The sequence below is a fragment of the Hippopotamus amphibius genome, chromosome 13 (genome assembly GCF_030028045.1).
Source record: "Hippopotamus amphibius kiboko isolate mHipAmp2 chromosome 13, mHipAmp2.hap2, whole genome shotgun sequence".
Classification (NCBI taxonomy): domain Eukaryota; kingdom Metazoa; phylum Chordata; class Mammalia; order Artiodactyla; family Hippopotamidae; genus Hippopotamus; species Hippopotamus amphibius.
This window is the reverse complement of record NC_080198.1, coordinates 102,761,396-102,897,573: the sequence shown is the minus strand read 5'-3', so window position 1 is coordinate 102,897,573 and position 136,178 is coordinate 102,761,396. Positions and strand designations below refer to the sequence as shown.

Sequence of the window (136,178 nt, the reverse complement as noted above, 5' to 3'; positions counted from 1 at the left end):
GCCTCAGGCCTCCGTCGAAGCATCTCCTGATGCACCTGCTGAGGGGAAAAGGGGTCACCCCAAGCCCCCACCGTCACCCTCCCTCCCCCAGAGAACAGAATCCCACGCCCCACGCCCGCGCCTGGGGCCCCACCCCGTCACACCCTGCACTGTGGGCGCCGCCGCGTCCAGGGCCCCTGCCCCCTCTGCCCTCCACCTGCTCTCTGCTCCGCTGGCGGCGGGGGGGGTCTGGCTCCTGGGGAGGGGGTCGGTGAGCAGACGGTGCGACTGCCCCAGGGGCAGGGGACTGTGATGCCAGCAGGTGCTACGTGACCCTCCGAGAGCCACAGGCTGGGACGAGACGGAGAGCTGGACAGACCCCAGATGGCCGGACAGGTGGACGGGGCGGCCCGAGGCCGGCCACAGGCAGGACGGGGAGGGCGGGCAGGCGGCGAGGTCCTGGAGGGTGAGGTACCTAGCGGGGCCGCGCCCCCCACCCTCCCAGGTTCCCGGGAGGCGGCAGAAGCCCCTGGTGAGGGTCCCAGGCCCGGGGCCCGGCCGTGCCGCCTGCCCTGCTCCGAATCCCAGCCCCCGCCCCCCACGCTCACCTGGCCCGGTGGGCGCACAGTGGCCTCCGTGGAGGCCGGGACGTTTATCACCCGTGTCCTTCGCCGGCCCTGCGCCTCGCCTGAGGGAGAGCCGTCTGGATCTGCCCAAGCTGAACAATACGATATTTCTGTTGAGCTGTGACGTTGATTAATAATTTGGAAATGAAATCAATACGGGCTCTGCTTCTCATTCCTGGAGTATTCCGTGCACAGGGACGCCACCGAGGCCGCGGAGGGCCACCGGCGGGCCGGGACGTGGCGCCGCAGATCTGCTGGCCTGTCTCACACGGACCTTGAACTCTCTGCGGAAGCGGGAGCCCCGGGAGCACCACAGGGCTGCAGACGCCTGGCGCCTGACCGGATGAAGGGCGGTGTCCCGCCTTTGCCGCAGGGTCCTCGCAGGGAGGTCCGGCCCCTGCCTGGGGCACGCCCATCCCAGGACGCAAGCCACGTCTCCCCGACTCCCTCACTCTCACAGGGAGGCCCCGATCTGCACCCACCCATCCTCCCTGGAAGCCAGGACTTTGGTGGAGGCTCAGCCAAGCCCACTGTGGCTTCCCTGAGCTTGTGGTCACCCGTGACCCCCAGATCATGGCCGCTGCGCTCCCTGCCAGCCCACCCACACCCTTCCTCGCTGCAGCACACAGGGGCCGCCCTTCCCCAGGACCCTCCCGGGGCCGGCCTGCCCCCAGGGCACAGAGCCCGGGGCAGCTGTGCCCATGCTGCCCCCCGAAGCCCCGGGGTGGGGTTCGTCCTGCGGACCCAGCGCCCGGACCCAGAGCTGCTTGAGGGGAGGCCTGCTGGCTCCCCCCGGGGCAAAGCGAGCGGGGCTGAGTGTGCAGTGAACTAGCGAGTGGAGGAGCAGGTGACGGGCAGGCTGAGGGACTGGGCTCGGCACAGGCATGGGGCTGCCCAGGGCCCGCAGGGACAGCGGCCTGAGGACTCCAGGAGCCCCGCTTGGGGTGCCACGGCGGCGAGGGACACCCCAGCTTTAGGCTGGGGAGGGGTCTGGAGGACCACAAGGAGCACGGGATTGGGGGGCAGGATGCCCTGGGCGGGGGGGGCAGGTCAGGGGATGGGGTCCAGGCTTCAGGACCTGCCCCGCAGAGCCCAGGGCATTGGGCCCTCAGAGTTCACGGTCACCAGTCAGTGAGGAGGACACCCCACTCTCCCACGTCCCCCAGCCAACCCGGAGACCCAGCCAGACGCGCCCTCCCAGGTGCCCACGCGGCAGCCGCCCGGGTGCTGGGCCGGCGTCCCGCCCCATCCTGCCCATCCCACCCCGCACACCGGCCGGCACCGCTGCCCCCCGCCCGCTCCTCGGGCGCCACCCCGCCCGCGGCAGCAGCGGCCCGCAGGCCCCTCAGCGCCCAGAGGTCAGAGCCCCTCCCTGCCCCAGGGTGCCAGCAGGGCTGCCAGGCCCCGGTCGCGGTGACCACCCCGTCACCCCCCCGATGTCTCTGAGAAAGACCCGGCCTTGGGCGCTCATGCCAGTGGCACGGCTTTGAACCCTGCCCGTGACCCCAGGCAAGTCCTGGAGGCCCAGCATCTTGCATGGGAAATGGGGGCACAGGACAGGGCGGCCAGGCGCTCCGCATGGCCAGGCGTGCAGAAGGGGGCACCCCGTTCACGCGCTCAGACTGGGCCAGGGTGTGGGGGCTGCCGGGTCCAGCCCCTGGGCCCCCAAGAGCCGCCTGCTGGCAGACACCGGGCCGGGCCACCCTAGTCTGAAGCCTGGCTACCAGCGGTCCGTCTACCCCGCCGTCTGCCCCAGAGACCAACCCTCGGACCCAGACACCAGCCACGGAGGGCGGCGCTGGCCTGGCCCCAGATGCCTTTGACCAGCTCCCGGGGGGGCGCCCCTAGGCCCGGCCAGCACAGGTGCCCTGGGCCCGTGAGCGGGCAGCCGGCTTCCCTGGCTGGGAGCATCCTCGCCGGGCAGCGAGACAGCCGGGCACAAAGGCAGAGCAGGCCTCCAGGGGCCTCGCGCCCTCAGCGGACAGCAGGCCCGCGTGGAGGGTGGGGGGCGGCCCTGCCGGCGGGCGGCGGTGGGCGCCGCACAGAGGCGGACGGCTCGGCCGCCCCGGCCGTCGGGGCAGCTCCCCGAGAGCCAGAGTTCCCTGACCCACGCTGGGCGGGGGAGGCGTTTTATAGGAACATTGACCGGCCGCATTGATCCCCGAGAATGTATCGCACAAATCATTTTGCACTAAACTGCGGAATCGATGGAGAAATCTCCCGGAAAATTTATATTAAAAGTCTCTGTTTGCCTAAATGAGTTCCCTGTGCCCCATATTGAATATTTGGCTGATGAATTGAATGGGTTTAAATTTGAACATTGCAGACCCATTAAAGAATGAATTCTTAAATCAAATGCTGCCATTTATGATTGAAATGAGATTTCCTCTGCGACGGACCAGCCGCTGTATAAATCAGCTGTGCGTTTTATACTGAACCATAAACAAGATATAATTCTTCTAAACACACAACAGGTGCCTTAAATCTTTTGCGGCGTCTTGTGTGTATCTGAAGTGGGGGTGGCCGTATGGACACCAGGTGGCGCGGGGCCTCGAGTGGCACTGCCGTGAGGGTGAAGGTCCCGGTGCCGAGGGCTCCCGCCCAAGGACCCTCCAGAGATGCCCACGGCAGCCAGGTGAGGCCCAGCCCGGGAGCCCGCCAGCGCCCACAGCCAGGCCCCCGCCGCTCACACACAGCGCACGTGGCACACGTGCTCGCGCTCCTGAGCGCGCTTGAGTGACCCCCACGCGCACGTCTGTGCAGGTGCACCGAGCAGGGGCGTCCACGGGCCTGCCTGTGCACACGTACGAACCAGCGGCCACACACCAGCGCACACACGTGGCACGCATCCACGCACAGGAGGTTCACACACGCACACGTCACCCCACGCCACCAACACCCCCCCCTTACACACACAGACACACGTGAGCCCGCGGCACCCACGGGCACAGCAGCACAAGTCGGATGAGATGGGAACGCGCACACACGCACACGCATGCTCACCTGCAGGCTCTCCCCGGACCTGAGGGTCTCCAGCCACGCCGGGCTCTCTCCTTGAGTCACGGCCTCTTCTCAGCCCTGTGGGCTCCGCCCCGCCCGGCCTGGTTCTGGGAGCGGAGAGAAGCCTCCCCATCGCGGTTCTGAGCTCCCCGCTGCCGCCCGTGCCTGGCATCTACGCACAGGTGCCCTCCGGTCTCCTGCACACCTAGTGTCCCCCAGGAAGAGGCAGGCCAGGCACCAGGAGCGTCTGAGTCATTAAAGATGCCAGCCGGGCATCCAGGAAGGCTTCCTGGGGGAGGCGACACCGGTGCTGAGCCCAGGGAATGACCAAGGTCTCCTCCCCTGGTTTGGCCCCAAGCCAGTGGTCATGTCTCGCATGGACCAAGCCTTCCAGAAACTTTCTTGGGCCTATGCCCAGCCTCCATCCATGCCCAAGGACAAGCCTCAAGCTCCCGGGCCTCAGCTGACTACTTGGGTGGAGGGGGCTTTGCTGGCCTCCAACAGCAGCAGACCCCCAAGGAAGGGCCACAAAAGCCCCTCCGCCCAGTGATGTGAGTGTCCGGCAACGTCAGATGGGGAGACTAAGGCTGGGGGAGGGGTGGGACCAGAGCCCCGGACATGTATCCAGAGGCTGAAACCTCCCCCGGGAGGGACAGCACTTGGGGTCCCTCCTGTCAGCCCTTCCGGCCACACGTGCTGCCCCCAGCCACCCACTGGATCCCTCCCGAGCCTGCTCCCTGCCACCCGCTGAGTCCTGCCTGCCTGGACAGGGTGGTCCTCACTCCCGGACACCACGCCCCTTCCGCCTCCCTTCTAAGGGCGCCCCTCCCTCCCCGGCAGTCCTGCAGAGCTCAAGCGCAGCCACCCAGTGCGCCCACGCAGGCTGAGTCCCTGCAGAAGCCGGCCCTCCCACCCCAGGCCCTCGCGCCCCCACCACTCCCCACGACCTCCTGCCCACCTGACCCCCACACGCAGCCCACAGCAAGCAGAGCAAGTGCTCAAAACAGCATCCAGAAAATGCATCCAAATGGATGTTTTCTGAAAAGTACAAGCTCCCCCACTAAAGGCCCCGGACCCCCAGGCCTCTCTCACTGCCCAACACAGGCTGTTTCAGAGACAGAAGAGGGGACTTCCCTGGTGGCACAGTGGTTGAGAATCCGCTTGCCAATGCAGGGAACACGGGTTCGAGACCTGGTCCGGGAAGATCCCACATGCCGTGGAACAACTAAGCCTGTGAGCCACAACTACTGAGCCCACGTGCCACAACTACTGAGCCCACGTGCCACAACTACTGAAGCCTGTGAGCCCAGAGCCTGTGCTCTGTAACAAGAGAGGCCACCACAGAGGGGAGCCTGCGTCGCGTATCACAACAAAGAGCAGACCCCGCTCGCTGCAACTAGAGAAGGTCGCAAGCAGCAACGGAGACCCAATGCAGCCAATAATAAAGAAAGAAACAAGTAAACATTTTTTTTAAAAACTTTTTAAAAAGAAAAAAGAAACAGAAGAGGGCAGTCCCCACCTTGTGAACCAAGGTGATGGCACCGATGCCAAAATAAGCACACGCAGATGACACAGAAAAGAAATCAAACGTGGACGCGATGTATGCAAGTGTGTGTGTGTGTACATGTGTGTACAGATGTGTGTACACATACAGGTTGTGCAGATGTGGGTACACGTGTGTACGGGTGCGTGTAATATACAGGTGCGTGTGTGCAGGCACGTGTGTGTTCGGAAGTGTGTGCATATACGGGTGTGTGTGCATGTGCAGACGTGTGTGTATATACACAGGCCTGCAGGGATTCTAACTGAAGCCAGCAGTGTGTTCTAAGTGACGCCCGTACTTCTTACGTCAGCAAGACTCAGCTCCATCGAGAGCCCGAGGAGAAAAATGACATGAGCGTCTCAAAATATCAGGAAATGTGTTTGGTAAACTTCAACATGTATTTATGTTTTGGTAAACCTCTTTAAAACTAGGAAAGGGGATTGGATTATTATACGGAGAAAAATAGAACTGCATTCCCAGCTCAGGTCGGATACAAAGACCTAGGGATTGAGGCCACATCAGCAAGTTTTGGAAATTGATGTGAAAAAGTTGGAGAACCCAGCAGAATACATCAGCAGACAAGTCACAGAGGGGAGGGCCAAGAGGCTAACAGTTCCCGAGGAGGTCGACCCGCCAGGAATCAGATCAACGCAGAACCGGACACCCTTGGCGCCCTGCGGAATGGTGGGCCCAGAGGTCAGCTCGGGACCAATGCTGGCAGAGACCGGCGGCCTCACTCCCAGGCCCACACGGCCAGTGTCCTGGGGCCCCACCACGGACCTGCCCTCGGGGCCTCCAGGCAGCTGCCCCAGGGGTAAGGGAGGAGGGGAGGGGAGGAGGGGAAGGGAGGACGGGAGGGAGGAGGGGAGGGGATGACGGGAGGGGATGACGGGAGGGGAGGAGGGGAAGGGAGGAGGGGAAGGGAGGAGGGGAAGGGAGGAGGGGAGGGGATGACGGGAGGGGAGGAGGGGAAGGGAGGAGGGGAAGGGAGGAGGGGAGGGGAGGAGGGGAGGGGATGACGGGAGGGGAGGAGGGGAAGGGATGACGGGAGGGGAGGAGGGGAAGGGAGGAGGGGAAGGGAGGAGGGGAGGAGGGGAGGAGGGGAGGGAGGAGGGGAGGGGATGATGGGAGGGGATGACGGGAGGGGAGGAGGGGAAGGGAGGAGGGGAGGGGAGGAGGGGAGGGAGGAGGGGAGGGGATGACGGAATGGGAGGAGGGGAGGGAGGAGGGGAGGGGAGGAGGGCAGCGGATGGCGCCCCAGGACACAGGGGGTGGGCGGGTGGGGGGCGCGCAGTCACGAGGCGGGTTGGGTTGTCACCGCGAGGGCGTCAGAAAGGCGGGACGTGCGCCAGAGGCCACCCCTGCTCTACATGCCTCGAGCTCCCAGGGGAAACGCGTGGCTGCTTCCTGCCGGCCTCCGCCGCCACGTTCTCGTCAACAGGTGGACACACAGCCTTGCTGCGCGTGGGCTCCGGGCAGAGGTGGCTCAGTGCGCAGACAGGCGCGGGCCCTCACACCGCCCCGGCCGGCCCTCTGCCGGGCACGTCCCGGCCTCCCGCCCTCAGGACACTGGATGTGATGAGCCCTCGGCCGGGGGCCACGGAGGCAGCAGAATCCCCCTCCGACAGCACAAGAGCGGAAACGCGCCCCGGAGGGGCAGGAAGGGGGCTCGCTCCCGGCGCGTGGAAGCCAGGAGGCCGGGCCGTTTCCGCGCACGTCCATCCGCAGACGGCCTCGAAGGCGCCGCGCGTGTTGACGGTGGGACAGGCGGGTCTTCGCGCGCAGGCGGACTCGCAAAGCCGGGCTCCGTGACTACTGAAGACGGCCACGCGTCCAGAACCCGCGTTGCCCTGCTCCTCAGAGCTGGCCACGCAGCAGGGACACAGGCCAGCGAGCGCCCAGGCCCGGGGTGGGGTGGGAGGCCGGGGCTGGTGTTTGCAGGACGTCCAGTCCTCGTGTTGACCGAGACCAGCGGGCACGCTGCTGGTTCTGCCGTCCACCCTCCCCGGGGCGCTGGACCGGGGGCGCCACCCCTGCCCCCCCGGGAGACGGGGGGACCCTCAGAGCATGGGCCACGGGCGACAGCAAGGCAAGACGGAGAGCTGGATATCAGGCGGCAGTGAGACAAGGCAGACAAAATAAAATAAAACAATGAAATAAAGAAAAATAAAATACGGGCGGCAGGCCTTGCGCCGCCCGGGAAGGCAAAGCGCCTTGCGCTGCAGGGGAGCCTCACTGGGCTCCGCTGCTGAGGCTGGAGCTGCCGTCTGGCGGGGCCGCGGGGGCAGGGGGCTGAGCAGTGAGACCCGGCCAGCGGGCCGGGAGCCGGGCGGACGGGAGGGGTCCGCAGGCAGTCCCTGACTGTCCGTTTTTGTTTAAGGTCCAAGTAAAACACCCGAGCTCGTGAGTTTTGATGTGTAGCAGTCTCAGGGTCACTGTTTCCTAAACTGCGCTTAATGACTCGGCGTTTGTTTCCTCTTTGAGCCAGTGGATACTTAAGGAAGAAAGAGATGAGCTTTTTCGCCAGTGCGAGGATGTGGAGTTGCTTCAGCTTCTGGTAGCGACTCCGTGTTGTTCTACTGTAAAGGGGTCCTTCTGTTTGAGGAACTTATTGAGACTGTCCTCGTGGGCCACTAGATACCTCCTTTCAGTAAATGTTCCCTAGTTGCTTAAAATAGGGGTCTTCTGAGTGTCGAGTAGGAAGTTCGGTGTGTATTTACATGTATATGTTCACTTATCTCCGGATAATTGTACTCAAATCCTACGTACACGTGTGCATTTTTACACCCTGACCTGGTCAAAGACGTTCATCACAGCTGTGTCCCGATTGTGTTTTCTTTGCTGTTATGAGGGTTTTTTTAATACTTTGATGCTATGTTGTTTGTCTCATAAAAGTTTATCCCTCCCGTATCTTCGTCGTGGAGTTTACCTCTTGTCAGTGTGAGTTTACTTTTTCTCCACTCTCAGGCTTTCCACCTTTACACACACTTGGTCCGTGGACGCTCCTGAAGGCCGCAGCCTCACGCGCCCAGGACACCGAGCCCCCTCCCCGGAGCGCGGCCCGGACGCGGTGCCCAGAGTGCGAAGGAGAGGGCGGCCGCCTGCGCCTGCCGAGGCCCGCGTGCACGGGAGCAGCCGGGGGAGCCAGGCGCCTGGGAGACCCCGCCCCGCTCGATCCTGGAGGTGCCGCGGCCCTGAGCCAGAACCAGAACCCCCGGCCACGCTGCCCCGCTTCCTGACCCCCAGAAGCCAAGAGGTAAGGACTGCTTCTTTCTCAAGCTGCTCAGTTTGGGGAGATTTATTACCCAGCACAGGATAAGGAATCCAGCGTGATGGCGTCACTCGTACATGACCTCCCGTGATGGCCCAGCGTTTACCAAACACAGTGTTTTCCTCGCCTTCATTTGTAACCTCGTAGCTCGTCGCAGGTGTAAACGTTAGGATTCTAGCAGGAAGCAGATGGCACCCCCGGCACCGACGTGACACCGGGGAGGAGGACGCGGGCCAGCGTGGGCACAGCTCCCAGCGGTCCAGGCGGGCTGCCCAGCACGGCTGCATCCTGCCACACCTGCGCAGCAGACGGTCCCAGCCTCGGACACACCGTTACATCTCCACAGGGCGTGTGCCTCGTTTACACGTATTGTCATAACATCTGTTTGCTCTCACATCTACAGTATTCTTTCAGGTGCTGTTTTTATACTTTCTGGTCTCTGTGCTTCTATCATTGGCTTAGGAGTATTTTTCTTTTTTCAATGTATTTATCTTTTGCTACATTGGGGCTTCGTTGCTGCGTGCAGGCTTTCTCTAGTTGTGGTGACTATTGTTCGCTGTGATGCGCGGGCTTCTCATTGCCGTGACTTCTCTCGTTGCGGAGCACGGGCTCGAGGCACTCGGGCTTCAGTAGTTGTGGCGCACGGGCTTAGTTGTTCCACGGCACGTGGGATCTTCCCGGACCAGGGATCAAACCCATGCCCCCTGCACTGGCAGGCGGATTCTTAACCACTGCGCCACCAGGAAAGTTCCCAGCTTAGGAGTATTTTTCTTTGTTTTTTTCCTCATTTGTGATTTTTAAAGTAAACAGGCATCGTGGGTTTTTTAAAATAAATTTACTTATTTATTTATTTATTTATTGGCTGCACTGGGTCTTCGTTGCTGTGCACGGGCTTTCTCTAGTTGCAGCGAGCGGGACTACTCTTCCTTGTGGTGCACAGGATTCTCATTGCGGTGGCTTCTCTTCTTGCGGAGCACAGGCTTTAGGCGTGTGGGCTTCAGTAGCTGCGGCACACGGGCTCAATAGTTGTGGCTCTCAGGCTCTAAAGTGCAGGCTCAATAGTTGTGGTGCATGGGCTTAGCTCCTCTGCGGCATGTGGGATCTTCCTGGACCAGGGATCGAATTTGTGTCCCCTGCATTGGGGAAGTCCCCATCCTGTGTATTTTGTTTATTTGGTTTTGTTTTACTTTTTAAAAATTTTTATTGGTGTGTCGTTGATTTACTGCGTTTTTAAATTTATATGTTGGTTATATTTGCGTTAAAACATGAACTTACCGGAGGCCAGGGATGGAGGCCGAGAGCAGGGCCCCCACGCTCCACCACCAGCCTGACCGCTGGGACAAGAACGAGCGCCCCAAGCCTGCGCCCAGCTGACCGTCTACCTGACAGAGGCCTCCACCTCCCCGTGGACAGGCCACACCCCCCATGAGGGAGTGTGTAGGACCCCAGGAGTCCCGCCGGCACGGACATCACTGAGTTCGGGGAAGGGCTGTCTCGTGCGTGTTTGAAGCAGAAATGCAATGGAGAGGACGCTACAGAGTCACGAGGACACCGGCCACATCGCCCAGGAGGGGCAGAGGCCTGTCGGCACAGGCACGGTGGGAGCGGCAGGCAGACCCACGCCGAGAGCCAGGACCACTCAGCCGGCAGCCAAGGCCCAGCAGGACGGCTGTCACGACCCGGCCGTTATCCCGCCAGGAAGTGCCGGCCCGCCGGCAGCAGCAGGCGCCAGCCAGAGAAACACGGAGAGAGGGCGCTGTCCTCCAGCCCCGCGCGGCCCTGCACTGCTGCTAAGACAAGAGCCGTGGGACCTGGAAAAAACCCTCCATTTCTCAATTACTCTTATTTTGATTCATCTCTCAGGCGAACATCTCTCGGTAATTTTTAAAGGAAGGACACGTCATGGGGGGGTGTTCTGAGCCCTATCGTGTGGGAAAATGCACTTCTGTGTCTTTCTGTTTTGGAACAGCTCTGCCTAGAATTTCCACGTCATAATCTTGTCTCAAAACCTGACAGCTTCCTCGTCAGTGAACTTCCTCACGCACACCCCTAGCCTGGAAGGAGCTTCCCAGGCGGCCCCCAAAACTCACACCTTCAGCGTGCCCTGGACGTGGGCACCCGCACGACGCCACTTCCGAGATTTGGCCGTAAGAGACTGGTCTCCGTCCTGTGCCCACCCCCTCCTGAGCTGGCCCACTCACACCGGAGGAGCAGCTGCCATGCCCAGGGGGCAGGAGAGGGGGTCCCAGGCGAGACCACAGCCCCAGCCAACAGCTTGACTACAGCCTTGTGAGCCCTTGAGCCAGAGGCCCCCAGTTAAGCCACACACAGACTACTGACCCTCAGAAGCTATGAGATCATAAAAAGCTTGAAGCAAGCAGGTTTCAGGGGGAATTTGTTACACAGCCATAGGTAACTAATACACTAAGGAAACCTGAAAACAGCTCCTAGAACTAACGAGTGACGTTAGTAAGGTCACAAGATACAAGGTCAATATACAAAATGCAGTTGTATTCCTGTAAGCTACCAGTAAACAATTAGAAAATGAAATGTTTACGTCTACTTAAATTAGCAACAAAAATAAAATACCTGAGACTAAATTTAACAAAGCATATTCAAGACCTCCACATAGATAACGGAGAGAAATTAAAGGCCAATAAATGAGACACAGACTGTGTCTGTGGGTTGGAAAGCTCAGTCCCGTCAGGATGGAAATTCTCCCAAAACTGGTACACAGACTTAGCACAGTCCCAACCAAAGTGCCAGCAGCCTTTTACGTGAAACATGCTTGAAACCGGGCCTAAAATTTTTTAAAGGGAAGGAAAAACTGGAGGACTTACACAAAGTATATCAAGACTTACTGTAAAGCTGTAGCAAGATGGACCAACAGACAACAGGACAGAACAGAATCCAGCGGTGGACGTGTAGACACGGGGGCCATTCATTTCTGACAGGATATCAGCACTCATTAACGGGAGAAGGAAAGTCTTTGGAAAGAGACAGACTCCCCTCCCTCCTCATGACACACCCCAAACTAACGCAAGACAGACTGTACACCGGTCCAACCCGAAAGCCAAGGCTACCGGTCTAGGAAAAGCTCAAGAGAGTTGCTCCTCGACTCTGGGGGTTGTTTACAGACTCACCTGTGTGATTCATCCCTGGTGATTTCGAGGGGGTCCCCTTCCAGAGCTTCCGGGCTGTTATTTGGACACAGGGTACCCCTGCAACACGTGCACGCCTTGCTCCCTTCTGTCCCTTTTCCTGCTCCACGCGTAACACAGTCATCTTAACCGTTGCCTTTCCACTCACTGGGAACCGCACGGGCCACCGCAGTTTGGCTCCAACCATCTCTCAGAGTTCCGGGGACGCAGGACGGGGCCCCTCGTTGGCCTGACTCTGCTGCCGCATCCCCGTCGTTCTTCCTGCCGAGGTCCCGGGCCTGCTCTGGTCTGTTGCGGGGACTCCCTTTGGCCCGTCTTCTAGGACGGGCGGCCGGCACAACCTTCCCTCGTTTCCCCACCGTCCTGAGGCTGACAGCGCCTTGCTCTCACACCTGAGGGTGGGAGGTGACCCCCGCACTGATGGAAGTGCACCCTGGAAAGGGAGGCAGCACCTCAGGGACGACCCTGCCGGCTTGTGACCCTGGCATCTCCCTCACCCACGAAGACGTGACGATGAGACGCTCGCCCCCACATTCAAACACATGGAAGACTGTGTAGTCCCGGGGGGCTGTGGGGGGAGGTGACATGACGTGGGCGGAGAGCACAGGGCCCTTAGCCGGGCTGAGCCCAGATGGGCGGGCTGAGCGGGGAGGCCGCAGCGGACCTGGTGAGGGGGGCCCTTCCTCCCCAGCTGACCCTGGGGCCGCTCCACCTCACTTGACCTCTGCCGCCCGCCGTCCTGTGTCCCCCCATCTCCCCCACCTTGTCTCTCGTCTCCATGTTTCCTTACATTGTGCTAAAAACCAAATCGACGCCTCATAGAGGCCACGTTGTTTTCCTGTAATAGACCAAGGCCAAGTGTGCTTCCACTGCTATTGGATGAAATGGCCCCTCCTGCTGCAGAACGCCCCACAGGACCCGCCCTAAGCTCCTCTGCTCAGCCCCGGACCAGCGAGGGCATCCCCCTTTGTTCCTGCCTCGATCAGGAACTGTGCCAGCTGCATACACCACCACCACCACCAAGACACCACCAGCAACGAAAGTGGCTTTGGTAAGTTAGGCGTTCTCATCTCTCTGCTGAGACAAGAGTTGGAAGTAGCCAAACCAGGGTGGTCTGGGTCTCCACGGTCATCAGAGACCCAGGCACCTCTGTCCTCTGCTCCACCTCCTTGCACATGGCTTTCTGCCTCAAGGTCACCTCATGGTTCACACGGCTGCCAGAGCCCCAGCCATCACACCTCTGTTCAGGAAGCAGAAAAAAAGAAATGCAAAGGACAGGGGGTGCTTTTCCCAGGTAACTCAGCTACTTTAAAGGAGCCCTCCCAAAGCTCTGTCCAGCACGTTTACTCACATCTCCTCGTCCACATCTTCACTGGGCCACGCAGGGCTGCAAGGAACATCGGGAAATGGGGTCCAAGGAGGATGTCCAGCTTGGCCAGGAAGAGTGAGGGCCCAGCAACTTGGGATGAGGTGCCCTGTGGGACGTCTGCCCCACCCCCCCGGCAGAGATTGAGGACAGGGGCTGGGATGAGTCCCACAGAGTCCTGGCCAAGGACGCAGACCAGCACCAGCTCCTCCCTGCTGGACCTGGGCAGTTGGACCCCATGCCCTCTCCCTGGTTGTCCCAAGGTCCCGCCTCTGCAGCTCCGAGACCCCAGCAGTGTCTTCAGGGACCAGCAGGACCACAGATTGAGGTGAACATCTGGTCTCACAGTCTCTGTCACGGTGCCCAGGGGCCAGGTCCAACCGATCCCCTGCAGTCCACTCAGAACACAGCTCCACCTCGGGTCGCACTGTCCAGCCCTTGTGACAGTCAAAGCTTGAGCCTGGACCCCCGGGCCGGAGGCAGATCTGTCTGGAGTGGCCCTTCTCTGCCACCGCCCATGCCCTGCTCCCCAGCCTGCTAGGCCCACAGTGGGCCCCACAGATCCTGTCCGCACATGCCCTGCCTCGGACTGGCCCAGCCTGGACGCCAGCCCTTGGGGTCTCCATGGAGGGCACCATGTTTCCAAGCACCTCAAGGGCCCCCGGGAACCCCTGCCCAGCCCAGGGGTCGGCAGGCAGCACCCTCGCCCTGGAGGACCCAGGAGAGGGGCCGGTCGGGAGCTCCTACCCCCTCCCCGGCAGGAGCTGGGACAGGAGGCCTGGAGAGGATGTCGTGCTCTGCCTGTGCCCCTCACCCCAAGCCAGAGAGGCACTGATGGGGAAACCGAGGCACAGAGGGCAGAGGTGAGCTGCCCTGGCCACGCAGCTTGACACACTCCTGCGGTGGCCGGCAGCCCGTCCCCGCCTTGAGAAGCGTGGCGGAAGCAAGTCCGGCTCTCGGAACGGGCGGTGACCAGGCCCGGGCGCCCCGGCCCCAGGACGGGGACGCGCGGCCGCAGGACCCCTGCCTCCATCCGCGGCTCCCGGGAAGCGGCCGAGCTCTCCGGGCCGAGCTCTCCAGCGCTTCCCCGGGCGGGGCCCCTCCCTGCCTCCCCCAGAGCGGCGGCCACGGTGCCAGCGAGGGCGGGCGTCCAGCTCCCTCCGGGGCCAGCGGCTGGGAGGCCGGCCGCCGCCCGCTCCCGGAGACGCTCCCTTCCATCCGCCCGTTTTCGGGAGTCCACGTGGCCGCCCACCTTCCCTGGCGCCCGAGGCCCGGCCAGCCCCTCCCGCGGCGGGCGGCGGCTGCGCCGGTGACCTTGTGATAACCCGAGTGCCATCCGTCAGCGGCCGGCCGCCAGGCTCCGGAACACTGCAGCAGCTCATCTGAATTCAAATTACCCTGGGAGAGGCGCGCGGTGCCAGCCATAACTCAGCGGGCGGGAGGAGCGCGGCCGCCGCAGATTGGACATTACCATACATTCCTGGGGCGCCGGACAGGGCTGCTAATGAAAATATCAATCAAAAACGCGGCTGACTTAATGGTCAATTTAAATTAATTAATCGGGGAGGAGAAAAAAGTCGAGGGGGCCGCGTCGACGGGCTCCGTCTCCAGGGGTCGGTGAGACGCTCGGTGCCCGGCTGGGCGCGGCCCCCGGCGGGGGAGACGGGGCGTCCCGTCCCGGGGGCCCCAGGACACCGAGGGCCCGGCAGGGGGTGGTGCACCCTCCCTGCCCTGGCAGCTCCCGGCCGGCTGCGGGCCGCCCGTCCGCCTGTCCGGATTCCCCGTCCGCAGGGACCGTGGGTCGCCTCCTGCGAGGTCCCCCTCTGGTCGCCGAGGAGTGGAGAAGCCCCTTTGCCCAGCGGGACAGGGAGCGGCTGGCAGGGTGAGGGCAGGGGAGCCGCCCTCCACTCGGGTCTCCTCCACACGCCCATCCACCCCGCCAGGCCGGCTCCTCGTCCAGGCTGCTGCAGGCGGGGGCGCCCAAGGCCCCTCGGAAGGGTCAGTAAATTGTCTTCAGCACACGAAGAGAGAGGGCGGGTCCCCAGAGCTCGGCCCACTACGGCCGGGGCTGGAGCACAAAGCTGTCCCGTGTGCCTCTGGGAAACGCTTCCAAGGCCCCAGGTGACAGGGGAGCGGGGCTCGAGGGACACACGAGGACCCACCGCGGAGCGAGAGAACGGAGTCCAACAGGCAGACGCCAAGGCCCAGGGATGCCAGCAAAACTGCCAGAGGGGGACCCAGGGGAAGCAGGATTCCAGGCAGGACCCTCAGGGAGATGCCCACCGCAGACCCCCGCAGACAGAGGACATTTTACGTCCTCAGAAGCAATAACAGAGCCCTCAGAAAAGGAGAGAGGTGACAGAGCCAGGCTGGCCTCGCACCCCGGCCCCTGCTGCAGGGCACTGGCCACGTGTGGACCTCTCCAAGGGAAGACCGGCCCCGGGGCTGGGTCCCAGACGCCAGGAGGAACACTCCCAACCGTGGGCTCTCGTCCAGCACCCTTCCTGCAGGAATCCCTCAAGGGCATCGCCCATGGCCGAGAGGCACCCGCCGTCCAGGGTCTCAGAACGTGCGGTCAGGGCCAGGGGAGCGTGGGGCGATGCGGGGATCTGAGAGGTGGGGGGCTGCGTTTTGCTCGTGGTCTCTGTCCCCTAGGGCAGTTTCCCACCGCGCACAGCCCTCTGGGAGGCTGGCCCAGTGTTCTTCCCTGCCTTCGACTGGGTGTGGCCGTCCACTGGCCCGACCAATGGGCCAGACCCAGAAGGAGACCCTCGTCCTCAGGCCTGGGTGTTGCGCTGCTCCTCAAGCAGCAGCATGACAACAGAAAACTGACCAACACACAGAGCAGAGCAGCCCGAGGCCACCCCAGGGGAGGCTCAGGAAGACCCTGCACGGATCCAGGTGGGGGATCAGGTGGGGGCTGCCTGGGGGGGCCAACAAGGGCTCGGGGCAGCTGAGATGGGGTCCCCAAGACCCACAGCACTGACGTGAGCAGAGAGACTCACCCGCCACCTCACCCTCGTCCCACAGAGGCCAGCCCCCCCCCAAGCCCTGGTGTGGAGTGGGCCCCTCAGAGGGCAGAGGGACGAGAGGTGACAGGTAACTGGTAACTGGGTCCCTGGGGCAGCTCCCTGCACCCCCATCCCCGCCCGGCCCCCCTCCCCCTCAGCCGACTCCACCTCTGAGACTTGCAGCCTGAATCAGGACAGGCAGCCCGGTGAGGGGCCAAGTCCCAAACCTTCACCGCTGGTCAGCCTAACGGAGCCGGTGGCTGCGGGAATGGACCCTCGGCCCTCAGACGGCAGGAGGCGGGTGGGGGGGACTCAGGCTGGGGCTTGGGGACCAGTGGGGGCTGTGGCTGGGCTCCAGGGTCCCGTGGGGTTTGGAGCGGGCACTAGGGTGCCGCCAGGGTTCTGGGGAGGCCCGGGCAGCCTCCCCCACCCAGCCCACCTTCGAGAGGAAGGCCCACTGCCCCTCCCGCGCCTGGTGCAGGAGGGGGCCGCGTGTGCCCCCGCTGGCCGGGGAGGGCAGGGGCCACGTCTGCGCACGGACCGTCAGGCCCCGCGCTCCCAAGGGCCCCCCCACTGTCACCCCTCGCCCCACCACGCCTCCTGCTCAGCACCCGGCCAGGAAGCCCACCCTCGCCTGCACCGTGCCCCCAGCCACCCAGGTCCCCACGGGCCAAGCACTGGGAAGGCAGGGCCCACCTGGCCCGGCAGGGGGAGGGCACAGAAGCTGCACCTCTGACCCCAGGGCACTGCCGAGGCGACAGCAGCCGCGCTTGACCAGCTGCGGCCATCAGCGACGGCTGGCTCAGGGGAAGTGTCTGCAGATGCACGTTTCCCGGCACAGGTGCGCGCGGCCGTCCCTTCTCCCGCAACGGCAGGATCAGGTGCCCCGGGGGCCCCAGCCCGAGGGGCCCGCCCAGCCCCCCCCGGCCCCACCCACCCTGGGCTCCTACACTCCCGACAAGCCCCCTGGATGGCTGGCCTCCGTGGGGTGGGCGTGTCTCGTCCCGTCCACACCCCCGGCCCCAGGCTGCCCAGTCCTCTCCGGGAAGCATTAGGCGCTGCCAGAAGCCCTGAGGGCACTGAAGTGGGGGGACGGACGGGGGACACCATCGCCCCCACACCTGGGGCCCTGCAGCCTGCGCCACCCGCACCGCCCCGCAGGCCTGCCCTCCCGCCGGCACACCGAGGGCCCAGCCGCTGCAGGGGCAATCTTTGCTGCCACCCAGTGGCCGCTAGGGGCCGTGCAGGTGGAGCCGCCGGCCCCCGCAGGAGCCCCCCCCACCCAGCCCCAGGGTGAGTGGACCCGGGGCCTCCAGGAGCCGGCCCCAGAAGCAGAGCCCCATTTTGGGCCTGGGCCATGCACCCCAGAGGCCCAGCTAGAGGGCAGCTGGGGGCCAAGGGGGTGCGGCTGAGTGCTGGGCAGAGTCACTGCCTGGGTCTGGGGCCACCTGGCTCCGCCAGCTGTGGGGAGGTGAGCACCCACCATCCGATTCCGGCACGCGCACCCCGGCTGCCCCGTGAGGCCGGAAGCCCGAGACCCACACGCTGCGAGGGTCCAGCGTCCGGACCCTCCGGCTCCAAGCTGAGAAACAGGCCTCGACGGCCTGTGCGGCCGCCCCGCGGTGCCCGCGCACAGCTGCTCCCCTCGGGCCTCGGCCCACGTCCCCACCCTCCGGAGGACGGGGGGGGCACTGCCTGTGACCCAGCTGCTCTGGCCCCACCTGCATCCGGGCCTGCGGGGCTGGGGCGCCCCCGGCTGCCCAGGGAGCACCTGGGGGGCCGCTGGCTGCAGAGCCCGGGACAGCCCTGCCCCCGCCTGCCCGGTCCGAGGTCTCCAAGCCGGCTCCGGAGGGCTGCCGTGGGTGGGTGGGACGGGGCGGGGAGCCCAAGGAGGCAGACACGGCCTGGCAAGGTGAGGCCCAGCCTCTCCCTCCCTGACGCGTGAAGGGACGAAGCCCCCAGGCCACACGCCCCACCCCCAAGAGGCCCCCCTGTGCCCTGGCCTGACGCCTATCGGGACCCCTTGCAGCCTCCCCTCGGCCCCTGCAGCGTGGCCTCGGCCCGGCGTGGAGAGGCCCGGCGCTCAGCGGACCCCTGGCAGATGGAAGCCCCAAGCCCAGGGCAGCCCTGCCTACGCCGGCTCTCGTGGGGGGCACCCTGAGCACGGGTCTGAGGCCCAAGCAGCCCCCTGGGCAGCCCCAGCCAGTCCCAGGGCTGTCTTAGCTGCCCACACCACGCAGACCCACCTGGGCCCCCAAGGCAGCTGAGAACAGTCCCCCCACCCCCGCCACACAGACCAAAGCCACCACAGAGGGGTGACCGCCACAGCCACGCGACACCCTGCCCCGGTCAGTCCGCCTCACCCTCGCGCCCCGGTTCATCCAGAGGGAGGAGATGCTGTGCTGGGAGGCCTGAGCGAGGACCCCCCACCCCGTGTCCCCAGCACCCCTGCAGGAGGAGCCCTTGCTATCTGTTAACAGACCGGCGGCCCTGCCCACCCGCCTGCCGAGGCCGGTGGAGGTCTGAGCCTGGACAGGGAGAAAGAAGAACCCACACCTCACACTGGCCACCCCTGCCAGCCACCCTAAGCCGAGCTGCAACCATGAGGTGGGCGCACGGCAGCCCGCCCGCACTCCCAGGAAGCCAGGAGCATGGGTGCCCATCCCTGCTGGACAGATGCTACGCGGGGGCCCAAAGACCTGGGGCTCCCCGGGGTCACATCGCAGACCAAGGCCAGGCCCGGGCCTCCCAAGCCTAGTCCAGCACCCCGTGTCCTCCTGTCACTGGCCGGCACCCCCCCAGGCGTCGGTGGTGGGGCTGGGTGACGGGGAGCACCGGGCGCTGACGGCAGGGCCCACAGATTCCGTAAAGCTCCAGAGGCGGTGCTCGCCTCCTGTGGGCCAGGCGGCCCCTGCCACCCCGACCCACCTGCGCCACCCGATACACACGGCCACGGAAACAGCTGGGCACGGAGTCTGACCCGCAGGCTGCAGGTTGCTGAGCCTGGATCACGTGGGGACACCCGGCCCAGAACCCGTGCCCCCCTCCCGGGGTCTCTTTCTCTCCCACATGAAGGACCCTGATGTAAGATTCCACTTCCGCGAAATGTCCAGTATAGGCAAATGCACAGAAACGGAGCAGGTTGGTGGGGTGATGGCCAAGGGTAGGGGGTTACTTTGGGGACACGGGACATGTCTCAGAACTGGATGGAGGTGGTGGCCACACAGCCCTGTTGACGTGGTAACTGCCACTTTAACATGCTTAATTTTATGTTAGGTGAATGTCACCTCAAAAACAAGTTTTAAAAAGACAGCTTGGATGTAGAGTCATATATGAAATTAATACCCAAATCAATAAATCTCATACGCTAACAGTAAAAAGATGTCTCCAATAAATTGTACGAGACTTCTAAAATCACAGGGGAGAGGGGAGGCTTCGGTCCCGCGGCCGCTGCGTCTGCCTGGCCGGGCCCCTCCGGCCCCCTCCCCCGCGCCCGCCCGGGCCCCCCACAGCCGCATCCCAGCGAGCTGTTGGCTGCGCAGGTGCGGGCGACGTGACCCTCCCACACGGCCTCCCCGTCACCCCACCTCCCAGGGGGGCGCGTGCCCCGGCCTCGCCCGGATCTCGCCGCGGGAGCGAGCCCAGGGGCCACAGCACGCTCCCTGCGCGGCAGCCCGTGCACTGCTGTGGGGTCTCGTGTGCCATCTGTCACTGTGGCCTCCTGCTCCCGGAGCGAGTCCCCGGCCCAAGGCGCGCTCCCTGGGGAGGGGTCCCAGCACAGGGCCCTCGCGGGACCCAGAGAGAGGCCGCCCGAGCAGAGGGCAGCCTCTGGGGCACCCACGGCCCCCTCCTGGGTTCACGCCGACTGGGCCGCGCCCACACGTGCGCGCTCAGGCTCCCCAGACGGTGGGTGTGCTGCGGCCGGCCCGCGAGGGAAGCCGGCGGGACCCAGGGCGACCCCGAGGAAACACGTGCCGGGCCAAAGGGAAGGAAGAGCCGTCCGGGCGGGACGTACGTGGGGACACCCACAGCCACTGACAGCACGAGGCAGGACTGCCAACAACCGCGGGTAAAACGAGACTGCCACACGCAAGAGGAGGACAGAAAGCCAAGAGGGCAGGGCTGGAACTAAAATGACCAAGGTCCGGGCGTCTGGGGCGGGGGGTGCCGGGGGCAAAGACCTGGGTGAGCGTCAGACTTTGCAAGGTAAGGGCGCTTGTTACCACGGCGGGGCACCCACGTCCAGAGCAGAAACAGAACTCACAGCCTCACGGCCATGAGAGGGAAACGGGAGGCACAGAATCCGGCGACAGAGGACTCACAGTAAGTGAAAACCCCAGATTCTCCAGGTAAAGCTAGAGGTGGGATTAAGAAAACCACTCTGGTCTGTTTACCAAAGACCTGACCTACGAGGTTACCGAAAGACTGAACACAAAAGGATGTAAAAATACACCCCCGGCAACGTCCGCATCTGGTCAGAACGCACAGGACGCGGAAGCCACTGGCTCCTGATGAGAAGACGTGTCACGGTTAAAGCCAGGGACACGAGAGGAGCAGCACCTGCAGGGCAGCCCGAAGAACTGAATTCCACAGAGATGTGTCTTCCCCCCTCGGGCACCTGGGGTGGGCGCCTGGCTGGCACGGCGGGTCTGCCTGCAGGGGCGGGGGGTCAATTATCCAGTATCTGAGCCGCAGGCCCAGAGGGCAGAAGAGAGAAGACTCAGAAAAAAATCTAATGAGCCACTGCGTTCAGGAGCCGGCTGAAACAGCAGCAACCCTGCAAGATAAATGCGAAGAGAACCATTCCTAGATGCAGCCAACTGCTAAAAACCAAAACTAAAGAGCACATCTCAAAAGCTTCCAGGAAAAAAAAAAAAAAAAAAAAGATACATTACTTACAGCAAGACAATAATGAAATCACTTCTGACCTCTCACCAAAAATGATGCAAGCCAGAAGACACTGAAATTGGGTCCTTAAAGAAGGAAGGAGACAAACTAGAATTCCATGTATGGAAAAATGATCCTTCAAAAACGAAAGCAAAATGAAGACAATTTCAGACGCGTGAAAGCTGAGCTGTCATACCCAATTACAGCAAGTGCTAAAGGGGGCTTTTCAGGCTGAAGACAAATGGTACCCAGTGAAAGGAACGAGGGCATCAAAAATGGTAAACGTGGCGACTGAAAAAAAGTTATTAGAGCTACTTTAATGGTGCACTAAATATAATTTAATCAGAATTATCAATAGAGACCAGGAGGGTCAATATGCAACCATAAAAGATTCCATTCAACAGAAATAGATAACTCTAAATGTGAATGCACCTACAAAACTACAAGGAGAAATAGACAATTCCACCATCACAGAATCTAACACAGCTATCAATACTTGATACATCAGGTAGACAAAAAAACTCAACAAGGATAAAGATTTGTACACTAACCCTAGATCTTACAGACATATATAGAATGCGACCTCTTCAGAATATATATTCTTTGCGAGCACAGGTGGAATATTGATAAAAATTGGCCATCTGTCAGGCCATGAACTTTCCACAGATTTCCTACGACAATGCAGGTACGCTGAATACTAGCAACAACATAGAAGACAAACTCCACAGGCACCACCGCACCCCCGGGAAGACGGCTACGGTCCGCAACAACAGGAAGCAAGTGGCGGCCAGGATGTGGAGAAGCTGGCGCCCCTGTGCACGGCTGGCAGGAACGTGAAACGGTGCAGCTGCCGGAAAACAGCATGGAGGTTCCTCAAAACATTACACACTCAAGAGGGAAAGGGGTATGGGGATACAGCTGATTCACTGTGCTGTACAGCAGAAGCTAACGCAACGGTATACAGCAATTATACTCCAATAAAGATGTGAAAAAAAATTAGACAGAGAATTGCCACAGGACCCTGCGATTCCATTTCTGGTCACACACCCAAAGGAACTGAAGGCAGGCTCTCAGGGGGTGTCTGTACCCAACGTTCACAGCAGCAGGCTCACAACAGGCAAAAGGTGGGACCCACCCCGGCGTCCATCCACACAGCGGAACACGACTCAGCCTTCACAAGGAAGGAGATTCCGACACCTGCGACAACACGGATGAACCCTGAGGACACTGTGTTTAGTGACATACGTCAGTCACAAAAAAAGCAAACGTTGTGTGATTCCTCTTATATGAGGTCCCTAGAGCAGTCAAATTCACAGAGACAGAACGTAGAAGGGTGGGTGCCAGAACGGGGGCGCGGAGGGGGGTTCCTGGTTCACGGGCGCAGACAGAGGTCAGTGTGGGAAGATGGAAACGTGCCGGAGACGGGTGGTGGTGATGGCTGCACGGCAATGTGAGTGTAATGAAGGCTACCGAACCGCGCGCCTAAAAACGCAAGGAGAGTCACATGTGGAAAACAGACTTACGGTTACCGGGGTAAGTGGGGGGATAAATTGGGAGATGGGGATGCACATATACACACCACGATATATAAAACAGACAACTAATAAGCACCTACTGTATAGCACAGGGAACCCTACTCAATCCTCTGTTGTGGCCTCTGTGGGAAAAGGACCTGCAGAAGAGTGGAGATAGGATATGCACGACTGACTCCCTTGGCTGTACACCTGAAGCTAGCACGACACTGTAAACCTGCTGTACTCCAATAAATAATTTTTAAGTGGTTAACATGGTAAATATTATGCTGTATGTATTTTACCACAATAAAAACAAAATGGAGACGGAGTCTTTAAAGAGGTGAATCGTGTAAAATGAGGTCACGAGGGTGAGCCCTGATCCAACCTGACTGGCGCCCTCACAGGAAGAGGAGATCAGGACACAGAGACACACAGAGGGGCGGCCACGTGAGGACACGGGCAGCAGACGGCCGTCTGCACGCCCGAGAGAGAGGCCTCAGGAGGAACCAGCCCAACCACACCCTGATCTGGGACGTGCAGCCCCCAGGACTGGGGGGAGCAAATGCCTGTTGTCTGGGGTCCCCAACGCCCCACCCCAGTCCGTGGTACTTGTTGCAGCAGCCCTAGAAAACCAGGTACAGGTTAAAGGAGAGACATCGTACAATCATCTCAATAAACGAATAAACTAAAAATTCAACGTTCATTCATGATTTTCTCATAATTAGCAAACTGGGAAGAAAACTGGACTTTCTCTGTTTGAATCTCCCGGGTCCTCCCCGCGCTCCGCTCCCCATCTCTGGGGTTGGAGGGGGGACCTGGGGCCACAGGATGAGCCCCGCCCTCTGCCACCTGCACGAGGGTCCCCAAAGAGCCCCCTCCCCAGGCCGCCGCCTCCAAGGTGTCTCTGCGACCTGTTAACGAGCAGAGCCACGGGGGTGGGGCGCGAGGTCACGGGGGTTCCCGTGAGCACCTGGGCACCAGCGCCCGGACCTCTGCCGGAGACCCAGGATCAGGCAGGCAAAACTGGAAGGAGGACGAGGCCTGAGTCCCCTCCTGGACGCCCTTGACCAGACAGCCCTCACCCAGCCCGAAACCACAGAACACCCCCCACATGTGGGCAGGCACACACACGCCCATGGGCACAGCCCCGCGTGCACACATGCACCTGAGAAGCACACGCGTTACACACGCACACAGCCACACGTGGGCAGGCACACACACACCCATGGGCACAGCCCCACGTGCACACACGCACCTGAGAAGCACACGCGTTACACACGCACACAGCCACACGCGGGCAGGCACACGAGCCCACGCACGCGTACACACGCACATGGCCCACAGGCCCACAGACAGAGGTGCACACAGGCCCACAGCACGCATGCCTCACTACATCCCAAATGGCAAAACATTTACAGGCCTCGTCATTTAAACCAACGCACTGAACCTAAAAATTGCTAAAAGGACCTAAAACAGAAGTCAGATGATTTGGAAATTCAAAGCTACTCTCCTAAATAACTCCTAGGTCAGAGAGCAAATAAAAGTCGCCGTGACAGACGACTTCCCAGCCCCGCGGAGAGAGACTGCGCGCCCGCGGGGCCAGCTTCGGGAGGAGTGGTGGAGAATTCACAGCCTTAAGTGTTTTTATTACTGAGCAAGAGAGACTGAAAATAAATGAACTAAACATTCGACACAAGGAGGAAAAACAGAACAATAAAGTACATCCACGGGAGGCAGGAGGGGGGAGTACCGATAGAGGCGAATTAATGAATTGGAAACAAGAAAAATGGGGGAACTCATCAATAAATCCAAGAGCTGGTTCCTCAAAATAAGTAAATAAAATAAACAAACGTCCGACCGGGCCACTCAGCAGCGTGAGCGGACACACGCCGAGCGGCCCCAGGGAGGGGACCAGAGAGCCGGGAGTAAAAGCGACAGGTTAGTGCCCGGGATGTTCTCGATGAAGCCGACAGCATTCTAAGACGACGTAAATCACCCAGATCAACTTAAATCGGTTCAAAAGGCTCTTTCCACAGCTGCAGAAAGATAGAGAAAGGTGCACGGTTGGGGGTCACGTCCCCTCCCGCTCGACACCAGGGCAGAGGCCCACGATCGGGAGGTCCAGGCTCCGGGAACCTGGGGAGGGGGGCCCGGCTGACGTGGGGCAGGGGCGTGGCGCTCAGCGCCGATGGGCTGGTGGCCTCTGTGAGGGGCCCTGGGCCCTCTCCCCGCTGTCCGGAGGCCTGGGGTAGAGCCTGCGCGAGCCGGACCCTGCTTGGCCTCCTGACGGCCGCCGCACTGCACCCCAACCCCACTGTCCACACCAGGGTCTCCCTGGCCTCGTGGGATTATCGGGCACGTCTCCTCTGGTTGGAATTGCCTCCATCGCGTGTGTTTTGTAGGATTTTCCCAAAGTCACCTGGGGTGGGCGTGGTCTTTGCAGGAAGATGCTGTGCTCAGCAGTGGCAGGGCCACCCCTGGGTTCCGACGTCCAGCGCCTGTTTCTGCACTATCTTCCTCTGGGCCGCCCGCCGCGCCCTCTCCCCATCGCCAGGGTCTCTGCTGCCCTGCGGTTTTGTCCTCTTCTCGCCCCCGACGGGCCCTCTCTGCTCCTCCCCGCTCGGCCCGCACCTGAGTGCACCAGAGGCAAGACCTCGGGTCTGCTCGCTCTGGCTCTGCCTGCTTCCTTCATGTCTCTCTTATTTTATCATCTCTTCCCTTCTTCTTTCTTTTACTGTATCCTTTTATTCCAGAATTCAGGGGTCAGCAAACGACCCCTGCAGTGCGGCTGGCCGAGAGCCCAGATGGATTTTTACACTCAGATGTGGCCCTCCACATCCGAAATGCTTACTACCTGGGCCTTGCAGGAAGGTTTTCTGCCCTGTGTCTAATGTCTTAAATTGTATGCTTAGCTCATGAATCTTCACTTTTCTTTTTTCTCTAATATAATCCTCTAGGGTTATACATCTTCTTCCCATTCAAACATATTTGGCAAGTTTCAATTTGTAGCATTTTCATTATCACTCAGTTTCTTTTTATTTTTTTATTTTTATTTTTTTTTTTACAATAAACTGCATATATTTAGAGTGTACAATTTGGTATCCCAATCTCCCAATTCATCCCCCCCAACCCTCCCCGCTTTCCCCACTTGGTGTCCATGTGTTCGTTCTCTACATCTGTGTCTCTATTTCCGCCTTGCACACCGGGTGATCTGCACCATTTTCCTACAGTCCACGTACATGTGTCAATACACGATCCATTATTGCTCAGTTTTCAATACTAACTTGTGATTTCTTCTTGGACCCATGAGTTAGTTACATAAAGTGTATTTTTAAAATTTCTAAACACATGAGGTTTCACTGCTGTCTGTTACTGCTGTGCTGAGAAAGCACGACCTGTGTGACACAGACTCTTGCAAATATATTCCCCTCTCCTTTCTGGCCCATCAACGGGTCACACACCCACGCTCGCTCCAGGGGTCTCCCGCCTGCCCCCAGCTCAGAGGGGACGTGCTGTGGCCCACACCAGGCCCACGAGGCGGGCGAGAACGTGCGAGCAGCCCCCCGACCCCGACCGGCGCCTCAAGCAGCTGCAGTGAAAGGGCCCCAGGACCTGCAGCCCCGTCCGCTCGCAGCCGCCGGTCCCACGGCTGTGCACGCCCCAGGCAGCCACGCGGACCCCACGCCCGCAGCAGGGCCACAGCTGGCGGAAGGACAGCACGACAGGCCTCCAGCGGGCAGCTGATGGGGGCACGCGCACAGGGAGGAGGGGAGAAGGCGCCGGGGCGCTCCCGTCCAGGGGGAGGGGGCCACCCAACCCCCGTGACATCCTGGGGGAACCTGGAGCAGGAAAGGGGTGCGGAGCGGCCTGGAGGGCCCCCAGCTGTGAGGAAGAGCGTGGGGTGCGCAGAGGCCAGGGAGGCCAGGGAGGCCGTGGCCGGACCCAGAGACCACCGAGGGGGCTGGGGCCACCGGGGGCAGCTGACCGGCAGGTGCGGGAGGCAAGTCCACACGCAGAGACCCCGCCACGCGAGCCGAGGGCACCCTCGCCCCACCTGTCCAGGGCTGGGCCCGAGCTGGGTGTGTGGGCACCCAGCCGCCACCCTGGGCCTCCCCAGCCGCTGTCTTCCAGCTCAGGAAGCACCCCTCACGGTACGGGCGGGAACGGCCCCAGCCCCGGGCGGGCGGACGCTTCCCGGGGGCTACGCGGCCGAGGCCGCCTCCCCGAACGTGCTCACTGTCCGGCAGGAGGGTCCCTCTCGGTGCCGGGGAGCCCGGGGTCCCCGCGGGGTCAGGCGTCCTCCCGTCCCCTGGAGGACGTGCCGCTGCGCTGCGTCCGTGATCCTGCCACAGGCAGACCCCAGCCGGCCCGGCGCTGAGCCCAGGGCCTCGGCCCCACTGCCCGCCCGGGCCCCACCCCCGTGCTCCACGCCCCCACCGCAGGCCCGGCCAGGCCCCCCCACAGAGCCCCTCTGGGGGGAGGCGGGGGACGGGGGCTGCTGAATGGGGCATCCAGGTCGGGAAAGAAAGGCACTGGGCCTGCCCTTGGGGTCAACAGTGAGGGTGGGGGCAGGTCACGGGGACCTCAGCTCGGAGAGGTCAGGAGGCCCGAGACAGCCGAGCAGCGGTTCTCACCTGGGCTCCCGAGACGCCCCTCCGTGGCCGCCCAGACCTGCAGGCGACTCCGAGTGGCCCGGGGTGACGCGGGCGTGTGCGGCCTGGAGAGTCTCCCCCGGCCCGCCTGCCACCTGCCCAGGGGCCCCCGGGGCTTGGGGCCGGCTGGGCTCCCTCTGCCCACTTCCCTGCCGCCTCCCAGCCCGGGTCTGCCCTCCAGGCCCCGCCAGGGAGCCATCCTGGGGGCTCTCCAGCCAGCCCGACACCCCCATGTCCTCTGCGGCCACCCTCCCATCTCCCCCCGTGGCCCTGTCGCACCCCGGCCTCCTCGCGCCTCATTTTTGATCTTTCCTCTTTCAGTGAAACGTCGGCAGCGTCCAAAACCCCAGGGTCCAGGCGACACCCCAGACGGGCCCAGACAGCGGCGGGCGGCGGCCTCCGACGGCACACACAGACCGTTCAGAGCAAGGCAGGACGCCCATTCTGCATCCGTCTGCAGCACAGATGTCCACCCGCCACTTCCGCAGGAAAACACCAGGAGCCCAACTGTGTCTCTGAGGACAGCGGGGGCCTCAGGCTGCAGCTGAGGTTTGAGGAGAAGAAACCTCTTCGACATCAGGGGAAAAGAAACCCTTAAGGCCACTTCAGTTCTGCAAGTAAGTGTGTCCGAACAGGTGCCGCTGAGTTTCCCAAGCGACACGAGGTGGGCCGGTTCCCAGCAGGCGGCCTGACAGCCCCAGGAGGGGCCGCCCAGTGCTGAACGACCCCGCCCCACCTCGCTGGGGACGGCCGGCACCTTCCATCTGGGTCCAAACCAGCTCAGGAGGCGCGTCCACCAACGACAGGGCCCTGCAACCCTGTTCTCAGGAAACAAAATCAAAGTATTTCTCCAAAGATGATAAACGTTTCCTTTCGCTGTCGCAAAGCCCCTCCTCTCACCCAAAGTTCCTGAGATCGACATCTTTGGTAGAAATCCTCTGATTTTCTTCAGTGAGAATGAACAAGAGGAGACGCGCGGCCGACCAGGCCCACCTGCCCCACGGAGGAAGGCAAGCATCGCAGGCCGCACCGCAAAGCAAAGAGATGCCTTTTATTGACGTGACAGAGCAGGGCTGCCGGGGCCGCGTCCCCACCGCCCGTGCCACGTCCTGGGTGACGCGGCCCTGCTCCGAAGAGCCCAGCTCGCGTGACCGCGTCCGCGGAGGGGCCGGCCTCGCGCCCGGGTGCACGCTGCGCCGGGGCCTGTGCACAGACGCTGCTCGCCGAACGCCCTCCTGAAAGTTCACCTCAAAACAGAGACGCTCTCTCGGAACTGTAAACGCCATAAAGACGCAGAATACTTCTTTAGGAAAGGCTGAATCAACGTCACACCTCGTGTTCACAGCGGCGCGTGCGCGGGAGAGAGCCGGGGCGCCCGCCTCATCCCCTCCCCTGCCCGCCCGTCAGTTGTTCTCGATCTGCTCCAGGTCCAGCTCGCCGCGGCCCCGCCGGAAGACGCCCTCCTCCCCTGCGCGGTCCCAGTCCCTGGGGTCCCCGCCACGCCCGCCCTCGCCCTCGCCGGCCGCCCACCCCCGCCCGGGCCCCGGGCTGGGCGCGGCAATGCCCGCGGGGCCGCGGGGGTCCCACGAGGAGGACACGGCCACCGTCGCGCGGGCGTCATCCTCCTCCTCGTCTTCATACTCGAGGGAGCAAAGGCTTTTGGAATTTTTTATCGTCTGCAACAGAAAAGACATGGGCTTGAAGCATTTCCAGGAGGTCACGGGGAGGCGGCATCCCACCAAGAGGGGTCCCCGAGTTCCGTAAGGCGTCCTTGGTCCCCTGGATGCCGCCACACACCCTCCCACCCCGCGAGCCACCGCCTGGCCACGCCCCGGCTTCGCCCGGGGGGCCGCAAGGCCTGCCCGGTCCACGGCCCCACGGAAACCGGCACACGGGGGGGGGGGGGGGGCCCGACACCTGACACAGCCCCGGGCACCCAGGGACTCGAGGCTGGAGCTCTGCCGACAATCCCACCAAACGCTCCAGGAAGGACCGGCTGGAGACCCCGGGGCCTTGTCCAACATCGGCCCCGCGAAGCAGACCACCCAACGCCCGCCTCCACGGCCTCGGGGGACCCTCGTCAGGGCCCCACGCCCTCTCCCCCGCGCCCGCCTTTCTCTCTGCTCAGCCCTCCCCGCTCCAGTGGTTCTGCTTTCAACACAAACACGCTGCAACGGTTCTCGTCTTAAAGCAGCGAAGAGCACACTCCACACAGAGGCCGCCCCTGGGCCGCCAGCCCCTCCGCCCCGGCGGGCATCTCCCCACACCCTGAGCCTGCACGGCTGGCCCAGGGCGTCTGGCTGCCCCCGCGGCCGGCTCCTCCCCGCCCCGGCCCTGCCCCCCCCCATGATCACAGCCCCGGTCTGCACCCCCAGACCACAGCCCAGCGCCAGGCTGTGGACACAGTCCCACCAGCCCAGTGGCCCCTCCGTCTGTCCCACGGGGGCCGGGGCCCAGCGGCCACCCCAGCCCCACCTCGGGGTCCTGCCCCCAGGCCGTGCAGCAGGTGTGCACTCAGCAGCACCCCCCCCACCCCCGCCCTGCGCTCCTGGTCCTGCAGCCTGGTGCAGTGCCACACGCCTCCCAGGGCGTGTCCAGGTGTCACCCCTGGGCTGCCCATGCTGCCCTCACACACGGCACCGCGTGCTCTGGGCTTCTAAGGGTGTTGGCAGAATCCAACGTGGCGACGTGTACCGGCAGCGGCCACAGGGCACGAGGGCCCCTAGGCCTCCCGAGGTCGGGCTCCTAGACACATATTTCCTCGGAACAGCGGCCCCCGGAACCGCACACACAGACCCCTCTGGAACCAGCACTGTCGGCTCCCCCAGACAAACAGCCTTATTCCGATTGCTGCTCTGCTGTAATGAGTGAGCCCTGAAAAGTGAAACTGAATAATCAAGCCTTTAAAGATTTGACAACAGGGACTTCCCTGGGGGCGCAGTGGTCCTGAATCCGCCTGCCAATGCAGGGGACACAGGTTCAGTCCCTGATCCAGGAAGATTCCATGTGCTGAAGAGCTACTAAGCCCGTGTGGCACAACTACTGAGCCTGCGTGCTGCAACTACTGAAGCCCGTGTGCCTAGAGCCCGTGCTCCGCAACAAGAGAAGCCACTGCAATGAGAAGCCCGCGCCTCACAACGAAGAGTAGCCCCCACTCGCCACAACTAGAGAAAGCCCATGCACAGCAATGAAGACCCAATGCAGCCAAAAATAAATTAAAAAAAAAAAAAAAGATTTAACAACTAGCTACAAGTTCTGGTCCCAAAATGAGGATCTGTGAGATAATTTCTTCTTCATTTAAACCAAGGTGGACTCCACAGTCAAGGTCACTTCCACACGCAGACCCCACAGCATGGCGGGCCCGGCCCTGCACACGCGGCAACAGAAGCCGACACGTCCTTCCTCACATCTCCACCTACGAAATCCTCTCATTCACAGCACGGAAGTCGAACCCCTACCCAGACGGTAGGAACCTGGCAGGTGGCGGGAGGACCACAGCCCCGAGGTCTCTGCGGCCGGGACACAAGCCCTCCTATGAGCACGACGGCCGCGCAAGCGTGCAAGCGACAGCTCTGCGCACGCCCGGCGCAGGCCACGCACAGCTCGAACCCATCAGCTCTTCACACCAACCCCATGGCCCGAAATGCGGCGTCGCGAAGCTCCAGAGGGCTGCCCTGGCCTGGGCGGGGGCCTGACCTGACACGCATGCCCCTCACCGCTGCACAGCTCTGCTCTGGTCTGACTGTGACCTGCACCTAAGCAGATGAACAGAAAATATATTTTCAAAAATCAAAAGTCAAGACTTTGAGTTCTGAGTCAAGGGCCCTCGACTTTAGATAGTCTTTCCCTTGTGTGCAAAACACAACCTGTGAGGGCGCGCCCGCCCCAGACGGCCCGACTTACGCAGGCAAGAGCCTGCGCTCAGCTCTCAGCGGCCGGAGCCAAGGGCCCCCTGAAACGGAGCCGCGAGCTTCTGAAAGCAGAACGGACACCGTCCCTCGAGCAAACGCCTGGCCTGGCCTGACCGCACATGCCCCTGGCCAAGGCACTGGGCCTCCTCCAGACGAAAACTCGACGTCTCTCCCTCCTGGAAGCACAGCCCAGCATCCGCCCTCGAACCACAGCTGACTCTGCCCACGGGCCACGGCCACGACCAAAGGAGGGGCCTCTGACCGCCCGGAGCCCCTGAGCCTGGAGCCCCCGAGCCCGGCACCTGGGCGCCGGTCTAGCGGGGCTCCAGCGGAGGAAAGGAACCCAGACACACACTGCGGCCAACCTGGCCAAGCTAAGGCCCTCCTTACCTGGCCCTCCTCACCCGGCCCAGTCGACACCGTAGGGCTGGGGGGCCCGGGGGACCAGAGGCGGGGGTCCACCACCACCCGCAGGACACACGCGGCAACGGCCACCTGAGGGTCGGCACCCGCTCGGGCTCCCAGCCTCCCCAGGTGGCCCTGGAAGAGGCCTCTCTGTGGAACTGGGGAGGCAGACTCGCGGGGCCCAGCGCCCCACGGAACGCTCACGGCCAAAGGGCCACACGCACGCGCACGCAGCCATAGTCAGCGTTTGGTCCCCGTCGCAAACGCAGGCAGGCCTCCCAACCTCAGCACACACCTGGGGACGGCACCTCCTACGTGAGGCAGCAGAGAGGAGAAACCAAACGCGAAAGCAGTCTGGAGCAAGCAGGCGACGTGGGACGAGGAACGCGTCCCCTGAACCAGACCACCAGCGCCCGGGGACAAGGCCCGCCATCCGCGGACAAAGGGACGAGGGCACCCGTCAGGAGCCCACGCTCCAAGGATGGGGCCCCAGGAGGCAGACCAGAGACAAAGGGGCGGGGCTGCCCGCACCCCCGCCATCACCCCCCGAGAGACGCTGGAGCCCCCGGGCCCGACCCACCCCCTCGGACCCAGCACAACCCAAAACACAGACGCACGAGGTCTGTCCTCAGGATGTGGAGGAAGAAGACCCAGAGCGGACGGCGCAGGGCCCAGAGCCCCGGGCAGCGTCTGGGGCCCCACCGGGGTCAGCCCCTGCCTCGGACAACGGGAGCGCACGCATGCCCCGGGACACACGAGGCCCCTCTGTGCAGACCTTGGTGACAGGGCCGTGGGGGCCCACCTCTCCCGCGTTGCGCCCAGGGGGGCCTCCCACGCTGGGCCCTGCACGTCTGGCACCTCATCGGACCCTGGCGCTGACCCTGGAAGCGGTGGGGCTGGAAAGCGTGGCCCCGAGGCCGCTGGGCACAGCCCCTCCCGCAGCGGGACACTGTCCCCTCCGCAGCAAAGACGGGTGTGCCCGCCATGCGCGGGTTTTACATTCAGCACCTTTCTCGTCTGTCTAAAGCAATAAGCTCACACGACAGTCGATCGGGAGACGTAAACAGGTTAAAGCAGACTAGACAGAGCACGTCTACCACGAGACGTCTGTGTACTCAACGCGGGGGACACCAACGCACAAACAGAAAGAACAAAATGACGCGCAGACACGAGCCGCTCGGAAAACAAACCTTAAACCCGTGGACGGGGAAGAAGCCTCACAGCAACGGAGGCTGCAGGTTCACGACTCCCCGGGCGCCCCCTGCCTCGGCCCGGACCAGGAGGCCCACCGCCCTGCGGGGCCCCCGAAGCAGCCCCGCGCTCCCCTCCCGCCCCAGCAGCGGCCCCGCAGGGAGGCCCAGGCAGAGGGTCAGGCCGCCTCTCGGCCTGCGGGACCCCCTCGCGGCGCCTCCCACACCCCGCGCTGGCCGCCCCCGTGCACGACGGGCGGACGGGCAGGACGAGGGCCTGCCCAGACCCACCTGCTCACCTTCTGCCCCCCCAGTGCAGGAGGCCGTGGAAGGCCGGGAACGCCCCGCCCTCGGGGTCTCGGCCCCCCGCCCTCCCACTGCCCAGCGGCACCCACACAGGACTGGGGTGTCGGCCCGGCCGCCCCTGTGGCCACCGGGCAGGCACGTCGGTGCCCTGGCCTCGCGGGACCCTCCCCAGAGAAGGCCCACAGCCGCATCCCCGTCACAAACTCCCAGGCACTGTGTGTGTGACACACATAAGGACGAGAACCAAGAGGCTGCTTATTTGAGAAATCAGCGGGAAGCCCGTGGATCGACGCGCTTCCAGGCCCGGTGGCTGCGGCCCTCGGGCGGGCGTGGAGCCCCAGCACCCAGCACCAGCCGGCGGCCTGTGTGTCCTCATCTCCCGGGGCTGCTCCCGCCTGCTCCACCCGCTCCCGGGAGGTGAGGCAGCCTCAGGGCCAGGAAACCGAAGGGTCTCCAGGTTCACATGGACAGAACTCACCCGGTTCCCAGGCTGAGCGACGGGCGTTTCCCTGAAGGGATGTCCTGGACGGACAGGATGCCGGGTGAGGGCGGGTCCTCTGCGCCCCAGCCGCCCGCAGGGCCCAGTGACCACCACAGCCAGCCCGAGAGACCAGGGACTCAAGCCACCCCTGGGCGCTCCGCCCAGCGCCCTCCACACGGTGCTCCCCCCGCTCACAGCCCCACGCGAACACCCACGACAGCCTTCGCTTGGTCCCCACACAGCGAGCCTCCGGGTGCCCGCCGCCCCCAGGGAAGCTGCCGCCGGCCCCGTCCAAAGTACAGGCAGGCCTGAATCTCACCACAGACCCCGTGACCCCTTGACCGCTGTCCCCGACCCGCCCCACCGCCACGTCTGAAATAATCGTGTTTTCTAGGCCCGTCGTCATATGGTGACGTAGTCGGGAACTCACTTGGTCTTGGCGTGGATGCCTGGCTCAGAGCTCCTGAACCCCGCGGGGGTTTCCGGGGTGACGGGGGTGGGGGAGCCCCTCCCAACCACCCGAGTTCAACAGCTTCCGGATGGGGGCTGGTTGCCAGGGGAACCCACCCTGCCGGGGGTCCCAGGGCCAGACTGGGCCCACCCTCACCTCCAGGGACCCAATGAACCACCAGTGGCCGGTGACTTAATCACGCCGACATAACGAAACCTCCATGAAAGCCCCAGCCGGTGGGCTTCCTAGGTGAGCACGTCAGGGTGCTGGGAGGGGTGCACCTGGAGGGGGTGTGGAGGTTCTGCAGCCCCACCCCATGCCTTGCCCTGTGCGTCTCTTCCATCTGGCAGTTCCCGTGTTGTAGCCTTTATGATAAACAGCTGCCCGTACATAAGGTTCTGTGAGCCGTTATAGCAAATGACGGACCCTGAGGAGGGGTCGTGGGAACCCCCCATTTACAGCGGTTTGGTCGGACGTGCAGGAGGCCCGGGACTTGGGGCTGGTGCCTGAGTGGGGCCGTCTTGTGGGGCTGAGCCTTGACTGCAGGGTCTGCACTGACCCCAGGTGGTTTGTGTTAGTCGTGAATTGAGTCGTTGGACCTCGGCTGGCGTCCGCAGAGAACGGGAGGTGTGTGGTGGGGAAACCCAGGCGTTTGGCATCACAGGGGGTGTGAGTCCACACAGGTCACAGTCGTGCCCATGGGTGAGGGCGGAGGGGCTGCCAGCCCAGCCGAGGGGCCGACATGGGCACTAACCTTGGCACCCGGCCTGGACCTGCCCTCACTCCCCAAAATGAGGCTCGGAACTGGCAAGAGGGGACAGTTCTTCACAAGATGCTTTTCAGCAGTCAGCTGCTGTGATTTGTTTACAATGTTTCTAGCCACCCACAACTGATTATTCACATTAGATAAAAAACAGCAGGCCAGAGATTAAAGGCCTGAAAAATAAGAGGAGCAACTTTGTACCCAAAACTGAAACCTTAACTATAACAGACAATTTCCCAGAGATACTTAAAGGAAACTGAAGAAACAGAAAACTCTACTAGATCAGGACTAGAAAAAGTGGTTTGTTTAAATCTACACTCACCCCAGACCCAGATGGCTTTCCAGCAAGTTCCACCAAAACTCTGCCACGTGAGGGAGCTGGGAGGTGTCTCCTCCGGCCCCGGTCCAGCCGTCAGGCACCCAGAGCCCCGGCGGACAGCATGGCTGCAGCCTCAGGGAGTCCCTGAGCAAAAGCGCCCAGCTGAGCCTCTCCTGGCTGCCGGACCACAGCACAAATGTGTGCTGCCTGCACTGCTAGATGTGGCTTGTTTGTCACGTGGCAACAGCTGACTGATGCACTACCCCGTGCTTTCATTTCAGAGATCTCGCTGCTGGGGGTGTCAGGGTTGCAGCAGAGGCAGAGAGCTATGAGGCTGCAGAGAGGCCATCATGGGCCTGAGGCAGGACGGCTGGAAAAGGAAGGGGACACAGGACAGGACCGCCAGTCCCAGGAACTACGCGGGGGGGGGCGCAGGGGAGCTCCATAACAGGAGGAACCATCTTAGAAGACAAGCAGCCTCTGACCTCCTGGGTTTGCCCTCGGGGGAGGCGGGGTCTCAGCCCGGCTCCACCCACACCCCAGCTGAGTCTCCTCTCCACTCCCCCCACCAGCCATCCTGCACGGCAGCCTCTGCAAGTCACAAGGCAATCACGACCACGCTTGGCCCAGAACTCAGCAACCCCAGGGATGCCAGGCCAGGTCCACACACATCTGAGGTCAGTGGTCCCAACACCTTCCTCCTCCTCACGCCATCCCCGCACCCTTCCTGCTCCAAGGGGTTGGGACCTCCACCCCGGCGGCGAGGGCTCCCCCTGCTCTGGAGTCCTTGGTGGGGACATCCCTACAGTCCTGTCCCCTCAGGGCGTGCAGACACGGTAGCACTGGGAGGTGGGGATGCGTGTCGGGCTCACGGTCAGCCTTCCTCTGCAGCATGTGGTTCCAGAGACGGCCCACCTTCCCCTGCAAAACTCAGAACATTCCTTTCCTAAACCCCAGCTCCCGTGGACACTTCACAGCCAGCAAGTGTGGGCTGGAAGCCCCCTCTCTGCCTCTGGGAAGAACCTTCCAGAAAACCCACCAGTCAGGAAAGGCAAAGCTGACAGTGATATAGAGTGGGTACAGACGGTAGGGTGCAGCCTGGACCCCACCTGGGTTCTGTCCATCACGGAGACCTCAGCCCCACCCTCCAGGCTCCTGTGTCCCAGCCAGGACGCCAGGCACAGCCGCCCCTGTGACAGGGGACCTGGTGGCCATCCACCACCCTCTCCGTTTCCTCGCACCACAGCCCCATCCTTGTTCCTCAGCCCCGCTCCCAGAAGGTCCCACCATCTCCCTGGAATGATGCAGAGGTCAGACCTCGGGAAACCAGCTCTTCCCTTTAACTCTGCTCTGAACCACCTGTGATCAGAAAACAGGGTGAGAGGGGCAGGCGGTGACCCCGGACATCAGAAACTTCAAGCTGGTCCACAGCCCAAACTCTGAACGACACCTTCTCCAAAGAGGCGTCATGGGTGGAGGACTCGGTGGAGGGCCGCGAGGAGAGGCCTGGGGTCAGAGGGCGCCCGCTCAGCCTCGACACCCCCGACCAGCGGCTCCTCGCTCCGCAGACTGTCTCCACCCGAAAGGGCAGCCCAGGCCCGCGTGGCCGGGGGGTGTGGCCTGGGCACATCGTCCCGGGGCGGGCTCCATCCTGGCCGCGGCCGCGACCACCCCCCCACAGGTGCCCTGCCCCGCGGGCCGAGAGGGAGCCTCACCCGGGTCATTTTCAGGAAGTCCAGGGCCGGGCGTGGCCAGCGGGCGTCCTCCTCGCGCCTGCGCTTCCGCTGGCCCTGGCCGCCCGCGCGCACGCACGGCTGGGAGTGGCAGCGGAGCAGGCCCCGGCGGCGGCCCAGCTCGGGCGTGGACACGGGTGTGGACACGGGCGTGGACGCAGGCGTGCTGCCGGCCGAGGGCGGCGCCAGGCGCTCCTGCGACAGGGACAGGCGGCGGCGCTGGGAGGGCGCGCGGGGCCCCCCGGGTGGCCCGGCGGGGCCACAGGCCAGGAGGCCGCTGCTGGCCGAGGCGGAGGTCGGCCGGGGTGCGGGGGGCGTGGCGGGGCCGGCAGCGGGGAGGGCGCGGCCCGGCGGCCAGGCGCTCCCGCCGCTGTGGCACCGCCTCTTGGAGACCCGAGTCCAGACTCCGGAGCCGCCGGGCCGCCACGGGGACCGGCAGCGCGCCAGCTCGTCGGGCTCGGACAGGGAGCGGCAGTGTCGCTTGGTGGGCGGCGCCGAGGCCGGCCCCGCGCCGTCCCCGAGGTCCCGGGCACGCACCGCGCTCGGGCCGCAGGGGCCAGGCGGGAAGGGGGGGGCAGGGCCCGCGGCCGCCTGGCTTCCGACAGGCTGTCCTCCACCGGTGACCTCCTGGGGGTGCCGGTCTCCTGGGGAAACACCAAGGAGAGAGGGGTGAGAGGTGCTCGTCCGCCACGCTCTCCGCCCTGCCTGGCCTCAGGGTGGGCCCAGCCCCGCTCGTGGGCGCCACGGGGGCCCTTCCCAGGGGAAGCGGCGGGTCCCCTCCTCCTGCCCTGCACAGGCGCAGCGCACGCCACAGTGGGGATGCCTGGGGGCACAGGGACCCTGCCACCGCAGCCTCCGCCTCCTCGCCGTCAGACGGGGGCGTGAGGGTCACTTGAGAGGCCAAGCCTCCGGGTCAGCAGCTGGACACGGGTGGGCTCAGCAGGAAGCACAGCTGGGGAGCCCAGAGCCCTGACGACCCGGCCCGGGGCCCAGCTGCTCTGTGGTCACCCCCAGCTGGGGGGCTTTGGCACAGAGGCTCCGGGACCCGGGGGAGGAGGCCAGGCCCCCCCACCGGGGAAGGCAGGAGCAAAGGCCCCGGGTGACCCGGGGGCTCGAGGACACTCAGTCAGAGAGGACAGCAGGGCTGCATCCGTGGCCTGCAGGAAGCCCGAGGGGCTCCGAGCCTGGACTGGCCCCATTTGGGACAGAGACACAGCGCCCGGGGCCACGTGCAGGCCCACACCTGCTGCTCCCGACGGGTCACCCGAGACCTTGGTGACAGTCTGCACTTGAGCAGCCTGGAGGCGCTGAACACAGCGGCACCGCAGGGGTGAGCAGGGCTGCCAGGGGAGGATCTGGGCGCCACGCAGACGGTCCAGCCTGAAGTTACACCACCAGCACTTCACTGCGACCACGGACATTGGCCACAGTTCATCACAGGGGCCGCAGTACCCACAGCCATACTCACACACTCACACACACACGCACAGACTCACACGTGGGCGGCAAGGCCTCCTGCTCCCGTTCAGACCGCAGGGCACACGTGAGGGGGGCGTGCACGGCCGTGGCGGGGCCGGCAGACCCAGGCCCTGCAGGCGCGCGCCACCCTGATGCCCACCGCTGGCTGGGCGTGCACCACCCAGCGCTGCAGCCACGCCTGCGTGCACCGCCTGAACCCCCGTCCTTTCCCTGGTGGCCACGGGACCCCACCGGGCGGGCCTTTCAGCTCTGCATTGCCAGGCAGCTTCCAGAGAGGGCGCAGCAGCCCCAGGCTGGACCCACACCGCTGCCCGGCGGAGGGAGAGGCCAGCAGAGGAGAGGGCACTGCCGGGACATCAGCCTCCCCGTCTGGCCCTGCGCACAGGGTCCGAGCCCACAGAAGCCCAGGAAGACCCGCGGGGGCTTTTAAACACTTACCGTCGGTCTCAAAAGGGGACAAACAGCCACTTGTGTTCAGCTTCTGGGCAGAAAGGGAAGAGAAAGAGGCGTCAGCACCGTGGGTTCACCCGCGCAGATTCAAAACCAGTTCCAAGTGAGAAACAGGCCTGTGTTTTTATCTCTGCAATAAACTCTGTGTTCCCCTAGCACTGTCTTTCTTGGTGATTAAAAGGAAAAGCATGAACCCCAGAATACATTTTTTTTTTTAATTTATTTGGCTGAGTCAGGTCTTAGTTGCTGCACGTGGGCTTCTCTCTAGTGGCGCGAGGGCTGCAGAGCGCTCGGACTCAGTAGTTGCGGCGCACAGGCTCTTTAGTTGTGGCGCGTGGGATCTTAGTTCCCACACCCTCTGTATAGCAAGGCAGATTCTTAACCCCTGGACCACCAGGGAAGTCCCAGAATACATTTTTTTTCTTAATCAAGATTCTTAAAAGCCTAACAATTATTCAGTTGGGTAAAAGACATAAAAAGTCATGAGTGTGTCCACTCGGCCCCTTCGCGCCACGCCCATCCTGGCAACCACAGCCTGGCTGCTCCTCAGGACACTCCCGCCCCGACCACGTCCACACGGGCCGGGCCTCTGCCCCACGAGGCGGGCAGCTGCGGGTGCGGCAGCGGAGGGGACCCAGCCTGCGCCCACACAACTCTCTTCTCAGGCACAACCTGCCCCAGGAGGTTGAGCGGCCGCTTGGAGCCGTGTCAACTCAACGCCTGTGTCTGTCTGTCTGTGTGTGTGTCTGCTTTCTTGTGCTCTCCCCACGCCCCACCAGACCCTGTGTGCAGACACGGCCGCTCACCTTCCTCTGCCTTTCACATCTGGAGTCTCCTGCATCACAACACATACCTCTCGGTCACAGGGCTCTCGCTTCTCAGGGGACCGTTTCATAGGATGACAAACTCGTGACAATATGAAAAGGAAACCCTTTCCTGCTTCTCATAAAGGGAATAAGCTAGGGGCTTCCCTGGGGTCCAGCGGGTGAGACTCTGCACCCCCCGTGCAGGGGGCCCGGGTTCGACCCCCAGTCTGGGAGCTAGATCCTGCATGCATGCCGCAACTAAGAAGCCCGCATGCCACAACTAAGGAGTCCACATGCTGCAACTAAAAGTTCTGTATGCCATAACGAATATCCCGCGTGCTGCAACTAAGACCTGGTGCAGCCAAAATAAATGAATACATAAATAAATTTTTTTTAAAAGGGAGGAATAAGTTAAAAGTTGGGTTCATCACCCAGAAAAAGGAGGCCCATCAACAGGCTGTGCAAAGACAGACAGCCCAGCCAGTGAGTGCAGGTCGCCCAGCTGTCTGAGCAGCGGGGGACCCGGTTGCACAGGAGGGTATGACACCCGGTGACCATCAGGTCCTCCAGCCTGAGACCCCAGTCGGGTGGAGCGGATAAGAAAGCAGACTGTGAACTACCTGAGACCTCACAGCTAACACGGAGCCCAGGTCTCCTACCGTAGTGGAAACCTGCACCTTTGTTGCTGCAAACCCACCCGGCTCCGGGGGCACCAGCCCCCCTTGGCCACTCCCCCAACACGAGCAACAGCGACCACGTTCTCTTCAAGCACGGGGCAGCCCACCTCCCCCAGACCGCGTCCCCAGCATGCAGCAGTGTCCTGCCGGCACCAGCATGGACACCCAGCCCGGGCAGCTTGGCCAGCGAAAACAGTGGCCCAGGTTCCGACCCAGAGCAAGGGCGGCGTGGGCAGCCCCAGAGCCCTGGTTCTGGATGTAGCTGTGCTGGGCGCAGAGGAGGGCTGAGCCCAGGCCTCTGGGGGAGGACGGCCACTGGGCTGTGTGCCTGCAACCCCCAGGACCAGCCTACATGACACGCGTCATGCAGGAGCCCTGACAGACGAGGTGGCCTCTGAACACTCACTGGGGACGCACAATGGGGGCTGAGGCCAAGGGCTCATGCCAAGGCAGGCCCAGCCCCACCACACTCGCAGAGCCTCTGTCTCGGTCCCCCTCCTCTGCGGCAGAACCAGGTGACAACGCGTGCAGGGCGCGGCCAGGAGTGGGGCTGAAAGCTGGGCAAACCAGGCCTTCAGTCCAGCTCCGACCAGCCTGCCACCAGGGAGGCCGGCTCCTCTCCGTGGGCCCCGTCTCCCCACCTAGGACAGGTGTGACCATGGGACACCCGTGGCAGGGTGCTGCTAGGGTTACATGGGCACACAGGAAAGCCACATGACCGCCGATGGAGAAGGTACGGTGGTTTCTAGAAATGGTGCTGGGCTGACCACACTCCACAGGAAGAGGGAAAATGCCACCCTGAACTGCCGCGGCCACACACCAAACTCAGTTCGGACAGCTCAGGCTTCCAGCTGAAGGTAACACAGTGGCACTGCCAGAAGAAACAGGAGAGTGTCTCCCCGACGCAGGTCAGCAAAGGCTTCTCAAATGGGATACAAAAGGAACACTAACTCACACTGGTACATCTGTCTACACTGAAATTTGGAATTTCTGTTCATCCAAAGACACCATTAAGAAAGTGACAAGGCAAACCACAGGAGAGGAGAAAATATTTGCAGAACACACATCTGAGAAAAGACTTATAGCCAGGATATACAAAGAGTTCCTACAAACCAATAAGAAAAATGCATACAACGCGAAAGAAAAATGAGCAAAAGGACACGAAAAAGGACGTACAAACAGCCACTAAGTACAGGAAATGGCGCTGATCCCCTTGGTCACCGGGGACAGGAGGTCAGAGCCGCGAGGAGCAACCACCACACCCGACCAGGGAGAAGGCACAGCTGGGGCTGTGAACCCAGGGACGTTCACCTTGAGTGGGAAGCCAGACCCCAGGAGCACATGCTGCATGTCGGCACTTTGGTGACATTCTCGGACGGCAAAGCCACGCGGGGCCACAGGGGGCTTCCCGAGGTGATGGAGACGTCTGGGGTGGCGGTGACAACGTTACCATGTACACAACTGGAAAACTCACCCCCTCAACACCAAACGCCATCTGTGCATCTCACTAGATACAACTTACACCTCAATTAAAAAGTATTTTTTAAACTCAAGGCTTTCAAAGCTGAGCTCTCCACCAACCCAAGTCTGTACCTGCACAGCTGGACACACCAGAGAGCACACACAGCATCCTGAGACCACGTCCACGTGGGCCAGCACACGCTGACCCCCCCTCACTCCTCCCCCCCGGCCCCGGCCCAGGCCCCCAGCACAGCCACGCGGCAGAGGGACCTGCTCCCCTGACCTGAGTCCTGGCCTCTGCTCCAGGCCAGCCCTCACTGAGAACGGACGCTGAGCACCTGTTTCCCCAGCAGCTCCTGTCCCCACCGGGCTCCTGTCCCCACCAGGGTCCTGTCCCCACCGGGCTCCGCAGCCCTCAGGCCCTCTCCCTCTCACGCTGGGCTCAGCCTCCGCCTGGCTCCCGGTCCACCACCTCCGCGCCACCAAAATCTAGTCCTGTGTCACCCCGCGTGTCCCCTCCCCACTCTACTCCTCCCCAGCGCACCCTCTGCCTCCCCTCCACCCCAACATCCAGAACAGCTGCCCTGCTCTCTGGTGCGGCCCCCAGACTAAAATCAAACAGTGACAGAGATGATGGGGACTTCTTACTCAAAAAGATACAATAATTTGTCTTTCACTCTGTAAATGACACCTTTTTTTTTTTTTTTTTGGCTGCACCGCTTGCAGGATCTCAGTTCCCTGACCAGGGACTGAACCTGGCTCCCACAGGGAAAGCACCAAATCTTAACCCCTCGGCCACCGGGGAATTCCAGCCCCTCCTTTTTTTTTTTTTTAAAGTGAATGTCAGAGCAGGTGCCGTAAGCCACGTCTGTGCACCCACCGCACAGGAACCCCGTGGACACACCCGCCCGTCTCACCAGGAGCTCGGTGAAACGCCCACGGGTACCGAAGGGAACTGTTTCCCAAACACGTGTTCCCTGTCCAGAAAGAGCGGTATGGAATTCACACGACGTGACGTGATCTGTGTCTCAGTGGGAAGACTCCTAAGGGGGCCTCTCCTGGTCCCGCTCTCTCAACAGCGACGGCACGCCCCGTTCCCTGCGTGACACCACAGGCGGCACACAGGCCAAGGGCCGGGCGCAGGCAGCAGGACGGCTTTGAGCACCCGCCTGCGGAGGCGCTCGGGCACGGCCCCCAGCACCGGGGGCGCAGACGCTCAGCCACCTCCCGCTGGACCTACAGTCTAACCAGGCGGGGTGTGACCTGAAGGTCACGGTAACACGGGCCTAGAAAGCAGCTCCACCTCGTGCAAAGCTAAGCCACAGAGAGAGAATTCAAGCCAGGCTCTCGGGAGGGGTGGTCCCCGGAGGTACGGGCAGCGCCTGGTGGGCGCGCCTGCTGACCTGCGTGGACGTGTGCCCGCCCAGCACGCAGGACCGTGTGTGTCCATGCACATACTAGGCTTTTACTCAAAGGTTGTTTTCCATGATGCTGAGAACCTACCATCACGACACTGAGGGGCTCTGGGGGCTGCAAGGGCGCCAGGGCCTCCCTGGGACACCGCCCCCTCCCCCCTGCCTCCCCCAGGTCCCCTCCCCCAGCCGGGGCCCAGCCCAGGCAGCGTCCCCCGACCCGGGGCGGGCAGCTCACCGGGCCGGCGTCGTAGCTCTTGCGGGCGAGGTCATCCAGGCTCTGGTTCTGCAGCTTCTCAGTGATGAGGGTGACCATGGTCTGGGGCCCGTGCCCTCTGTCCGCGCTGACAGGCCCTGGGCTTCTGGAACGCCGGCTTCAGGAGGCCCGGCCGCGGCTGGCTCTGAGCTAACCCTCAAGGGTGCGTTTCCATTTTAAAGACGAGCGATCCATTTCCAAGGGTCCTTCAGGGCTTCGTGCCTGTTGTTGGCAAAGAGAAACCATCACACGGGTCACACGCAAGGCCATTCAGCTCTGACTCTGTCCCCCGCCAGCACCGCGTGTGAGTGCTCTGACCTCGCTGCCTGACAGAGACCCTCCCGCGAGAAGACGACCACACGGGTCTCTCCTGGAAAATGTCATAAAAGCAGGGGTCTGGGTGAAGGATGGCGGGTGGACACGCGCGAGAACCAGCAAGGGGGGCCGCCCCCAGCCCTGCTCCAAGGCAGGCGCCGGGCGGGGTGGGCACAGCGCCACACTTCGGACTTGAGAAGCCGCTGCGAAATCGAGTCCTCAGACAGCAGCGGGGAGACCCCGGGACAACCTGGCCGCGAACGCCTGGACCCACCTCGCCACCGACCGCGACCGCGGACCGCTGACGCCCCGCCCCCGCCCCAGCAGCCGGGGAGAGCCCCGCCCCCAACGGAAGCTGGGGTTCCCTCCTGGGAGGGGTGCGGGGCGCAGGGGCGGCGGCAGACCCAGCCAACGGCGCCTGGTGGGGGACGCTCAGAGGACACTGGCCTCGCAGAGCTGGAGCCCATGCCCGGGACCCACTCCCGGCAGAGGCTGACGGTCACCCGCCTGCCACGCACACACGCACCCGCCCCAGTGTCCCGCTGCAGCCTCTGAGCAGCCGCCAAGGGCCCCCGGCCCAGGAAGCCACAGGCACAGGCGGACAGGCAGGAAGACCCCAGCAACTGGGGAAAACGCACGATGCCAGAGGATGAAACCTTCAGAGGAGAAGGCGCCGTATCTACAGAGTTAGATCATTGAAAGGGAACGTTTAGAGAAAAAGAGGAGGATTGGAAATTAAACCTGACAGCAGTGATGGAACCTCCAGAATCTTCAGAGTCCGGGTTCCTAACTGCCGCCAGCCTCGGGCCCGGCTGGCCATCCAAGGCGGAGGCCACACCGGCAGGCGCCCAGGACCCGTGTGCCATCCATCCGCCGCCCTCTGGGCAGCATCAGGGCCCCAGAGCCCAGGGAGGACGAGCCGCATCCCCCCTCCCCGCGGGAAGCACCCCAAGTGGCCCCACCAGGAACACAAGGAGTACTCACCTTCACAAAACCTGTTCGCAAAACACGCCGACAGATGCAGGAAGAAACTGCATGAAGATTTCCACAGGTGCCGGAGACACCAGCACAGCAGGACCCGCCCTCCGTTCCTAAAAACACGTGCCTGCACACTCTCAGCGGGTCTCAACAGGCTTCCTCAACGTGACTCTGAAACCGCAGGCCCAAGGCCAGCATCCTCGCGAATGGGCAAAGGGCGGCGCCGCAGCAAACCTGGGGGGCAGGGTGGGGGCACCACTGCCAGCCCGCCCTGAGCACACGTCTGCAGACACAGGGCAGGGCGGGGCCCTCCTCCAGCGGGAACATGCGGACCCAGAGGTCGCAGACTCTCCCCGACCACAGGCACCGACCCCGCCCAGGGCTGGCTCCAGGCCAGGAGAGGCGCCCACTGTGCACAGGGTCCCCGTGTGCGCCCCTCGATCCACAGGGCGTTCAGCACCTGGCATGCTCGGCACCGACAGCACCCGGGGCTCCCCGCACCGCACCCTGAGCAGAGACACCCATCCCTTCCAACACAGCCAGGGACCCTGAGGCTGGACAGGAGGGGCAGGGCCAGCGCTTCCCCAGGGGGCAGCTCTGCACCAGGAGTGGTCCTACTTCAGTGCGTTTCGAACCCAGGAGCCAGATCTGAGCCGGCCACATGGCACGCGCACCACCGGCCCCCAGTCCAAAGGCAGGACCAGCCAAGCCACAGGATCGCTCTCCCTGCCGCTCCCCACAAATCCACCCGGGGCCCACTCAGATCCCCACCCCCGCAGGAGAAGAGCTTCCTGAGGGCCCCTTCGGCCCGACATGACAGGTCAGCCTACTTTGCTGCGACCCACCGGCCCCTGATGGCCACGGCACTGCCCTCTGGCAGACGGCAAGGGGGCGGCCTCCTCCTCTGCCCTCTGCCCACTGAGCCAGCTGCTCCGGGGTCTCTCAGACCCTCCTGTCAAACCCTCCTGGTGGCACACGGCACACCCAATCGCAGAAAGGTAACAGCAGCCACAGCAAATCTGAAAAAATAATAAAACAACTCGTACTGTAAAAACAGGCCCCACCGTCCTTGGAGAGATGGCTGACGTCCGGGCTGGGGCAGGGCAAGGACCAGAGGAGGCTGGGGTATCTCCAGGTGCTGGAAATCGGGACAGGCACAGAGAGTGGTGACAGGCCCCCAAGGCGGCCACAAAGAGAACGCGGCAAGTGGACCGTACTCCACGGAAAAGATAAGATCCACAAATCCACGCTGATACCAATGACTGAAAAGCAAGGAAACGGAGGACGCAGCTCTTCTTTTTGGTAGAATGCCAACTAAGACGCGTAGATGGAAGGATGGAACTGTGTTCAAATCACTGCCTGCCAAACAACCCATATGTTTCAGGCAAGAATCATCAATGGAGGTAAAACCGGCGGGTGGGCGCGTGAGGAGAAGCAGGGTGCCACCTGGCCCCAAAGGGCCCCCCGCGAGACGCTGCATCGCGGGCCGCACAGCAGAGAGGCCAAGGCGGGCTCGGCCAGCCCAGGGCACAGCAGCAGCCCGCGACACGGGGCTCCTGCCCAGCTACGCAGGAGCTCGATGTAGTGAGGAAAAACCACACCCAAATGAGGTGGACTGCCGGGCAGCGCTCCGCAGCGTCAGGGCCGTGAAAGACGGATGCGAGGGGGCCTCGCCCCGCCAACGACCCCGCCAGGACACAAGGTCCTGGGTCAGAGAAAGGGCCCCAGGGGACAACGCCCGACATCTGGGTGGGCACAGCAGTCAGAGCCAGCCCCTCGGTCCCGGTCCGACCCTCACGCAGCACCACGTCAGCCGTGGACGCCACGAGGCACGCGGCCCGCACGGGGCACGGCCAGCCCCACAGGGAACAGTCCCCCGCCCCCACCGCACACGCGCATGGAACGGCCACGAAACCGTGTCCGCATAAACTTGGCTCCGGCTCCGGGGGCTGCTGGGCTGGGGCGCACAGGGCTCAGAGGGCAAAGCGAGAGATGCCCGGTGGACACAACCCAGCTGCCCGCCCGGGGGCTGCGGGAGGGGCTGAGCGGGGCAGAAGAGACGGACTGTCCTGGGTAACGTTTTCACTTTCCTCTTGGGGAAGGAACGTGTGCCATTAGTATTACTAACATGCAGATTCAAACTCCAGCTCCCCGGGGCCGCCCCCACGAAGTACCACAAGGCAGGGGTGGCGGGGGGTGGTTAGGACAACAGAAATCTACTTCCTCCTGGTTCTGAGGTCCCAAGCCAGAAGTCGAGGCGTCGGCAGGCTTGCTCCTCCTGGGGGATCCGCTCCCTGCATCCCTCCCAGCCTTGGCGTCCCCTGGACGTGTCAGCACACGCCCACCTCCGCCTCCATACTCACGCGGCCTCTCCCTGTGCCCGTATCTCTTTATCTCTTCCTACCAGGACACCAGTGACTCGGCTGACATCCACCCTAATCCAGTATGACTGCATCTTAATTTACATCTTAGTTACATCTGCAAAGACCCTGCTTCCACGGACTTCCCCGGTGGCCCAGTGGTTAAGAATCCACCTGCCAATGCAGGGGACACGGGTTCAGTCCAGGAAAATCCCACATGCCGTGGAGCAACTAAGCCCATGCACCACAACTACTGAGCCTGTGCTCTAGAACCTGTGAGCCACAACTACTGAACCTGTGTGCTGCAACTACTGAAGCTTGCACGCCTAGAGCCCATGCTCTGCAACAAGAGAAGCCACTGCACTGAGAAGCCCTCGTACAGCAATGAAGAGTAGCCCCCGCTCGCATCAACTAGAGAAAGCCCGCGTGCAGCAATGAAGACCCAACCAATGCAGGCAACACAGAAATAAATAAATAAATCTTAAAAAAAAAAAAAAGACCCTACTTCCAAATAAGGTTGCGTTCACAGGTTCTGGGGGTTAGGACTTGAGCAAACCTTTTCAGGGGACACACTGTGTGAACCTCAAGGCCGAGCCAGGTCCCCTTGTGAGAAATCGAACGATCAGGATACAACGTCCTGGTCACAATGCGTGATGCCCGGCACGTCCCTGCTCAACGGCCAGCATGCCAAGCCCGGGCTGGAGCAGCTCAGGACAGTGTCCTGGCCCTGAGGGACGCTAGCCCTCGTTGGGAACAATGCCAGCTGATGGCAGGTGCAAAGCAGGACGCAAGCAGGACCCCATCCGTGGCAGGGCAGCCTGTACCCGGGAGGGCAATGAAGCCAACGCTGAAATCTGAGCAGGAGGTGCCAGGACAAAGCCAGGACCCTGGGTGCCCAGGTGAACACAGACACCAGACGTGAGAAACCTCGCAGTGGGCTGGGAAACGGGGGCTCCATCCCACAAGCCGCTGCAAGGATGACGGGAGTCGTGTGGCCGGGGCTCCTCGGCGCCCCTGGCAGTACAGGTGATCTCTGACTCCATCCACAGCTCCTGCTCAGGAAGCTCTGAGAACCTGCGCACCAGAGCATCCCGACCGGGCACACCCTCCTCCCACGTCAGGCAGACCGCCGCAGAGGAAGCAGGATCACAAACGTATCTCCACTTTTCCTACAGTAAGAAATTCATACTCACCATCCTCCCCTCAAAGGCACTGGTCCTTCTTCTCAAGCAAACCAGTGACCCAGCTGCCCACCTCCCGGAGCTCGTCTCCTCGCCCAGCCCCGCGAGCCTAGGCGGCCGCAGCAGCTAATCTGTCCCTTTCCATCCACTCGGCACCCCTCCGCCAGCCTCAACAGGAGTTAGCCACAGGGCTCCAACCCCCAGAAACACCCTGCACAGGGCAGAGGTCGAAATCCTCACGCGGCCCTTCCGGCCCATCCTGTCCCCACACAGGCGCCCTCCAGGCCCAGAGGTGTCATGCACACAGTAGGGGCTCCACAGACTGCCCCGTGCACAGGCCGCGACCTGGGACCTGAGGACCTCTCAGCCGGCCACGCTGGCCCCTCTCATTCTCTGGACTGCACCCTCTACAAGGACACAAAAGTGGGCTCTGTGTTTCAGTTTATTAACGTAGAGTCAGAAGGCATTTGTAAAGCCATATACAAGGGACTTCCCTGGTGGCAGAGTGGTTAAGAATCCACCTACCAATGCAGGGGACACGGATTCAAGCCCTGGTTTGGGAAGATCCCACATGCCGCGGAGCAACGAAGCCTGTGCGCCGCAACTACTGAGCTTGTGCTCTAGAGCCCGTGAGCCACAACTACTGAAGCCCATGCACCTAGAACACATGCTCCACAAGAGAAGCCACCGCACTAAGCCTGCGCACTGCAACAAAGAGTAGCCCCCGCTCGCCACAACGAGAGAAAGCCCGCGGGCAGCAACAAAGACCCAATGCAGCCAAATAAAGAAATAAATATTTTTTTAAAGATAAATAAAGCCATATTCGAGTGTCTATGGGCCGCCGTAACAAAGTGCCATCCGCTGGGGCTTAAACGACAGACCCTCGCTGTCTCTGGAGGCCGTGCTCCCGTGAAGGCGCCAGGCAAGTCTGTCCCGCCTCCTGGCGGCTCCCTGACCTGTGGCAGCCTCACTCGCCCCGCGTCTGTGTCCAAAGCCCCCCTTTTACAAGGACGCCAAGCGTTTTGGGTTAGGGGTCACCCTCCTCCAATGTGAGGCCAGCTTAACTCATTACGCGCGCACCAGTTCTATTTCCAGGGCACTGGGGTTTAGGGTTTCAACACGATTCAGCCTACGACAAGCCTCGCCTATCCTATGACGGCAACGCATCGTTTTAAACACCAACACGGCTGCGTTTCTGTAACGCAGAGGATGGGCACCACCAGCACCTCTGCCAGGGCGCCACACCCCTGCTCTGCACGCACACCTACTGAGTCCACGCGGAACGGCACACACGCACAGCTGCTCGCGGTTGCTTCTGACTTGGGGAGCATCACGGCGTGGTCTCGCCTACACATCCCCACACCCGCTGCCCCCTCCCCCACCTCCAAGCCTCTCAGCACAGCTCTGCCAACGCATCCGTTACGTCATCATGGACATCATTCCGTCACTGTAAATGGTGTCCCCAGCGGAGCCACACGGGGAGCCTGTTTCCCAGTTAATTGCCTCCCTTTTCTCCTGTGCAAAGCTTCAGCCCAGTATAAACTCTCCCCCCAAACTCCCCCAAAGAATTATCAACTCAGGAGACAAGCTTTATTTGCTCAAAGACATCAGAACGGCCGTTAGCCCTTCTGCTCCGGGACCCCCAGCCTCCGCTCAGGCCCAAGGTGTGCCATCCAGCTGGGCCCTGGGCCTCACCCTCCTCCTGTGACTTCCTGAGCAGGTGCCCGGCGGGCGTGTGATGCCCGTGCCCCTGCTCTCCTCCCTGGATGCCTGCCGGGCTCTGCGAATCGTCTCTCTCCCAGGGCCGGGAAACGTGCACAGGGCCTGCAGCAGGGTCTTCTTCACTGGGAAACCGAACCACTGGGCCTCAGGGGTCTGCCGGACCCCCTGCCGAGCCCTTCCCCTGCCTCTCTCCCCTGGTTTGTTCTGGAACGGCCGGTGGTCTGGGTGGCGCCCCTGGGCTGGCCCTCCCCGACCGCCCATCTCTGCCTCCTTTTTGTTGCCGCGGATCTATTTCCACAACTGGCCGACGACCTCACCTTCCGCGCCTCCCAACGACACGTTTCTTTCTGCTCCCATTTAAGCCGAGGGCCCCGCCGCACCTCTGAACACCCTGAGGCTCTGACCCGGCACAGGGCTCTCCCCCAGGGCTGCCGTGCCCTGTGCCTGCTGCACCGCCTCGGCTCCCTCGGCCGGCTCTGCCCGGCTGGTCTCTGCTTCAGGCCGGAGGTGTCCCCTGCACCCGCCACTGCGCTCCTCAATCACTCCAGGAGGGGCCGCCCGGTGCTGGGGGAGGTCAGCGAGGACATGCCAAACAGGCGGATCCGAGTGGACAGCAGGCCGCAGACGCAGCAGCCGGGGTGGGGTGGACGGGGCCCTGGACGCGCAGCCTCCCTCCAGCCTGGACCCCGGGCCTGAGCCTAGGCTCTGGATGGGCTGCTCCAGCTCCCCTGCCGGCTCCTGAAGCACAAAATGGGGAGAAACGTTTCCAGGATCTGCTTAGTCAGCTGTGCCAAAGCCCAGGGAGGCCAGAGCCGGGCAGCTTTAGACCCAAAGCATCGGTTCCAGGGTTTACGTCCTGGTGCCGCAGACCCAGCAGCCTCCCGGCACATCGTGCAGGGTCCCAAGCTCACGGCAAGCACAGCAGCACCGCCTCCGGCTTCTCAGAGTTTTAACTTCGTTTTCTCTCCAACAGCACTCAAAGGAAACTTGGAACCGGCTGAACATGAGTTACCAACTGGCACCGTTTCTGTGCTGGTCTCTGCGCCTCCCAAGAAAAAGTGGTGCTGAGGTGCCCCTCGACTGGACAGAGGTGAGGTGACTTCCAGGTGCCACAGAGGCCTGCTCCCTTTAGGGACACGCCCCGGAGACGCCACGCATGGGGCGACCGCAACAACAGAGAGGCCAGCAGCCCCACTGTCCACGTCTTCCCAGCCCCAGAGCCGGGATGTCCCGGAAGGGACGCTCAGCCCCGGCCTGGCCCCAGCCGGCCAAGCTGCACAAGGGCGCAGCCGAGCTGTTCCAAACTCTGGGCCCTGAGACCTGAGACCCTGAGCAGTAAGAAATGAGCACCGCCGTTTGAAGCCACCAGTTTTGGAGTGAACTTGTGCAGCCACAATAACCAAAGCAGTGACACTTAGCAAAGGACTGCAGCCAAGCACCCGCTCTCGCTGCTGGGACAGTCACAGTCCCCACGTCTGCATCCCACGGAGGCTGAGAAGGAAGGGAATGGCCGTGTCCCCATGCTCCACACAAGCCACACGGAAGAAGTTACTGCAGCCGCTGAAATCGCCCGACGATTCTCAGCTGGTGCGGCCTGGGGTACGACTCTACGTCAGGGGTTCAGCGCCTTCCCTAAAAGGGCACGTTCAGTGCCACTTTTGCTCGTGACCCCCGGGAAAGCCTGAGGCAAAGAAGACCTTGTGTTGGTGCCACCGATAAACTGTGCACACAGCCACCGAAATCTTTTCGAAAAGACTTCGAAAGAAAACTAGAAGACAAAAATCACCTGTCCTAACTAACCAACATCTTGCTAATATTAAAACGCACAACTGGAGGATTTAGATAACACCAGTTTTAGTTTAAAGGTGCCTGGAAACCATGTTTGAACTGTGACCTTTGCAAGCCAACAAGGAGAAGAAACTCACAGCTTGTCAATAAAAAGGAGATGATGGTCGCCTCCCTGATGGTGTGAGCCCAGCTCACCATGCTGAGAAAAACCACACCCAGGAAGTTTGTTTTGAGAAAGTTGGTAGGGTGGGCTCTGATTGGCCGGAGGAAGACCCAGGATGAGGCCCTGGCTGGCTCTCTGGGGGCCGTGCTCTCCCAGGCCCGTGACTTCACCTCTCTGGGCAAGGACCCGCCGCATCAGGAGGCTGCAAGGAGTGAAATTAAGGAACGCGCATGACAATGCTGGGTCCCAGGCACACGTGTCAAATTACAGCCACTTACAATAAATGCCTAAAAGATTGTGAAAGTCCATTTTCCTTTGAAAAATATTAGAGCAGAAAAAGCCAAAAGGGTTTATACAAAAATTTTAATTTACTCTAAAAAACAAAAAATTGATTTTGAATGTTTGCACTGCACCTGTAAAACACCTGACTGTTGCCCTGGTTCTTTTATCTACCAGCAAACAAACAGGACTCCTACATGCCCACTCCCTGCGCAGAGAGCTGCACATGTGCAAAGGTGTCCACGACCAGGAAAGGTCCTGACGCGCCCACCTAAAAAGGGAAAACAGACCCCATCGTGGGGAGCCTCTCCGTGACACGTTCCCGGGAGCTACAAGAACGGCTCTCCTCTCTGTGCTCCCCAAATCCGACATAAGTCAAGAAAATGCAGGGATCCTCCCAAAGGGCTCCCGTCCACAGCACACGTGCCACCAGCCCGGGATCCTTAAAGGGGTATCACAGAGCACGGCAGGGGAACAGAGCTCCAGGGCCAAGGTCTAGGTTCTCTGGACACTGCCACACGGGAGGAGACCAGTTTATTTTAAAGAAAAGCCACTGTTCCTAAACAATTGCTATTTCAATTTCAACTGGGGGGTATATTCCAGAACTTCAAAATCAAACTGCTCCCCTGCTTTCTACTACCAGAGCCAGAGGCTGCGCTTCCCTGTCCGCACCTGCTCTGATGAGGACACTCAGGAGACAGTGACATGAAGAAGCATAATCTGTAAGCCCTCAAGTTAAATTTCTTAAATATTGTGAAACTGAAGCCATTCTTGAAGTCACACTAACCCATCTTGAAAAGCTCTCAATGCTGAGAGATCATCATAAACTCAACTAAGTAGTGAGTAATTGAGTTAAAAAAGAAAAGTACTGTAAAGTTGTGGAAGCTTAGACTCAAGTACAGGTAGCCCATGAGGCAATGCAAATAACTCTAGTCGATTTAACACAGACTAATACACTTCAGATCTGTGACTGTACTTAGAGGAACGAGGAAATAAAGTCGAATAAGGAAAAACACACTCTATGCCCCTAACGCACCTCTCCACTCACAGGAAAAGACTTAGAGACTCAGAACCCTCGTCCAGCAGAGAAAGCCGCTTCGGAATCCACTTCCAATCACCTTCCACGGGTCGCCGGGGAGGGTCTGGCTCCCCCGTCGGGCGGGTCCAGCTTTGGGCTCCCTTAACGCCCAGTGTATCAGGTCCAGCTTCCTGCTTCTCTCTCGCTGCACGAGGACAGGCACATGAGCCCTGGGAACCGCTCAGGCCGCGCGTCTCGGCACCGGAACGACGACAGCTCGCAAAGGCGACACCCAAAGTCGGTTCAGCGAGTGGCAGCGCGCCCCAGGCGGGGCCCCTTACAGCCAAAGGGCGCGTGGGGAGCACGGGGCCCCGCGTGCGCAGGCTCTCGGGGCGCGCGGGGCTCCCAGGGCGCGGGGCTCTTGGGGAGCAGGGGTTCCGGGGCGCAGGAGTCCCAAAGCCGGGGACCCTCGGGGCGCGCGGGGGTCCCGGGGTGCGCGGATACTCGGGGGCGGGCGGGGATCCCAGGGTGCGCGGAGCTCTCGGGGCGCGCAGGGGGCCCCGAGGTGGGCGGGGTCTTGGGGTGCAGGGGGCCCGGGCTGGGGGGGCCCGGGGCCCGGGCTGGTCCAGGGCTGGTGCGCGCGGCCGGAGTCCCAAGCCCAGGTCGCGAGCCCCCGGGTCCCCGCGCCCTCAGCGACCCGCCCGCCGCGCTCTCCGGGTGCAGCGGCGAAAACGCTCGGCACCGACGCGGGTGGAAAAGCATCGGGTCGCGCGGGCCGGGCTCGGCGAGCTGACAGGAGCGGGCCCCGACCGGCCCAAGTTCACGCGCGGCCCCGCGCCGGCGCGCGCACGCACGGCCCCGGGCGCGCGCGCGCACGGACCGGCGCCTGGCGGGCCACGACGGCCTGGCACCTGAGCGCGGCCGGGCGGGCGGAGCGAGGGAGGCGCCGGCCCTCAGGCCGCGCTCCTCGCTCACAGGACATCGCGGCTCAGGGGCACCAGGACCGCGGCCGGCGCCCCGCCCCCACGACACGGGCCCCGCCCCGCGCCGCCGCGCCGCCCTTCAGCCGGCCGGCACCCGCCGTCCCTCAGCCGCGCCGCTCCGCGCGCATGAGGGGCGGGGCCTGAGTCGTGGGGGCGGGGCTCTGCCGGCATGGGGCGGGGCTTAGTGACGGAGGGGCGTGCCCGGCGGGGCGGGGCTGGGGCCGAGGGGGCAGGACCTGCGCCGACCCGAGCGAGTCTCCGCGGCGGGTGGGCCAAAGGCGCGTGCGCCGCGCGGGCCCCGCCCCCGGGGCCGGAGGCCCACCCGCCCGCCCGCCCGCCCGCCCGCGCGCCGGCGGGAGCTGCGCTCGAATCGCTCTCCCGGACCGCGAAGGCGGGCGGCGACGGCGACCTGAGGCGGCGGGAGGGCGCGCTCGCCGCGGGGGCGGGCGGCCTGGCTGGCGTGAAGCGCTCGGCCCCGCCGGCGGCCCGGCTGTGCGAGGTCCCACTCCCCACACCGTCCGGCCCGGAGCCCTGGTTCGGCGTCGCCGCCCACCCCGCCCTGCCTGTGACCCGCTGTGTGACCTTGGGCAGGTCTCTTGCCCTCTCGGATCTCCCCGCGGCTCCTCCCTGTGCGACCCGCAGGGCGGCGGGGACCCAGAGGCCGTGGTCCAGGGCTCCTGGCCGGAGAGAAGGGTGGGCACCCTTCCACCCGAGCACAGTGGCGGCTGCGACCGGACCTCCGGGGGATCTCCAGGAGGTGAGGCTGGCGGTCAGCGGACTGGCCCTTGGAAGGGGCCCTGCCTCCCCCTCCAGCCTTCCATCCTGGGGACCGGCTAGGGTCCCGGTCCAGGCCCACTGGCCCCGCAGCAGATGCCGCCTTGCCACCCCAGCTCAGGGGGCAGCTCTGAGGCAGGGCGTCGGCACCATCTACACCGTGGCCGCCTGCGTGGGTTTGTTTCAGACGGGATGGTTCATTAAAAGGGTGCGGGCAGGCGCAGGCTCCTCACCGGTGAGAGGGGTCGCTGGGGCTGGGAGAGGCCTGGGGCCCAGAGCTCCCCCACTTGAGTCCGCAGGCCTTGAGCTTTGTGCGGATGGTGAGAAGGGTCAGATGGGAAAGAGCCACCTGCCACCTGTGTGCTCATGCTCGCCTGCAGGGCGTTGAAGGGGGGGGCTCCACGCTGACCAGGCCCTGCAGTGGGCCCTGAGGCCAGCCATGCATGACAGGGATGGGCTGGGCGCCCTTTTAGGTAGAAAAGGGAGGGGCGTTGGGAAGAAACCCAGAGGAGGTGAGAGGTAAGCCTCCTGGGATTCCGTGCTGGGGGAGGCATCAGAGCTGCGGCCCCGAGCGCCAGACCAGGGCGTCCATGCTGTTTCTGGGCCTGCTGAGGCTGGTCCCGCACAGGTTTTAGAGCCGAGCCCAGCCCGCCGTCTCCAGGAGTGGCAGGGAAAAGTCCCCCTGCAGCCACCTGGAAGGGCTAGAGTCCCGGCATAGCTGGTTCAGGCAGCAGGGCCAGCGACAGACGGGGCCTGGGGGGTGGGCAGGCACAGCGAGGTGGGTGCCCAGGCCACTGCCACAGGCGGGCTGGCAAAGCCGCAGGCGTCCACGCCGCCGTCTGTTAATCCCCTCCAAGAGTCAAGCGGTGCTGGCCAGTTTCCCCGAGGACAGGTGGCTCTGTGATCCCGGCCAGAGCAGGACACAGACCCCTGGGGACACCTGTGTTGGGGAGGGGAGCTGGGTCTTCTCTAGCCCCTCTGGACCTGTGACGACCACCTCACGTCACCAAGGTCGTCTCTGTGTTTGTCAAAAGCCTTGCGACGGGTTACGTCACACCCCCCGCCGCTCAGCCCTCACTTGCATGTTTACTGACGTTCCCGGTGGATCAAGAGACGTAGTCTGTGCCGCTTTCATGTTTCTCGTTGGATTTAATGACCTCACGTAAAACTGGAAAGCATCTCAAAACCCTCCTGCAACCGGGGACGAAGTTACGGGGATGGACGTGCAGACCAGAGGTCCTGGGGGCTCTCGCTGGCCGCCACGCTCTGGGTTCCGGGATCCAGCCGCGGCGGGCGCCCCGTCAGGAGGGCTCGGCCCACACCGGCGCCCTTTGTCAGGCCCTGCCGTGCATTAGCCCGAGGGAGGGAAGGTGCTGGAGCTGCCCTTTCTACAGATCAGGAGACTGAGATTCAGAGCAGAGGGGCCCGTCCCGCCCCGCTGCTCATCCTCTTTGGGCCAGGGCCTTCTTAGGAGCGAGGATGAGCCCCCCGCCGTGACCCGACCAGAGTGGCCGGGGCACTCCGCGGGCACAGTGGCTCTCGAACTCTGCTGCGGGCTGGGGGGCGGGGCGCCTTCCAGGAGGAGCAGCCCAAGCTGTCTCCACTGGCCCTGACGCAGGCGGTGCTTTCCTGCTTCCACCAGGAGGGACAGGGCCCAGCCTTGGGCAAGGGGGGCGGATGGTCACTGCGCCACGCCCTGTGCGGGGGCAGCCCTGAGGCCGGGGCCCGCCGCCAGCCAGAGACACAAATGCACGAAAGGTAGTAGCTGGCGCGCAGCAGGGACACGTCTGTGGAGCAAGTGAAGGAAGACAAGGATGGGCGGGCTGGTGGGCCAGCTCCTAACCCGGGCGAGGAAGTGCCTGGGGGAGCTGATATCCCTGGGGGCTTAGAGCCCAGTGGAAGGGAGGGGAGGCGAGCCCTGGAAGGAGAGTCTCCTGGAGACCCCTCTTCCCCCACAGAGCCTCAGGGTTAGGGGACATCCCCACCCTTCCCCCACGGCCCCTCCTCCCCCATTCCCCCACCACCACCCCGCCTTCCTGGTCCAGGGTGCCCCTCCCTGACACCCAGCTCTCAGACTGGGCTGAGGGGAGAGTCTCTGTGGGCCCCCAGGGACCTGGACAGCTCTCTGATGGGAAGGCAGGAACGGAACCCCTCATTTGACCTGGGGGCTAAACTCCGGGAACCTACCCTGGGCTGCCCTGCCCTGCCCCCAGGCCCCACCCAGGGGAGCAGCCTGCGGTGCTGGTGGGAGGCTGGCCATCCGCCAGTGTCCACCTCTGGGAACAGCCACCCTGCTGTCCAGAGAGTCCTGGGTCCTGTCCTTCCCCTTCGGGGTCAGCGCCCGCCTCACAGATGAGACAACCGAGGCCCAGGAAGGTCATGACATTTGGGCCGGAGGTGGGTGTGGAAACCAGCCACCAAGTCGCGGCCCAGGTCCTGCTCAGGCCCAGCAGCAGCCTTGACAGCCACCAGGCAGGAGGTGGGCCATGCTCTGGATGGAGGGACTCGGCAAGGCCGGCAGTGGCTCCAGGGCGCCACCCGTGCACCCGAGCCACCTGGCCGCCTGGGGCCTCCCTCCCAGTCCTGCCGCCCTTCCAGCTCGGGGCTTCAGGCCCGGGGTGCCGCCTTGGTTTGCAGAATGTGTCCTGTAACTGTGGGCAATGCCCTGGGGCAAGACCCTTCCTCCAGGGCAGGAGGGTCCACAGGCTGGCTGAGGTGAGGGCCACCACGCCAGACAGGCCATGGAGGAGGACCACCGAGGGGCTGGCGGGAGCCTGATTTGGTCTGGGCCCCACTGGGCAGAAGCCCTTGGGCAGGTGAGGCCCAGGGCGCAGGGCTGTGGAGGAGCACGGGCAGAGGAGCCTGGCCAGGGGGACCCCAGAGCCCCTGAGGTGCCCGGGCGGAGCTGCCTGCCTCGTGCGGCCAGCTGGACAGTGGAGGGGGTGGCACACGGGGACAGCGTCGGGGCATCCGGGGGGGGGCAGTCTCCCCGTCGGACCACCCCAGCCACCCCCTCGTGGAGGCGGCACCAGGGCTGACCTGTGTCTGACAGCATTTTGGGGAAGCAAGAAATCAGTGTTTCCAGCGTGGCACGCGCTGCTTTAGCCAGGCTGCATGGTCACACCCCGGCAACACGGGGCAACACTCTGGAGCTGCCCCGAACTAGAGCCCCCACGTCAGAGCCCCGGCCGGGGTGATGGTTAATTTCTGTGTCAGCTTCGCTGGGTCACGGGGTGCCCAGACATTTGATCAAGCGTTATTCTGGGATTGCTGTGAGGGTGTATTTGGATGAGATTAACTTGCAAATGGGTGGACTTTGAGTAAAGCGTGCGCACACACACGCACTGCAGGCTCCGTTTCTCTGGGAGACCCTGCCGAGCACAGCTGGTAGGTTAGGACCAGGCGCCTCCCACCTCTTGCTCTGCCGCTTTGTCTCCTGCCGCAAGGTGGCTGCCCAGCTCTGCTCATCTGCTCTGCATTCCAGCCGCAGGGGAGCGAAGGGCACACCCTGCCTTTCAGGGCAGAATGCAGAAGTGGGTCGGAGGCCACTGGGCGGGACCTAGTCACGTGGCCGCAGCTATTGAGGAAATGTGGCCTCGAGCTAAATATTCTGTCACCTCTGGAGAAAGGGAGAGGCTGAGTAGCCGTCTGGGACAATGAGACTGTGTTCTGGACAGGGCTGCCGCAGCGGTGCTGGCTCAGGAGGAAGCCACGGTCACCCAGCCTCCGTGGTGACAGTCCCGAGACTGAGGCTGGTCTGAGACCATGAGTGCAGGACCAGGAAGGAGGCGACCCTCCCTGGGCATCCTGAGGCTGTGACCGCAGGACCTGGGCTGCCAGCTGCCTGCGCACGGAGGGCTGCCTGCCTGGGTGAAGTTGGTCCAGGACAGCGGAGCCTGGCCCGGCAGACCCACAGCCCCACTGCCTTCCCTTGAAGCCTTGAAAAGGGGTTCTTGCGGTTTGGAGGAGCCCCCTGGCCTGCACACCACTTCATCCTCCATTATGGGGCACGTCCAGGAACCCAGGAGATGCGATGCAGGTAGATGCTGCCTCCATCCCGACTTCAACGTCGGGAGCATTCCCAGCCGGGCCAGCACCCAGCCACAGCCAGGAGGAGCGGGCCCCCGCTCCCCGAGCTGCCCGCCCTTCCTGAGGCCCAGTCCTGTCCCCGCGGGGCTGTCTCCACCTCCAGCCCTCCAGGCCAGCCCCTCAGGCCAGCTCTCGCTGGCTCTGTGCAGAGCAATGAGGAGCGAGCTGCCCCCTGCTCCCCTAAGAAGCCGTCACGCCCGCGGCGCTGGTCTGAATGCTCTGGCTTGTGTGTTTGTCCCTGTGACCCCGGACGTGACGGCTCTGCCGGCCGCAGCCCCTCCAGTCTTGCCTTCTGGTCGGAGCCAGGCCAGCAGGCGAGACTCAGTAACGCCCGAGGGCGTGAGGTTTCCCAGCTCCCTGAGTCCTCAAAACACCCCTGCGAGCTAGTGTCTTCATCCCGTTTCACAGATGAGAAAACTGAGGCTGGGAGGGCTAGGCGCTTACCTGACGTGGGAGACGGCAGGGGAGGGATTTCATACTCAGCCTCTGACCCCAGACCCCACTGGCACACGGCTGTGAGGCCGTGATGCCTCAGGGTAGAGGGGGAGGCACGCGAACCGCACGCAGCTGTGCGGGGCCAGGCATCCCCACGCGAGCCCGCACAAGCCAGGCAGCGAACGCGATGCCGGAGGGAAGGGCCGAGGCCAGAACCTGGGCAGGAGGAAGTTTTCTTTTTTCTTTTTTCTTTTTTTTTGTTGGCCGCGCCAAGGGGCACGTCCCTGACCAGGGATGGAACCCGTGCCCCCTTCGGGGGAAGCACGGAGTCTTAACCACTGGACCACCAGGGAAGTCCCAAGAAAGAAATTTTCTATCTGGGAAATCACTGGGACACTTTTAAGGCCTGTGGTGTTAGGTTTTCTGACTGAGGATCGCGCCCCCGCGAATGAACGTCCCAGGAGACACGTGTGAGGCCATCCAGCACCTCCCTGATGCCCTGGGGGGCAGCTTGGTGTCTTGAGACGTTAGCCCACTTGCAGGAGGACACACCGCTGTACAAATGTGTGTTCAAATGTGTCTTCCTGAGATCCCGACCCTCCCTCAGCCGCCTGGGTCACCACTCTTTCTGTTGTTCAACTTTGGCTTCTCTACAGTGCCTCACACCATTTGTTCATTTTTCACTGAGACTTTATCTTTTTTTTTTTTTCTTCTTTTAGTTTTGTCTGTGGTGGGTCTTCATTGCTGCTCAGGCTTCAGTAGTTGTGGCATGTGGGCTCAATAGTTGTGGCGCACGGGCTTAGTGGCTCCTCAGCATGTGGGATCTTCTTGGGGCAGGGCTCAAACCCATGTCCCCTGCACTGGCAGGTGGATTCCTAACCACTGCGCCACCAGGGAAGCCCGAGACTATCTTTTAGAACAGTTTTCGTTCACAGCAAAATTGAGAGGAAAGTACAGAGGTTTCCTGTGTGCCTCCTGCCCCGCCCCTCCCCCCGCCATCCCCCACGGGGCCGCGTTTGTTAGAACTGCCGACCGTCCACGGACACAGCAACAGCACCCAGGGTCCCTGGTTTACATTAGGGTCACTCTTGTGCAGTAGGTTCTGAGCGTTTGGACAAGTGTGTGATGATGTACGTGCATCTGTTCTGAAGCGCACAGAGCAGCTTCACTGCCCTGAAAATCCTCTGTGCGCCACCTGCTCACCCCTCCCCCACCCCCGGCAGCGCCTCGTCCTTTCATTCTCTCCAGTTTCACCTTTTCCAGAACGTCTTATAGCTGGACACGTTTACTTTCAATATTTATGTAGTAAACAAAGCTGTGACTTTTTTCTTTTTTTATTGTTCTTTCCTTCTTCCTTCTTTTTCTTCTTTGGCCTCTACTTCTCCTCCCTTGTTTTGGAGGGGCTCCTACCCGTATCCTGAGGGTTATGTCAGATTTTCAAATATCACCTTCTGGTATCTTTTTTATTTTTTACGTCTAAATCCGTAACCGACCTGAGGCTTCCTGGGGCAGCCCCGTTCTCCCAGGAACGGCGTGGGCCAGCCCAGCCGCCCCACTCCACACCTGAGCCCTCCACGTGGGACGCAGACACCCAGTGCCGGGGAGCCGCAGGGCAGGCCTCCCAGAGGGGTCTGCCGGGGGCCAGGCCCCGAGGTGAGCCCGGCTTCACATCTGGAGACGCGGAAGCCGGCGGGGGCCAGGAGCCTGGGCCTGGGCACGGAGTGTCCCTGCGGGGCGGGGGAGCTGCGCCCTGGTTGGAGCAGCCGACGGCGAGGATGGGGCCTCCCGGCCAGGGGCCAGGGGGCAGGGGTGGAGTCGGCCATCGGGCTAGGGTGGCAGGAGGCCAGGATGGGGGCTCCGAGGAGGTCCAGGCAGAGACCGTGGGCCAGGGCTGGGGGGCTGGGGGGGGCGGTGGGACAGCCCAGCCCCGAGTCCGAGGTGGGCCTTGAGGAGCATCAGCAGGGAGGACAGACCTGCGGAGAGAGGAAGGGTGCTACCGGCTGTCTAGGGCTGGGGGCCGGGGGCCGCTGAGGGGTGCAGGCTTCTGTGAGGCTACGAGACGGTGACCGGGTGATGAACACAGGACCCTGTGGCCCTAAAAGCCACCGAACTGTGCGCTTTGTGACTCATTCTCAACAGAGCTGCTTAGAAAAGAGAGAGATTGGACGTCAGCGGCCTCGCCAGGGGGCTTGTCAGGGGCAGAGGCACACCCTCCCCCCTTGTCGCGCCGCCAGCCCGCCCCGACCGACCGGAAACCCTCATTTCCTTGACTTTAGAAGGCGCGGACGGGCCCTGGGGGCAATGCCCAGACCCCCTGGGGGCTCAGCCCTGCCTGTTTTCCTACTCGGAGTCTCTCTGGCATCTCTGATCTCATTTCCTCGGTCCCTTTCTCTTCTCTTCTACCCAGTTGAAGAGTCGGGACCACTGGGCCATCCCTGCAGGGGTCCACGGTCTGCACGCTGCAGCCTCTGGGCAAAGCCCAGCACCATCTCCTTCCTCTGGATGTCCTGGCGACCTGCAAGCCAGACCCAGGGCCTCCGTCCGACTCAGCTTTGGTAACGTTGGCCAACCCACAGGTGGTGCTGGGCAAGGCTGGGGCGGTTCGCGTGCCTGGCTTTTCACTTGGAGGTCCGAGCGGCTGTCGGGGTCCCGGGGGTGACACACCACTGCCTTCTCTGTCATCGGTGGTTGGAATTCGTGTGCAGACATCGCCCGGTACGGGGGTCCCCAGGGCGCAGCTCGGTCCGGGTGGCGCTGGAGAAATGCTGGGCTCACCCGGCCTCCACCGGCTGCACAGGCAAGGGGGCTCCCGCCAGCCCCCAGAAGTGGCCCATTTCTCTTCTTCCAAAGTATCATTCTGAACTCGTGAACTTAAACATTTTTTAATGCTTTTTTAAAATTAATTAATTAATTTGGCTGCTTTGGGTATTCATCACTGCATGAGCTTTCTCTCTAGTTGCAGCCAAGTGGGGGCTTCTCTTGTTGTGGAGCACGGGCTCTAGGCACATGGGCTTCAGGAGTTGCAACGTGCAGGCTCAGTAGTTGTGCTGCACGGGCTTCGTTGCTCCACAGCATGTGGCATCTCCCCAGACCAGGGGTCGAACCCACGTCCCCGGCATCGACAGGTGGATTCCTAGCCACTGTGCCACCAGGGAAGGCCCGAACTTAAATATTTTGATGGGTTTTAATCCACGGTGTTTCTCATCCCCATTGAAGACCAAACCGTCGTGGTCTGGGCCAGTGAGGGTCTCTTCGGGCCACTGCCAACTCCTCTGGACATGGCCCTCCTGGACCTCAACACGGGGCCCCCAGCCTGATGCCACGGCTGAGGCTCGCGGTGGACACTCCTGCCCCACACTTGGGACCAGCTGCTTCTCCAAGAGCCCTTTATTGTGAGAAATGCTATTTCAAGACCACGACGTGGGGGCGAGAGATGGTCGCTGTTTCTAGACCTCGCAGCACAGAGCGAGAGGGAGAGAGACGCTGTAGGTATAGGTTCATACAGATGACATACAGACACCCAGGATCTCTGGCAACCACCGGTCTGCTCCATTTCTGTTACACAAGAGGACGCACACAGAACGCAGCCTCTTAGGTTGCCGCGCTCAGGGCTGCATATCCTGACAGTCCTGACAGTCCGTGCCTCTGATGCCGAGTAGACGGTGGGTGCCGGGGCCACTGCGGGTTTACCCTCACCCGTCGAAGGACGGCCGGGTCCTTCCAGGCGTGGCTGTTACAGACGCGACGGTGCCCACGGGGCTTCCCGCGTGGCCTGAGTCCCAGAGCCGTTCCGGAAGCCCGTCTCCACTTGCGATGAGGCGTTCTTCCTCCCGCACCGAGGACCGCACAGGAAACATGCAGTTTGGAAGCTCCCACAATTACTCATCGGGTTTCCCCCACAATATGATTGCGAAAAACACAAAAGTCTCTCTGCACCTTTGCCCTTCTCCCTACCTTTCCTCCCAGCTGCTGTAGGCCCCGCTCTCCCACCGCGGCCTCACCAGCCCAGGCCCCGCAGCAGCTACAGGTGTGACGGCGTCCACGGCGCCCACGCTGGGGTGTCTGGTCACGTCAGCTGTGGAAGATTCTCAGGAAGGGCCCACAGGAACAAGTGCTCTGAATTCTGAGTTCTCCCTCGTGGATAACAACTTTTCTGTGCCCTTTGTACTTGCAAGTGAGTTTTTTGGAAGTAAAATCCTTGGTGCATATTTTCTTTCTTCAAATATCTTAAACACGTTACTCTGTTGTCTTGTGGCATGAAGTAGTCTTGTCAAAAAAGCATGATAACCTATGCGGCTTCCCTGGCAGTCCCATGGTTAAGACTCCAGGCTGCCACTGCAGGCAAACTAAGGGGAACTAAGATCCCAGCACAGCCAAATAATAATAATAATAATAATAAAAAATAAGATAAAGTTTTTTTTTTAAGTATGAGCATCTAATATTCCTTCCCGTATAAGTAATGTGCTTTCTTCAAGATGCCCAAAGAATTTTTCTTTTTTCCTTAAAGTTCAGTAACTTCTCTAGCATGTGTCTCAGTGCTGGTCACTCTGAGCCAACATCTCCAGGAACGTGGTGTGCCTTTCACTATGTAATTCACTTCATTCGTATTTCAAGCAGATTGCCACAAATGATCATTTCCCCCAGCATAACATCTTGCAAAACTCCCGTGCACCGTCATAACCAGTGAGCCCCATCCACGCTGCGGGTGGACCGGGGTTTGTTTGGCCGCTGCCTGGCTCGTTCTCACCTGGGACTGTTACAGACGCGACCATTAGGTTTCCGGTGAACATGCAAGTTCAGTTCTGGGAGACGTGCCCAGGAGCACAGTTACCAGCTCAGGCGGTAGCTGTTTGGCCTGAGAAACTGTCGGAGGACTTTCCAGAGGGGCTGTGCCGTCTCGCCCACCCCCATCCGCACCAGCCCTCAGCGTGTCCCCGCCAATGCTGCACTGATGGCTGGTCCTCGACTGCGTTTCCCTAATGACCCGTCGCACTGGACACCTCCTCACGCATCCTCTGCCCGGTGTGTCACCTCCAGGGAAACGTCTCCTCACGCCCCCTGCTCCGCCGCTAGCTGGACTGCTTTTCACTGTGACTTTGGGGAGTTCTCCTTATCCCGGAGGCAAGCCCCTGTCGGATGCGCGGTTTGCAGCCATCTCCTCCGAGTCTGTGCGTGTCCCGCCCTCTCAGCGGGGCCTTGCCCACAGCAAGTCTTTAATCGCCAGGAGGACCCATTTAATTTTAACCATTTTCCCTTTTACAGACTGTGCTTCTTGTGTCCAGTCTAGGCACTGCCTAGCCCTAGATCCCAGTTTTCTACAAGCTTTACACTTTCGCACTTTACACTGACGTCCGCCGTCTGTTTTAAGTTAACTTTCATCTAACACGCGATCGGGGTACCAGCCAACGTCCAGCTGCCCAGCAGGGCCTCTCATGGTGGGTTCCTAGGTGGCCCCAACAGCCCCTCTCCTCGAGGGCGGGCTGGCCGGCCACTTGAACCCACCCAGTGAGGAGCGAGGGCGCCCTCTGGCCTGAGGCGTGCACCCCAACCACAGCAGTGCACGTGGCTCCTTCCGGGTCGAGCCTTCAGACGATGCCCCAGCCACAGCCGATGTCTCGATCACAGCCCCTTGAATGGAGGACCCAACAGAGCCACAGAAGCTGCGGTGTGATCAATATCGTCTCGTGAGCCACCAGGTGACGGGTACCTTGTGCCACGGCAGCAGGTGACCAACGCGGCCTTGCGCGCCTGCCTGAGGCACTGGCAGGGCCCCAGCCTGGCACCTCTACCCGAGGAAAGGAAGGAGGTTCCTCTGCCTCCTTCCCAAAGAGCACAGCAAGGGCACAAATGGCCACCATACCTGGAAAGCCCTCAAAATCGCACGCGCACACGCCCCTCGTGTGGCTTGGTGTTCGGCAGGGGAACAGCAAGCTCTGGAGCCCTGGCAGGGCTCCAGGGCCCCTCCCTGGGCAGACGGACCACGTCTCAGCCCCCGGGAAGCAACTCCGATGGCCGGGCAGTGGGCGCCCATCCCTGCCCTGCCCGTCAGTAAAGGAGTTAACGGACGTGCGGGTTTGGTCGACAGCTTACATGGAGCCCTCGGCAACCTCGACAGCTGCCGTCGCCAAGCTCATGGCATTCATCCTCTCCTCTCATCCTCAGAGCCAGCCGAGGAGGTAGATGCCGTTACCCTGGTCTCATCGATGGGGACGTGAAGGCCCCGTCATACAGCCGCCAAGAGGCAGAGCTGGCTCCGGAAGCAGGGCCCTGTTCCATGTGCTACACATTGAAGTGCCCGCCAGGTGCCCGGCGCTGGGCTCTAGGGAGACTGCACACAGCTGGTGCCTTTTGGGAGGTCGGCCCCGGATCCTTGTGTGCCAATGTTGGAAAATTTGCTTCCTCCACCCTACACCGTGGGGGCATTTTTCCAGAAAACTTCATATGCGTCTTTGAAGTGTGAGTTTTACAAAGTGGCTTAGATCCCCTTCAAGCCTGCACGTCACAAAGCAAACAGTGAATATAGAGCAACAAAACTCCAAAACAAAACCCTCAAGATTCTTTTTTTTTTTTGGTTGCGCCACGCGGCATGCGGGGTCTTAGCTCCTGGACCACCAGGGGTCGAACCCTTGCCCCCTGAAGTGGAGGTGCTGAGTCTTAACCACTGAACCACCTGGGACGTCCCCCCTCAAGATTCTTAAACATAAAATATACAGACTGATGATCAAAAAGGCACACGTCCCCTCTCCCCCGATCCAGGTTCCAAGAACACACACTAACTGCAAGGTACTTCCAGTTCGCCAAGTACCGTCACACAGCTTTACCTGGGAGGCCTTTCAAGTTTGCCTACCTGGGAAAAAACACTCCTGTAAGCCCTCCGTTCACCAGAAGAGCCACCCACACGGGTGGACGAGCAGCCTTTGGCTCAGGCGGGCCGCTCCGTCACCTGGGAAGCTCCGCCAGCATCTTCCTCCCACAGCGGCGGGGGGGACCAGCCACCTGATGTCGGGATCCCGACAGGCCAGCAGGAAAGGAAGACTCGCAGGAGAGAAGCGGGCTAGGGATGGAGGGTGACAACCCTGATAAGCCGACCACGTCTACACTCGGGAGACGGGAGACGAACCTCCTCTGGGAAAGAGACGGCAGTCGGCCTGGAGCTGTGAAGCATTCATCACGCTGGACAAACGCAACTGAGTTCTGACACCGCTGGGTTCCATGTACGAGAGTCAAGAATAAAGACCAGTCAGCCCCAGCCCACCGGTTACTTGCACACTCACACAGAAATACCAGATCACGTTCACAGGACTAAAAGGCAGGAACCAAAGTCTGAAGATCGATTTCCTTGCTGCCTAAGAGCATTCTAAGAATGCAGATGTGAAGCAAAAGCCGCGAGCCCGGGTGATTCTTCTAGAACCCGAGTCACATATCATGCCCCCCGCTGCCCACCCCCCACCCCAGACCACACCCGTCACTCCCCGCTCCAGCCAGCCTCGCCTCCTCGCCCACCACTCAGGGCCACCGCCGTCCAGGCTCTGGCCACAGATTCTTCACCGTCCTCCCGGGGCCCCCAAGCTTCCTCCTGCATCAGCACCACCCAGCGTCCCGATCCCGTCTCGAGAATAGGCTCGGATGGAGTCCCCTCAACACTGCTCCTGGGGTGAAGGACCTCAGTCTGAAGACCCCTGAACTACAGAGACATCTTCTCTGCACTTTGTCTCCGGGCCCTGCCCCCCCAACACACTCCTGTCTCCTGTTGGGGGGAGGTGCAGGTAGGACTGCTGTGCTCTCGGCCCTGCCCCACGGGGGACTGTCCACCAGCGTCCTGGTTATGCCTCTCAATCCCTCTCCCTTTTCCATGAAAAGCAGCCTGTGTTTGCAGCTGTGTCGTTTTTTCAACCTGCTTCCTGCCAACAGACTCTTGAGGCTCCAAAGGCCTCTTTTCATCTTATACTGCCGTCCATTTCAGTCCACGCTGGCAGTGGTGTTTGTTTGTTTGGGCCACACCACACAGCATGCGGGATCTTAGTTCCCGGACCAGGGATCGAACCCGCACCCCCTGCCGTGGAAGCACGGAGACCTAACCACTGGACCACCAGGGAAGTCCAAACTGGCAGGGATTTTGCCAATATGATTCTCTCAGAAACTTTTTGAGTCTCCTGTAAATCTTATTGGGGTTCCATTCATTAGACAAGAGCCACACACACCCGCCTCCTCAGACTAAGTCCTCCTCTCCCTTGGCTCCTGGGGGACAGGCTCTTAAGCGTCCAGACATCCTGTTGTCTGACGGAAAGGCTCTCGACCTTCCAAGGCCCTCACAGAGCACTGACCGCCACAGCCTCAGCTTCAACAGACCCGCCTCCCCCACCATCCTCTGGGTGTGATCTTTGCTCTGAAGCTGTTTCTTCACGTGCGCCTTGTTCGCTACCCAGGAAGGTGGGTGTAACTGAGACCACAAAGGGCGACCCCCCAATTAAAAAGCCCTTCCCTCCACGGCTCTCCCCTCTCCACATGAGCCGAGGGAAGCCAGAGGCACCTCCGAGGCTCGGCCTAGAAACCCTGCCAGCCCCTCCTGCCCATCGGTCAGTGCTTTCTACCACCCTGCATGCAACAGGGCTGCCAGCGGCCACTGCGTGGCCAAGGCCCATTTTGCTTCAGTTCCCAGTGTTCCCACCCCTCCCCGCAGCCTCCTCCAGGCCCTGAGACGTCCCCTGTCCTCCCCTCACAGCTCTTGCCTTTCTCAAACAGGCTTCTGCCCACACCAGCGCCAAGCCTCTCCCACACCTTAGCACTGCTGGCAGTCTGTACACCACACTCCCACCCCAGGGCCTTTGCACTTGCCACCCTCTGGCATGAATCCCCCCCAAGCACCCCTGCCCTGCTTCACTGCCTCCTACCCTGTAATCTGAGACTGCATTTACTGCCTTCTGTCCCCAAGAGCACAAGTGCAGAGTTCGGGGAACCCTGTTTCCTGCATGTCCCAACGTCCACGAGGCTGCCTGACACAGTACAAGCTCAATGCATGTGTGAAGGGCTTCCCGCCTTTCAAAGCACTTTGAACAAAGTGGCCAAAGCCCACCCCTTGCTTAAAGGGAGCTCAGTGTCACTTTCAAGGGGGTGTCCACAGGGCACGTGGCCACAGCTGCAGGCAGAGCCACCAGGGGGAGACGTGCTGTGGGTGGGAAGGCCCCTCGGGCCCAAGTCTAGCGCCCTCAGCTCTGGGGTGGACTGTGCAGCCCTGGTCCATGTCAGGACACAGGGAAAGGCCCTGTCACTCCAGCTGCCAACCAAGCAGCAAACTGAGGTCCCTGGCTTCCTAGTAAGTCTGTGGACACACACTCCCTTCAGCCAGGAAACCCCGGGTGGAGGGAAAGCACACACTGAGCCCTGCACTGACACAAGGTCTGGATCTGGCTCCAGCCCAAGAGCCCAGGCCAGAGCTGCAAGCCTACCACAGTGCGGTCCTCCTCGCCGGGGCGGGGCTGCAAGCCCAGGCACAGCTCTCCCACCACCGCGTGCCACCCTCCCTGTGCGCGTGCCAAGGACAGGAACCACCGCAGCAGTCAGCCAACCTGGCAACGTAGTAAGTCAGTTAAAGAAGGTCCTTTTTATTTTTGCAATGTCATTCCATACAAAAGCAACAGAAACATAACAGTCTTAACAAGAAGTTTACAACTGAATATTCGAACAGAAAATCTGTACACATTATCATTTACAGCAATTTTACATGGTAAATTAACTGATTGTTAAAAAAAAGTTCTTTCTAAATCCTTCTGCTGCCTTAACTCTTGGAGTATTATAGGTAGAAGGCCTACTCAGTGCTATTTACAAATACCAAATTAAGACTGTATAACTTACATAACCCCCATTAACTTACCAGCTCAATTCGCTACCTGACTATTCAGTGCTCTGAACGAGGGAAAAGCCCATCCCGACACATCAACGAACGGCCAAATCCCCACCCTTCCCATAACACAGTAAAGGTGTCTGGCTACGAGAACACTCGGTCAGATCCCAGCGAAGACAGCCGGTGCCAGACTGGTCCCACGAACACGCGGTTACACCCAAACCAGCCACCTGACCAGTAACAACTTAATGTCTAAAATACTAGTGGAACACCAGTTACGGTCCGCTCGTCAGGTTGACTTCAAGGACGCTAGAGATTCAAGAAGCAGTTAAGGTTGTCGCAAGATGGCCTCAAGTTCAGTTTTCCTCGGATTTGGTTCCATTTATGATTTAAAACATGCAAAACACACTCCCTATACGTAAAATTAATGTTTCTGAAGAAAATAAGGCAAGAACAACAATTCACTGCGAGACAGTAAACAACAGAAACCTCCAGATACAAAGGCAGGACGCGTGCCGGCCGGGCGCCTCCCAGACGGGGGCAGCGCTTGCTCCCAGGGGCCTCCAGGGTGCGCCCGTTAGCTCATGGCTGAGAAGTCCTTCAAGGGTTCAGTTAAACAGGCCTCCAGGTCGAACTCGTCCTCCACCTGGCTGTCTACATGGCGAACTTTCGTGGGTGTGCCACAGTACGTGTCCTGGAAAACAGAGGCGGGGTCACGGCCAGTCCCTCAGACACAGTGGATTTGCTGCTGGGGGTCCAGGCCGGGAGGCTCACCCTCCGGGGGGCTGACTGCCTCCCAGGAACACGGGACACTCCCAGGACAGCATCCAGAACAGAACCGTCAGCTAATTAAAAGCTTCACTTCAGCAGGACCTGTCAAATTCCCACCCACCGACCCCGCCCAGTAGAAACCAAGCGGCCTTGAAGGCCTCTGAGCTGCGGCCGCCCAACGGACTGGAGCTGCTGTGTGGACGCGACGCCCACCGTGACCTGTGGGTGCCAGGCAGGGAGCGCCCGCCGGGCCGCCTCACCCCCGAAACGGGGCCAAAGGGCTCCACCTGAACCCAGCCCTCAAGGACACAACGGGACAGCTCCCAACGGAGGGACGTCCCGCTTCACAAAAACGGGCCTGAACGCTTCTGAAAACGTCAGCATCGTGGGGAAAAGCAGGAAGACTATTGCAAACTACAGGAGACTCAGGAGACACGGCAATGACACCTGTGATCCTTGATTAAAGTCTGGATCAGAAAAGAGAAAAAACGACCTGTGGAAAGGACAATCCGGGACCACGGGGAAAGCTGAGCGCGCCCGTGTGTGAGGCAGCGCCCCTTCGCCAGCGCCACGCGCACAGCAGAGGTACTGCGGGCGCGGCTGGTGCTCAGCGGTGAGCGTGGGGGTGCAGGAACGCACTCCGACGGCCGCTTCCCCGGGGCTCCCCTACGGCAGCCAGCCTCCCCCCTCCCCCTGCACGTCCCGCCACCTCTCCTTGGATGCCCCAGGGCCTCCCACCAGAACCCCGTCTCTGACCTTCATGACCCGGCCCCCCACCTGCACCCGTGCAGTCACTGTCCTCTAACTTCTGGGACCACGGGCAGCACATTCAGAACCGGCTTCTTGAGCTTGGACAAGGGTCAGTCTTAATCCAAACCAAGGATACCACCCGCTGAGATGGTCATGGGTGTGTATAAATAGCCACAAAACTTTGGACCATCCTTTGGTTAAATACCCTATTTTTATTTATCTTGACAATCTTCCGTGTTATTAGTCTTCAAAAACAATCTGTGGTAGCTGTATTTCTTATGAATATAACCTTGTCATTCCTCTATTTTGGACATTTGTGTTACCGTTTTTTTTTTCTTTTCTGACCACTCAGCTAGCGGGATCTTAGTTCCCCAACCAGGGATTGAACCCGGGCCACAGCAGTGAAAGTGCCAAGTCCTCACTGGACCAACAGGGAACTCCCATTACTTTTTAAAAAATCATTTATTTTCCCCTGTTTTATTCTAGGAGTTTTATAGTCAGGTCTTAACATTTGGGTCTTCAATCTTTTTTTTTTTTTCCTGGCTGCCCTGCGGCATGGGAGATCTTAGTTCCCCATCCAGGGATGGAACCCATGCCCCCTGTAGTGGAAGCTCAGAGTCTCAACCACAGAAGTCCCTGTGTTATTTCTAACACTTCACATAGTCACAAAGAGTATGTGGGGTGCAGATGGCCCCCAAGACTGGGAAGGACATGTCCCAGACTTACCAGGGTGACACAGAGCAGAGGCAGACAAGAAAAGACAACTACGCACTTTTATAAGCTGCTGACCTGTTCAAATACAGTATACAAAGCATTGAGTTTTTCAAATATTTGTCTTCTAGTTTTTTCACTTAATGTGCAGGATATTTCCATATGTAAATATTGGGGCTGTCTTCTTTAAAATAACAAAGGGGGACTTCCCTGGTTGCGCAGTGGTTAAGAATCCACCTGCCAATGCAGGGCACATGGTTCCAACCTGGTCCAGGAAGATCCCACAGGCCTTGGAGCAACTAAGCCCGTGAGCCACAACTACTGAAGCCTGCACGCCTAGAGCCCGTGCTCCACAACAAGAGAAGCCACTGCAATGAGAAGCCCGCGCACCACAACGAAGAGAAGCCCCTGCTCGCCACAACTAGAGAAAGCCCATGCACAGCAACGAAGACCCAACACAGCCTAAATAAATAAATAAATAAATAAATAAATAAATAAATAAATAAATAATAAAATAAATCTTTAAAAGTAAATAAATAAAACCAATAAAAGGTACTTACGAAGTTATCTTGAGAGCTCGTCTGGGATTCAGAGCTGCTTTCTGCGGATTCGGTCTCCATCTCCCCGAGGTCTACAGGATGTCTGTGCAGTGAAAACAAGCATGTCAGTCACCGCGTAACAGAGCCAAGAGACACGCGACGCAGGAGAGTTCTCCAAGTCTGTTCACTGAAGACAAACACCCCCAGTGCCACGCTGCCTGTGAGCACACTGACAAGGGTCTCCTCTGCTCCCTGAGGGACCCACCAGCTTTCAGCAACTCCCCTTGTGCCAGACTTACCCCCTGCCTGATTGCCTCGCAGAGGTAAAGCTGGCAGCAGCTACTGCAGGCAAAGAAGTCCACCCGGCTCAGAGTGCACAACAGCCTGCCCACTCCCGACCATGGCCGACTACTCACACGCACCCACAAGCACCCTTCTAAGTAGAAGCATCAATAATAAAGCCCAGTTGTGGTGGCAGACACTGTGAAATCATACAACACACCACCACTCATTCTTCCAGTCCTACTCAGAGAGAGAATGGGGCAACCGTGACACGCTGGGAAATTCTGTGCGTGTCTGTGAGGCAGATTTGTAGACGTGTTAGACATCACTTCAAACAACAGTTTCTAATAAATTTTCCCAGCACAAAGCAGAAGCTCAAACATTCAATGAATAAACGTGTCTCTAAGGGAGGGAGAGGCTCAGGTCAAGGGAGCTGAGAAGAGGGGCCGCACAGACCAGTCTCTCCACCTCCGCGCCCAAATGTGGCAGAAACTCAGGTCTGAGACCTTTCCAACCGGACAGTTTAAAAAAATAAAAGCCTTCAGGCTTCCCTGGTGGCGCAGTGGTTAAGAATCTGCCTGCCAATGCAGGGGACACAGGTATGATCCCTGGTCTGGGAAGATCCCACATGCCGTGGAGCCACTAAACGCGTGCGCCTAGAGCCCGTGCTCTGCAACAAGAGAAGCCACCGCAATGAGAAGCCTGTGCACCCCAACGAAGAGCAGCCCCCACTCACCACGACTAGAGAAAGCCTGCACCCAGCAACGAAGACCCAAAGCAACCAAGAAATAAATTTTTTAAAAAAAAGGTTATCTTAAAAACATAACAGAACCGCACACACCTCCCAGGTACACACAGTGAGGCCACTCCAGGAAGCACACCCCCCCTCCAGCCCCTCCGGAACCATCGAGCTGGCTTTACAAACTTGTGCAGGGAAACAAGACACAAAGCTGTGGCCACAGGCAGACGTCACACGTGATAACCTGCCACACAGTGACAGAGCCGCCACGGTCCCCGCACAAACCGCAGACACGGAGGACGAGAATGCAGCAGACATACATTTCTTGCAAATCACATCCTTCTTCAGCTGGAGGATCCCAAAAATGCAGAGCCACCTTCCACAGTTTGATCTGCTGGTCCCACGATCGTCGACTATACTTCTTGAATTTGTTGGGGGTTTTGGGATGAATGCCGGGCTGGCGAAGGTGCCTACCGGAAGAGAAGGATCACCCTGGCACAAACCACCCACACGTGCACGAGAACTTAAAAGCACGGCCTCTCTGACTCTACTACTCCTTCAATCCACGCTCCAGAAAAGGACATCTGCGTCCCAATCCTGCCAGCAGCGGACACCCTCTCTGGAGCTCTTCGTATCCTTGTGGAGGGGAGCACGCTGCTTAAAAATGAGACAACGCTCCTGTTTCCCTCTAGTAAAATCTTTACCATCTGTAACTTGAACTTCACTTTTCCCCATCATGTATTTTAACAATCTTACATTTATTAGACAGCTATGAGTCCTGAGAAATGAAATGTTACCTAACATTCTAACCTATAAAAATGTTGTATTTTTATCTTCACATCCTTGGTTTCTCAGTCACCAACCCATTCCTCTTCATTTAAGTGCCTGAAAGTCATTAATGATACAGTTCTTTGCAGGTGTGACTACACCTAGACTCAAATTTACGACCTGAGCAGCTCTTTAGAAGGCAGTGCCACGTGACGTGACCAGACACACTGGTGAAACAAGACTACCTGGGGACTTCCTTAATATAGCGATCGTAGGCCATGGTGTTCTTCCCGTAGTTGATCTGCTTCTGTCTCCTCATCAGGACACTCTCATCGGTCTCTAAGTCGGCCGGCAATGCTGATATAGACTCCTTCGAATCCGAACTGAAGAAAATGAAGTTAAAAGAACAATCCTCACAATTAAGGTCACTATGTAAGAAAACGTTTAAACACAATAATGGAGTATTTCCCCTCTGGATTCCAAACCATATTAACCCCTGAACAGTCCAGAATCTTTGGATATATGGGAATTTAGTACACGATACATATTTCAAATCAGTGAAGAACAGAGAAACAGTAAATGCTCTTGAGACACACAACATCTCATGTTCACGATTCTTTTTCATGAATAAATTACAGGTCTATTAAACTAGAAAAGAAATAATGACACACTATTTACCTTCCTGATGATGACTTTCTCTCTCTTCCAAAGTCGTTTATGAGGAGTTTCCTTTTATATCTGAGAGCAAAGTAAATGTTGCTGTTTTTAAAAAGGTACAGAAATTAACAATGCTCTTAGAGCTTAGAGACAGCCACAGGGAACAAAGCCTCTCTGTGGTGTGGTCTGGTAAGTGGATTAAGTAACAGTAGGTGGCCTCTTTTATTTTCAACCTCCCTCAGTCCCCTTCTTTGATGAGACGATAAAGGTTACCTGCCAAGATCATACAAGGTGCTCAAAGCAACCAGGTTCTGAAAAAAAAAAAACAAACTACTCCCTCAGGTTAAGTAGTGAGACCCAAAAGACATAGAAATTTACATCCCCCTAACCGGGAGGCCTTTAGAAAAAAACAAAGGTGAGTTGAAATACACAGTTTTTATTTCTAATACTACAATTTTACTGATTAATGAGACGTGTGCCTGTTGGGCACTGCTCACCTTCTTGGAAAGAGTCGCACCTTCCCCCTCCCCCACCCCTTGTGCATTTCACCGGACATTTGCTTTCTAACACAGCAACCACCAACACCCAACTTTGCAAAGGTACATCACCAAAAAAGCATAGTGCAGTCTAACATGGAAACCGTGAACCACCTCTAGCTGGAAGTTCACGCAAGTGCCTAGAAGACGTCACATATCACGATGCCTCCTTCCAAATCTAAAATTCTAACCCAGCCCCGCCGAGTTTGCTGGAGTATCCCAGTGAAGTCTGGACACCAGGAGATAATGACCCACCCTGGAGAACTGAGTCCCCGAAATCATTTTCTGTAGGATTTCATTCTCTCTGGAACCCTCGTTGAAAAGACCGGCTTCAGGTATAACTAAAACCCCGCCTCCCTCCCTGGTGGGAAGTAAGGCAGACCACCATCATCAAAAGCTCTCATCACGTGGGTCTTATCAAGAGCAGCAGCTTTCCATTAGAAAGGGTGTGACCCACAAAGTGGCCCAAAACAGTGCTCTGGAGAAAAGCATGCCTGCTTTGCAAGGCAGGACAATTTTCAGAGAAGAACAAAGAGGGGTCCACCAACAGGAGGGTCAAGACAAACAGGGGTCTCCCTGCAGCACTTAACAGCTGCAGACAGTCCCCAGCAAGGGGCGACAGTGGGGGTCAAGACACACAAGCACATGACGAGAGCGGTTACAAGCCTTGTGAGCAGAACACCAAACAGCACAGACCAAGTCAGAGAGCCTAACGTCACAGCTGGGGAAAATCAAGATCTATATAAATACAAGAACCTGTTCAGAACACTGGAGTCCAGTCCGTCCGCTCCAGCTCACTCTTCCACCCAGGCATTCCACCCACCCCCACACATACATTCTCATGTCTGAAAGAAATTAAGTGACCCCATAAGTGGTCATAACCAACCCCCAAGTGTGCCCGTGCCTTCCCAAAGGAGGCAGGTCTAAACACCATGGACCACTGCAGCGGTGGAGGAAGCAGCCTGGCCCTGCTTCCCTGCTGACGACGAGGACATGTTTTCTCATCGGAATTTAGAAACAACAGACTCTTGGTTCAATATAATTAATTTTAAGCCACAACATGTTAACTCAAGGTTCATTTCCTGGGTTGGATGACATCTACCAAAGGGAAGAAAATCCCTAAAATACCAGGGGGAACGTATTTCAGGGAGCTGAGCAGTGAAGGACACGTCATCTGAAGTGTGATGAGTTGAAGAGGAGGTGGCTTGGAGTTGAACTTGAATACACACAATTTTGGGTAGAACTCCAAGGGGTTCACAGACCCCAAGTCAGGGACCCCTCCCTGCGCTCTGGCATTTCTGAGCTGTTCCCTGAGCCAGGTGTCAGCCAAGAGCATGCTCCCCAACAGGAGAGCACTCCACGCGCCCTGCTGTGGTGGGAGCAGCGTGGCACGTGGAGCTCATCGCCGTGGTTCTCTGCAGCCGAGCAGCGCCACCCGCCCCTCACTGCCACCGCGGAAAGACAGCCCAAGACGCCAGTCCTCAGAGTTCGGCGAGCAGACTCCTCTCAAGGGCCTAAGAGGTGGCTGGGCCCCACCCAGTTTCCCACCCAGCAGGCCTGGTGTGGGGCCTGAAAACCTGCATTTCTAACAAGTTCCCGAGAGCTGCTGACGTCGCTGGCCCAGGGCCCACCAGGCTTTTAAAAACCACCAAAATATGCCTCGATGTAATACGTAATGAGAAACAGCACAGATGACGTTTGACCGTGATCTGAAGCGTATACCTCGCGATTTCCTTGTTAACTCCAGTCCTCGTTTCATCTTCTTCCACTGCACTTGCCCAGTCTGAACACCCGGAACGGGGCTTCGGGCCTTCGGGAGTGGTAAAGCTGCAACGACATGAAGACGCGCATGGGAACCACAACAACTTTCAGCTTCCTTTCAAACTGCACATCAGGAAATGCTCCAAGATTGCCTGGAAGGGTCGAGAAAATGGGCTCCAGAGTAACCTCTGCTCCAGAACTGACCAGCTCGCCGAGTCTGGGCAATCTGCTTGAAGCCTCTCCGGGCTTTGCTCTTTACACAACTTCTGCGCCCTCCCCACGGGCCAGTGCTGGCTAAAGCACGCAGACACAGTCCACGAAGGCAAAGGCAGACGAAGCCAACAGGGTTCATCAGCACCAGGAACTGTTCCTACCTATCACAACTGCTTTTATCTGCAAAGAGTTTTTTAGGATTTTAAAAAAGATTTCGGCTAATACATTCTTAGTGCTAAGCAGAGTGACCGGCACCTAATAAACATGGTTACTCTCTGCTTCTAAATGCACACAGTTAACGGTTCAGAATACATCACATCATCATAAAATCGGGGGATAAAGACACATTTCAGAATTCTTACTGTGTGAGGACTTAGTCTACAGGTAAAGGTGCCCCCTGGAGTTGGGTTAAATTTACTCTAGGATCTTACTTCTACCTAGAACTCAAGAAAATCTTTAGTCAAGTTCAGGCAATTTGAAAGCATAGGGCTTGATGCCAAGAATTCTGGCAGTTAGAATTGTTGGTATGCCTGTTATTTAGAGATTAGATGTAAACTTACCTTTTTACTTTTCTTCCTGTTTTCTATTGGCCACCACTGGTATATCAAAAGTAGAAACTAACTTGAACTGCAACAATAACCAACTTTATATATTCTAGCTGAAAACCCAATGGCATACTTTGAAAATGCAACCCTGATAACAAAACAACACCCCCCTGTGTGATTAGTTATCCCACCCAGAGAAACTCAACTGGGATTCCTAAAAATGACCACGGTCTAAACATGGTTGGCAGGATCTGAAATCAAATTAATGAACAAATTAAAATGACTCAATAATTGCATTGTAGATACAGAGCAGAACCAAATGGAGACTTGTCTGGGGTTAGGTGTCAACATCCTCACTAGCGTATCAAGAGGTCCAGGTCTGGGTTTCCCCGCCATGACAGATTCCTGAACTTTTAAAAGGTGCTTACAAACGACCTTTCACTCCATTTCACAGAAACTACCTTTGGCAGAACTAAAACCCATTTCTTATATTAGGTAAGTTAGAGTCATCAGCTCATGCTATCTTAGAACAAGAGAACTTCTGAGAAAAGTGCTCCAATGGAAAAGTATATTTTACACACCGAGCTAACGTCCCTCCAAGGGGACCAGTTCTTGCACCCACGGAGATGTAGCTGGCTCCACTCACCCAGCACCCGCGTGTACTCCGCGCTGTCACCAGAGGGGGTTGTGGGAATAAAAGCACCCGCTCAGGACGGAAGCGTCAGAATAAGGAGGCCTGTGTGGCTGCTGTGAGCCGGAGCAACACCTCAGAATACAAAGGAATTAACAGCTTGGCTTCAGCTAAAAGGGAGTCAGAGTACGACCTCAAAGACAGCGCCTGATGACCTATTCTTCACATCTAGCCCGAGGGCTGTCAGGGTCTCTCCTCCACGGACAGCTTTTCGCAGCTGGTCTCAAATCCCAAATCTTTAAAAGTCACGTACATGCTGGTAACTCACAGTTGTGCCTCCGCATACAGCCCGTTAGCCCCCGCTACCTTCTCCATACCTTCTCCTCACTCATCTGAAAAGCTTCCTGTGCCTCAGCACCAACTCCTCCCCCAGGCCGGGTCTGCTCCGCCCCCCCCTTCATCGCGGCAAAAGGCTGCACAAGCGACAAAGGTCTGCAGGCCTAACAGCCAGTCATCCTCAACTCTGCCCCGCAGCCCCCCACCCCATCAGCAAGCACCGGGCGCCCCGCCTGCAGAGTCCCCCCGGGCCACACACACTGCTCGCCACCTCCGCGCTGCAGCCCCAGCAGCCCTTTCACTTGGACGTGGCGGCTGTCCCCTCACCCTTCGTGCTCCCCCAGTCCTCCGGCGGGAGCAGACCGCGTCCCCGCCCGAGGGCCCCGCGTGCGGATCTCCAAGGGACCCCCGCCCTCGCCCGGACAGAGCCCTCCCCGACCGCGGCCCCGCAGCGCACGCTGGCCCTCCCCAGCGGCCGCCCCCCGCGCGCTCCCCTCAGCTGCTCCCGCCCCTGGAACACCTCGCCCGGCCGGCTGAACCCCCGGCCGGGGACCAGCGGAGCAAAAACAGGCACCCTGCTCGGCGCGGGGTCCCGGACGCCCTCGGGCAAGCCAGCAGGCGCACGCGCGCGGCGGGCCGGCGGCTCCGGGGCCGAGCGGCCCGAGCAGGCGCGGACCCGGTGTGCCGCCTGGCGCCGCCTTCCGGGACGGCCGGCTCCTCCGAGGCTCCACCCGGCCCGCCGCGCCGCCGAGACGCTCGTCCCCGGGGCCGGGCCCGCCTCCTGCGCACAGCCGGCCGGTGCCCCCGGCACCCCCTTCCCGCCGGGAAGCGGCGCCGCGGCGAGGGACCCCGCCCCGCCCCGCGCGCGCCCACCTGTCGGGTCTGCGGCCGCCCGGCGGCCTGACGGCGCCCTCGGCGTCCTCGGGCTTCCGGCGCCTCCCGTCGGCCGTGCGCTTGCGCCCGAGGCTCCATCTCGCGGGGGTCTGCGGGCTGCGGACCAAAGGCCGCGTCAGGGGGGGCGGCCCGGGACCCCCGCCCCCGCCCCCGCGCGCGGCCCGGCCTCACCTGGCGTCGCCGTCGCGGCGGCTCCCGCAGCCGGGGGGGCTTCGCGGCCGGCAGGCCATGGCGCCGCGGCGGGTGGGACGGACGCTGGGCTCTGGCGGCGGCGGCAACGCGTCGACCTCCTCTCCGCGCGGCGCTGACGGACTGCGCGCGCCCCGCCCCCAACCGCCTTTTGGGCCGCCGCCCCGCCCCCCGGGCTCCCGCGCGCGCCGGGCCGGGCGAGACCATCGGGCCCGCTCCGGGGGGGAGCCGCTCGGGGGCGCGCGCCCCGCAGGCTGTCCAGGCCGGGACGGGGGCGGCGAGCCCGCTGCTCCGCGCGCTGCCGTCCGGGAGTTGGAGGGACGCCGCCGGGCTGACTTGGCTGAGGCCCTCATAAAACGGTGTCCCCTCCGCCATGGAGGCGGCCGGGCCGCCGCGACCCTCCGACGCTGATTGGCCGCGCCTTCGCGGGCGGGGTAGGGGTATTGGCGGGAGATTCGGACGCCGGCGACGCGGGCGCGCCGAAGGGGGGGGACAATGAACGCGTCTCTGATTGGCCCAGTCCCGGCTCGGGGCAGTCTCTGATTGGTCGGCCCGGCTGGGACACTGTCCGCGCGGGCGGGAACCCGGAACCCGGAACCCGGAAGGGGAGGCAGCAGGGCAGCATCCGGCTGCAGTCCTCAGGCACCGCGAAGTCTGCGGTAAGTCGCTGCCCGCGACTGATGCCCGGCGCCGCGAGCCTCTGTCAGGTTGCCGCCGCTGAGCTCACCTTGGCCGCTTTCAGCGCAGCCTCCTGCGCTCACCGCCCCCCCCACCCCGCGCACGGCCCACGGGCCCTCCCTGACCTCCACCTTGCGTCCCACCCGGCGGGGCCCTGGGCCCGTCTTCTTGCGTTAAGGGGTGATGTTGTGTGCAAAAGAAAGAAGGCAAAGAGAAGGACCCAAGTCGAAAGAAAATCGAAGATGGCCGGGGTGTGGAAAATTCGAGTCCACCTGGGTTTTTAAATGGGTTGCATGTACCGCTTTCTGAAAACGTTCGGCGTCCGGCAGCAGCAATAAGGGAGCAGGAAGCGCGTGCTGCTGACACAGCAGAGAACACAGGGCTGGAGGCCGCGACCAGAAGGGCCCACCACCGCGGGTCCCCAGTGTCCCCCACAGGGGCCCCTGTATCGGGAGCGCCTGCATGGTCGCCCCCCCCCCCCCAACAAAGCACCCTTCAACAAAGCTGCCCTGGAAATGGGCTTTTTGAGACCCCAGCTAGGAAATCAGGGGCAGGTTCCTGCAGAGCCTGCCTCCCTTTTCCTCTTATTCTGAGCAGCACGTGCACATTAAAGCTGCCACCTCTAGGATGGCCTCTCCTCAGCTGTTACCACAGCTTGAATATAAGGAAAAACAAAATATAAAATATTCCAATCAACAAAATATATAACATGTTAACATTTTATTAAATAGCATATCACTTCACTACAATAGATTTATCTTTATAAAACTAGTAAGTAGCTTTCTTTCGTAGGAAAAATAACCCTAGGCCCGGCCCCCCCTCGCCAGGGTTTAACCCTCCAGGCTGAGGCCGGGCATGGCTCCCGGCTGTCCCTCTGGTGGCCTTCATCTGTGGGTGCCCTCGAGCACCACACAGCTGGGCCTTCTCGCTCCCAAACCCCTGGGGGTTTGGTGCAGCCTCGGGTGAGTTGGGCCAGCTGAGCCCATCTCCCCTGCTTAGAATGACCAGGTTTAGAGTTCTCAGGACCCAACAGTCACATCTGTCACAGCTGTACCCAGGGACCTGGCATGTGCCTCCCCACTCCCCGCCTGCACCACGTGGAACTGAGAAGACGGCTGCCATTGCCCTGATTGCTGGGCACGTCCCTTCTCAAGTGGGTGGAGCCTGCAGGGCTATGGCCAGTCTCGTGCTGAGTCCCAGCAAGCTTGTTGTCCGCACACAGCACGTTGCTGTGGCACTTGGTCTTCAACTCAGTGCCCTCGCTACCAGAAGTCTGAGACTTGGCCCTTTCCCTGGACTCATGGGAGCAGCAGAAGGCACAAGGTTACAGGCCCCTCCCAGGGGTGGGCATCCCCCACAATCTTGCAGCTAAGGGAATGGCAGCTGAAAGCAGCCAGCCCCTCACCCAGCCCCTGATGGGAAGCTTGGGGTGCCCGTGGGCAGGGAGCAGGTAGGGGCCACCCCACCCAGGAGTGGGCCCTTGGCTGGTCACAGTCACCAGGAGGCCCTGTGCAGCGCTCTCGCCCTCCACCGATGAGCTCTGCTCAGGTCCTCAGAGCAGCCTCTGTGGGGGAGTGGAAGGTGCCAATGTCACAGGGCCTGCGGCCGGCTTGGGGACAGGAGCAGGACAGACTGCAGTCTTGGACAAATCCAGGTCTGTCATGGAACTAAGGAGCAGTTAACATGTACGTGCCCCATACATTTAAGGCAAGTGGCTCCAGTTAGGGCCATCTGGGGCAGACCACGGGGTCTCCAAGAACACAGCTCGGGGAGCCCCAGAATGCTCTGGAGATGAACCTGACACCACGTTCTGTGTGCCCAGCACCTACCCCTGATCAGAAAAACAAAGAGTGAAGGAAACAGAGGCTCTGAGGACCTCTCCCACTGCCAGAGACAGAACTTCAACAGAAAACGTTTTAAAACCAAAGCCCCAGCCTTTCTGCAGCCTCAGGACACAGGTCAGTGGTCACGCCGAGAAGAGCCACCAGTGGCAGTCCGAACGAGGGTCCAGAGGCCCAACTACCCTGAGGCAGCAGAGGGGTCCCTCGGTGGGCTCAGCGCACAGGACACACATCCAGGATGCAGAAGCGCGCACGGCAGGTAGGGCAGGGCACACGGCTGGCCAGCCAGGTGTCGGGGCGCTGCGGGTCCTGGCGGCTGGCGAACCACTTGCCCATGCAGGTGAGACACCACATGGGGCGGCAGTAGCACTGCTGGCACTCGCCCTCGGCCACCTCCTGGCAGGTCTTCACCAGCTTCACGCTGGCGCGGGTCTGCATGCAGCCAATGCACGCCTCCAGATCCTGCAGGCAGGCCAGGAGGTCATAGGGAGCCCCGCCGAGCAGCCCTGGGGTGCCCCCCACCCCAGGAGGCGTGGTCTGTGGGGGCCCAGCTGTGGGAACCCGCCGCCCTCACCCAGCCCCCCACCTGGCTGCTAGGGACCGTGTAGGCCGGGTTGACCTCCACCAGGGAGGCAAAGGTCTCCAGGAACAGGTCGCCCAGGCTCTGGTGGATGACGACATTGGCCGCGCTGCGGATAGGCGCCCGGAGCTTCTCACACAGTTCGCCATACTCCGTGGAGTTCAGCCTGCACGAGGGGGTGCTGCTGGGCTAGGACCGCCGGCCGGGCCCCGCTGCAGGGCAGGGCTGTCGTTCCCAGGCAGTCTGGCAAGGACCCTGGGGCAGGCAGCAGAGGCCGAGGCAGTGCCCCAGTGACCAGGACACCCACCACCACACAGAATGTGGGGGCTCAGGCACAGCCCCACAGCCAGCAAAGATGGTCATGGAGCCAGAGCCCACAGACCCAGCATTGCCCACCGGTCCCCTCCCCCGGCAAGTGGAGGGGGCAGGGAGGGCAGGAGGATTGTAGCTGAGATACAGAGAGCCTAGCCCTCAGCAGACTCAGACCCAAGGCGTGTCCCAGGAGGGGAAGGGCAGGCCAGCCACAGCCCAAACTAGATGGGGCACCTGGACTCAAGTCTCAGAGCTGAGGGAGCCACCGAGCCTCTGTCCTACACAGCGTGTCCCCAAACATCCCCAGTGTGCTCCCCCCAAGACACTGTGGGAGGCGGCTCAGAGCAGAGTGTGAAGCAAGGGGGAGCAGAGAGTACCTGAGGGGGCGGGGGGGGGGGGGGGGCCTGAGAAAAGGGTGGCCGATGGGACCAGCTCCCACCCATCACCGCCTCCTGGAGCAACATAAACACCAGAACTTGGGCGCTGGTGGGGCACACGCACCACAGCAACCCCGGCCTCACCCCACCCCGGCCACAGGCCCGCCTACCGGATGTCGAAGGCCTGCACGGCAGGGTTGGCACTGGCCACGCGGATGGTAAGGAGCTGCACGGGCAGGTTCGAGTCTGGGGAGAGGTCGTGCTGCTGGGACTCCGTCACGGTCAGATGCACATCCTGCTGCTGGGCCACGTACACACGATACGTGGTCACCTTCATCACCCACGTGTCCGTCACAATCACACGGGCACCAGGTGCCCCTGTGGCAAATTTGTCAATCCGCCGGAACTCGGTGTTCACGGAGGATGCCACGGCCCGCCAGCCTGACTGCGGAAGGGCATAGAGGGCCAGGGTGTGGGCCAGCGGGTGGCGGGCCCAGCGGTCCCGGGACCAGTAGTAGATCAGGCTGCAGGCAATGGTGGGCAGCGCCAACGCCAGCAGGAGGAAGACCCGCCAGCTCTCCGGTGCCTGGCTTGGGGAGTAGAGCTGCTTTTCCGAGGCTGCGAAGCACATGCCAATGTAGTAGCCTGAAAGGGACAGGGCGAGCCTCAGCAGAGGTGGGGACTGCCAGGCTGTCATCCTCCCCGGGTGGTACCCACCCAGGTCCACAGTGCTGTCCCTGTCCCTGGGGGAAGGGGGAGGGGCGTGCTTCCTTTAGTCCCCAGCCCTCGGCCCGGCCCTCTACCCTGGTCGGCTGCTAGGGCAAGGCCATGGTACCCCGGGACAGGTGGACCTTGCCCGCCTCCACAGCTGACCCAACTCAGCTCCTGCCCTGTCAGCAGAAGACATTTTTATCTCACTACTTTAGTCCTGTACAAATGAAACACGAGTACGGGAAGCAAAGGGAGAAAAACCTAGAAAAGCAGGAATAAACACAAGGATCGGGCAGCGCCCAAAGCAGAGGCACTTACTGGCCCTCCTGGGCCTGACCTGGGCCCTGGAGCCACCTACTCTGCTAAGGAGGCAGATCAGGGCGTGGCCCATCCCAGCACGGGACGTCGTGTGCCAGACAGTGAGCAAAGAATGACAGCAACATGTCCCCAGACACAGGAGCCAGGCCAGGGCCCCTGCTGGCCAGATGGGGGCCAACTTCCTGTCCAAAGTAACAGAGTAGACAATGACCTGCAGTGCAAGTTTGAAGTTGCAAAAGTAATAGCAAATGTTATTGATCAAGTTGACAGGCTTTAACTCATCATGTGGTAACAGGTAACAAACACATCTCTAAAGTTTCAAAAGTATTTCAAAACAAAACAAACCAAAAACAAAAAAAACAAAAAAACAGGCTCCTTGTCTGACCACAAGGCCAGGCTCCACCCCATTTCCTCCTCCTCTTGCAGCCCCCCTACTGTCGGCTCACCTTCCAGTTTCCGGGTCCATCATGACATGGTGGTGGCCCAGCCCCCCAGAGCCTGGTGGGAAGGTGCAGTTAGAGGCTCCATAAAGCTGCAAAGATCTTTAGCTCCCAGGGCGGAAACCCAACAGCGACCCTCAGGAGAACCCAAACTCTGAGCCACTTTCCTCGTGCAGGAAACCAGCTGATGGGCATCCCTGCCTCACAGTGGAGCTAAGCAGAGCTACCAGCTCACCACGTCGGCCCTGTCTCTATCCTGGCATAGGCTCTCCTCTGCCCGCCCATGGCCAGTCCCCACGCCCAGGCCAGCATCAGCCCAGCCCCCTCCCGGCCACTTTCCATCCCGGTCCTGGCTGCTGCTCCCTGCTGCCAGCTGGAAACCCCTCGCTGGGTGGACCGAGCTGCACACTGGGCTGGCCACCACCACCGGCCCTCCCAGACCTACTTCTGACTCCAAGTCGTCCAGAGAATCCCACCTAGTACCCCACCCATCCAGCCAACCTCGCAGAGGGTAGCCGGCACCTGGATCGGCAGCCAGCACAGCCCCTAACAACGTCTGACGTCCCACCCACACCCACACACGCCCGCCCGGGCCTCTGCACCTGCGACACTCCCGACTGGCGTCACCCTCTCTGCCTGCCTTTCCCGCACCTGCCTTCCCAGGACTGGGGCAGGCCAACGCTACTGGCAGGCAACCCTACTGCCCCTGTCCCGGGCACTGCTCCCCATGTGACAGCTCCCCACCTGCCCCAGTGAGCAAAGCATCCCCTGCCCCAGGGTTCTGAACCCGCGCTTCCACCGAGTACCTGCAAGAGGCAGCTGCCGCCAGCACCGTCCTCCCCAATCCTGGGAGCACACGGTCGCTGGGCCCGCAGCCTCTCCGGCAGGACGCCCTCCCGCGTCCCTCCCCCTCCGGGGTCCCGGAGCTCGGCCCTGAGCGCCGCCCCGGCCCGCCGAGCTCACCGAGCGGCAGCAGCGAGTGGCACAGCAGCGTGGCGGCCGTGCGGCGCAGGTGGTAAGGCACGAAGGCGGCGTCCTCGCTGCCCAGCCAGCCCGACAGCAGGTTCTGCACCGTGAGCCCGGCCGAGTGGAACTCGGTGGGCGTGAACACGAAGCACACGGCGAACACCAGGTAGGCCAGCGTGAAGGTCACCTCGGGGCTGTCCATCGCGCCGCCGTCGCCGCCTGAAAGCCGTCCGGGCGAGGCCCGCCGCCCCGGCTCCGGGAACAGGCCGCGGCGTCCGGGTCCGGTGGGCGCCAGGCAGCGCGGGGCGCTCTGGGAAATGGAGACTCCACCCTCGGGCTACGCGCGGGGCGCTCTGGGAAATGGAGTCCCCACCCTCTGGCTACGCGCGGGGCGCTCTGGGAAATGGAGTTCCCGGGTCCCTCGCCCGTCCTCGCGAGGGTTTGCATCCTCCTCACGACCCGCTTAGGGGGCGGTGCTGCCCCTGGTCCCATTGCACAGCTGAGGAAACCGAGACTCGGGCAAGCGGCTCTCGGGCCCTGGCCTCTCCGCGCAGCCCAGGCGCGTCCGCAGCAGAGCCCGAGACTCCTGGGCGACGGCGGGCCCCACAGTCACCGCCCGCCCGCGAGCGGCCTTTCCCCTACGCGCGCTTGTGGAGCCGCGGTCACGGAGAATTCCGGCGTCCGCCGCGCCCAGCGTGCCCTCGCCCCGGAAGCGGAACCTCCTCGTGGGCGTGGCCTGAGACTCGACCTCCCACTGGCTGGCGGGGCCCGCGCGTCCCGCCCCGGCCAGGCGCTGATTGGCCGCGCGCGCCAACCGTCGGTATTTGAATCGGCGGCGGGCAGACGGGCTCCTGGACTCGGCGCCTCCCGCTCTCTGGGTTCTGCGCGGCGGCCGACAGGTAATGCGGCGGCGGGGCCTGGACCCCGGTCCCTCCTCTGGCCTGGCCTGGGCTCTCTGCCTGCCGCGCCGCCTTCAGCTCGTGCCGCGGCTCTGCCCGCCCCGCCGTCCGGGCCCCTCTCCCGCCCCCTCCTCGAGGGCCCGTCGCGCCGGCCCGGCCGCAGCCGGGAGCGGAGCCGACGGGCTCCCGCCTCTGCTTCCCGAGATGCCTGGTGGCTCCTGTGTCGCCCTCGAGGGCGCCCCTACGGCCCGCGGCGCCGGCCTCTCCTCTCCCCGCCTCGGTGACCTCGTCCAGCCGCGAATCAGCCGCGACTGTGACCCGCAGCGGCGCGTCTCCACCCCTTAGTACCCGCGGGCCTGCTGCCCTGCGCCCGAGGCTGGCCTCCCGATCGCGGCCCCTCCTCTGGGCGCGGCCCCACCTGTGAGCCTTCACCGACTCCCGCCGCACCTGCTGCGGAAACCTGGGCTCCAGCGCTCCCAGCCCCGCTGATCCTGCCCGCCTGGCCTGGCCCCCTCTGCTCAGGAGCCCCCTCCGTGGCCCCCATCATTAGTAGAAGCTGAACCCCTAAAGGCTGCTCTCTGCAGGGGAAGAGGTCTCCCTGGTGTGTCCCGCAGCCATCAAGCTCCCTCCCCCATTCTACCCAGGTGCTCAGGCCGAACCTAATAGTGACCCTGGGCCTATGCTTATCTTTCCCACCTCCACACAGTGTGAGGGCCTGCTGCCAGGCTGGAGCGCCCACTCCGCCCTGGCCCAGTGACCCCCTCCCCCCTTCCCTGTCCTCCACACGAAGCGTCCTGCCCCCACATCCTTCAAGGTGGTTCGTCACCTGACCTCCCACCTGACCTCCCCTCTTTTCAGGCCACCTTCTCCCCCCTGCCCTGGCCACCTGGCCTCTTCAAGCTGCAGCTCCCAGAGCCCCACCGCCAGCGAGTACCTGGAGTGCCCCCTGAGCAGGCCGATGCCCAGTTCTTTGGTGACTCCTCAGTTGGGAACGCCATGAGCGTTTCGGGAAGGACGAATGGGACTGTTGTAGAACCTCCTGGGCCCGATTAGAGGCCCCTGATGTAGCAGCTCTCGACTCCCCACAAGTGACTCTGCACCTGCTGCTTGTTACCTTCTGCAGCTCCTCCTCCAAGCCCCGGCCCTCCTGACACCCTCGTCCGGTCCCCATTCCCCAGCCCCTTGCGCAGAGAGCAGGCCGCTGTGCCCTGCTTTTCTGTTCTGCACTGATTGGGCAGCTGCTCCGACTCTGATGGGGAGGCCCAGGCGTCCTCTCTTCCGGTCTTGTCGCACATCACCCCTTATCTGTCTCCCAGCTGTTACCCACAAAGTACAAGTTATTTCGCGTGCCTGGGTGTTCCTCCCTGCCCGGCCGAAGGCCCCTCTAGCCCTTGCTTCTGGGAGGTGGCAGCTCCCCCAGCGCAGCGTGGGGACTGCTTGGCAGGGGACACACTGCCTGAGGTGTGGCCCAGCTGTGCAGGAAAGGGGCATCCTCCCTGCAGCACTGTGGGGTCCGCTGTCACTATCACATAGGTGCGTCTGAACAACGTGGTGTCAACTACCCTCCTCCTCACACAAAATATCTGCTTTTCAGAATGAGTCTGCACGTCTTTGGTGACGAAAATGTCACTGGTGACAAAAGTACAGAGAACTGCGACTTCCTGTTTTCACCACTGGAGCTTACCGGAAGATCGTCTGTTCTCCGTCTGTCACAGAAGGAAAATGTGCCCCCCAAGAGCGCGGCCAGGGCCGTGAAGGTAAGCACGCCGCGCCCCACGCGTTGCCTACCGTGCGTCTCACGTGAGGCCACCTGCTGCCCCGGCGACTCACCAAGCGGGCAGGACAGAGCACAGGGCTGCCAGTGTGCCGCTCGAAGAGCTGACTTCCTGACCAGGTGCCCTCCTCCCCTGACAGGTGACTTTTCAGACACCTCTGCGAGATCCACAGACGCACAGGGTTTTGAGTCCCAGCGTGGGCAGCAAGCTTGAAACTTGTTTTGCTCTGGGCGATGCCAGTGGACTAGAAAGCTGCCATCCAGTGTGGGCCCAGAAAGAGAAGTAAGTGCTGGCGCTGTGGGGTGTGCTGCAGTCTGGAGCCTCTGACGGGCTCGGCAGGAGAATTCTGTTTCGCGTCTGTCACATTCATCTCTGCTCCGAGTTTGTGTAGCGCAGCCCAGAGCACCTCGGAAGTCGTTTGTTGCTGAGAAAGTGAATAATGAAACTGGAAGTTTAAACTTCACATTCTGCTCCTCTATTGTGCTCTTGCCAGCAAATTGGCCTTGGTTTTTGTTTCCCTGACTTCATGAAATGCCCTGGTTGAATCTCAAAGGGGGGACACGCTGTGGTTTGCTTCTTGTTTAGCATTCCACAGGGATGCTTGCACATTGGTCTCCCGTTCCCGGCAGCAAGCCCTGGGGCAAGCTCACAGGTAGATCCTACTGCTCAAGGCAGGGGAACTGTCTGTTGTGTAATCTGGTGAGAATGTGAGTGGTCTGACAATCAGATTTGAAACACTTGACTTTAACTAGCAGAAGCTGCTTCACAGCCTCACCTGGCATGAGGTATTTGGCTTGGGTGTGCTGGTCGACTGCGTGAGTGCCAAGGCTTTTCCTGCCTCTGTCTGGCAGCGAGGACCCTGGCGGTGGCTCTTCACCCCCAGATGAGGCTCCGCTAACCCACCGGCACCCCCAGGGACCCTCTGCACCCAGAGTGGGAAGGGGCGTTACTGGCACATTTTGTTCTGATTTTTGCTGACAAACTGCTTAAGACTTGCTTTTTCCTTTAAATAGACTTCAGATGTGCAGAGAAAGGTATAGAAGGAAAATATCACTAACGTCCCCTTCATCTCCCGCAAGTAAAATGTCCTAGAGCCGAGTGTGTTCCCATGGCTGGAAACTTCTCAAACCTGTATCTTCCCCTCTCCGCAAGTTTCCTTGCTACTTTTCAGCTTTGGTTTTTTACTTTTCTTTTTGAAACTCAGCTGGATGTGATTAGAGTGACTCAAATGCTGCTCTTCTGTAACAGCCCTGAGAGGGAAGGGAAAGCAGGCTGTTCAGACGCTGCCTCCTGAGCTGCTGCAGCCACAGAGCAGGAGTGTGGAGGGACCCCGGGAGCCGGGGCCCTGCTCCTTCCGAAGGCAGCGTCCTCGACCTGGCCTTTCTCTCTCCAGTGGGAAGCCTGACCCTCGTGTGCCCTGACTGTCCTTGACCATGTAGCTGGTGGCCCCCAACCAGACAGGGAAAGAGGCTGGTGTGGAGGGCCTCAGCTCTGGCCGTTGTCAGGCAGGTTTCTGCTCTCTTGGTCGCTGGTGTCTCCAGGTGGCCTGCCAGCATCAACTTGTGGGAATGTGCTCGTGAAAGCAAATCCTGAGGAGAGGGTTGACCGAACACTCTTCTTGTCTGTATTTAGCTGGTGTTTTCACGGGGACTGACATCTAACTAAAAACCTAACTGGTTCCTCAGCATAATTAACTAAGCCTGTTTCTAAAAAGCCAACAGTTCACGAAGGAAACAGACACCAGCATGACCAACGGGACTCTCCAGAGACCAGCGGTGGCCGATGCTGCCCCCGCTCCAGAGGACGCGAGACCAGCCTCTGAAGACGGGCACCCCGACGGGCCCTCCTCAGCTCCCCTGGCCACGCTGGACCCCTCACGCTCCTCCCAGACGCCAGAAAATGTTGAAAACCAAAAGACATCTCCGGGACACACGGGCAGCCCTGAGCACATCCGGGAAGGACACATCCACTCTCATGCCTCAGAGGAAAGTGCTGTCTCCACCTCTGCAATTCTAGAAGACCCTCCCGGGATGGCGTCCCAAGACGGAACAGAGGACCCGCTTAAAGCCACCGGAGGAAACTGGAACAGGGTCCCTGCTCCCTCTGCTGGCGCCGTGTCGACGCCTGGTACCCACCCCGAAGGAGCCCACGGAGAAGCGCGCCTCGTAGACCTGCCTGGCGAGGCCCCAGCGGGCTCCGAGGACGCTGCTAGCGCCGTGGAGGCTGGAGGAGCCATGTCCCCCAGTCCTCAGAGGGAGGAGGCCGATGGCCAAACAGCCAGCTCTTTGAGAAGTGGGCCCGTAAGGCTAGACTTTGACTTCTCTGATGCCCCCAGCAAGAGGCCGCCCCCACTGAGGAAACGAGGGAAGACCCCAGGTCTCAAACCTCCCTCCAGGAGACCAGAGGTGAGGCAGGAAGAGGCCCCCACGGAGGCGGGCGAGGGTCCCCGTCCCCCTCCCTGCGGGTCTGACAGCCTGGACCAGGAGAAGCTGGACCTCCCAGACTGTAACCCTGGCAGAGGTGATGGAGAGCCTGGGCCCCCAGAGCGCCCCCAGCGCGGGCCGGCCACAAAGGCCTCTCCTCCAAGCAGGTGAGCACGGGGTGGCGGTGGCGGGCGTGTGCACAGGGGGCTGCAAGGCCAGAGGTGTCACCTGCATCCCTGAGAAGGGGCCCCGGGCAGCTGCTGCAGCTCCCGGGGAACAGCGGGGAGAGCGCCTGCGCCACCTCGCTCCCTCCTGGGGGCGGGGCGGGGGTCTTCCTTGTCTGGGATGCATCTGGAAGGTCTAGAGAGATACCTAGTGGAGAGGCCCAGGCTTCCCAAGCAGCACGGCTCCGGGGAGCCCAGTCTGCCGGGTGGAGCCCCGCCTCAGGCCCGTCCCCACTCCCCGGGGACGCCACTCAGTGGCCGAGCGTGTGCCCGGCCGTCCAGCGCCGGCTTCTGTCGCGGTTTCCTGGTGACAAGCATAAACGGGTCTTTGTGGTTTGCTTTCTGTTGCGTTGAGATGACCTCAGAGCGCCTTCCCGCTGCTGAGTGATTCTCGTGCCCGTGAGGCCGGGGGTGCATCTGGCTTTCGGGGGAGAGGTCGCAGGGTGGGGGGCAGCTGGGTGCCGGGGGGCGGGGCGCGGGGGGCGGGCCCTGCTGACCCCGTCTCTCCAGGCAGGTGCTCTCGGCCTCAGCGGATGACACGCCCGGGGCGCCCACCTCAGCGGGGACCGCAGGAGAGGCAGGCGAGGTACAGGTGTGGGCGGGCGTCCCCGCGCTGCCGCCGCGTCTGCGGGTCTTGGGGGCCGGGGGGCCACGCGCGGTGCTGCTGCTCCCCCCACGCCCCCTCGTCTTGATGAGCCCCCGAGGTGACCCCGGCCTCCCTTCCAGGAGGCGTCCACAGACTCTTCGGGGGTGTCGGCCCCCACCAGCAGCCAGGGCAGCCAGCCGCCGACCGTGCCCCCCACCGCGCCGGGCCCGGAGCTGGGCCTGGACCTGAGCAGGGAGCACTTCCGGGACCCCGCCGAGGGTACGTCACGTGTCCGTGCGCGCGGCCAGCGGCTTGGAGTGAGGTCCGCGGCGCCTGCAGGCCCTCATCCTGCGGGCAGCTCTGTCCCCTGACGCTAATGATTCATGCAGAAACTTCTGGTCTGTCGGGAGATGGGCGTTTTCAGAGAACAGGACTGGTAGCTGTGGTATTAAAACAGTTACAGACTGACGTAGAAAAACAGGCAGAAGACCTCCCTTAGGCGGCACAAATGCAGACACAGGAGGCGACGGGGCCTCACTAAATCCGAGAGGCACTGTTTGAAACGAGACGCCCATAGAGATGAAAGGAGAAGCCCTGCCGGTCCACACGCTCTGGACCAGGAGACAGAAGCGTCGCAACTCTGAGCTGCCTTCAGTAAGGGTTTCTGACTGAGGTGCTTTACCAGACAGGAGGCAACTTGCATGGTTCTCAGCTTCGGTGACTTAAAACCCCAGGGCTAGAGAAGGCAGGAGAGGAGTGCAGGGTTTGCGTGTGGAGGGGCCATGGTGGGGTCCTCCCCCGTGCAGGCGGGACCAGGAGCCGTGGGTGAGTTCCACTGGGGCGGCCCGCCCCCCCCCCCCCCCAACACACACACACACACACACACACACACACACACACACACACACACACACGGACCCTGGAGTCGTGAGGTTTCTGCGTCCCTCGGGTCGCGTGGTCAGGACGTCCCTTCACAGCCGCGTAGCGCCCCCGTGTAGGTGGACCGCATCTTTCACCCGTCGGGCTCCGCTCTGTGGCCCGGGAGCTGCTGGGAGCACTGCTGGCATGTTGTGTGTGGATGTTCATTCTCGGTCTCTTTGGGGAAGAGGTACCCAGAGGGAGGCGTGGTGACGCTGGGCTTGACTGTTTGGGGATCCGCCCAGCTGTTCTCCACAGGTCTGCACCCCCTCCTCCCTGCCGCAGCGTTTGGGGTCCGAGTCTGCACCTCGCCTCACTAGCTGCCTTCCCAGTGAGGGTGCAGTGTGGTCTCTGCGTGTTTTGGTCTGTTTCCCTGCTGACTGACGCTGAGCTGTGCGTGTGCTTGGTCCTTTCGTGTCTCTTTTTTGGAGAGGCATCTGCTCAGATCCTTTGCCCTTTTTTTTAAATGTCTTTATTTATTGGCTACGTTGGGTCTCCGTCGCGGTGCACGGGCTTTCTCTAGTTGCGGCGAGCAGGGTCTGCTCTCTGTTGTGGTGCACGGGCTTCCCATGGCGGTGGCTTCCCTTGTTGCGGAGCACGGGCTGTAGGCATGCGGGCTTCACTAGTTGTGGCGCGTAGGCTCGGTACTTGTGGTGCACGGGCTTAGGTGCTCCCCGTGTTGCCCGTTTTTTAATTGTTTTTTATTGAGTTGTAAAGATTTCTAATATAATCTAGATGAGGATTCCTCACCAGATACATGACTTGCAGAAATTCTCTCTTCGCTTTCCTGACGGTGTCCTTGGAAGGTCAAACGTTACCTTCCCAGCCCAGGCTGTTCTATCGCGCCTCGTGCTTTTGGTGTCAATTATGAGAAATCATTGCCAAATCCAATGTCATGAAGATTTACCCTCAGGTTTTCTTCTAAGAATTTTATGGTTTTAGCTCATGTATTTAGGTCTTTGATCCATTTTGAGTTAATTTTTGCCTATGGCGTGTCACCCTTAGGTTTTTTAAGCAAAGATCATATTATCAGAAACAAAAGGACTCTCCTGGGGTGGTTCTGCGCCGTGGCTCTCACACGGGGTGCCGTGGCCCCCGGGGGGATGCTGTCCGCACCCTGCAGTGCACGGCACAGCCCGGGAACCAGCGGCCCCCGCAGCCTGAGCGCGAGGCCGGCAGCCCCGCTTCACAGCGAAGGGCCGTCCGTCCAGGGCGGACGGGGAGGGGAAGCCACTCCGAGTGCGCCGCCGAGTGCTGGCCGGGGCGGGGGTGCTGACAGGCCTGGGTCTCCCCTGAGCACTCCTGGCCCCTGGGGCGGGGCCGGGGGCCGACACCTCTCTCAGTTCTAGGCACGGGGGCCGAGGTGGACTACCTGGAGCAGTTCGGGGCTTCCTCGGTGAGTACCCGGCCCTTCCCGGCAGCCTTTCCTGAAGTGGGCGTCTCAGAAAGGGGCTCTTTCTAGAACAGCCCAGTGTCAACTGCGTTGCTCCAGGTCCTTAGCTACAGCCGCTCTTCCCAGCAGCGTCCTGTCCCAGGTGCCCCCCACCCCCGGCTGCTCGGGTCAGGCCCCCAGAGGTGTCTCCCTGCGGGCTGGGGTCCCCTGGGCGGGACGTGGGGGCTGTCATGTCAGGGACACCGGTGACCCTGCTCCTCCCCCCGCAGTTTAAGGAGTCGGCCCTGAGGAAGCAGTCCTTATACCTCAAGTTTGACCCGCTCCTGCAGGACAGCCCCCAGGGGCCGACGCCCGCAGCCCTGGAGCCCAGCAGGTGCGTTCAGGCGGGAATCTGAGCCACACAGGCCACGGCGTCAGGAGCGCCCGGCCACAGGGAGCGGGGCAGGGGCGGTGGCTGGGTCCCGCTGCCCCAGCCAAGCTCATAAGCGAGTGTGTGAGCGAGGCTGTGCTCTTCTGTGCCCGCGTGGCTGCCCCGACGGCAGAGGTGGGCAGCCTGACAGTCGCGTGGCCAGTGTGTCCCCGACGTTGACCCTCTGGCCCTTGGGGGGAGCCCGGGCCGAGCCCACTCCGCACGCAGACAGCGCGTGTTCTCTTCTGGTCTCAGCACACGGGGTGTGGATGTGCCGTCCTCAGGGAGCCGCCCGGAGGCCCAGCTGCTGGACCTGGACGTCCCAGGAGCCCCAGACGTCCCCGTAAGCGCTTTGTCCCTTCTACAGTGGACAGAGGTCCAATCCCAGCTTCCCCGTGTCACAGATCTGAAGGCTCCAGGGGGTGGATTGGGGCCAAGGGGCCACGCTGCGCCGTCTGGGGAGCCGATGGGGTGGAGGGCAGCACGGAGGAGCTCACGGCCCAGCCGGTCTCTGTCGCCCACAGACGCTCGGCCCCGCCCCGTGTGGCCTGGAACCTGGGGCTCCGCTGCTGCCCGTGGGGCCTATCGTGGACGTGCTGCGGTACAGCCAGGAGGACCTGGACGCAGCGGTGAGCACGCGGTGTGGGGAGGGCAGGCGGAGTTGCAGGCATCCACTCACTGACCCGCGAGCCGGGCACCCAGGCGGTGAGCGCCCTGCGCTTCCACCCAGCGTCTCGTGCAGAACCTGTGCGCATGCGAGGGTCTGGGCATACCCTGTGGGCACCGCTCCGAGCCGCTCCAGGGGTAGCGGCCTCGCAGTCCCCTCACTGCCTTGGTGATGCCCTGGGTGGCATCCAGCTGGTCCCCTCTCAGGGAGGCCTGCGTGCTGGCCCGGGCTGGGCCCAGCAGCTCCCAGCACCCGCCCGCCACCCTCGGGGGGCGTCCTCTCTGCCGCGGGGCCCTCCCCGTGCGCTGCCGTCCGCTCCGCCTGTGTCGGGAGGTACCCCCCCCACACCCAGCACGGCAGCGTTCAGAGCACGGCGGGGGGGGGGCCTGCGCAGGAGGGTGCTGACTCGGGCGTGTGGTCCGTGCAGGTGGCGGCGGCGCAGAAGGAGAGCGAGACGCTGCGGGGCAGGTGCGCGGCACTGCAGGAGAGGATCGCGGAGATGGGGTGAGTGCGCTGGCTCCCTGGGATCTGCCGCGCCCTGGCTGCTCCAGGCGCTCACGGCCTCTGCTCTCCTCCCGCAGGAAGATCATGGATGGGTTTGAGGGGACCGTGTACCAGGCGATGGGTGAGTGCGGGCACCCGTGGACCTGGGTCAGCTGGTGGTCAGAGAGGCCGGGGCCGAGGCAGCGAACACATGGGGTCCCTCCTGCTAACCCCGAGTGCTGGTCTTTCCTCAAGAGGAGGCTCAGAAACAGAAGGAACTCGCCAAAGCCGAGATCCAGAAGGTTCTGAGGGAGAAAGACCAGCTGACCACAGACCTGCACTCCATGGAGAAGTCGTTCTCTGATCTCTTCAAGCGGTTTGAGAAACAGAAGGAGGTGATCGAAGGCTACCGCACGGTGGGTGCCAGGCCCTGGGGGCGGCAGGGGCGGCGTTGGTGCCCGTGGGGCGGCCTGATGAGCAGGGACCGGGGGGCGGGGGGGTGAGCCTTGGTGTTGAGTCTCCCTCTGCCCGCACCCTCAGCCCTTGGCTTTGTCATCTTCAACTGTGAGTGCCCGCGAGGCCGTCCGCATGTGGCCTGCGCAGAGACCGCCGCGTCGAGATGTTCCCTACTGCCGCTGTCCACCTCCCGGGGCAGCAGGAGACCCAGCACCCAAAGCACGGGGCTGGGGGGTGGGCAGGAGGGCAGAGGCTGTTCCGTGGACGTGGTGCCCGGCCCGTGTTCCCCTGGGGTACCTAGAAGCAGGCCTGGGGGCCACATAGGAGGGCTCCGTGTGCCGGGCAGGGGGATAGGGGGCCAGGCCCCACGTCCGGTGGTCTCCTGAACCGCAGAGTGGGGAGGCCTGAGCTGCGTGAGCGCTGGGCCCTCCCCGAGAGGACACGGGCAGGGCTGTTCCCACGTGGCCTCGTCCATGGCTGCCCCACGAGTGACCCAGAGAGCCTGGGCCTTCAGCTTAGGGCTCAGCGTCTGCTCTTCCTTCCAGAACGAAGAGTCACTGAAGAAGTGTGTTGAGGATTACATAGAGCGGATCGAGAAGGAGGGCCAGAGGTACCAGGCGCTGAAGGCCCACGCAGAGGAGAAGCTCCAGCTGTGAGGGCCGGGGCTCGGCGGGAGGGAGGGTGCGGGGGGCTCCCTCGGGAGGCGCCTGGGCCCCTGCGAGCTCAGCCCGGCCCTTCTGCTGCTGCAGGGCGAGTGAGGAGATCGCCCAGGTCCGGAGCAAGGCCCAGGCGGAGGCCCTGGCGCTGCAGGCGGTCCTGAGGAAGGAACAGATGCGCGTCCACTCACTGGAGAAGGTCGTCGAGCAGAAGGTGGGCACAGGGGGACCCCTGGGTCCGGGCAGAGCGGGGGAGGAGCAGCCCTCCTGGCTCTAGGAGCCCTGGGCTGCTCCCAGCTCAGAGCGCTGTGGGGTCTGGGGGCCCGGCTTCCTCCTTCAGACGAAAGAAAACGATGAACTGACCAGGATCTGTGACGACCTCATTTCCAAGATGGAGAGAATCTGACGTGGCGGCCCCTGACGTGTGGTGCCTTCCCCGTGTGTGTGTGTGTGTCTGTGTGTGTCTATCTGTCTGTCTGGGTTTCTCTTCTCTATTAACTTCAGCTCGTTTTTAAATGAGGTTCCTTTAGGAAGAATAAATAAAGTTTCCCTTAAGTCGAAGCAGTAGAGCTGTCCTGGTCTTCATTAAAGGGACAGTTTCCAGCTGACCCGCCCCCAGCGGCTGTCCCCTCTGTGCCTTCGGCCTTTCCCTGGCCCGCACCTCACAGCTGCCCCCTGGGGGAGTACCAGGCAGTCCCTCAGAGCCCTTCTGAACTGGGCAGGTCCCGGCCTGCAGGGCATCAGGGGACCTGGGTCACAGCTGGGCAGAGCGCTGGCCTCTCTGAGCCCTGGAGCCACTCCGTGGGCCCGGGAACCGGCTGGAGGGCGGCCCGAGGGTCTGCACGGCCACCCCGTGCCTGTCCCTGGGTGGTGCTCCAGCAGGCCTGTTCAGGAGGCCCCCAGCACCCTGTGGGTAAGGGACGGCCCGTGGGCGGGCCGCAGCGACATGCTGGCCGCCACCAGGGGTCACTGCCAGCCACGGGCTGCAGCGCAGGGACAGAACCTGGGACGGCCCCACTGAGGAGCCCCTGGGGGCCCCCACCGGCACACAGCACGTGTGTTCTCAGTGCATGCAGAGCAACAGGAGGCCAGGCAGGGGCGGGGACCGGGGGGCCACTCCGCCCAGGCTCCAGGCCCCGCCATGGCCCCGCCATGCTCCAGCCCCACCATCTCCCCATCCCTGTGGCACCGCCTGTCCGGCCTCTTGGGACCCCTCTGGGTCCCCCAGCTGCCTGCATTCTCAGTACAACCACCAGGGGTCATTTCCTAACCAGAGTGGCACGCGGCCCTCCTGTGCTCGAGAACCTGTGGTGGCTCCCAGCATTGGGGCCAAGGCCCCGCGTGGCCAGCAGGACCCTGCCCCAGGGCCGTCACCTCTGCTTAAAAGCCACTCCTTCTCCGGGAGGCCCCCTTGATGCCCCCAACCCGGCCGGACGTGGGCGCCCTCCCACCAGCCCCCCCCAGGCCAGCCCCAGGACCAGGCCCTCGAGGCCTAAGCGTCAGTGCCCCTCTCATGCAGGAGCCGCCCCTCAGCCTCCGGCAGGCAGGCCCACCGCCCGTGCTGGGCCCCTCCCTGGAGTGACTCAGGCGCCTGCCCTCCACGCGCAGCCCCCACTCCCAACCCCCCGTCCCATGCCCCCCTGCACAGGGCCCCCACCCCGCTCCCGGGTGGGAACCCCACATCTCACTTCCGCCCCGGGCAGAAGTGGGGCACCCTCCCACCAGGAGGCGCTTAGAAGCTGAGGGATCCTCCAAACCTGCAGAGACCATTTCACAGATAAGGACGCTGAGGCCACAGGGACCAGGGGCCAGTGGCAGGATGCGGGTGTGGGCAGCACCTCTGCTGTCTGGGGAGGTGGAGCGGGGAGAGCCACAGGGGCCTGGGTGGGCAGGGGGCAGGACGGGGCCTGCAGCCCCCAGACCCATCCGCTGCCCCACTGCTGCTCCTCAGCGTCCGTACCTCCTGCGGGTGTTCCTGGCCACACGGCTGCAGGGACGCATGGCTCTTCGCGGGGTCAGGGCCTGGAGGTGTGTCCTCCGCACCCAGCTCAGCCTGTCTGGCCCCTCTGGCCACTCCAGGAGCTGCCCGGGGCCCTGTCCCCAGCTGGGGCCTCTGAGCCAGGCCAGGCGTCTGCCCAGAGAAGGCCACAGGGGGCGGCCGGCCACGCTGAGGACACGGGCCGCCGGGCAGCGTCCTGGGCCGGGAGCCGCGCCCGGGACAAAGGGGCCTTGTGCGGCTGAAAGGCTGTTTATCCTGGAGCCCAAGTTAACGCGGGGCCGGGAGGCCGGGTGGGGGCCCTGGCACCGGGCTCCCAAGGGCAAACATGACCCGAGCTGGGCACACAGCCGCGGCCTGGGCTTCCGCACCCCGCGCCCCTGCACATCGTCACCGCGGGCCAAGCGGCCTCCTGCCAGGGCGGGGACGGGGGAAACGGAACTGTCCTGGGGCCGCCGCTGCCCGGCCTCCTTGCTGAGCAGGAGGGAAGAGCTACCAGACACAGGGTCAGCGAAGCCCTCCGCGCGGTGTGGCGGGGGCTGGAGCCCTAGTGTTTCAAAACGGAGGTGTGTGTCCCCCTCAAATTCCTGTGTTGAAGCCCTAACCCCAAGGCGATGGAACGAGGAGATGGGGCTTTGGGGGAAGATGAGGGCTGGACTCCGTGTCGGGATCGTGTCCTTACACAGAGAGGAAGAGGAAAGACCTCTCTGCCTCCACTGTGAGGACACAGCAAGACCGTGGTGTCCGCAGGAAGCAGATGGGCCGCCACCCTGACCTTGAACTTTCCGCCTCTAGAATGTGAGAACATGAATGTGCGTAAGGCCCCAGCGTGTGGTGTTTTGTTGTGGCAGCCAGAGCAGGTGAAGACCCCCGCCATGACGGGGGCCGCCTGGCCCCAGGGCCCCCACGGTCTGCCTGCCATCCCTGCAGCTGTGGCCGCCCCCATCCCGAGCTGGCACCCACCTCACGGAGAAGCCCAGATCTGTGCGGCATCACAGCCCACTCCTACCCCCCCGAGAGTGTCCGCCGGGGCCACCCTGGGCGGTCTCAGCCCTTTCAGTGGGCGTCCCTGGGGCCCTCCGTGGCCAGGGGCTGAGAGCCATGTAGCTGAGTCCCCAAGGGGGATGGGAACAGAGAGAGTGGCCAGAGTAGGCGGACCCCTGGGCCCCCAGCCGAGCCCCACCCTCCGTGCCCCCATCCTCTACCTGCTCCCCTGCGGGCCCTCCCAGCTCTCTCCAGCCCCAGCCTTCCCCTGAAGTCAGGTGCTGCCTGCGCTCACAGCACCCACCAGCCCAGGCTGAACCCCAGACTGCCCTCTTCCCCCATAGTCTGAGCAAACAGGCTGCGCACGGCCGGGCAGGGGCGCAGGAGGCCTTCCTCAGGCCGGCCACCCTCCACCCCACCCGCCCTCCGGGAAGGACGCACTGGTGGCATCTGTGCCCGTGTGCCTACATGACCGGCCATGCAAACCCAGAGCCCCTTGCTGGCCCCTTGGGCCGCCCTGGGTGCACCGGGCTCATCCTACGGGGGTCCCAGAGGGGAGGGCCCGGCAGACCCCAGGCCCCTCGGGACGGAGCATGCTGGGAAGCGGGTGGGCCGCGGGGGCTGCCTGAGGCCAGAGCAGGGGCGCCCTGACAGCGGAGGCCCTCCTCCGGGGCTGCACTGGGGTGTCCTCCAGGTGGATGGCACACCGGCGGGGCGGGGCGGGGCGCGTGGGGACAGGCACGCCCTTCCTGCCCTGGCCCACGGCCCCAGATCTCCGGACCCCCAGGGCCCGGACCCAGGCTGCTGGGGCCCAGGCGCCCTTGAGCGCAGGCGGCCTGCAGGGGGCACTGTTGAGCCAGCCTGCGACTCCCGACGCGCCCTGACCCGCCGTCCGCTTGGTCCAGCCCAGCCTCCTGCCTCCGGCTCTCCTGGACCCTCACCATGGGGAGTCGAGGGTCCGCCTCCCTGTTGCTATGCCCAGCTTTGGGGGTGCCGGTCCTCCCCTCCCACACCTGCCCTCTGCCCTTTAGATCCCTGTGCCTGGTCCAGCACCCAAGTGAGCGGAGGGCACGCCCAGCCAGGACAGAGGGGCGAGCGGGCAGGCCCAGGCGCGGGGCAGGTGGGGGCCGGCCGCCCCAGGCAGCATTGCTGCCGGCTGGAGCTGTGGGACGGGACTCGGGCAGGACCCCCGCTGCCTTCCTGCCCCGCCCAGTCCTTGTCCAGCGGTTTCCTGGGCGACCCTGTGGTGGGGTCAATGTCGCCCCCACCAGCCAGGCCCAGAGAGTGCTAGAGTCACCGCCCTCCCTTGCACGACATGTCAGGAGTGGGCCAGACGCCACGAGAACCAGCCCCTTGTCCCAGACGCGGTGCTGGGCACCCGCTGGGCAGCACACGGGTGTTTGTAGCGAGAACGCGGATGGATGGGCCTCCGGACCCTCCCTTGGCCTCCGCAGCTCCAGGGCAGGAGGTGGGGGAGCACCTGCGCTCCTGCAGACAGCCTGTGGGTGACCCGACCTGTGGGCAGGAGGGCTGGTGGGCAAGCCAGTGAACGAAGGAGGGAGGGCGGGCGGGAGGGAGGGAGGGAGGGAGGGCGGGAGGGAGGGAGGGAGAGAGGGCGGGAGGGAGGGAGGGAGGGAGGGAGGGAGGGAGAGAGGGAGGGAGGGAGGGAGGGAGGGAGTGTGGCTGTGCCCGGCATGGTGGCGGCCGGTCCCCACCGGGGGTGTCCTCTGAGGGCCCTGCCATGCTGGAGGACTGTCCCTCTCCTGTCCCTTTTCCTGCCCTGGCTCCCCTCCATGCACCGCTGGTTTGCACTCCTGAGTGCGGGCAGGGGGCGCTGAGGAGGCCCACGTGGCTCCGGGCTGAGAGGGGCACAGGAGGAGGTTGGGGGGGGGTCCCTGGGTAATTTGACGGGAGACCCAGAGCCCGGGTCAGACCAGCAGGACGCGCCGCAGGGTGGGGCAGCGTGGCCGCCTGGGGAGCCTGCGGGGGGCGGGGGGACACGGGCGCGGCCTGCTGTCTGCCCACCGGGTCTCCGTCCGGACCGGGCCTGCCTGAGGGCAGGGTCTGGCGGGAGGCACTGTGTGGGCAGAATGCGGGGAGGGGTCTGCGGCAGGGAGGGGAGGCTCCTGCCGAGTGGGGGGGGCAGAGCGCCGGGGTCCCCCCAGAGCCAGAGGGCGGCCAGATTCCGGGGCGGCGGCCAGGCCTCCTGGCTGCAGACAGGGCGGCAGAGGGGCCCCGGGGCTCCCACCAGGGGTGTCTGGTGACCCGCCCGGAGCGAAGCCACACCCGCCCCTCCCAGGGCCAGTGGCCGCCTGCCCTGACTGCTCCAGCAGGCGGCAGTGGTGCTGCGGGGAGAGGTGGCGCAGGGGCCCTCAGGGCAGACCCCCTCCAGACCCCAACCAGCCACCAAGCCCGCGTCCCCCACTCTTGGCCTTTCGTTCCTCTATTCTCGTGACAAACGTGTGCTGAGCGCCGTCTCTGTTCCAAGCACTCTTCCAGGCCCTGGGGGTCGCCGGGGGACCGACAGGCCCAGTCCCTGCCCTGGTGGAGCCCACCCTCTGGCTGGGGGGCGGGGCAGAGTGAAGGAATAAACAAGCAGACGTGGAATCTGGGCGAGGGCAGAGGAGGGGCCCGCAGGGAGGAAGGGGTGTTGCTGCCTCTTGGGGATGGGGTTCCAGGTGCCCCTCCAGCCAGGGAGGTGGCCGCTTCCCCGAAGCGCCCCCTGCCCCACCCCACACACCGTGGAGGCTCCCCGCCTCTCAGGCTCCCGGCCTGGGGCGCTTGCTCTCCACACCAGCCCTGCTGGCCAGAGGGTCCCTGGTGTGTCGAAGTCCAGAGCTGCGGGCAGCGCAGGGAAGGGGCCCGGGGGGCTGACCCCAGCCGGGAGGGGCTGGCCAGGCTCCAGCGCGGGGTGCAGGCCGCCCCCACCCCAGCCGGCACCGCAGCTCCCGGGGGCCGTCGGGAGGGGCCGCATGTCCCTGCCGGCGGCCTCCGCACACTGCTCGAGGGCGTGGGAGGCCCACGGGGTCCAGCCTGCCCACCCCACCCCACCCCTGCCACCACGGCTGAGGCCGCTGGGTGGGTCCTCTGCCCTGAGGAAGCGGGGCGCCTCTCACACAAGCGCCACACTGGGAAGGCCTCAAGGAACCAGAAACACATGGCCAGCCGGGCCCGCCCCGGGTCCCGCGTCCAGCCCTCGGGCGGCTCACCCAGGAGCTGAGCCGGGTCGGCACCCTGATGTCAGGGATCCGCCACGTCGTCCCACCCCCACGCGCCCCACCCCCCCCAGGGACCGCCGTCTGGCCTCAGCCCCACCCCTCCTCCCTTCACGCAGCCCGGCTTGGTTGCTTCCCTGTGCCTGGAGGCTCACGCCTTTGCACCAGGCAGGCCTCGTCAGGTTAAGGTGGGAGGGGGAGCCGGGGCTGTTCTCAGTGAGGCGCCCCTCCCGCCCCAGGCCCCGCACCTGGAGGACCCGGCCCTTCGGGCTTCAAGGAAAGAATCAGAGCCCCACCCCAACCCTCCAGTCACTGACTTCACAGCACAAGCCCCGGGGGGCAGGTGGGGGGCTCGGCGTCCAGGCCAGCACCCCCACGCTGCCCACGAGGCCCCAGCTCTTGGGACCAGGCCGGCCACTCACCCCTCCTCTCTGTGGGGGACCCGGCATGGGCCGGCCCGGTGTCCAGGGGGCTTCCCGGAGGAGCGGGCATGCCAGACAGGGACCCCTCTCCTAAAGGAGGTATCTGAAGCCCCGCCTGCCCGCTAAGAGGGTCGCTGTGTCCCCTGGGGAGGCCGCGCCCAGTGGAGGGCCGCGGGCCAGGCGGGTGCGGCCGGGTGTGCGCCCGCCGCGACGTGCCCACCGCGCCACCTCCTCCGGGAGCACTCCCCACGCCAGGTGCTGGCTCGCCTGCCTGCCAGGAGCGTGATCTCGTCCCCCCCCTTGGCAGGGCGGGCCGCGCAGGACCCCACCCTACAGGCGACGAGACTTGCCCGAGGTCCCACGGCCATGTCCCCAACCTTGCCTGGTCACCGCCCTCCTCTGCTTCCTGGAGGGGGTCCCGAGCCCATGTGTCCTCACAGGGACAGTGACCGGTGACGACCAAGCAGGGCTCTGACCAGGAGCCGAGCAGGCAGGCGGCAGGACGGCAAGCGGGGGGCGCCGCACAGGCTTGGCGGCACCAGAGGACGCAGCGCCCAGCAGGACCGGGGGCAGGGGCCTGGGGGCGCCGGCCTTGTCCCACTGGATCCCGGAGGGGAGGCCACCCCGGGCCCTGGGCGGAGGGCGGGCTCCGACGGTTGCTGCTGTTGCCCTGTGTCATCTTGCCAAGCAGGAAGCGCCAGGGGCTCTCCCCGCGGGCTGCTGGCCAGGCCTCCTCGGTGCTTCTGGGAACCCCCTCCCCACAGGCTCAGAAAGCAGGAATGTGGCCTCCCCCGAGCCCAGGCTTGTCTGGCCCCAGGTGCCCCACGGGGCCTGGCTGACGTGCCCCGCCCCCGGCCAGGGACAGCTGAATGAGGCCAGCTTCCTGGAGGAGGTGCCTTGGGCCTCGCCAAATGCCAGACCAGGAGGAGGCTGGTGGTAAGGACTCGGTGGGGGCTGAGCTTGCGCAAAGCAGGAGGCAGAGGGAACCAGGAACCCGGTGACAGGGCTCTGGGGTCCAGGCCAGGGCTGTCCCCTCCTCCATGCCAGGCTCTGGACCCCACCCTCACCCCGACGTCCCCAGGCTCCTGACCTCCACCTGCAGGAGGGCTCACAAGGTCCCTCTAGACAAGCCGTGATACCAGGGACGAGAGCTGGCCCCCTGCACGCAGAGCCTGTGCCCGCACTCCCTCGCCAAGCCCTCCCCTGCCGGCTCTCGGAGCACCCACTTCCCGGAAACTCTCAAGCACTTCCTGCTCAGGAGCCCCCAGCAGCCCTAGAGGGCCTGTCCCCACGTTCCAGGGAGGCCCGGTGTGGAGGGAGGCAGCTTCTCAGCGGGTGGGTGGCCGGGACGGTGACCCCCAGGCCTGGCCGTGGGAGATGCTAGGAGGGCGGTGGGGACACCTGGAGCGAGGCCGCAGGCGGGGGGGCGTGGTGGGAGCGAGGTGGCTGAGGGTCTCGGAGCCCCCCACCCCCAGGTAAGGGGCTGGGTGACACGGCCGCGCGGGCTGGGCACGCCGTCCCAGCCCAAACCCGGGAGACCCCCTGTCCCGGCCACATCCAGCCTGCCCTGCCGGGCGACCTCAAGGCGGGAGGGCCGGGGGCACGGGCAGGCCACAGCCTGTCAGCCACTCCGTGGAGGCCCCAGGGCCAGGTTTCGGCGGGGGGTGGAGGGGATGGGGGGCCGGAGCGGGGCGCCTCTCTGGCCCTTGCTGCGTTTCCCCCCGCCCCGAGGGGCTGCAGGGATGGCGATGCAGAGGCTTAGGGCAGGGTCCCCTCCACCCCCAGCCTCAGGCCAGGGAGAGGCAGGTGAGATGGCCTGTGGCTACCTTGCCCCCCTGAGGGGACCAGCCTGAGGGAGGGGCAGGGAGGGCTCCCTGGAGGAGGAGGAGCCCCCAGTATCCACTCTACAGCTGCCCCTCGGGCTCCGCCGGCAGGAGCCGCTATTTCCGAAGGCTTCGACGTGCAATCTCAGCCCCTGGACCCCGGAGCCCCTGGTTTGGCGGAGCCACCCGGGCTGGGGGAGGGGCTGGTCTCAGGCTGGACAGGCGCAGCTCTGGGCCCCTCTCAGCCCAAATCCGCCCTGGGCCACACCCTCCCTGGGGGCCAGGATGCCCCTTGAATCTCCCCGATGGGCCGGACGGGTGAGGAGACCCCCACCCCGCAAGGAAGTCACCAGCCAGGGAGCCTGGGGGGTGGGGGCGCGGCCTAGAGGACGGAGAAGCAGGAGGGAAAGGTGCTGGGGGGACAGGGCAAAGCTGGGGTCTCACTGCCCACCACTCCGCAGGCCACCCTGTCGGACGAGGGCAGGCTCCTCGCCTGGGACCTGAGAGCAGCAGGTACAGAAGGTGCCCCTACGTGGACAGGACCCCAGCGCGGCCCCGGCCGGCTGTGGGCTCGCAGGCGGGCGCGCCGCCGTCCGATGCCCCAGCCCAGCGTCGGCGCGATCCAGTTTCGTAACCAGCCCGGATTCCTCCCCGGCCGAGGAAGGAGCATAAAAACCCAATATGTTTTAATGATATCTTCGAGAGCCACGCGCACAATCGCTTCCAGATGGGGACCCCGCTGACGGCCGCTCTGCGCTGGGCCTGGGCGGGGGGGGGGGGGGGGGCGGCCAGGCCCCTCCGGGGTGAGGTGGCCCCTGTGGCACAGGGCTCACTGCCCGGACGGATGGGAGTAGCCGTCACTGGTCACGGTTCCCACTCTACAGATGGGGAAAGGGGGACTTGGACCTGCTGGGCCGTGAAGCCTGATACTGAGGGGTCTGCAACCTGACCTGGGGGCCCTTCCAAGCTGGGAGCTGCGCGGGGAGCCGGTCCAGATCCCAGAGCGGGGGGCCAGCAGGAGCCCGGTGTGTCGGGGCTGCGGGCCACTCCCCGGGGCCCCAGGTCTGGAGGCAGCTGGACCACGCTGCCCAGGAAAGGCACCTCCTGGGCCCAGAGCTGCACGGGCCTCCCGCACACACCTCCCGCTCCCACCGGGCAGGGAAGCGCCCAGCCCTCTTCTCAGCGGGGGCGAGAGTCAGGGTCTGCGTGGGGCACAGGGTCGCCAGGACCTGGCCCAGGGCACTGATGGGCAGCAGGGGGTCCTGGTCCCCACCGCGCCCCTCGCTGGCGGAGACCCAGCCCCCAAGGGCAGCGCCTGCACAGGGTGGGCCGAGGATGCGGCAGGTCGCCCGCGGTCAGCGGCAGGGCTCGGGAAGCCCCCCCGCGAATACGGTCCGCCTGCTCAGCCTTCCCGGCTCTCCCTGCGGCGATGGCGGCCGCTGCCCGCCTGGGACCCCCGTCGCCTGTCTGGCTGCACCCCCACCCCAGCGCACCCCTGCCTCGGTCCCTGGCTCCTCGTGCGGGGATCAGGGGACGGACGGGGTGGTGAGGGGCTGAGATGTCACCTCTGCCTGTGTCCCCCCGTGGACTCCCAGTGGACCCCCAGCCTCACCTGCGCTCAGCGGTGGGGGCCCGCGGCTCCGGGGCAGTGAGGGCAGTGAGGCGCGGGCGAGGCGGGCGGCCCTCCCCCTGCAGGCTGTTGGTGACGGCCAGGCTGGCCCGCACCGGGAGGCCACCAGCCCATGAAACCGGGGCTCTGGAGCCAGTGCCGTGGGGAGTCAGTCCTGGGCCTACCGGTGCCCGGACTGAAAAATGGGCACCGGGCAAGGCGTCCCTCCCAGAGTGTCCAGGAAGGTACAAAGGGCTTGCTCTGGGGCCCTGGCCTCCTGGGCACCCGCCCTCGCCTCCCCTGGCCCCGCTCTGGGGGAGGCGCGACCCTGACCCCCCACCTTCTGCCACAAGCTGTGCCCCAGAGATGACGCAGCCTGGCCAGACCCCTCACAAGCCAGCCCAGAGGCCAGGGACCCGGGAAGAGCAGGTGAGGCTGCCCAAGGAGACGGCGCCCCGCCTGCTCGCGACCCCGGGGTGACCTGCGTGAGCTGTGGCTGCAGGGGGGGACCTGCCCCAGGCCCCGGGGCCCTCGCAGCAGACGCGACCTCACCCTCCGGCCCCGCGCCCGCTGGGAGCAGGAGCGGTGGGGGCGTCCTCGGGGCCCACCGAGGCAGGCGTGGGCCCTTGTCCACACTGGGCTCCCCCAGGCGGACGACGCGCCCCTCCTGCCCACAGACAGCCCCGACTCTGCTCCAGGCTGGGGGCTCCCGGGGGCACCCTGGCCTCCTGGTGCGGCCTTCTCCAGGGCCCCCGCAGGCCCCCAGCAGCCGCCTCCCCGCCCACGGCCCACCCAGCCCACTCGGGGGATGGATCAGGCCAAGCCTGTCTTCCCCGGGACGCTCGCCCCCTTCCCCGCAGCTCAGAACACCACACAGCCTCCGCACGTGGCTCCAGGATTCTGGGAGACACGCTTCCGTTTCCACACTTGTCCTCCGGAGACTCACCCCTCCACTCTCCGCCCGCCCCCAGGCCCAGGCGCCCCCGGCCGCTCCCGGCTCCTCACCCGCAGTGGGTGCTCACCACCTGCACCCCATGTGGCCGCGCAGACCTATCGACTCACCAGGTGCCCACGTCCCTCTCCTGGCGGCCACTCCATCACTCTGCGTCCTCCCACCCCACCACCCGACCCGTCGCCCGTCAAGGGTTTCCCAGTTCCATCCGTCCAGTTGACAAACACCAGCGGACCGTGCATGTTGTCCCAGACCTGGCTGGGGAGGTGGGCGGGGGGCTTCCGTGGGCAGAGGGCAGGTGTGGGGTGAGACTTGGGGGCCGAGAGCAAGGCAGGAGGTGTGAGGAGGAAGCGATGAGAGCCCGTCCCGGGACAGACCTGGTGAGTGCCTCCTGTACACTGGGAGAATCTGGGACCCTGAGGAAGGTGCTGAGTGAAGGCTCACCTTGGAACAGCTGGGTCTGTGATGAGGGAAGCGGGGAGGGTCCTCTCTGCGGAGGGGCCCTGGGCAGGCCTGAGAGGACCCCTACAGCCTGGGTCTGCCCCCGGCCCGTGGGGCGGGGGACCGCACGGAAGGCCCCAGCCGGGATGAGGGCAGGCGGCACAGACGCCCCCAGCCAGCGCCGCACCCTGGGGTTCTGGGACGGCCTGGCCGGGACAGGCCTGCGCAGGCAGGACGCAGGCAGGGTGAACCGCCTGGAGAGCCTGCACAGCCCCCCACCCTGCTCCGCCCCCCTCGCCCCCACCCCCCTGGAACGCATGGAGGGCTGACACCGTCACCCACACCCCCGGGCCTCCCCCTGCCCTGCCCCGCAGCCCCAGGCCCGCCCCCGCTCTGCCGTCGCTGCCTGGCCGGAACCTGGACCCCCGGGCCTCGAGCCGGAGCCCATTCCCAGAGCCGCCTTCTGTGCCAGGCAGAGAAGGAGAGACTCACTTTGAAGGTGTCCCCCAAAAAATGGATTTCGAGGGTGCTGGTTGAGGAAAGCTCCCCACCCCTTGGGAGAGCTAAGAGGCCTAGGCAACAGGTAGTGGACACCTGGGGTCCTCCCCGTGGGCACCCGGGCTGCACCTGCCACCTTGCGCCGCAGGGCACACTGGGTGGCTGCTAAGTGGACACGTGGTGGAGCCGGAGGCAGAGGTGGGGTGAGGAGGCCCTTCTACCCGCGGCCCGGATGAGGTAGAGCTGGGAAAAAAGACCTTTAAACCAAGGACAACTCAAGTACACACCTCTGCCTGCGCTGGGACTTGGCCAAAGTTCCCAGGAGAGCGGAGAGAGCGGCAAGTCCCTGACGTGGCGAGTGCAGTCCCGGGGGGACCCCAGCATCCTGCTCGACCCCAGCCCCATCCTCCTGCCCTCTTGAGTACGGGGAAGGGACGCAGGAAGGCCCCTCACCCTCACATGGCCCCCCACCCAGGCCACAGAGCAGCTCCATCGGGTGAAGGGGGCCCTGGGACCCTCCTGGCTGGCCGACCCTCCAGGGGCTGTGCGGGAGCGGCCAGCGATGTGGAGCCCGCCAGCCTGTTCACTCCGGGGGAGGGCCAAGGTCTGAGAAAGAAGGGCCGGTCCAGGCCGGCACGACACCCTTGGTGCCCGCCCCCTCTTCCTCCCCACCCCCACCCCTGCGCCTCAGCTGGGTTTGGCCCCAGGGCCCCACCCCAGCCGGGACGCCACCCTGCCCCTTTCCCCAGGCGGAGATAACTTGTGACTGAGGCACAGATAAACGTCCCCGCCCAAGGCCCTGATTAACGGCAAATCCCAGGAAGTCCCCGCCCCATCCTGAAACCCCATCTGCAGCCTGGCTCAGCCTGGGAGGGGATCCCACCCATCCGGGGCAGGCCTGGCCCCAGAGGTCACCTCCACTGGTCTGTCCAGCCACCCTTCCTCAAGGCCCCAGCTTCCCCGCCCAGGAGGTGTCATGCCCACTTTACAGATGAGATGACCACGGGGTCCAGGGGCCGACCCTGCCTCTACGGGCCTTCCCCACCCTGAGTTCACTCTAAAACAAGGGATACCTCCACGGGGGCCACGTGCTCTTTGGAGACCACAGAGGGGTCCCAGATTCCACGATGGCTGTGCCAGGGCCCCATAAATGCCCAGTGGGACCACCAGGGTCCCGTGCTGAGGGGTCAGTGAGGAAGCCAGCTGGAGGTTTCTGGTGTCCCCAGACACTCCCCCTCTCAGCCCGGGTGACCCCCACTCCGGTCCCCACCAGGCTGAACTCTTGCTTCCAAGTGGTAAGGGGCTGTCTGTGCAGGGAGGTCCCACGTGGCCCTGTAGGCAGACACTGGGGAGCCCTCACCCCTCAGGCAGGCGTGACAGGCACAGACCAGCCCACCCAGGAGGCCTCCAGGATGAGGAGACCTGGGCAGGGGGTGCAGGGAGACATGGGCAGCCGGGGGCACGTGGCCCTCCCCATGCCCCGCCCACCCCACCCAGCTCCTCAGGCGCTGTGCCAGGACCCCCAGCTCAGGCCAGAGCTCAGGGCAGGAACGGCTACAGGGCATCTGAATGTGGGGCTGGTCAGGTACCCAGGTGATGGGGGGTCAGTGCAGCCCTTGCACTGGGGCCTTCAGCTGGCCTGCAGATGGGGACACTGAGGCAAGGGGGCCTCGGCTGTGGTCACCCGCAGGTCAGCAGCAGAGCCGGGAGGATGCCACAGGTACCTGGCAGTGGAGGCCCCAGGGCAGGGTGGAATGGGCTGAGGCAGGCACCCCTGGCCGCGGTGGGGGGCTCGAGCCTGGCCAGGAGGCGGGGGGCTGGGTGGATGGCAGCGGCCACAGGGTGTGGCGGGAGCGACCCTCCGTTGGCCGGGGGACACGCATGGCGCCAACAGGCAGATGACTTAATCACGGGCTGGCTTTGTCCCTGGGCGTCCGCCCCCTGCCCGGGTCCTCCGCCAGCCGCTCGCCCCCACCCCCACCCAGCTCCTAGCAACCTTCAGCCGCGCGTGGGCACACGTGAGGGGGCTGGGGGCGCTCCGCCACGGGCCTGGGAACCGCCCAGGGGTGGCCGGGGGTGCGGCCCGGGCGGATTCGTCCCAGGCTGGGCTTGGGGGACGCCTGCCCAGCCTGGCCCGTGCCAGCCCGCAAGGAGGGCATCCTGGGAGTGGCTCTGGGCTGGCACCCTGGCAAAGGAGGCGCCAGGGCCAGGGGCTTTGTGCACGGCGGCCCCCCCTCTTCCTGGGCCCCCACCCGGCCGATCCTGTCAGAGCCTTAGAAAGTGAGACAAAGGCCCGGGAGGCCCCGGGAGGGCTGGGACACAGGCAGGAGATGGGGTTTTAATGACCCGACTATAACGGTGGCAGTGCAGGCCGCTCCTTAACCCTGTCGGGCCCTCGCCTGGGGCTGCCCACACCAGCCAGGTCCCCCGTCACTGACCCCATGGGACCGGGAACGAAGTGAAAAATCTCTTCCCCAGAGAGACGCGGATGGCAGACGCCCAGCCCCCTGCCAGGGGAGCTGGCTGAGACGGAGGCCCAGACGGCACTGGACATTAGCTGCGACACCCCATCCGTCCTGCACTTTCAGCGCTCCTGCTGCCTGACCTCGGGCAAGGGGCTGAACCCCGGCTGGCGTCACCTGGAGCACGGGAACTGCCCTCCTCCCACACGAAGCCCCCACAGCGCACACAGGGGGAGTGAAATTGGAGCCCTTTGTGGACCAGAGCTGTGTTGTGACACAGTTGAGATGCCAGCTACCAGCTCATTCCACACCATTCCGGGGCCTCTTTGCCACCCCTGCCTCAGTTTCCCCACCTCTAAGATGGGCCCATGCGTGGGGAGGAGGCTGGGTGTGGGTGGCTGTCTCTGACGCTCCTCGGTGGGTGACAGGATCAGGGTCCTAGATGGAAGGGGTCCTAGGGACACCCTGACAGCCCTGCTTCTCGTCCTGCCCGGCAGAGCCAGGCATTCGGCCGAGAAGCGTGGCCCACCCATGTCTCCCTGGGGCTCAGCCACTGAACAGACCGTGGGAGCCAGGTGGACACAGGGAGACCAGCGAGGGGCGCCTGCGATGGGCCGGGAGAATGTGGAGGGGGCCGGTCAGGTGCCCTGCTGGTTAGACGGAGACCAGACTCAAAGAGGACTCTGGGGGTCGGGCCTGAGAGCTGGGACGGGAGCCAGGACCTGGGCTGGGCAGGGTTGGGGTCGGGGGCTGGGTGCGACACCGCCAGGTTCAGGATGTCCAACCTAGATGGCCGCTGCAGGGCTCGTGAACGTCCACACGCCTGTCTGCGCGTCCCTCTGGGCACGTGCCACACGTGCACGCCCGCAGCCTTGTGTGTGCTGACCCGGAGCCGGGCCTGGGCTCCCAAACGCCACCCGGGTGGGTCGGGGCGGCAGCCCCCTCTGAGAGGACGGATCACAGCGCGGGTCCTCCGCGGGAGTCCCCTGAGGGCTGCCCTGTACATCACGCCCCGTCCCCGGGGTGCTGAGCCTCCGCCTGTCTCTAGGGACCCCCAGCCCCTCTCGGAGGGGGCCTGGCCCTGTATGGCGTCCTCACCCCTTCCTCCTCGGGCTGGGCGGCCTGGGACGGGGAGGGTGGGCTGCACACACCGGCCATTCAACGAACACACCGCGCGTGAAGCCCTGCCCCGGCCGCGGGCAAGCAGGCCCGGGACCCGGACACCTCCTCACAGGACGCCGCTCCCGGGACGTGCCCGAGCCGCCCTCCTCCGGGCAGCCGTGTCCCCGGGAGGCACGCGAAGTGCGCTGAGCGGAGAGGGGACACGGGCCTCGCAGCGGCCGCCGGGTCTGCTCGCCGTCCGGGCGGTGGCCGCGGGCCGCGCCGGCACACACAGCCCGGCTTGTTGTCACCCGGGGTTCCGCGGGGTTTCCACACGTCTCAACGGGGAGGGCGGCCGGGCGGCCGGCGGGGGGCCCGGGATAAATGGCCCCAGTCATGCGGCGGCGGCCCCGCGCTGCGCGAGGCCCAAGCTATAAATTACCCGCCGGGCCGCCGCCGCAGCGGGCGGGGCGGGGCGCGGCGCTCCGTAAATCGGCCCTTTCACCACTGGAGGCCGCGCGCGAAAGAAAAACCTTGTTTCATGAAAGCAACATCAGGGCTGTGGCCGCCCGGCCGGGAGGCGCCGACGGCCAGGCTGGGCACGGGCGGGCGGGGGGCTCCGCCGCACCCCGGGCCTCGGAGAAAGGCCCCTTCAGGAGGGACCGGCTCCAGCGGGGGCCACACGGCGGGCTCTCCGGGCAGCCTCACCCGCCCTCGCCCCCCCTCCCCCCCAACCCCGGGACCCTGAGACCCGGCCCGTGCCCGGCCGGAGGGGTCTGTGCCCAGAGCAGGGGTCCCGGCGGGCGGAGGGCGGCGAGGGAGCCCCTGGCCCTGGGCTCGGCCCCCGGCGGGGTCGAGCCCCACACAGAGGAGCGGCAGCACCCGCGGGGGCCACGACCACAGGCCCTCAGGTGTGCCCCCTACCCCCTCGAGGCCCCGCCCACTCCTGGCTGCTCCAGCTCCGGGGTGGGGGCAGCCAGGGGGCCGTGGGAGCTGCCTGGAATAATATTTAGACAATTTATGTGGAAATGAATGGGAGCTCGGGGCTTATCTCCATTCCCTGCACAGCCAGGAGGGCACGGGGTCCCGCAGACCCTGGCATGGTGGGCGATCGGAGACCCAGGGGTTTTGAGCAGGGACTTCCGCTACCACAAGTCATCCCTCAAAGGAGGCCCTGGGTGGCCTACGGCCCTCCGGCCCCAGGTGCTCGTCCTGCAGGGGCTCCCCCAAGGAGGGTCCCCTGCCACCACCAACGTGCTCCCAGGCGCCTCCAGACCACCCCCAGCACCTGCAGGCCCACGAGCCACAGTAGGGACTGCAGCCTGAAGCCCACTGTACCCCCACCCCCACCCCCGCACCGCTGCGGATGACAGGGCTGAGTTGCCTCTCCCGACCCTCCTGGCTTGTCTGGGGTGAGGGGTGGCAGCTTCTCTGGTGAAGGGGCCACTGGCTTTGATCTGTGCCCCCCGGGCTTTCCAGGCACCTCAGCTGAAAGCAGGGCCTGGTGGGCTTCCATGTGAGCTGAAACCCGCCTCTCTCCAGAGTCCCCATCAGGCTGCAGGGACATCCTCCTGCTGCAGCCAAATGTCTGCCCTCTGAACCGCAGGCCTAGCCCAGGGCTGTCCCAATCCCTGTCACCTCTGGCTTCCCCGCCCCTCCAGTCCTTGCAGCCGCGCCCTCCTGACCCCCCCAGGCACGCCCCACCCCCACCCCCGCGGCTCTCAAGGTGAGTGGAGGCTCTCAAGGGCACAAAGAGCTGGATGAAGACAGCCCTGTGGGAGGAGGGGCTGCCAAGACACACACACAAGTGCCCAGGGGCCCTGGAGGGGGCTGGGCAAAGCTGCAGGGACAACGCAGGGTCCCCAAGCCCACCCGCCAGGCTTGGTTCACACGGCCCCCTCCTCTCCCCCTCCCCCCCAGCCCAGAGGAAGCCCCCCTGCGCGGACCAAGCCAGAACGGGGCACCGAGGCTCACGCTGACCACAGGCCCCGCCCCAGGGCCTCCCCACACCCACCCTGTCTTCTGGGAGGTGGCGGCGGGGACGTGTGCAAACCCCACGGCGGGCCCGGCTGTGGTCCCTGGGCCGCAGCCCTGCTCCGTCCCGGACCTCGGCCAGCACGTGGCCGCCTGGCGTCATCCTCGGAAGAGCGCTGGCGTGCCTGGCTCACGCAGGCCTCACTTGTTCTCTGTGAGGGTTTGGAAGCAGGGAGGGAAGCTTCCCAGGGGTCACACAGCCCTTTGCAGACGTCAACCCCATGGGGCACCAACGACTCACATCTGCCCTCCAACGCAGGGTGGGGGTCCCATGAATGAGACTGGCTGGGGGTGGGGCTGGCCTCCTGCACGTGAAAAGGACCCCATGTGAGTAGACTCAGGCAGTGGGGAAAGTGCAGAGAAGCGGGGCAGTGAGGCGTTCGGAAGGGCACCCGGGGACAGCACTCTTGCGCTGAGCCCTGAATGATGAGGAAGAAGGAGGCCTGAGTGGCCTGAGGTGCCGTGGGAGCTTCGGGGCCAGGGCTCCAGGGTACTAGGGAGACTTGGCTTTGACTCGGAGGCCCCATGAGCCACTGCTGATGCAGAGGGCAGAACCCAGACTGGGCTGAGGTGCCAAGTCCTATCAGGGTGCCAGGGGAAGGGCCTGGGAAGTGGCTGTGCCCCGGGGACCATCCAGCCCCCAGCTGCCACCCAGGCGATGAAAGGCCCTACCCGTGCAGGCCCCACCCGTGCAGGCCCCACAGCGCCCTCTGAAGGCTGTGGGAATGCCCACAGAGCCGTCAGGTGCCAGGCACTGGAAGGGGGCTGCGGGTGCTGTGGCTGTGACCCAAAAGGCCTCCCGGCTGAGACCTGGCCCCTCTCCGGAGGCCACTCTATCACGCCCTTGCCCTGCCTGAGTTGCCGGCGGGCAATGGGGCAGGATGCACCACCCTCCTTGACCCAGCCGCCGAGAGCAAACCCTGTGACCCGTGCCTCAGTCTCCCCGCCCGGACTGCCAGGAGAGAAAGGGTCAGAGGGAGGGAGCCTGCTCCCACACACTCCTGCAGGGGCGGCCTCACTGACCACGAGGGCCCAGGAGAAGACGGGCCCCTCCCGAGAGGCCCCTCCCTGACCTCCGTTCTCAGGCCCGCGGTCCAAGGACCAGTCTCAGGGCCACCACCACTTAGTGGTCGGCACAGAAGCTCCAGCCAGAACTGGGGAGCCGAGCCTGGTCCCTGCCCTCTCCAGGACTGGCCCCGTGGCCCGGGAGGGGGCACCCTGCCCGGGGAGGGTGCGGAGCCTCCGCCCTCCCTGGGCTCGGACCCCGGCCGGCCTGACCCCCGCTGCCACCCCGGATGGGGGCAGCCGCCAAGGACCTGCGGGCAGGGCCGGGGCCGGGGCCGGGCCGGGGCCGGCACGTCTGCCTTCGCTGTGTGCCGGAGGGCGGGCTGCCCGGGGGCCCAGGCCCCGCCGAGTCGGCCGCGCGGGTCAGCGGGGGAGGAGGAGGGACCCGCGGGCTCCGATGGGGGCCTCCAGGGCCGGCTCCGATGCCGAAGGGCCCTCCTGCCTGCGGCCGGTCCCCGCGCCCACCCCCAGGCCGCGGAGACCCCGGCCCGGAGCCGCGGCGCCGGCTCCTCCCCCCGCCCGGGGCTTCCCAGCCCGGCCCGGAGATTATGCAAATCCCCGGCGGCTCCTTCATTAAATCCCTAACGAGGCGCTGGGGCCGCGCCAGGGGCGGCGCTGAAAGCCGGGGTCACGCTCCGGAGGGGCCCGGCCCGTCTGCGACGGGAGGCCCCCGCGCCGCTCCCGGGCCTGGGAACCGGCGCGCCGCCGGCGGGGGCGGACCGGCCCGCCCGCCCCGGCCTCCCCGGCGGGGACGTGGCGACGCGGGCCGGCGCTCCTCCCCGGGGGCGCGGCCGCACCTGCGCCCCGTCCTGCGGCCTCGGGGTCCCGGGGCCGCCGGGGCCGGGGGCGGGGCGGCCGGGGCAGCGGCCCCGCGCCCCCCTTTCAGGCGCCTGTTGTTGGGCCAACAGCCGGGGCCGCGGCCGTCTGAAAGGCCGGGATTAGCGAACATTAGCGGCCCTTTGAGCGGCGCCCGCGGCGCCCCTTCCGCCGGCCCCGCCCCGCCCCCGCGCAGGCCGGACCGCGGGCGGGGGAGGGGCGGGGGCGGGGGGGGATGGGGGCGGGACGCGGCCAAGTGGGGGAGGGGCGGGGGCGGGGGGGATGGGGTGCGGCCAAGTGGGGGAGGGGTGGGGGAGGAGCGGGGGAGGGGTGGGGGAGGGGCGGGGGGATGGGGACGCGGCGGGGCCCGGCCCGCTGGCCCGCGGTGCCCCTCCGGCGGCCGGCGTGCGGCCTCGGGCGGGACCCTGGCCTGGTTCGCAGCCGAGGGGCTGCCGGGGCTGGGTGCCCGCCCCGCGGAACCGCCTCTTCTGTGGGGGGCTGGGGCAGGTGTCGCCGACGGGGAGGCCCCCCTTATCCTGCGTGGCTTCCAGGGGTCGACAGGGGGAGAGCCGCAGCCACCTTCGGTCCAAAGCAAAGCCTCGGAATGGAGACGGGCCAGGCCGGCCTGGCGGAGGGTCCCTCAGGCCCCACGCGGCTGCGTGGAAGTACCGCAGGGCCGTTCCCGCGCCCAGCGCCGGGCTCTTGCTTCCAGCCGACTCCCACCACCCCAAGCGCTGTCTGTCCCAGCAGCCTGCCTGGATTTTCCCGGGCTGAGCGCCAGGCCCCTGGACCCCTGAAACCACCTACTCCTGGAGTCCTGGCTCCAAGACCACGTGGGTGGGTGAGCACCCCTCCCCCAGCGCCCAGCTGGGCGCTGGGCCTTTTCTCTGAAAATAGGTCTTGGGCCCTGGGGTCAGTGACTCCGGAGGGGCCCAGAGAGGAGGCTGCAGAGTAGAGAGGACACTGTCCCCAGATGGAACTCGAGGCGGACACAGTGGCCAAGGGCCGTCTACCTGTGGACCCTGTGCCAGACACCTGACTCAGAGTACATTACATGCAGGTGTCAGTTAGGCCCACTGCACAGATGAGGACGCTGAGGTGCAGCGTAGGGAAGCAGCCCAAGGTCCCCGCGGAGCGGGCACTCGCCCCTCACCCAGCGTGTCCTCCTGGCTCTCGCCCAGCCACCTGCCTGTCCGGGGCGGCCGCCAGCCCAGGAGCCTCAACGCCTGCCCAGCATGAGGGGTCTGGGGTGGGGGGGGGGGGGTCCTGCCACGGTGGGGGGCCTGGACGAGGCCTCCCCTCTGTGCGCCCCCGTTCCTGCTCATTGCTGGGGGCCGGCTCAAAGCCCACGTGGTTCCTGGGACCCGGGCGCAGGGACCCACACACTGACACAGGCACAGGCACCACAGCGAGCACCCCCACCCCAGGAGGAGTAAACATTTTTGCAGAGGAAGCAACAGGCCTATCTCCCAAGAGAAAAAATGTGGCCAAACCAGACCCTGGCGGCCTGTGGGCCCCACTCTTGCCACCAGCCCCGAGTCAAGATGGCCTCTCAAGTTCGGCGGTAAAACATTGACAGCACCCCCGCCCTGGCCCCGCGGCGGGCCCAACACCCACCTGGGCCGGCCTGTGGGACTGAGGAGGTGGGCGCAACAGGGGCTGGGGGCCGAGCGTGCCCTTGCGGGTGGGCTGCTGGGAGTCCCTCCCTGACCGCCCTCCTCAAGGCTGACTCCTGGGACCTACGGGGCCCCCAGGGCTGCCCCGTTTGCCCCGAGATCTTGCCTGAGAGGAGACCTGCTGCCACTCCCGCGGGCCCGCAGTCCTGCTGCCGTGTCTCCCTGGATCCGCACCCCGAACCCTGGGCCCCAGATGGCTCAGGACCCGCTTCGGGCAGGCGTGGAGGCTGTGGGGCTTTACGGGGCACCCTGAGCTCTGGGAGGCCCGAGGCAGGAGCGCGCTGGCTCCTGGGTCCCCCAGGATGGTGCCGAGTCCAGCAGTCCTGCCTTTGCCGGCCACAGGAGGTTCTGACCGACCCTGACCCCTCTGCCTCTGGAAAGGCAGGAGAGAGGCAGGCCCTGACAGCCCCCCGCAGGGGCCCCCACCCCCGGGGCAGGACAAGGACAGGCCTGGCCAGATCCTATGACTCTGGAGAAACCACACGGAGCCTGGGGTTTGCAGTGCGAAACCCGATCGAGTAATGACAGGGTTGGCGTGGAGGTGACCCGCTAGGGAGCCACCGCACCGAGGGCCTGTCAGCAGCAAAGGACCCCCGCGCCCGCCTCTTCCCACGGACAGCAGATGCCAGAAGCCAGGCCTCACGGCCTCCTGCACCAGCCCTTCCCGCCTTTCTCCTCCGTGTGTCCCCCCCCCCACCCCCGCGCCTCTCACCCAGCCTGATCACCTACCCCCCGGGGGCCAGCCCAGAGCAGGGTCCCCCAGGAACCTTCGGGAACTTCTGGAACTGCTTTTCTGGAGTCCACCCCAGGGGGGTCGTCAGGCTGAGGGGAAGCCATGCCCCTGCATGGTCACCTGTACGCACTCCTGGGCCGGTGGGACCCCTCTGTCCCAGCCTGAGCTGCCTCCAGGCCCCAAGGCTCCAAGCGGAGGGCGTGGGACAGCAGGAAACCCACGCGAGGTCCCGAGAAACCAAGGTCGCAGTAACCCGCAGCCGCCAGCCCCACTGGGACCCACGTGCGCACGTGTGGGCTCAGCCCGGGCTGAGTCTCGGGGTCTGGTGTCCAGCCCTGGGCCGGGCCTTCGGGCAGCTCCTGGGAGGCCCGGGGCAGCCGCGAGGCCGCAGGGGTCCCTGGAGGAGCCTGGAGATCCGCCCACGAGCCCTGCTTTCCTCCCCACCCTGTGAGCGACCACGTCGGCCCACCTTCCGGAGGGGGACCCTGAGGCGGGCCCCAGCGTGCGGCCATCCCCCGCCGGGCGCTCAGCGCGCTCTGCCGGGCGGCCGGGCGGGCAGCTTTCATTACCGCTGGCTGGGCCCATTGAGCCGCGCTAATCCGGGCCGCCGCTGCAGGCGGCTCGGGCGGGCGCCCCCTCCCCCTGCGGCCCGGGCACGGGGTCCCCGGGTTCTCACGTCCCGCCGGCCCCAATTAAAGCGAGCTCGGCGGGGCTGCCGCTGCGCTAATGAGCTCTGCGGCCGCTGGGCTTCGCGCCAGGGGGGCGCAGGGGCGGGGTGGGGGGCGGAGCTGGCTTGGGTGGGGTGACTCGGGACCATTCCTGAGGAGAGGCGGGGACTCCCTATCTGTGCCCACCTGCCGAGCGGAGCTCCGTGACCCCCCCCACCCCTCCCCCGACAAAGGAGCACCACCTGACCGCAGGAAGGTCCCCTCCCCGTGCCACGCGCCCGTAGAACCTCACTCAGCAGGCAGGATGCCCAAGGGTAGGGCAGGAGCCGGGCAGGGTCTCAGGTCCGGAGGGCCAGGGGCAGGACCCACAGGGGTTAGTGGTGGGGTTGGTGGCCTGACCAGGTCACATGGCCCTGACTGTGCTACCCTTTACCTGGACAGCGGCCTGGGGCAGAGGCAACGGAGGTTCCCACCCCAGCATCTGGCTGCGGTTTGGCCCCCTGTGGGGCTTAGACATCTGGGGCGCTACCCCCCAGCATTTCACTCCGAGAGCAGCCGGGGACCTGGGGGTGAGGGTCCAAGGCCCTGGCACTCCAGGCTCTGCAGCCCAGGGAGCTAGAGGGGCAGGGGGGCAGGACCAAGGGAATTGGCTAGAAACTTCTAAGACCCATCTGGGGCGCCTGGCTCGATGGGGCAGGGTGGCCCTGGGAGGTCCCTGGGGGCTCTGTGGGTTTTGCAAACCTCCTCCCACCCAGGGCTTCAGGTCACTTGGGAGCTGTGGCCAAAGCAGGGCCCTGGCTCAGAGCTGAGGGCCTCCCAGTGGTGATGGGGGCCTGGTACGGCAGGTGGTTGGGGGGAAAGGGAGAGTCCCTGGCCACACGGAGCGCCGGGGGCCATGAGGGATGGCTGGGGGTGCTGGGGTTTGGGGGTCACCGCTCTCTTTATCCCCCACCCTGCCGTGCTGTGTGACCTCGGAGGGGCTGCCCCTCTCCGGAGGCCAGGCTGGGTGTGTAGGGACCCTGAGGTCCGGGGCTGCCGGCCGGGAGCGCGCCTCCCTGCCCCCAGCCCACTGACAGGGGCTCTCAGTGCTGGGCCACGCGGTTCCGTTGGGGCCTCCAGGTCTGGCCCACGGTACAGCCCCAGCTCCCACTCCCGCCCCAGCCAGCTACTCACAGCTACTCACCTCTGAAGAGGGGTGAACGGGGCCTTGGCAGGCGGAGGCCCCATCTCAGTCCACGGAGGCCCGGGGAGGAGTGACAGGCACTGTGTGGGGTGGGCCGGGGGCACAGGCCTTCCTGGCTGGCCGGCAACGCGACCCTGCTGACCCAACCACTGAGGGAGGCCTGGGCGCCCGGAGCCTGATCAGCAGGTCCTAGCACGGGCTGCAGCCGCCCCCTGCGTGCACAAGTGTGCGGACACACGGGGGGACACGTGGGGGAGCGCGTGGGCCCCGGGCAGGGTCGGGGCTCTGGGAATGCTTGTGTGTAGCTGTGGAGGAGGCCGAGAGCCTGTGCAGAGGGGTCTGGAGGCTGGGCGATGACCCAGTTTGCTGGGAGAGCCAGAGCCAGGCAGAGAGTCCAGGATGGGCCCGGGCACCAGGTGGGGGCGGGGGAGATTGGCAGAGCCACGTCTTTACCATATAGAGCGCGGACAACCAGACACAGGTGCCAAAGGCAGCAACGGCGGGCAACTCGGAGAGAGGCCAGACCACTTCACAGGAAGTGAAACTGAGGCTGTGGGGGTGCCACAGCCACTGGAAGACGCCCGTGGTCCCCTGCTTGCAGGGCAGAGCCAGGTCACGAGAGCCCGACGGGGAGCCCGGCGGGGCCTGGGCTGTGAGCCGGGGCTGAGCTGTGCCGCTGGGGTTCGGTGCGGTAGCTGGGCCAGCCCCCTCGGCCTCCCGGCTTCTCTCTCCAGCTACTTCAGTGGATTTGGGTTTGGGGCCAGTCTGGCGCAGGGATGGTTCGTGTTCTGGAGAGGAGGGGCCGCCCTTGGACCCGCGCCCCACGCCCCTCCAGGACGGCCCCTCCCGGCAGTCCCCTTGGGGCACTGGGTTTCGGGGCTCTGGGGCCACGCGTGAGACGGGAGCAGGCTGAGCCCCTGAGCAGAGCTGGTGGGAAGGTGGCGGGCTTCCCCTTTCCCCTGCCCTCCCTGGGGCCCTGGCCCGCTGCGTCCACCTCCCTGCCTGGCTGGAGCCTGGTGCCAGCCCTTGTTTCCCGGACAGCCGGTGAGCGCTGGAGGTGCTATCTGTAACAGCGGCAGAATGGAACCGTCGCACCCAGGGCAGGTGTCGGCGCCTGGGAAAGGGCCAACTAGAAATCCAACCCTGCCCGCCACCCCCCACCCACCGCAGACCTGGCCGCCCACCCCCCCCCCCGCCCCGAGACGAGCCGAGCAGGACCCCTGTCCCAGCCCCTCCCCGGGGCGATCTGTCCCAGATACAGGCAGGGGCCCGGCCCAGGGGGCCCAGAGCCACTTCCAGGGTTGGGAGTCGGGTGGAGAGAGGCAGTGGGAGCGGAGGGGACTCTCAGGTCTTGGCCTCCCGTATGCGTGGAGGGGCCCACACGCTCGGTACCCGAGCTGGGGGGGCGATCTCAGATCCCGGCTCCCTTCCTGCTCAGATGGCAGCAAGATCTGGGTCAGGATGGGAGCCGGGAACAGTGGGGCCCAGCGGCGTGGGCTTGCTGCCCTCACACCCGCCTCCCCCTGCCACCCCAGGCCCAGGCTGTCCCCAGGGGGTGATCCCGACGGGCCAGCTTACACGCTGCCTGCCGGGCCTGCGTCCAGCTGCGGCCTCCACCCGGGGCCTTCCACCGTGTGGTATCACCCCTGCTGCCCACCCAGGCACTGCCCCTCCCCTGGCCACACACACCCTCCCTTCTGAGACCCCAGCCCAGCCGTGGCCTGCTCGGGGATGCCCCTTCTGCACCCCCGCCTCCAGGCCCCGCCCCTCTGGGCCCAGTCTCCCAGCCCTCACTGCCCGTCACGGGGGCTCCAGGGAAGGCAGCGCCACCGCGGGGCCCCGTGCGTGGGGAGTGGGTTCTGATCCCCTGTGGCTGAGGGAGGGCCCTGGGATGGCGGGCCTGGGGAGGGGCCCGGGCCCCTGGGGCTTGTCTTCCCGGAGAGCCCCAGCCTGCCCAGGCCTCAGCCGTGCTCCACCCCCAGGTGCGGCCTCCTGGGCCAGACAGCCTGAGGGGCTCGGCGCTCCCTCTGGAACGCGCTCCGCTGGCCCTGCATCCACTGCCCTGCTGCCGGCCGCGGGGTCCAGACACCCGGATAGCGCATCAGCGTCTCCCCTGCTTCCCTGTGTCCTGCGGCCGGCAGGGGCTCGGCCCTCCATGGGGCCCCGCAGCCTCGGCGGCTCCTTCCGCCTGGGGAGTCGCTCCCGTGTCTCCTCTTCATTCCCCAGCGTCTCCCCCGACCCAGGGCGCACACCCAGTGGGGGCTTTAGGGACGCTGCCCCCAGGTTGACCGAAGGTCTCCCCTGGGCTCAGCTGGCTCCCCCAGGCCTGTCCCCCCAGGCCCAGGGCAGCCCCACAGCCGCTGAGTCCAAGCCGTGGGGCCCACTGGCAGCTGGCAGCCATTTCCAGGCCCAGGGGACACCCAGGTCCTAGAACGAGGCCAGAAGAGGGGCAGCAGGGCGCGTCCTGAGAACCCCGGCCCCCCGGGCTCTGGCCCCAGATGCCAGCCTGAGCACCTCAAAAGCACCCGGCTTTGGTTTTAGGAAGGTGCCTGCCGGGCCAGGTCAGGGGATGGGCTGAGGCTGGGACCAGAGAGGGCGGGGTGAGGCTCGGGGGGCTCTGGAGGGTAGAGGGCATGGCAGGACGGGCTGCTTGGGACTCTACACAGGTCACCCGAGGGACAGCGCCCACCTTCCCCCCGTGGCCCCTGGCGTCTGAACAGGCTTCTCGGCTGCACCCTGGCCAGCAGCCAGGCAGTGGGGTGGACACAGGGCTGACCATTGCTGGAAGGAACAGCTGTGCACATCAGTGCATCGCACGAGAGCAGAGGCCCTCGGAGAGGGAGCGGCCTTGGACACACAGGTCCAGGGGACGCCAGTGTGCGAGGGGGCCCACCCCCTGAGGTCCTCGGAAGGATCCATTGGCCTCAGCATTCGGAGGGGGGCTCTCCGGAAGGAGCTGACCTCTGGGACTTAACTGGGGGCTCTGCTCCGGCAGTGGTGAGATGGCCACCTCTGCAAGAGCAAGTCCAGCCAGGGGCCTAGGGGCTCTTTCCCTGTCCCCCTGCCGCTGCATCCACGCAGACTGTCCATCCAGAGGACACGGTCACCGTGGCTGAGGTCACGGCTGGAGTGCAGCCACCCTGAGCCAGCCGGGCACAGCCAACCTGCCACGGACAAGATGGGCGAGTGGACCCTGGACCGACGGCCCAGCCCAGTACCGCCCTCTCCCTCCGCCGGGCCAGCCGGCTGACCCTGATGCTGCCTGATTCCTGGCCTCTGCTGCCTGTGAATGGGCCGTGTTCGTGTCTGGGGCAGGCGCCTGCGGGAGCAGTGCCTGGGATGAGGTGGCCGGTGCTGGGTCAGCATTGCTGGCTGCCCCAGGGCAGGCAGGGAGCCCCTCCCACCCCTTCCCCACCCCCACTGGGCCATGGGCCCAGGCCCAGCCCAGGAGGCAACATGTCACCCGCCCCAGCCTGTCAGCCGTGCTTCGCCATCCAGCCACGGACGCCTCCACCAGGAAGCCCTCTGGGAAAAGGATGGCTTCCGTGTCCCAGCTTTGTCCAGTGGCCTCCAGGGCCCTTGTCCGACATCAGCCCTGAGCGTGAGCAGGCGCGGTGTGGGGGTGGGTCCTGACCGAGGGCCTCCATCCCACTGGGTGTCTGCGGAGGCCTCGGCGAGAGGCCAGCCAGACTCAACCCAACGCCTCCCCGCCTTCACCCAGACTGGCTCTGTGACCCCCACCGCGGAGCCGGCAGGAAAGTCCCTGGGCTCTGCCTGTAATACGTGCCGGCGTCCAGCGCTCCTCGCCCGCACAGCCACACCGGACCCAAGCCTCCTCCCCTCCCGCTGGGACCCTGCGTTCACCTCCTCCCTGGCCTCCCTGGCCTCCAAGCCCCTCCTCCCCACACACCCTCTCGTCGCCCCCCAGGCCAGCCCCCCAGGGCTCCCGTCTCACCCCCATAAAAGTCATAGTGGCCCCCGGCTGGCCTCCTCCCCTCCCCGCGCCTCGGGGCCCTTGCAGTTTCCCTGCGCGCCAGGGTCGCGCGTCCAGCGGTCAGGGACCAGGCCGTGGGCCGACGGCTCAGGGTCCCTTCCGCCCGCCCTCGGCTCAGCCGTGGAAGGTGAGAGCAGTGCGCTGGCCAGCCCCAGCGAGCGCGGTCGCTGTGGGCGCTAGGATTTTGGCCTTCGTTATTCTCCCCGGGTCTGTGTCCCCTGCTTGTGGGCATGTGCTGCTCTCAGAGGGCTCGCGGCCAGGCCCGGGGTGCGCACGCTCAGGTCCCCGCGGCAGGCGCGCTCTGGCCGCGTGCCCCCGCCCCCACGCCCCCGGCCTGGACCACTCCCCCCACAAACACACACTAGACTTTCCTCAAACACAACTTCATTTCCATTTGTGCCATTGATTGTCTGCCTGGACAAAGGCCCCTTTCAGGGACGTCAGAGGTTCAGCAAATAAATAAATGAATGAAGTCTCAGTGGAGGAAGAGGTGGTGGGAAGGGTCCGGGGGGCAAGCCAGCATCCTCCATCAGCCGGCCCCGCCCCCGGGGGGAGCCGGGCTGGGGACAGAGGGGATGCTGGGGAGGGCCAGGGGACGGGCCCACCCAGCCTCAGGGCTGTGCGCTGCACTTGGGAGGGTTGGGGGTATGAGGTGGAGGAATCGGGGGTGTCCCGCCCAGAGCGCTCCTCAAAGACTGGGGGCTGGCTCAGACGGGAGACTGGGGGGGTCCCGTGGGGAGGGCAGGACTGGAGGCCCCAGGCGATGGGAGTGGTAGGCCTGCAGGTGGTCCCCTGTGCGTCTCTGCAAGCCAGGTGCCACCCTTGAGTGTGCGCCTTCCTGGGGCCCCACCTTGGACCCGGAGACAACACTCAGCCTAGAGGAGTGACCCTGCTGGTGAATCTGCGCTTCATGACGCAGGGGCCCCCACGTGCTACCTTCCAGAGCGGGAGACCAGAGGGGCACCCCAGATCCCGGGACCGCACCACCCACTCCCCGCCCCTGAAATCCGGAGCTCAGGGGACATGTTACTGTGCACCAGGACACTGGCCGGGAGGGGACCTGTGGGCAGGAAGCTGCACCAGCTGAGAGCTTGGCCCTGCGCACCCGCCCCTCCTGCCTGGATCCCTGCTGCCCCTGGGGCGGCACCCAGGAAGGGGAAGGGCTGCATTTCCCAGAGGGGCCTGGCTCAGCCCGTCGGGGAGAAAGCAGCCTGTGGGAGAAGCTCCCAGAGGGAAGCAGATGCACGGTCAGGTCCTGGCCCTGGCAGGGACCCTAAGGGGGTCCTGCAGTCCTGCAACCTAGGGCAGACACAACTGCAGCTGGGCGGCAGGTAGAGAGGGCTCAAGGGATCCAGGAGGGCTGCCTGGAGGAGGAGGCAAAGAAAAGGCCTGCAGGAGAGAAGGGGCTGGCCTGCTCAGCTGGCTGCTGCTCCAGCGCAGGCCAGTCCGGGCCCCCGGGCAGCGCTGACTCCTGGCCGTTCTGGGACCAACAATGGCCAGCATTTAAATTCCAATCCAGTCGGCCTGAGTGGCCGCGGGCGTGAGAACCGGAGCCCCACCCCCAGCTTGAGCCCCGCCCGCCGCATTCCTGCCTCCCCGGAGATGGCCGTGGCCGGGCGTCGCCAGGGGGCCGGAACGCGGCACTCAATGGCCAGGGACAAGGGGCCATTGAGCGGTGACGGGCGGGATTGAGCCGTCAGCGCCCCTCCACTTGGGACCCCCTCCTCTGGCCCAGCCCCCTCTCAGCGCTGCCGGCGTCAGCTGCTGGGATAGACCCTGCTCACACCCTCCTGGGCCCAGAGCAGGCGTGGGCCTGGGTCCCCTCGACTGACACACTGAGCGCGCGGCCTCGGTCCTCTCAGCCCCTCCCCGCCATAGTCAGAGAGCCTGCATCTTAATCGGGTCGTGTCACGCCCCTGCCTAGAGCCTCGGGGGCTGCCCCGTGCCCCAGGGAGCGAAGGCCAGCTCCTCCTCCATCCACAGGGCAGCTGACCGCGGCGGGCCCCTGCCTGCCCTGGCCTCCGCCCCCTCGCTCCCTGGAGGCACCCAGCAGGCCTCCCCTGCCCGCCTGGTCCGTCACCTGCTCTTATCCTCCCTGCTGTGTCCCCTACGTGTTCCTCCCGTGTGTCTCGTCCGGCGGCCCCACGCCGGCAGCCCCACAGGTGTCTCGGCCCAGTACCCGTCCTCAGCCCTGCACGCGGGGCGTCCGCACGTAGCTGAGGTGTCCGGGTTGCAGTGCGAGCAAGCTGCTGGCCAGGGCCCCAGCACTCGACACGGGGCACAGGCCCTCACGCAGCTCTGAGGAGGGGAGGGCGAGGGGGGCAAGCTGGCAGCCCCTTCCTGGCCCCCTTGGGCCCAGGCCCATCCTGTCAGGCAGCCCAAGGCCCCCAAGACCCTGAACCTGTCCCCTCCTTCCATCTGCCATCTGCCCGCGGAGCCGCAGAGGACAGGTGCTGGCCAAGCAGTGCCCATCAGCGTCCATCTCCAGCCAGACGGGGCCCTGGTCCTTGCAGTCCTCTGTGGCTGGGCGCCACCCCGCCTCCCTCCAGGCCGTGCCAGGGGCCTTGTCTTGGGCCAGGGCGGGAGGATGTCAGGCAGGATGCCAGGAACCTGAGCCCAGGAGGGGTGGTCCCAGGGGGCGTGGGTGACCAGGAGGCACAAAGCGCTGGCTGCCGGGCCCCCGCCTGGAGAGAACTAGGGGGCTGGAGAGCAGCTGGCGCCATGCCCACCGGCAGCTCGGAGCCCTGCGCGACACCTCCTTCCGCCCTGCTTGGGAAGATGAGCTCAGCCGCCTGTCTCCTGGGTGTAGGGGAGCTGCCGGGAGTTCAGAGAGAGTGGAGGTATCCTTGGCCGGGACAGGCAGCCTGCCAGGTCTGGCGTGTATCCCAAGTGGGCACAGGGGCCCTCTCCCCCAGACGGGTGTCAGGGAACCTCAGGCAAGTAAGGTGTGAGGGTGCAGGGGCGGAGCCTCCAGGGAGATGCAGTGGGGAGGGTCCCAAGCAGGCATGCCCTCAGGCCCCGCCACACGAACCACATGGAGCACCCCTCCCTGGGGCTCCCCAGCGTGGCCTGACCATGTCATCCTCACCCTCCAGACCTGATCCGGGGCCAAATGGCCAAAGACGAGAAGGGGAACCCTGTTCCTGAGGACCACTGTCCGGGTCACCACTGGCCCCCTGTACAGTGCACCCAGAATGCAGCCCACACTCCGAAAAAGCCCCTCCAGCCTCCTGGAGACCTTGCTGAGACCACCCATCAGATCGGCGCCTCCTCAGCACGAGATCCTCCCGTGGCTGCCACCCTGCTGAAAAAGAAGCCAAGTGCCAGGCCTGCCACCACCTGCCCCTCCCCTCCCCCACTGGACCCTGTGGCCTCAGGGTCCCTGGCCTTGCATCGGTCCCCCCGGAGCTCTGCTCCCTCACCTGTGGGCATCAGTGGTCAGCACGGTGTGGCGACCTTCCGCGCAGGCTGCAGCCAGAGCTGCACTCACCCACCCGCACTGCCACGGAGCTCGTCCTGCAATTCACCACCCGCAAGACTGTCCAGCCGCGGAGGGCAGGCCTCGGTGTGCGTGGCCTGTGCGAGCCCCCAGAGTCGTAGGCAGTGCCAGGCACACAGGAGGGGCGCAGGGGGTGGCTACAGAATGAGCGGACGGCCCCTCCCTCGCAAGTCTGCAGCCGAGGCTGAGGTGGGACGAGGTGGGGAGCGGACTGCCGCAGGAGGCTCTCAGCGCGGCCTGTGAGCCCGGGTCTGGCCCGCGGCTGCCCTCTGTCCAGAGGACACCAAGGGAGGACACCGAGGGCCCTGCAGACCTCCGACTCTCACCTCATTGGACAGGTGGCAGCAGGCCTGGGCCAGCTGTCGAGGACGAGGACGAGGCGAGGACGGGCTGCAGGCACCCCTCTGGAGCTGCCTGCCCTGAGGGGCCCCGCCTGGCGGGCTTTGTCCTGGGAGCCCACACAGCCCAGGCCCATCGCTGCTCAGCCGCCCCAAGCTGAGCGAGCTTCCTCATTGCCAACCTCTCGCCCCTCATCCCTCCCAAACCCTCAGGGCCACTCCACATCCCTGGCCCTGTGTCCAGGCTGGTGGGGAGGGGGCAGGGTTGGGGGCTCCCTGGAGATAAGCTGTCCTCAGGGGCACTTGCCCAGGGCCCAGAGTGAACAGCAATGGCCTCTTTCATTGAACAGGTGGCCCTGAAAGAGCCCTGAGTGGGTGAGGGGGTTGCTGGGGAGGTGGAGGGACAGAGGGGGCAGGGCCCGAGGTGGGGCAAGGAGGCACAGACGTCCGTGTCAGGTGGTGCTGGGAAGACACAGTGGCCAGCAGGGCAGGACCCAGCCAGGAGGCCCCTCCCAGCTCCCATCTCGCCCAAGCCTGGGCCAGCTCCTAGAGCCCCAGACAACCCCACTCAGTGTCCTTAAGCTTCACCTTGCCTGGGGTGGGGTCCAGGCCCCAGCTGTTCCTGACGGCACAGTGGCTCTGCCCCTCCGTTGTCAGGTCACTGAGGTGGCTCTCCAGTCCCCTCCGGGGCACACCTGCAGGGTGGGGCCCTCGTCTCAGCTCTGGGAGGGGAAACGTGGCCACACATGCCCAGGGGCCCTCCATCTGGCCAGCCAGACCCTCCATAGTGCTTGCTCTTTCTTGGGCCTGGAAATCCACAGCTGCTTCTTTCTCTCCTTGCCTTGGCTGCCAGGGAGCTCAGGACACAGCAAAGGCTCAAGGACAAAAACTCTCCCCTACAGGTGCAGGATTATTTCTCTTTTTGTAGCTTAAATAAATCCAGTGTGAAAAAGGTGTGTTTTTTTTTTCTTTATTGGCTGTGTTGGGCCTTCGTTGCTGCACACAGCCTTTCTCTAGTTGCTGAGAGCAGGGGCTACTCTTTACTGTGATGTGTGGGCTCCTCATTGCGGTGGCTTCTCTTGTGTAGCACAGGCTCTAGACGCATGGGCTTCAGTAGTTGTGGCACACAGGCTTCATTGCTCCGTGGCATGTGGTATCTTCCTGGGGCAGGGCTTGAATCTGTGTCCCCTGCATTGGCAGGCGGGTTCTAAACCACTGCGCCACCTGGGAAGTCCAAAGGTGTGTTTTCCAAGCAGCCTTTTTTTTGGGGGGGGGGGGGGCGCACTGCCTGGCATGTAGGATCTTAGGTCCACCAGGGATGGAACCCACAGAAGCATGGAGTCTTAACCACTGGACCGCCAGGTAAGTTCCTCTCAGCAGCTTAAAGCTCAAACCTGCACAGTAGACATGCCTGGTGCCTACTTCCCTAGATGCACTTTTCTTTTGTTTCAACCCCAAGGCCCAGACGGGGACCCAAGCTCCCCCAGCCCCAGCAGAGCCACCACCTGGACCCGCAGTCCTGGCCCTTGTCAGAGCTGGGCTGGGGCCCTGTATTCTTTAAGCCCAGCCAGCCCCCAAGCCCCAGGCCATCCCCAGATCCTGTCCCATCCGCACACAAGTACACAGGTCACGTGCCTGCACAGGTCAGGACCTGGGGACTTACCTGAGCCCTGAGCTGCCTTCCAGGTGAAAGAAGTGTCCTGTGCAGGGGTGAGCTTTCTGCTCCCGAAGGCTTCAAGCTGAGGCCACCAGCATTCAAGACATCTGCAGAGCTGTGAAGGTGCGTGCTGGGCTTGGTGATGTGGGGGTGGTTCTGACACCTGGCATCCCATGGGACTAGCTGAGGCACTCCCTGCCTGGGTGCTCCTGGAGGGCAGGGCCCTGGGTGTGAGGGGGCTGGCTGGGGGCTTGGTGGGCCCAGGGCCTGGCAGGCATCCCAGGGAAGATGGCTGTGCTTAGGCCACCGTCAATGGGCCGCTGTGCTCTGCTAATCCTGCCCGCCTGGCAGGACAGATGTGTCCTTGCCGGCCAACCCCAGCTCTAGCTGGCGGCAGCTGGCAGCCGCACACGGCCAGGGGCTGGTGTGCATTCTGGGGGCTCTGGGAGCCCCACCCAGGCAGAGAGCGAGCCCTGAGCTCCGCCACCCCTGCGCCTGGCCAGCTGTCCTCAAGGCCACACTCCCTGCCATGGCGAGAGGCCAGGCAGCGGCTGACGGCAGCCTCACAGCTGCCCCCAGCCTGGGCAGCCCTTGCCCTCTCCTGGGGCTGCAGGTCCTGATTCTTCGGGGCCAGACTTCTCCTGTCCCAGCTGGAAATCCCCTCCACAAATGCTGGGTTGGGCAGGGGCTTGGGAGACTCGGCCAGCTCCTGGCCCCCCAGCACCTCGGGCTCGCACCTGCGATAAGGGGGTCCCAGGAGTCCAGGACTGAGGACAGCGCCCCGCAGGGCAGCACGAAAGACCCTGGGGTGGGGGCAGGGTGGGGTGGGTGGAGGAGGGGCGGGCTGAGACCCCCAGAGCAGAACAGACCCTCTTCCAGGGCCGGCCTTGGTGAGCTGCCCCCACATTTGGCCACGGGTTTCCAGCCCATGGGTGGGGGCAGCTGTGTGGAGCAGGACAGGGGCCAAGGCCACAACTACGGGGGCAGAGGCAATGCTGCAGTTGACTAGTAATGTCTGCCAGGGACTGGCTGGCGCTCGGTGGCACGCAGGCCGTATAACTGCCGCCCCGGGGTGGTTTCTGATCGCCCAGATCTGACTCTCTAGGGTCACAAGGATACACCGCTGAGACCTCGAAGGCTCTGCCCCCAGGGGCCCTGAGCAGAGTCTTCCTGGCCAGGGTCCCTGAGTCAGCTAGCTGCTGCCGGAGGCCCACCACATTCTGGGGGAGCCAGCGCTGGGCTGAGGGGCCTCCAGGGGTCTCTGGCAGTGGACAGGGTGCAGGGTCTGACCTCACGGGGGCAACCTCTCCAGGGCTGAACCACAGGGGGTACCAGAAGGGTCTCAGGCCAGCCCCTCCCCTTCCTGTCTGTCACTTCGACCTATGGATCTCACCCTTACCTTCCCCATTTCATACACACGTGTGAGCTCCCTCACCAAGTGCCAGCAGAGCTGGGACCACCTCTGGACAGGAAGGGCGGGTCTGGGTGGGGGCGGTGGGTGACCGGGGGTGGCGGTGCTGAGGCCCGGGGCGGGGCCAGGGCGCCTGGCCGTGCGGAGGTCTGCGGGAGAGTGGCAGGTGGTCCGTGGGCCTGGCTCCCTGCTCCTGAGGGTCCCCTAGGTGTGGGGAGGGCCAAGCAGAGGCCCCGGGGAGGGGGCTGGCCCCATCGAGTCTCCACCTGCCCAACCAGCCGGGTTTCTGGTGCGACCAGTTCCGTGAGCTCGAGGCAGCCTGGAGTCCTGTAAGCTGTTTACAAGGAGAGCAGCGTCTGTGCATGTGAGCGCCTGTGCGTGTGAGCGCATGTGCGTGCGTGTGTGCGTGAGTCCACGTGAGTGTGTGTGTGTGTGCATGTGAGCGCATGTGTGTGAGCACGTGTGTGAGTGTGTGTGTGTGTGGGCGTGGGTGAGCACATCGTAGGGGAAGGAGGGCCATTCTGAGCCCCCGGGTCCTGCAGTGCTGGGTGGCCAGGGGGCCCCTGGGAGGGGCGGGGGCACTGCAGAGTCGCAGGGAGCCTGGACAGGGTCCGCCTGCAAGCCGGGCGCGGGGAGGACCTCCCGCCCACCTGTGATCCCTGACGGGGCTGCCTGGTCTTGGGGACTGCCCCAAGGGTCTCCTGGCAGGGAGGGGGGTGGGCAGGGTTAGAGCGGGGATGGGGGAGGGGAGGAGGGGTGCATGGTGCCGGGCACACCAACGCTTGGTTTTGAAGATTTGCTGCTTTCCTACCCTCAGAGGGATGGATGCCGTGAGGGAACGAGAAACGGGAGCACAGACCACGTAGGAGGTGCCGCCGCAGCCCTGCGCGGTGCGCGGACAGCCCCCCGCCCCAGCCAGCCGGGGGGAGGTCTGTCCTCCAGCCACACCAGGCTGTGGGGACAGAAGGCGGCCCATGGATGCGTCAGGAGGCAGGGGAGGTACCTAGCCAGAGGCAGCCGCAGCCCTTCCGCCTCTGTGAGCTGGGGCCCAGGACGCTTCAACCCCTGGGTGCCAGGCCTCAGGTGTGGGCACCTGAGCCCCAGCCTTGAGAAGCCTGTGATGCTGCCCTGCAGGCCTCCCCAGGAGGATAAACCTCGAGCCCCAAGGCTGAACCCCTGGCGACTTCTCTGAGGGCAAGCATCCCAAGAGGGGACTTGGCCGGTGCACGTCAGGGCAGGGTACCTGGGAGCAGCCGGAAGTCACAGCCACAGGCATGCAGAAGAGTGGCCCTTCTGGATTTGCCCCAGGGCAGGTCCCTGCCCTCCCCGAAGCAAGCAGATTCCTTGTCTGTCTACCTGAGAGCATGCATCTTCTCAGCCCCGAAGATGCCAGGGCGGGGGTGGGGGAGGGAGGCCTTCCTGAGCTGGCAGGGGTCGGCCTGCCTTTGTGGGCTGGTCTGGGAACTGAGCTAACCTGGAGTCTGCACTGGCCAAAGCTGCTCTCGGCCAGGTCAGGGGCCCGTGGGCCTGGGGACACCCAGAGCCCTGAGCAGAGGCTGTCAGCTAGAGCAGCTGAGCCCGTTGGTGCCCCCAGGGCACACACGTGTAAGCACACACATACGTGCAGCCACGTGTGTGCCAGGCTCGGCCCAGGCCCAGGCTGTGCTGGGATCCGAGGCCCCTGCCCTCGCTGGGCGCGTGCTTGGGCGCGAGCGGGGAGCCGGCCCAGCCTCGCTCTGACCCAGTTTCCCAGGCCTGGCCTGGCCCTCGGTGCCCGGGCGGGCGGCCCTGGCAGCAGGAGCTCGCAGAGCTGGGGGGCAACCTGGAGGCCCGGGGCCCACGGACGGTTGGTGGGGGCAATGCTGGCTCGACGTGCTCAGGGCTTGGGCCCAGGCTGCTCCCTGGGGAACTGTGAGGCCAGCACGTGCGCGCGCACACACGCTCGCATGCAGATGTCTGTGAGTGTCTGTGTGCAGGCGTGCAGAGCCCTGCAGGCTCCAGGCCACAGGGGAGGACTTGTGGGGTGGGGGGCGCTCCTGCCGGACTCAGGCTGCCCCCGGGCCCACGTGCGTCCTGCCCTTGCGCCTCTGCCTTCTGCCGTGGTCACCCACGTGCTGCCTACCCAACCTTCTACCTGGGGATGAACTGACCCACGGTCCAAAGACCGAGCCCTGTGGTCCTCCACTACTGACCTGGCAGGGCGCTTCCCTGCCACCCCCTCCTGGAGGCCAGTCATGGCCTAGCCAGAGACCAGGACCCTGGGGGGTGAGGGATTTGGGGCTAACCCAGAGAGCCACAGGGGCTTGGAAGGCCTCAGAAGATGTCCTGGAGGGGGGTGGGGAGGGAGGGTCTGGACGGACATGGAGGCGGCAGGACCATTGTGAGGGCCGAGGGGGCTGCGAGGCGGGGGGGGGTGGGGAAGGGAGCCTTGGCCCGATAAGCCTCTTTGATCCGCGCTGAGGCAACACAGACCCTCACCCTGAGATAACCTTGGCCTGGGAACCATGGGGCTCTGGCTCCCTGAGGGCACCCCACCCCCACCCACTCCAGCCCTGGGCTGACCCTGGCCCAGAAGGTGACTGGTCCTCAGGGCAGGCACAGCCAGAAGCTGGGGCAGGGTTGGCCTGAGCCAAGACGTCGCGGGGACCCCAGGGAGCAGGCCTGGGATCAGGGAGGGGAGCCTGGGGTGCCCCCCACCCCCGGAGCGTCCTGGTCCTCGCCTGGCCCAGCGGCCGGCCTCCCCGCCAGCCACAGCCTCACGGCATCCAGCGCTCTCGGGCCCCGCCTTCTGCCCAGCTCCCACCCACTCTCACCCTGAGCCTGGGGGTCCCTGTGAGGCCACTCCCAGGCTCTGGCCTGTCGGGTGGTCCTGTCTGACCTGGGTTACAGACCAGGGTGGGTACAGGTACGGACACAGCGTCCCTGTCTTGGGAGCGACCCCGGCCCCGCCCTCAGTCCCCGCAGGGCAGGCCTGCGGACAATAAAGCTGTCAGAGGCCTCAGGCTCCAGGGCGGGCAGGCAGGGGAGGCGGCTCCGGGAGGCCCCTCAAAGACGTCTCTATTAGGGGGCTGCAGACCCCGCCTGGCCCCAGGGCCTCCGAGAGCTGGGAGGAGCGGGCCAGCAGCGGTCGCGGTGGCCCCCAGCTCAGGGCAGGCCGGGGGCTCACTGTCCACCGGGACCCCCTCGGACTCTGGACGCAGCCCCTAGGAGGGCAGGCCCGTCAGCAGAGGGGGAAACGGAGGCTGGGGGTGACTCGGAGTCTAGGGCGCCCGCTCCCCCTGCCCTGAAAGACCTCCCTTTGAGGGGAGCGCCCCGGGGGCTGCCCTGCCCCAGGCCCTGAGCCAACCGTCGGCCGACCGTGCGGGAATAGACCCCTCGGGGGGTGCTCCAGGATGCCCTGCCTCCGTCTCCCCAGCTGTAAAATGGGGCAATGCTGATGGCTCGCTCAGCTCTCGGGCTTATATCCACACACCTCCCCTGTGCCCACGTGTGACTGGGCTTCTGGGGATCAGGGTTTGGGGAAGCTCAGGTTCTGGGGGGATCCAGAGAAGCCCCAATTTCCTGGGAGGATGGGACTAGAGCAGGCTTCCTGCAGGAGCACGGCCTCGGGCCATCACTCTATGCACAGCCCCACACAAACTCCAGGCCCTCTCCTTAAAGCCCCAACAGCTGGGCTCAGGGAGGGGTCCCCATCTCTCCTTCCTGGGGGCTCGAGGAGGGAGATGGGGACCACGGGGTGCTGGGTCAGCAGAGCCCAGCCACGGCCTGCTCTTCCAGAACGCCCAGAGGCGCGCGCCCCTCTCCAGGAAGCCCGGGGCCCCATGGGCCCACCTCCCTGCCGTGCCCCCTCTGAGCACTTTCCCAGCCAGCCTTCCTCCTCCCAGCTACCCTCGGAACGGGCGTCGTTAGTATCCCTGGACAGATGGGAGACCCAGGCCCTGGGCAAATGGCCGCTTGCCTGAGAACGTAGAACAGGGCTGCTGGGCTTGATATAGGCTTCTGCCTCGGACACCAGGCTTTGACCTTTCACCTCCAGTCCAGCCCCAGGCCCAGAGCTGCTGCAGCCTCCAGCCCGACTGCCCAGCAGCAGTGGGAGCAGCTAGCACCAGGACTGGGCTGGGCCTCGGAGTGCCCACCAGGCTGCATTCTCCTGGCAGAGGGCCCGGCCAGGGGTGGTGGGAGGATCGTGGCTCACGGTGGGCCTGAGAGGATGGGGCACCGACAGCGGCTCCTCAGCGAACAGGTGGTTTCTGCCCAGGTCGGCAAGTTCACTCTGCAAACAGCTGCCTCCTCCACGCAGCTCACATAGCCTGTGAGCCCACGTCCTGGCGGGGACAGGGCAGGGATGGGGCAGCCCTCCCTCCGACTGCAGGGCACCTGCCTGAGGCTGGAGGATCTACCTTTCTCTCCGTCGCCCTACACGCTACAGAGAACACCCACCTTTCCCACACTCAGCAGAAACCTCCACAGGACAGGGCAGCTGCATCCGGTCACCCTGCCCGCTGGCAGGCCGTGCCACGCGAGGCTCTATGCTTCAGCGTCCCCCGTCAGACAGGGCTGATGACCGGGCTGGTGTGAGGACCTGGCCCTTGCGGGTTCTTTGTCAGGTGTCACCATCATCCGAAAATTCAGCCCTTCTGTTCCCAGACCCCCAGGACATAGGCTGCCCCGACCTGAGGCTTGGGAAGACGCCCGGGCCCCAGCCTGGGCTGCGCGGTGTCTCCAGCCTCCAGCCGGCAGATGGTGCGGCCCCGCGGCCCGCTGGACCCAGCGGGCCACTCCGAACTCACAGGCTCTGGCTGCAAGTGTGATGGAGGTCTGTCCACGGGCGACCTGCGCAGGGCCCAGCTGGGGCAAAGGGCAGGGAAGCCGGGGCCCTGGGAGGGCGTCTGGCCGAGACTCAGGGCAGAGCTCGCTGGGGTTCCTGGAGCAGGTGACACCCGCCCCGAAGGGTCAGCAGGACCCAGAGGAAAGGGCATTCCAAGGAAGGTGAAGGCTGCTTGGCAGGAGGGAGAAGGGCGTGACGTGGGCTCAGCCTGGATTCCTAATTCAGCCGGAGCCTGCGGAGTCAGCCTTGTTTATTCTTGGCAGGAAGGCTGGTGCTGGGGGTGGGGGTGGGGGGAGTAAAGCC

At 63.7% G+C, this 136,178-nt stretch overlaps 5 protein-coding genes across 24 annotated transcripts; 2 read left to right on the top strand and 3 right to left on the bottom strand.

Annotated features, from left to right (window-relative positions):
• Positions 1-28,047: 28,047 nt before the first annotated feature.
• Positions 28,048-53,999, bottom strand: FAM53A (family with sequence similarity 53 member A). 13 transcript variants are annotated; one of them, XM_057705260.1, is made up of 8 exons: positions 52,933-53,999; positions 51,592-51,819; positions 44,410-44,574; positions 43,093-43,332; positions 39,305-39,372; positions 38,487-38,529; positions 36,552-37,213; positions 28,048-28,686 (listed from the first exon to the last, which is right to left on the bottom strand). In XM_057705260.1, the coding sequence occupies exons 5-8, from the start codon at positions 39,347-39,349 to the stop codon at positions 28,414-28,416; spliced, it is 1,023 nt and encodes a 340-aa protein (XP_057561243.1). In that variant the 5' UTR covers positions 39,350-39,372; positions 43,093-43,332; positions 44,410-44,574; positions 51,592-51,819; positions 52,933-53,999; the 3' UTR covers positions 28,048-28,413. The 13 variants fall into 13 exon arrangements, with proteins under 13 accessions (XP_057561243.1, XP_057561242.1, XP_057561230.1 ...); XM_057705259.1 differs by lacking the exon at positions 39,305-39,372 and having other exon boundaries at positions 38,487-38,526; positions 52,933-53,998; XM_057705247.1 differs by lacking the exon at positions 39,305-39,372 and having other exon boundaries at positions 52,933-53,994.
• Positions 54,000-54,066: 67 nt separating this feature from the next.
• On the top strand, positions 54,067-61,874 carry LOC130834524 (transcription initiation factor TFIID subunit 4-like). The gene is made up of 2 exons (XM_057704664.1): positions 54,067-54,654; positions 61,603-61,874. The coding sequence occupies exons 1-2, from the start codon at positions 54,067-54,069 to the stop codon at positions 61,852-61,854; spliced, it is 840 nt and encodes a 279-aa protein (XP_057560647.1). The 3' UTR covers positions 61,855-61,874.
• Positions 61,875-68,779: 6,905 nt separating this feature from the next.
• On the bottom strand, positions 68,780-79,497 carry SLBP (stem-loop binding protein). The gene is made up of 8 exons (XM_057706394.1): positions 79,341-79,497; positions 79,149-79,265; positions 76,512-76,616; positions 74,275-74,334; positions 73,842-73,979; positions 73,149-73,298; positions 71,829-71,910; positions 68,780-69,730 (listed from the first exon to the last, which is right to left on the bottom strand). The coding sequence occupies exons 1-8, from the start codon at positions 79,397-79,399 to the stop codon at positions 69,614-69,616; spliced, it is 828 nt and encodes a 275-aa protein (XP_057562377.1). The 5' UTR covers positions 79,400-79,497; the 3' UTR covers positions 68,780-69,613.
• Positions 79,498-80,746: 1,249 nt separating this feature from the next.
• TMEM129 (transmembrane protein 129, E3 ubiquitin ligase) lies at positions 80,747-86,211 on the bottom strand. Of its 5 annotated transcripts, XM_057706731.1 has the most exons (5): positions 85,579-85,703; positions 84,216-84,357; positions 83,317-83,791; positions 82,464-82,638; positions 80,747-82,339 (listed from the first exon to the last, which is right to left on the bottom strand). In XM_057706731.1, exons 3-5 carry the CDS (start codon positions 83,775-83,777, stop codon positions 82,091-82,093), a joined length of 885 nt encoding a protein of 294 aa, XP_057562714.1. In that variant the 5' UTR covers positions 83,778-83,791; positions 84,216-84,357; positions 85,579-85,703; the 3' UTR covers positions 80,747-82,090. The 5 variants fall into 5 exon arrangements, with proteins under 5 accessions (XP_057562714.1, XP_057562712.1, XP_057562713.1 ...); XM_057706729.1 differs by lacking the exon at positions 84,216-84,357 and having other exon boundaries at positions 85,579-86,211; XM_057706730.1 differs by lacking the exon at positions 84,216-84,357 and having other exon boundaries at positions 82,464-82,623; positions 85,579-86,211.
• Positions 86,212-86,368: 157 nt separating this feature from the next.
• TACC3 (transforming acidic coiled-coil containing protein 3) lies at positions 86,369-97,027 on the top strand. 4 transcript variants are annotated; one of them, XM_057706830.1, is made up of 16 exons: positions 86,369-86,480; positions 88,075-88,237; positions 88,395-88,537; positions 89,970-90,845; positions 91,413-91,488; positions 91,629-91,767; positions 93,750-93,802; positions 94,069-94,172; positions 94,464-94,551; positions 94,733-94,837; positions 95,303-95,379; positions 95,457-95,500; positions 95,614-95,774; positions 96,360-96,466; positions 96,564-96,684; positions 96,811-97,027. In XM_057706830.1, exons 2-16 carry the CDS (start codon positions 88,076-88,078, stop codon positions 96,874-96,876), a joined length of 2,322 nt encoding a protein of 773 aa, XP_057562813.1. In that variant the 5' UTR covers positions 86,369-86,480; position 88,075; the 3' UTR covers positions 96,877-97,027. The 4 variants fall into 4 exon arrangements, with proteins under 4 accessions (XP_057562813.1, XP_057562814.1, XP_057562812.1 ...); XM_057706831.1 differs by having other exon boundaries at positions 91,413-91,494; positions 96,360-96,424; XM_057706829.1 differs by having other exon boundaries at positions 91,413-91,494.
• Positions 97,028-136,178: the final 39,151 nt, after the last annotated feature.

What these genes read in the sequence shown, in the direction of transcription:
- TMEM129 (XM_057706729.1), bottom strand. Translation starts at nt 85,783, where the DNA reads ATGGACAGCCCCGAGGTGACCTTCACGCTGGCCTACCTGGTGTTCGCC. An exon ending in CCACTCGCTGCTGCCGCTCG is followed by an intron (nt 83,792 to 85,578) that starts GTGAGCTCGGCG and finishes TGTCCCTTTCAG; the next exon opens with GCTACTACATTGGCATGTGC. An exon ending in ACACGGTCCCTAGCAGCCAG is followed by an intron (nt 82,340 to 82,463) that starts GTGGGGGGCTGG and finishes GCCTGCCTGCAG; the next exon opens with GATCTGGAGGCGTGCATTGG.
- TACC3 (XM_057706829.1), top strand. Translation starts at nt 88,076, where the DNA reads ATGAGTCTGCACGTCTTTGGTGACGAAAATGTCACTGGTGACAAAAGT. An exon ending in AAGGCCTCTCCTCCAAGCAG is followed by an intron (nt 90,846 to 91,412) that starts GTGAGCACGGGG and finishes CCGTCTCTCCAG; the next exon opens with GCAGGTGCTCTCGGCCTCAG. An exon ending in GAGAGGATCGCGGAGATGGG is followed by an intron (nt 95,380 to 95,456) that starts GTGAGTGCGCTG and finishes CTCCTCCCGCAG; the next exon opens with GAAGATCATGGATGGGTTTG.
- LOC130834524 (XM_057704664.1), top strand. Translation starts at nt 54,067, where the DNA reads ATGGGGCGGGGCTTAGTGACGGAGGGGCGTGCCCGGCGGGGCGGGGCT. An exon ending in CTCCGGGGGATCTCCAGGAG is followed by an intron (nt 54,655 to 61,602) that starts GTGAGGCTGGCG and finishes TCTTCTACCCAG; the next exon opens with TTGAAGAGTCGGGACCACTG.
- SLBP (XM_057706394.1), bottom strand. Translation starts at nt 79,399, where the DNA reads ATGGCCTGCCGGCCGCGAAGCCCCCCCGGCTGCGGGAGCCGCCGCGAC. An exon ending in GGCGGCCGCAGACCCGACAG is followed by an intron (nt 76,617 to 79,148) that starts GTGGGCGCGCGC and finishes ATGTCGTTGCAG; the next exon opens with CTTTACCACTCCCGAAGGCC. An exon ending in CGAGCTCTCAAGATAACTTC is followed by an intron (nt 69,731 to 71,828) that starts GTAAGTACCTTT and finishes TCTGTTTTCCAG; the next exon opens with GACACGTACTGTGGCACACC.
- FAM53A (XM_057705247.1), bottom strand. Translation starts at nt 43,170, where the DNA reads ATGGTCACCCTCATCACTGAGAAGCTGCAGAACCAGAGCCTGGATGAC. An exon ending in GTCCCCTTTTGAGACCGACG is followed by an intron (nt 37,214 to 38,486) that starts GTAAGTGTTTAA and finishes GTGTTTCCCCAG; the next exon opens with GAGACCGGCACCCCCAGGAG. An exon ending in ACTTCCTGAAAATGACCCGG is followed by an intron (nt 28,687 to 36,551) that starts GTGAGGCTCCCT and finishes TTTCTGTTGCAG; the next exon opens with ACGATAAAAAATTCCAAAAG.